Below are 127148 nucleotides of genomic sequence, written 5' to 3'. Positions count from 1 at the left end.
TTGAATATTTATTTATTTATTTGACTATGCCAGGCCTTAGTTGTGGTGTGTGGGAGCTAGTTGTGGCATGTGAGAGTTAGTTACTTGACCAGGGATTGAACCTGAGCCCTCTGCATTTTGAGCACAGAATCTAAGCCACTGGTCCACCAGGGAAGTCCCTTATTTTGTTGCAGTATTTGTTTATTTACTTGACTGCACTGGATCTTAATTTCAGCATGCCGGATCTTTCATTGCAGCTCACTACAGGCTTAGTTGCCCCGAGTTACAGAGGATCTCAGTTCCCCGGCCAGGTATGAAACCCACGTCTCCTGCATTGGAAGGCAGACTCTTAACCAATGGACCACCAGGGAAGGCCCAGCTCTGTGCTTGGATGAGAAGTAGGTGGGAATGTTGGTCTCCCTTTTTACTAGTGAAGACATCAGGACATCGAGAGATGAAGGAATTTTGGTCCAGATCTCACCATTGTTCACACATCAACCCTGGAACCTAGCCCAGGACTTCTCTTGCAGCAACACAATGTGTCTGGAGGACACAACCATAACCATGAACTCCCTGATGGCAGAGTCTTTGTTTTACTCCATGCCGCATTGGCACCCCACTCCAGTACTCTTGCCTGGAAGATCCTACGGACGGAGGAGCCTAGTAGGCTGCAGTCCATGGGGTTGCTAAGAGTCTGCAGGGATGGGGGAGCCTGGTGGGCTGCCGTCTATGGGGTCGCAGAGTCGGACACTACTGAAGTGACGGCGGCGGCTGCGGTACCCCCCAGGACCCATTGTCTAGTCCATGGTAGGTACTCAAAATTTGTTGGTTGAATACATGAGGATATACCCATCAGGGTTTAAACAGAGATGCAGAATATTAAATACTTTTCTAAGGGATTTGACCTTACCCAACCGCAAGAGCTGGTTAAGCAGTCTCTGTAAGACTATTGTCTCTGCCCCGACGTTGGAACTCGACGCCCACAGGCAGAGAGTCAGGAAGCACAAATGGACGTGACATGGGTGAAAGGGAACACTTGAATCCCATGAGGACAACAAATCCGAATCTCCTCTTATTTTCTTTTCTTTCTTTATTTTTCTGCACCGGGTCTTAGTCATGGCATCTGAACTCTTAGTTGCAGCATGTGGGACCAATTTCCCGACTAGGAGTCGAACCCAGGCCCCCTGCATGGGGGGCACAGAGTCTTAGCCACTGGACCACCACAGAAGCCCCACCCCACCCCCACCCCATTCTGGTGCTTGATATTGGTGCTGTGGGTCCTGCAGAGGCCAGGATCTGATGTGATGGAGCCAAACACACAAGCTGGGACATGGAGAAGCTGAGTGAGCCAGGAAAGCAGCAGCAATTTGTGTGAGATACCCAACAACCCCTGCTCCTCCACCCCCACCCCTAGTGGTGCTCCATGCTAACCAGAAAGGAGGGGCAAGGGGATGCTGGGGGTGTCATTCAATCTCACCGGGCCACCTTGTGGGAGAGTCTTCACTCAGAAAGACTGCAATCTAGCGAGCTGTTCAGAGCATCTAGCCAGCAATTATGACAGAATGAGATAAACAGCATGAGGTTGGGGGCAGGGGAGAGTACAGAAGCGTAGGAATCCTGTCTTTATTCTCCACTTCTTGTTTCTGTTTGGGCTCTATCTTAACATTAAAAAAAAATAAAGAGAGACAATAAGAATTCAGAACACCAATGTTCACAGCACCATTGTTCACAATAACCAAAAGGTGGGAACAACCCAAATGTCAGTCAGACAGATGAAGGGATACACAAGAATATTCCTTAAAATGGAATATTACTTTACCTTCAAAAGAAATGAAGTTCGAACACAGGGTGCAATAAGGATGAGCGTTGAAGACATGTTGCCAAGCAGAATAAGCCAGATAGGAAAGCACAAATACTGTCAACCTTTGCCCCAATTCTATGCTGAACTCTCCTCTGCTCAAGCCTCTCAGTCAATATGCATGGACTCTTAGCATAAATCTTCCCAGATTTTGCTATTTGGGGAATGTGCTAAATCGCTTCCGCCGTGTCCGACCCTGCGACCCTACGGACTATACTCTATCCATGGGATTTCACAGGCAAGAATACTGGAGTGGGTTTCCATTGCCTTCTCCAGGGCATCTTCCCTGCTCAGGGATCAAACCCAGGTCTCCTGCACTGCAGACAAATTCTTTACCATCTGAGCTACCGACCCTACTTTGAAAAAGACCCCCAGTGTTCTCCTTAGTTTCAGAAAGTAATAAATCCTTTGATATGCTTTTGGGTGATCTTGGTCTGCAATGCCTTGAAGCAGGGCTTCAGTTCCCAGCCCAAGACTGAGAACAGGTCTCGGCAGTAAACACACCAGATCCTAACCACTAGACCAGTGGTCAGTAACAAAGACCCAGCCCTTTGGCTTTGCAGAAAAGAATTTACACAAAGACAGAAAGCTGTGAAGTAAGTAAAATTTATTAAGAGGACACAGTGTACAGTATTGTGCGGACAGGCACACAGCTGGACTCAGGCGGAAGAGCGACTCACTGAGTCGCATCCTCCTGGCAGTTTGAATTACTTTTTCGGTGTATTTCTTCCAGGTTTCCTTTGGCTAATCATTTTGATTTGCCTGGTTCACAGTCCATATTTCATATATCTCAGGATCCTCCCGTATGTATGCACACATCTCTCAGTCAAGCTGGATTCTACCACAAAGGCCTCTGGGTAGAGCAGCATTAGTTAGCATCACTCCCCTTTGACCTCCAAGGACCGTTTCTGTGCACATGTGGTCAGGGAGGTCTCCAGACTTTGAGAATAAGAAATACACGGGGCAGGGCCAGCCCCCACCCCTTGTGTTGTTCAGTGGCTCAGTCATGTCCAACTCTTTGCGACCCCATGGACTGCAAAACACTAGGCCTCCCTGTCCAACACGGACTCCTGGAGTTAACTCAAACTCATGTCCATTGAGTCGATGATGCCATCCAACCATTTCATCCTCTGCTGTCCCCTTCTCTTCCTTTTTAATATGCTTTGGAACCAGTCTGTTGTTCCATGTCCAGTTCTAACTGTTGCTTCCTCATCTGGATACAGATTTCTCAGGAAGCAGGTCAGGTGGTCTGCTGAGAATTTCCCACAGTTTGTTGTAATCCACACAGTCAAAGACTTTGGCATAGTCAATAAAGCAGAAGTAGATGCTTTTCTGGAGCTCTCTTCCTTTTTCAGTGATCCAACCGATGTTGGAAATTTGATCTCTTGTTCCTCTGCCTTTTCTAAATCCAGCTTGAACATTTGAAAGTTCATGGTTCACGTACTGTTGAAGCCTGGCTTGGAGAATTTTGAGCATTACTTTGCTAGCGTGTGAGAAGAGTTCAATTGTGCGGTAGTTTGAGCATTCTTTGGCATTGCCTTTCTTAGGGATTGGAATGAAACCTGACCTTTTCCAGTTCTGTGGCCACTCCTGAGTTTTCCAAATTTGCTGACATATTTAGTGCAGCACTTTCACAGCATCATCTCTTAGGATTTGAAATAGCTCAACTGGAATTCCATCACCTCCACTAGCTTTGTTTGTAGTGATGCTTCCTAAGGCCCACTTGACTTCACATTCCGGGATGTCTGGCTCTAGGTGAGTGATCACACCATCGTGATTCTCTAGGCCGTGAAGATCTTTTTGTATAGCTCTTCTGTGTATTCTTGCCACCTCTTCTTAATATCCCTGCTTCTGTTCAGTTCAATTGCTCAGTCATCTGACTCTCTGACCCCATGAACCACAGCACACCAGGCCTCCCTGTCCATCACCAACTCCCAGAGTTAACTCAAACTCATGTCCATTGAGTCGGTGATGCCATTTAACTATTTCATCCTCTGTCATCCCCTTCTCCTCCTGCCTTCAATCTTTCCCAACATTAGGGTCTTTTCAAATGAGTCAGCTCTTTGCATCAGGTGGCCAAAATATTGGAGCTTCACCTTCAACATCAGTCCTTCCAATGAACACTCAGGATTGATCTCCTTTAGGATGGACTGCTTGGATCTCCTTGCAGTCCAAGGGACTGCTTCTGTTAGGTCCATACAATTTCTATCCTTTATTGTGCCCATCATTGCATGAAATATTCCCTTGGTATTTCTAATTTTCTTGAAGAGATCTCTAGTCTTTCCCATTCTGTTATTTTCTTCTATTTCTTTGCACTGATCACTGAGAAAGGCTTTCTTGTCTCTCCTTGCTATTCTTTGGAACTCTGCATTCAAATGGGTATATTGTTCCTTTTCTCCTTTGCCTTTCACTTCTCTTCTTTTCACAGCTATTTGTAATGTCTCCTCAGACAACTATTTTGCCTTTTTGCATTTCTTTTTCTTGGGGATGGTCTTGATCACTGCCTCCTGTACAATGTCATGAACCTCCATCCATAGTTCTTCACGCATTCTATCAGATCTAATCCCTTGAATCTATTTCTCACTTCCACTGTATAATCATAAGGGATTTGATTTAGGTCATAACTGAATAGTCTAGTGGTTTTTCCCTAGTTTCTTCAATTTAAGTCTGAACTTGGCAATAAGGAGTTCATGATCTGAGCCACAGTCAGCTCCCAGTCTTGTTGTTGCTGACTGTATAGAGCTTCTCCATCTTTAGCTGCAATGAATATAATCAATCTGATTTCAGTGTTGACCATCTGGTGATGTCTATGTGTAGAGTCTTCTCTTGTGTTGTTGGAAGAGGATGTTTGCTATGACCAATGCGTTCTCTTGGCAAAGCTCTATTAGCCTTTGCTCTGCTTCATTCTGTACTCCAAGGCCAAATTTGCCTGTTACTCCAGGTGTTTCTTGACTTCCTACCTTTGCATTCCAGTCCCCTATAATGAAAAGGCCATCATTTTGGGGTGTTAGTTCTAGAAGGTCTTTTGGGTCTTCATAGGACAATTCAATCTCAGCTTTTTCAGCATTACTGGTCAAGGCATAGACTTGAATTGCTGCCTTATTGAATGGTTTGCCTTGGAAACAAACAGATCATTCTATCGTTTTTGAGATTGCATCCAAGTACTGCATCTCAGACTCTTTTGTTGACCATGATGGCTATTCCATTTCTTCTAGGGGATTCTTGCCCACAGTAGTAGATATAATGGTCATCTGAGTTAAATTCACCCATTCCAGTCCATTGTGATGACCTAGACAGGTGGGATGAGGGGTGGAGCTCAAGGGAGTTCCAAGAGGGAGAGCACATTTGCATGCATATAGCTTATTCACTTCATCTTACAACAGGAACTAACATGACACTGTAAAGCAATTACACACTAACTAAATAAATAAAATCATAAATGTACGGACCTCCCTGATCTTGGCAGTGACTTGAGGCAAGATTTTGATCCCCAACCAGAGACTGAGGTCAGGCCTAGACAGTGAGAGCACCAAATCCTGGCCACTAGACCACCAGGAACCAGTGGGCAAAGACAAGGCCCTGGCCCATTAGGTGTGTACAAATGAATTTCCACACAGAGACGGAAAGTAGTAAGCCAGTTAAGTCTTTATTAGGAGGGAAAGAGTATGTGTAAATAGATTCATGGGCTGGCTAAGAGAGCCACGCCCTCGTGGTGGTTTGAATCACTTTTATGGGACATTTCTTCCAGGTTTCCTTTGACCAGTCCTCTTACTTTGCCTGGTTCTGAGTCTGTATTTGCTTTATCTCTGGGTCCTACCATGTGTGCACTCGCATCTCTTAGCCAAATTGGATTCTAGCAAAGAGGCTTATGGGTAGGTTGACATCATTTCCCTTTTTGATCTCCAAATAGCCTTTCTTTGCATGTGTAGTCAGGAAGGCCTCCTTGACTTCAAGAATGAGAAGCTCGTGGTCCTTTATTCCAGATAAAATCTTTTATCTTGGAGTTTTTGTCCATAGGGGAGAATATAGCTGTTTAGCCTGGGGCCATCTTATCTCCTGCATCATGCCTGCCTCTTCAGAGCAGTTCCACTGAGCTGTGAGGCTGTTTCCCAGTTATAGTTCTCATCTGGTGCTGTGGATGAAAAATGCTGCCTGCTATATCAGTAAACAAAGAAAATTGAGGCTAACAAGCCATCAGCCACTGCAGATGCCCTGAACTGTGCACCCTGAGGGAATTCAGGATGGAGAAAGCAGGATCTTGGCCCCAGATAACTGAGGTGCACATCAAAACAATGATTTCAATAAGCCCAGACTCTTGCATCTTCCCAGACATAGAAAAGTGCTAAATTCATTAACTCGAGATGACTGGCTTTTCTTTAATTAACAATGATCCTTGGATATTCCAACTTTGTTGTTTTTTGGTAGCTAAGTCGTGTCCGACTCTTTGTGACCACATGAATTGTAGCCCAGCCCTCCAGGCTCTTCTGTCTGTGGGATTTCCCACGCAAGAATACTGGAGTGGGTTGCCATTTCCTTCTCCAAGGGATCTTCTCAGACCAGGGCTCAAACCCGCATCTCCTTCATTGGCAGGTGGATTCGTTACTACAAGGAAAGCCTGAAGTTCTGACTACTTGGGTTTTTGTGTTTTGTTTTTTTTTTTTTTTGCAAAAGCTTATCTGTCCTCCTCACTCACCTCTTCAGAGCAGTGGCTCAGAGATATCTGAGAGGCTGCCTTCTGAGTGTAAGTCCTCAGAAAATCCACCGAATAAAACATGATTCTCAACTTTTTGGTTGTGCTTTTTTCTCTTTATTTTTAACTGAAGGATAATTACAATATTGTGTTGGTTTCTGCCATACACATATGTAAGTATACATACATCACCTCACTCTTGAGCCCGTTGTGGTTTGTTTTTTTTTTTTCTTTTCAGTCTACAAGGAGACACAGATTATTCTACATTCTCAACATGGGGAACTCAACAGGCAAAGAAAAGAGATGTGGACTTACCCAGGACCACAAAGCCCGGGCAGGCCTAGAGAAGCCTCACAACCATGGGGAGGGGGTGTCAGGGAGGAAAACCTTGTCTTTACCCTCCAGGCTCATCTGGATGATATAAGAATTAAATTGGCACGAGACAGGTTAGCAGGAGAACATCAAACAAAAGTTTCTAACTTGTCTATGCCGGAGAGACACAGAAAACATGACTAAACTTCGCCTCAAATACCATCCTTAGCAGAAGGTAAATCAGGGTGTTGGGGGTGGGGAGAGCCAGTTATGGAAGGGGACCAGGGTGGGAAAGCTCAGCAAACAAGGTTAAATGTTGTGATGCAGATTAAAGTCATTGCTTCTCCAAAGAGTTTCTAGAGATCTGGTCATTTTCTTCCTGGTACTATGAGAAAGACACCCTTACAAATGGAGATTTCCCTTACAAATGTCAATGTTTCTTACAAAAGAAGGACCCTTCCTTTGGTTTGCAGCATTTCTTTCAGGTCTCCAGTTTCTTAGAAAATAACAAGCTTAAAATAATTAACATGCCAATGAAACACTTTTGGAGGTGGCCAATTCTGGTCCCCCACTGGCCAGAGACATTGAGACAGATCTACATTAAAAAGACCTGCCCCTGGCATTTGATTAACATGCCTGGGCCTTAGTTTCTTCCTGTGTAAGTTGGAGATGATAAAATGTATTTCAGAGAGTCTCCCGCATTGTAGGCAGACGCTTTACCCACTGAGCCACCAGGGAAGCCCATTTCAGAGAGTAGTTTTGAAAATTAAAAAGAAATGAGGGGCTTCCCTGGTATTCCAGTGGTTAAGACTGCCCTCCCAATGCAGGTGCCCTGGGTCAGTCCCAGGTCAGGGAACTAGATCCTACATACCTCAACTAAAGATCCCACATGCTGCAGCTAAACAGCCCAAATGCTGCACTTAAGACAAGGCACAGCCAAATAGAAAGAAAGCAAGCTTATCAAGCTGCAGAAAGACCTGGAGGAAACTTAAATTCATATTACCAAGTGAAGGAAGTCAATCCAAAAAGGGTTATCAATTATGTGGTTCCAATTACATGATGTTCTGGAAAAGAAAACTGCCCCACAAGGACCAACAGAAACTGGTAACTAAGAGAAATTCTTGAGCTTATCTTACAGAACACCAGTTAAGGGAACAGATGGTTTTTTAAAAAAAAAAAGCTCTCAGGCTGTAATTTGCCTTCAGTTACCTTTTTTTTTTTTAATATATTTTATTTGGCCACATCAGGTCTTGTTAGGGAATCTGGGCTCTTCGTTGTAGCACAGACTCCCTAGTTTGGGGTTCTCTAAGATCCCCGTGGCATATAAGATCTCATTTCCCTGATCAGGGATGGAACCCCTGTCCCCTGCATTGCAAGATGGATTCTTAACCTCTGGACCACCAGGGAAGTCCCCCGTTCAATTATCTTTTGACTCCTTAACCATCCCTACAGATAACACTTCTGACCTGTGGGTTGCTTCAGTAACCGGGTGAGAGTGGGGGTGCCTTAGGATGTTTTGATACTTGGAGTCAGCTCTTGTCTAGTAGTAGTTTGGCCCATGAATGATATCCTGGGCGCATTTTGCTGTAAGCAAAAGCAGAGAAGGATGGTCACAGCGCTTCTATTAAGTACAAATCTCTCTCCCAAGGAGAGTAGTAGTTTATCCAACCCGGGCTGACATAAGCAAATATTTCACCATTTCCTTCATAAATCGCTGGCTGTTATGTTTAGTATATTTTATATCTGCTTTCTTTTACTTATTGCAGCTCTCAGGCTCCAGAGCTCAGGCCTCAGTAGTTGCAGCACATGGGCTTTGTTAGCCCACAGCATGTCGAATCTTCCCAGACCAGCGATCGAACCCATGTCCCCCGCGTTGGCAGGCAGATTCTTTACCACTGAGTCACCAGTACTCTGTACCTACAGCCACTGCATCTGCTCTCAATTGTGGTGGGTTGGAAACTGTTAAATAACCAATATACAACCACGGTCTGGTCAAGAAGACAGAATCCAAAATAGGTAATTCACCAGAGAGAATTTGTTGTAGCCACGCGTTCCAGGAAACAAACTCACTCAGAAGGACAATGCAGATAGTGGAGTGCAGTTTATTACACCGGCGGGCCCAAGGCAGAGTCTCCTCTTAGCCAAGGACCCCGACCAGCATTGGTGAAAATCTTTTATACCCCATGTGTACGTGTCTGAACCCACCACTCCAAATTCCTTGAGACTTACATAAACCAAGGAAAATACAATCCCAGTAACCCCATCATTCACATGCTATGTGCTCATGTGCTCAAACAGTCAAACAATTAGCCAATAATCAATAAACCCAAGGTTACACTCCGACTGATACACCAAAATTTATGGCCTGTCTGGAGGAAGGGGTGAGTAGTGTATGTTTTCTCTTAGGCGATGAGTAACCTAGATACGATCCTCAGGGTTCCCCTGTCTGGAGGGGGTCTTGTTCTTCTGTCGTTGTTTTCATAGGCACTAAACACAGAGCTCAGAGTCCATTGGAAAGGTGGCTGAGCATGATCAGCATGAACAGGCCTAAGAGGGAGTCCAGGCCCTATGAATTCCTTCTTCAAATTTAATATAGGGAATTAGTTAAACAAGTTTTGGAGGACTGAAAAATCAAAAGAACGAGGAAATGCAGAAATAATAACCACAGGAAAGAGCTACAAGTCCTAAGGCTGGGGACAGAGGGCAGAGGTGGGGTTCCCAGGCCCTCGAAGCTCAGAGGGGTGTCAAGTCCCCACTGCCGCGGGCACCTCTGCCACCTGCCAAGAGGCTGGTTCTGTGAGTACCTTATCCTATGCATCTGACTGTCAGTATGGCGTCCCTGAACCATCACTAACTGGGAGCTCAGAAGCAAAACTTGAGGGAGCAGAGGTGAGCTGGCCACACACCTTCCCGGGAGCAGGCCCCTCGAGGACCAAGGAAAATGGTCGTAACTTTGCAGTTGGAAGCCTTGCCTAATGTTTGAGACTGAACGTATCCTTCTGGAATGAAGGTCCTTCTGTACCTCGAAGTCACTGTCGACTTTCCCCTGAGAGTCACCAGGGAAGTGTAGGGGCTGCCACACAGCACCACAGGGCCCGGGAGAACTGCCCCACGGAGCACAGGTCAGGAACAGGGCCAGCAACCGAGGGCCGCTTTGTTGGGGAGGCCCATTGCCTGAAACCATCCACCCTGGCCAGGAACCGTGGTCACCATTTGTGTGAGTTATTTTACGACAGGAGGTCCTGATAAGGAACGTGGAACTAACAAGCCACCACGAACCAGAAAAATTCAGGAAAGATCAAAATGAGACCCGCATGTCCTTCCACCTCCCAGAATCCTTCTCGCCTTAGTCCATCTTAGCTGAGCAATGCTTGCACCACCAGGAAGTACCCCGAGTCAGAATAATTGGCCAGAGACAACCCAGAAACTAACCCCATCATCATAAGACTTGAGGCTGACCCACATGGCAGAGCGGTCCTCCTGGGTTCCCTTACCCTACTGCTCTCCGCCCCAGTGCCCCTTCCCTTTAGTAAGTGTCATGACACTTTAGTAAGTGTCATGCTTTGCCGGGGTCCAGCCCTGGTGGATCCAGGGTGATTCGAAGGTGGGGACGGAGTCGGCGTCTTTGGAAAAATACATATTTAATCACAGATAGAGAGAGATTAGAAATGGATAGTGTAGTAGGAAGATTAGTGGAGAAAAGGAGGCTGAATAACTTGGACTACGTGGAATAGCATCCATGCTCCAGATGGGAATTCAGCCAGAAAAACGGGAGCAAGAAAGAAGCGACATGGGGGAATCAGTCTTTCCGGAAACTGATCCGATTTCTTTATTTTTGGGTTTGCTTATATACCTTTTGTTACACATAGGGATGAATACAGAGTCACGTGGGGGTCAGCAGTCCTGACCTTTGTCAAAATCAGGTGCTTCACATAAATGTATTAAAAAAAAAGGTCTTAGGAATATTACATCATCTTCTGGCCATGAGTGAGACCTGCTGACATTTTATGATCCTTTCTTTCTGATAACCAAAAAACTTATTTTTTCCAAGGGTGTTTTTTCTTAAACCAGGCACCACCCTCCAAATAAAGTTACATTCCTATAGGGTGAGGGTGTAGTGAGTTACAATCAAGAAAGGAATTTATTCAACCCAAGGTTAACATGATTAGTCTTAAAGGTTAATACTTATTTCTCCTATATGCTTAAAGGTTAATACTTATTTCTTCCTATATGCTAGTTATAGTCATTATAAGGGTAGGGAACATGGAGATTTAGCAGCAAACATCAACCCAACAAATGAAAATCCTTTCACCAATGCTCCCCTTAAGATCTATTTAGTCTTAAGATATGATAAAGTTACATTCTTACACAGCAAGGACACAGTGATATATAAGTACAGTGATCTATTACAAAAGAGAAAATCCATTAACTCAAAAAGTCTAGTATTGCTAACATCAAAAACCACCATATTTTCTTTGCTATATTCCAAATACATTGATTAATATATTCCCAGGTGCCTAAGGATATAGAGGCCTGGCGGCGATCATTGACTCAACAAGAAGAAAAAGTCCTATGCTAATTAAGACTCTCAAAATACTCCAAAACTCTCTGTGCTGTTTATGGTTGAGAGGTAGTAAACAATCATGTGCCTAGTGGCGGCAGTAAGGATAATTCTGTCACACAAGCTAGTCTGTCAGCAGAGAGGTTTGACCTGAGACATCCTTGTTCCACCCAGAGCAGGGAATCAGCAGCAATTATTGACACAACAAATGAAGAGACCCTTCACCAATATAATTCCTAACCAACTATACTAATAATTTCTAACTCCCCAAAAGATTTTGCCTTTAGTAAGTCTAAAACATCTCGTGCCTCTCAGGTTGGGAGGCTGTAAACAATCACATGTGGCCGGACAAACCTATACAAGTGGGCCAGATAACCTTCAGAGGAGTCTGTAAGCTGAAACACTCTTGTCACGCCCAGGAATTTTTATTGCTTTGGAGCTGCACGTTTACTCCTTCTTCGAGAGAAACAGTTATGGGGGGAGAGCCCCCCGTAAGGTCAGAGGTGTAGGTGAGAGCATAAAACAGACTCTGGTTTGGGGGTTAGATGCTCGGGAACAGGGGGTTTCCTGAGGCTTGATCACGCCTTTGCGTATGCCAAGCCTCTTTCCTCATGACCTTTGCCATGGGCGGAATTCCTCACGCTGGCCCCCGGCAATGCTTGGTCAGCATGTGTGTCTCCTGGGACAATTCATTTCTGAGTGTTAAGACAAGAGTTCGCTTTCAGGCCCTGGAAGGAGTCTCCCTTCCTGCAACAGCTTTGACACTGCCACCCACAGGCCCAGTTCACCCACTGGGTGCAAACCTAAGGCACCCAACCCACAGTAAACACACACTAGGTGGAATTGCTATTTTGAACCTGGCCCCCCAGAATTGGAAGCATGGAGTCCTAGCCACTGGACCACCAGGGAAGACCAATCACTCAAGAATTTTAAAGTTTATGCTTCAGCACTGTGGGAGAACTGGTGATACTGTGAATTATAGCAAGAAATGTACTTGATTTTCATCCTGTTTCTGGCACAGAGCTCCGAAAACCCTTGGAATTTCCTCAGTGATAAGAACAATAAAGGTGTCACTATCTTAGCCTGTTTCTTTCAGCCACACCTGAGGTTAAAATGAGGTGACTTTTGGAAAGTACCTAAGGATGGGGCTGGTTGCCAGGGCACCCAACCGGATGATTGGAAGGCTGGACAGTTCAGCCCCACCCCTTAACCTCTGGGAAGAGGAAATGGGTTAGAGGTTGAATCTACCAATGGCCGATGTTTTAATCAACTATGTTTACATAATGAAAGAAAGAAAGAAAGTGAAGCCGCTCAGTCCTGTCCAACTCTTTGCTACCCCATGGACTGTACATAGCCCACCAGGCTCCTCCGTCCATGGGATTCTCCAGGCAAGAATACTGGAGTGGGTTGCCATTTCCTTCTCCAGGGGATCTTCCCGACTCAGGGATCGAACCCAGGTCTCCCGCACTGCAGGCAGATGCTTTAACCTCTGAGCCACCAGGGAAGCCTCCATAAAAACCCAAAAGGGTGGGTTTGGAGGGCTTCCAGCCTGGTGAACCATAATAACACATCCATGAGTACCATGCTGGCCTCAAGACTCCCCAGGAACAGAAGCTCCTGCCTTGGAGGCCTCACTTCATGCATCTCTTCATCTGGCCGTTGACTCATATCCTTTCATGCCCTTTGTAATAAACCCATAATCTAGTAAGTAAACCGGTTCCCTGAGTTCTCTGAGCCACTCTAGCAAGTTAATGGAACCCACGATGGGATCGTGGGAACCTCTCATGTATAGTTGGCCGGAGCACAGGTAACAACCTGGACATTCGTTGACATCTGAAGTGGGGTGGGCAGTCTTGTGGGATTGAGCCATCAACCTGTGAAATATGGTGCCATTTCTGGGTAGGTGGTGTCAGAACAGTTAAACTGCAGGACACCCAGCTCCTGCTGGAGAATTGGCGTCAGAGCTATAGAACACAACATCCCTGAAATGAGTGCTTTGTAGTTGTACTGCAGCATGAAGTCTGAACCTCATGCTGTGGCGATGGCCCATGAGAGTGGATCGGTCAGCTGGTAGGGGAGGTTGGAAAGTGCTTGGCAACGGCTACACCTGGGAGTGAGATGGACCTGAGTACAAACCCTGCCTCTGATACTAAGTGACCTTGGACAAGCCTCTCAACCTCTGGACCCCTACCCCTCCTCTATAAAACAAGAGGTAATGCGTGCCTTGTGGAGTTGCAAGAAGGGCACACAGAAGCACTCCAAAGATGGTGACTGACCTTGACTTTGACCAAAAGTGGGGCCCGCTCACCACTCAAATGCAAAAGGGAAGTTTGCTTTGTTTTGGATGCCAGCAACCAAAGGCAGTTGGGGGAGAGCAGACTCCTGTCTAAAGGTGACTCCCTGCTCTGACAATCAAGGGGCCAGAGCTTTTATAGACAGAGGGAGGGGGCTCCATGCAGAAACAGCATAGTCAGCTCTGACCGTCATCTTGAAATCGGTCATCAGTGGTCTGACCAGCATCATCTAGACTGTTTCAAGTACGGTTAATCTTCAGGTCCATAGTCAGTTTGTTTTCGTTTCCTTGAGGCCAGTTCTCAGAATTGTGGCAGCTTATGTTATGGCAACAGTCTGGTCATCGTGGAGTTAAATTATTCCAGCCCGTGGGGATTTCAGTATCTACAAGACAGCTCACAGGATATGGCTCAGAATATTATCTATAAACCTGGAGGAGGAACTAAGCTCCTTTGACTATGCTTAATGACTAAATTATTGTTATTTGGTCTCCTTTGATTATTTTCCTGTGTTTGCATTTTCTCACTTCTCTGATTATTGTTTGGCTAAAGTTTTTCCATAGACAAAAGGCAGGCAGAGGATATGAGGTGGGGGGTGGTAAGAGCCATAAGGTCCTGCTCCATTTCAACATTGTGCTGCTGTTTTCCTGATGAGCATACTTGGAAAGAGTGAGAAGTGTATGAGTGAGGAAACCCAGTCCAGGACCATGACCCAGCATTGGAGGCAGGTTGCTAGGATACTGAGGCAGGTTGGAATTACTGGTGGGTAAGGAGCTACCAGCTACTCTGGGCTGGAGGACCACTGGGAAGATTTAGAATAAGAAATCTTGGACAAGGAGGAAAGACCATTTTCAGACCCATGGGCATTTCTTGAAGAGTTTTGACCTTGGTAAACTATCCTTCTTTCCAGCAGTACCCCCTAGGAAGCACTGATGATTTCAAGATTCACAACAAAATCCTTCTAGTCGCCTGGCCCCTGAGCTCTTCCACCTCCCCACCCACACTCGGAACCAGTGGCTTTAAATTTGTTTGTCTATGACCCAACCATATATGTGACTCAGGACACACATGTACCATGTACACAAACCTCAGTGAAATAAAGCTTTATTGTGACACTTTCCCTTCCTACACACATTGAGCTCTGCTATTCCCTATTCTGTTCTATTTCATTTTTATAGATGTACTAGCTTAGTTTGGGACCTTCACCAGTGGCTCAGATGGTAAAGAATCTGCCTGCAATGTGGGAGGCCGAGGTCCAATCCTTGGTTGGGAAGATCCCCTGGGGATGGGAATGGCTATCCACTCCAGTACTTTTGACTGGAGAATTCCAAGGACAGAGGAGCCTGGCAGAATGCAGTCTGTGTGATCTCAAAGAGTCAAACACGACTGAGAAACTAACACTTTCACTAACTTAATTTTACAAGTTTTCATGACTTCATTCTAGTTCTAGAGAGGAGGAACCAGCAAAGTTTCCTGAGAAAAAGCAGCCAATGGGGCAGAGAACAGAGAGCCTCTTCATCAGTTGACCTAGGTATGCACCCTCTCATCCCCTCCTGTCTCTCCTTCCTCTAGAACCCCAAACCCAACCATCTTCCCACTCTACCCAGGGCCTTCTGTCCCTTGACCCTGCCACCTGCTCCCTGCTTCTCGCCCCTCCTGATGTCACCTCCTCTTTGTCTGGCTTAGGTTACATAACCAGAACGTTCATCCACTCATTGATTCATCCAATAAACAGCCACCCAGGACCCACACTGTGCCAAGCACCATTCTAGGTGCTGGAGATACAAACGCCCTGCCTGTGAAGTGCCTTTTATTAAGGGAAACAGACAATAAACACTGAATAAAGCAGAACACTGAAGCTATTTTAGTATAGCAACCAGTGCAAAGGCCTGAGGCAGCAGGGTGTCGGCAGGTCCCAGGGACAGAGCAGAGGCCAGCGAGAGCAACAGAGTCACAGAGAGGGGATCAGACAGGAAACAAGAGACAGATGGTCTCATTGGCCATTCCAAGGACATTGCAAGTGTTTTCCTCTGAAGGAGGTGCTGCCGTTGCAGGGTCTGGAGAGAGGAAGGGTCCTGACCTGACTTGGGTCTGCAAAAGCTCCCTCTGTAGGGAAACCGAGGAAGAGGATGCAGTTTAAGTCTTTCCTGGTGGTCCTGTGGCGGGAGTCCTACCTGCCCATGCAAGGAACACGGGTTCAATCCCTGCTCTGGGAAGATTCCACATGCTTCGGGGCAATGAAGCCCGCGTGCCACAGCTCTGGAACCTGTGCTCCAAAACAAGAGAAGCCACCGCAGTGAGAAGACCAAGCACAGTGACTGGAGAGTACCCCCCACTCGCCGCAACTAGAGAAAGCCGGCAGACAGCAAAGACCCAGGGCAGCCAAAAATAAATAGATTTAAAAAATTTTTCAGAGTTGTATTTTAAAAGATACTATTGGATTAATCCTGGTGAGAGATGATGGTGCTTTAGACTAGGGTAGTAGGCAAGGAGGATCTAATTAGAAAGGGTAAGGTCAGTCTAATAGGATTCGGTGACAGTTTAGAGTCAGGAGGACACGAAGGTGTTGACCTGAGCAGCAGAAAGTATGGAGTTGCCTTTTACTGATATGTGGAGACTTTAGGACGAGACTTGCTAGAGAGGAAATCCGAAGTCAGATTTTACATCCATCAGTCAGAAATCCAAGTGGAGGTGGAAATCCAATATGTGTCAGAAGTTCAAGATGATGTTCATCCCAGTGATTCATCTCGTAAATACCCCCACCCAATGGAAATGCTCATCCAGGAACACTAGGAGATGTGAAAACTATGTTCATAACAGCTGTTCGTAACAGCTTATTATTGCAAAGAGCAGGCCAGGGCTTATGGAAGGAGAGTGGACAAGTAAATTGTTGTTTATCCCCTCCCCCAACCACACACGCATACGATGAAGTACTATATAGCACTGAAAACAAATAGGTCTGAGTCATGCTTTTAAAAGGGCTTCCTGGTGGCTCAGATGGTAAAGAATCTGCTTGTAATGCCGGAGACCCAGATTAGATCCCTGGGTTGGGAAAATCCCCAGGAGAAGGGAATGGCAACCCACTCAGTGTTCCTGCCTAGAGAATCCCATGGACAGAGGAGCCTGGTGGGCTACAGTCCATGGGGCTGCAAAGAGTCAGACATGACTGAGTGACTAACATCTTCACTTTCATCCTTGTAAAAATGTAAGTCAGATCATGTACTCCTCTGCTTAGCCCCCTCAAGGGCTTTGTATCTTCCTTGAATGGAAAACCAGTCTTTTTTTTTTTAATGTTACTTTTTAAATTTTTTACTTATTTATGGCTGTGCTGGATCTTCACTGCTTCACGCGGGCTTCAGTTGCGGCGAGCTGGGCCAGCTCTCTAGCTGCGGGCACAGGCTCCAGAGCACCCAGGCTTCAGCAGTTGTGCTGCAGAGGCTTAGTTGCTCCAAGGCATGTGGAATCTTCCTGGACTAGGGATCGAACCTGTGTCTCCTGCATTGCCAAGCTGATTCTTAACCACAGGACCACCAGAGAAGTCCCTCAAAGACAGTCTTTACAAGGGCTTGTAAGCCCTCTGCCCGATCTGGTCTCCATGAGCTCTCTGTCCTCACGGTTTTCCCTGTGGCTGAGTCCAAGCAGACAGCCACCTTTCTCTTCTCCTGTCTGAGAAACTCTCCCCCATATACACCCAGATGTGTTTCTCACTGCTCTTAAGTGCCATCCCATCAGTGAGGACTCCCCAGCTGGCCTCCTCATTGTTGCCTACCCCCTTCACCTGCTTGCCTTCTTTCCCCAGCCAGATCACCCCAATTTGTCTCCCCCAAGGAGAACACAGGCTCCTGTTGTTCAGTTGCTCAGTCATGTCCGACTCTGCAACCCCATCTGCAGCTCGCCAGCTTTCCCTGTCCATCACCAACTCCTGGAACTTGCTCAAACTCACATCCCACTGAATCGGTGATACCATCCAACCATCTCATCCTCTGTCATCCCCTTCTCCTCCTGCCTCCAATCTTGCCCAGCATCAGGGTCTTTCCTGCTGAGTTGGCCCTTCACATCAGGTGGCCAGACATTGTCTGGTTGTCCTGCCACCAAGCCCACCACCAGGGTGGCCAAGCCCCTGCCCAGATATTCTTTTTCTGGTCTCCTGCCTAGAGAGACGATTGCAGTTCACATTAAATCATCAAGTCAGTGTCATTCCCACAGCTCAATCTCCCGTGATCCCACACCAGCCAGCGGCACAAGCTGACTCCTGGAACGGAGGCCAGGCCACAGGACCCAGAGCTCCTGTGGTCAAGTTCAGGCAGAGGGTACAGGATCAGAGATCCCACTGAGCGGGGAGTGGGGAAATGGGGACCCAGCTCCTTCCTAAAGGCAGCAATGCCTCACACAAGGAAGGTATCAAAAAATTATTGTGAAAATACACTGAGCTTGACCTTTTTTTTTCCTTTTTCAATCCTCTCCTGTCCAAGTTCTGGCTAAGAGACCACAAGAATTCACTTAAACCAAGGCTGTCCACCTCAGCATGCAATTTACCAGGTCACACAGAAAGGAAGGCTCTGAGAACAGTAGCGGTGTCCCCGTGTGCCCAAGGTTGGGTCATCTGGAGGCATTATTCAGGGAAACAGAGCATCTTGACTTGCATGAATGAGCTTTCAGGACCCCCAGGGTTCTGCCGAGCAACAGGGAACTGCTTCAGCAACACAGAACATCTCAGGATTGCAGAGGACTCCAGAGCCTGGGCATCAGAACTCCCTGGAGCTGGACGTCCAGCCTTCGATACCCACAGTAGGGAATGGGGTACGTAGATTCTTACGAGGCAGAGGAGGGTCCCTGAATACAGAGCCTGAAGTATTCCCAGTGAGGGGGGAGAGGATGGAGGGGGGGACATGAATCCTGTGAACACCGTCCCAGATGTCCACCTGAGCACAGAGTTGTCCGGACACCAGGAAGTCAAGGGCAATTTCCAGACCAGACCCTTCTGCCTTCAGCCTAGGGCGCCCACTCACTGTGGACAAGCCACAGGGGTGGACGAATCACAAAGCCATGTGGATCAGAGCCGGGGGGGGGGGGGGCCTCCAGCTGGGATCGATGGGGACCTGTGCTGGTCTCAACTGGCTGGTGCTGGGAAGCGCAGCCTGGGCTCCTGTGGTGGCAGGAGTCAGACCGGGGAGGGAGGAGGCCTGCTTCTGTCATGAAGAATTCTCAGAAGGTCTCTGCCCACTCCTAGGACAGCCAGGGCGAGGCCTGGAGCCAAGACAAACGCTCCGGGTGACAAAAGATGGAATTTCCCCATCAAGGAAACCAGGAGGAATTTAATGTTCTTTTCTGAGAGAAAGAGAATAGTGTTGAGAAGGCACGGGAAGGAAGGTGAGGAAATAGGGAGGGACAAGCAACCGGGAGCCGGAACTGGGCTGCAGAAAGGCCTCGAGAAGTTCGTTTGGAAAGAACAGGTGGGCTCCTGTCCAACCTGGAGCCCCCACTCTGTGCGCTCCCTCCATCACCCCCACCAGGCATCTGGCAAGCCGGCCGCAAGCACGGATGCCTCTCAGCGGGGGCAGAGGAGGTGGATTTGGAAATAACGGAAAAGCTTGCTAGGTTGGCAAAACAGGAACGTCACAGGGAGTGGTGATAAGATTGCTGTCGGCCCGAAGTGGGAAGTCAGGGCCAGTTGACCAAGAGAAGCACGGGAAGGAAGATGTTAGACTTTCCACAGTGAGGTATGAAGAAATGAGGCAAGCTTGTCTAGGTGGTGAGAGGTGTGTGCTGCCCAGCATCTCCCTTCTGTTCATCATTTTTTTTTTCTTTAGTAACTAACATAACTGTGACTGTCTCTAGTACCCACAAGCCAATGAAGACTGGGAAAACTTGTTACATAAACAGGAAGGATTCATCCTTATTTCCACTAGGAATATTTCCAGCAGTGTAAGTGGTCTTGATGTGCTTAGCTTTTTGACACGCAGAGTCCTTCCAATGAAGGATAAGATGAAGCCTGTGTGCCCAGTCATGTTCTACTCCTTGCGACCCCACAGACTATAGCCCGCCAGGCTCCTCCATCCATGGGATTCTTCAGGCAGGAATACCAGAGTGGGTTGCCATCTCCTTCCCAGGGGACTCTTCCCGACCCAGGGATTGAACCCACATCTCCTTCTTCTCCCGCATTGGCAGGCGGACTCTGTACCACTCAGCCACCAGGGAAGCCTGCAACAAAAAGAGCTCTTTTCCCCTCTTCACTGTGGATGCTCAGCTTTAACGTACTATGAAGCTGTAACACTATAAAGCATCAAAGCAAAATAAAATGGAGATATTATTATTATCAATAGGTTGTCTAGTTGATTCATGATTCCCAAGCCCAGACCCTTGTCAATCCTAGAAGGAACAGAGTTATGAATTAAAACTGAAATGGCTATCCATTTCCATCAGGTCCTGATCATGACCTCAAAAGTCCCTGCTTTGGGCCCCTGGGTGCTGGTTTTCGAGTAACTCCCAGGGAGCATTCTCTGTGTAGTCGTGAGAGACGGCCCTTGGGGACGGCATGCGCTACAGCCCCGAGTCACCCTCATCACTGCTCTGAGCCTCCCGTTCCTTATCATCAGTGGAGACCCCAAGACCTACCTCCCAGGTTGTAGGGATTAAACAAAAAGCCCTTGTGATGGTTAATGTGATATGGCACTGTGTCTAGACCCTGGTGCCCAGACATGCAGACAAACATCATTCTGGGTGTTTCTATAGGGCTGCATTTGGATGAGATCTTTAATCTATGGACTTGAGTAAAGAGACTGCCCTCCATAATGTGGCGGGGACACGGCCCTCATTCAATCAGTTGAAGACCTGAGTGGAAGGCAAGATTGCCCTTCTCTGAGCAAGAAGACGCTCTGCAGCAGGCAACCTCTGAACTTGATCCACAACATCAGCTCTTCCTGGGGCTCCAGGTTGGCAGCCCACCCTCCACTCAAGACGATCCCCATCCCCACCCAAGGCTGTTGTGAGGCTGAAAGAGATAAGCTTTGCACGAAAACTGTGCGGGTTTTTTTTTTTTTTTTTAATCAGCTGTGGGTCTTAGCTGTTCGTGTTTAGGCACCCAGAATCAGTGTAATTCCCAAGCAGCCTGTGGTGCGGGCTGTTCCATCTGCATAAACAGCTTCTATAATTGCTCCTCCAGGTGGGCAGGGCTGTGCCATCTTGTGGGTGTAGGATAGCCAGGTGAAATGTCGTCACCTCCTTCCTCTGGGAGAAATGTCCATTGCTGGGTTGAACGTTCAGAGGTAAAATCTAGGTATACACGGAGGTAACGGGGTTTGAACATGGGAATGCGTTTGGAAAGGGTCTGGCCGAGGCTCTCAACTCTAAGTTGGACAACAGAGGCATGGAGATGGGGGCCATTTGCACAGGGACATCTGGGGACAGAGAAAGAGCAGAGCCCTGGCCCACTGCCCTGTGGTTTCAGGTGGCTTCTGTCAACGATAAACAAACAAACCGGTCGAGGAACTTTCTCTAGATCACACTGCAGCAGGTGGTGGGGCAGGACATGAACACAGAGCCTCCCCGTTTGAACCTAGGCTCTTCCCGCCGCCCTTGGAGGGGAAGATGAGGGAAGCGGGACCCAGACAAGCCTGCCCAGCTATGTGCATCTCCATGCTTCTGTGCTTCTCCTCTTGACTCTTCTCTTTGTTTTTTCAGTCTTTCCAAATTGGCACACATATTTTCAGTCATACTTTATTTTCCTACAGTTCAATGAATTTCTATGGACAGCATCTATTTAGATATTTCTTATCTTTTTTCACATTCACTTTATTCTAATTGAAGGATAGCGGATTTACAATGTGTTAGTTTCAGGTATCGGAGAAGGCAATGGCACCCCACTCCAGTACTCTTGCCTGGAAAATCCCATGGATGGAGGAGCCTGGTAGGCTGCAGTCCATGGGGTCTCTAAAAGTCGGACATGACTGAACGACTTCACTTTCACTTTTCACTTTCATGCATTGGAGAAGGAAATAGCAACCCACTCCAGTGTTCTTGCCTGGAGAATCCCAGGGTTGGGGGAGCCTGGTGGGCTGCCGTCTATGGGGTCACAGAGTCAGACACAACTGAGGCGACTTAGCAGCAGCAGTTCCAGGTGTTAGCACAGAGATTGATTCAGTTATATATATACATATGTACATATATATATATATTCTTTTCAAATTCTTTCCCCATTCAGGTTATTATAGAATACTGAGTAGAGTTTCCTGTGCTATTCAGCAGGTCCTTTGGGTTTTCTATTTTATGTATCGTATGTGTATACGTTCATTCCAAACTCCTACATTATTCCTCCTCTCTTTAATTTATCTTTTTTTAACATTTCAATTTATTTATTTTTAATTGAAGGATAATTGCTCTACATTATTTTTTCAACTTTTTATTTTCTATCGGGGTTAAGCCGACTAGCAGTGTTGTGATAGTCTCGGGTGAACAGAGAAGGGACTCAGCCACACGTATACATGAATCCATTCTCCCCCAAACCCCCCTCCCATTCAGGCTGGCACTTGACATTGAGCAGAGTTCTTTGTGCTTAACAATAGGTCTTTGTTGGTTATCCATTTTAAACATAGCTGTGCGGACATGACTTTCCCAAAGTCCCTAACTTACTATTAACAATTCTGCGTTGGTTTCTGCCATACATCAACATGAATCAGCCATAGGTATACATATGTCCCCTCCCTCTTGAACCTCCCTCTCTTTGATTTCTCTTGAACCAAACCACCACTTTGCAATTCCTTTCCCTCCCACAGCTCCAGCCAGATCCGCATCATTGAGATGTCACTCAGCACACATTTATGAAGCGCTCTCAAAAGGCAAGGCATGGAGCTATCAGATCTAAATAAAAGGAAACACACTCCCCAGACGTGGTGGGGACAGGGCCCTCAAACCAGGAAATAGACAATTGCAGTCCAGAATAAGAAGCGATCTGACAGTGCCAGACATGGACGTGAAGAGCATACAGAGAGATGGTCTTTGGAAGCCTCTTCAGAAAGTGATCTGTAAACTGAGATCCCAGGTGGTTAACCGACTGCGGCAAACAGTGCTGGACTGGAGTCTTTGTAAACCCCTAATGGGATCAAGGGGCTTCCCATGGGGGCTAAGTGGTAAAGAATCTGCCTGCTAATGCAGGAGACTCAAGTTCGATCCCTGGGTTGGGAAGATCACCTGGAGGAAGAAATGGCAACTCACTCTAGTATTCTTGCCTGGGAAATCCCATGGACAGAGGAGCCTGGCAGATTATAGCTTAGGAGATCAGTGAGCACCCAGGGACCCCTGGAATGGGTGGATTCACCCAAGGAAAGGGAGAAGAAAGGGGAAGAGAAAGAGGAACATCAAAACTGAAGAAACCAAAGTGTCCCAAGCCAAGGCAGGATGGGGGAATCAAAACTCACTGACAGGTGCCATTGTTTGGACAAAGAGCTGGTTGCTGACCTGGCATGAATTTGCTTCCTGGATCCATGCACATGAGAGCTAGACAGAGAGCTTGGTTTTGCAACCACTTACTCCCTGGGTGTGGACTGTACTCAGCGTGACCACAGTCAATCTCTCCCCCTTGGTTTCCTCATCTGTCAAATGGGCTAGTAACAGTACCTACCTCTTCGACTTGTTGTTCTGGGTATTCAGTGGGTCACTACACACAAGCGCTTAGAAGAGCACCTGATAGGTAAAGCTCTATAAACATTCTATTAAAAAATATGACAGGGGAATCCCCTGGTGGTTCAGTGTTTAGGAGTCCACACTTCCTCTACACAGGGCATGGGTTCTATTCCTAGTCAGGGAACTAAGATCCCACAAGTTTTGCAACATGGCCAAAATTTTTTTTAAATCGTGAGACTGGCTTAGAAGTGAAGGAAAGAGTAGGGGTCATGGTTTGAGGCTAAGCTCATCTTTCAAGGAATTTGACTTTGCAGTGGGGGAGAAAAACAGCAGTTTAGGGTGATGTGGGTTCAGGAGAGGGTTTGCCATGAGTGAGTGAATGCTATTTGCTCAGTCGTATCCAACGCTTTGTAATCCCATGGACTGTAGCCTGCCAGGCTCCTCTGTCCATGGCATTTTCCAGGCAAGAACACTGGAGTGGGTAGCCATTCCCTTCTCCAGGGGATCTTCCCGACCCAGGGATCGAACGCAGGTCTCCTGCATTGCAGGCAGATTCTTAACCATCTGAGCCCCAAGGGAGCCCAGGTTTACTATACCAGCTGGAAAAATCTGAGCATGTTGGAATAGGGGCTGAAGGGAACCAGGAATGAGGGGAAGGTGGAAGACGTGGGAGTAGAGGGCAGAGGTAGAAAGTTTCAGGTTCCAAGAGAGGGCGGGAGAGAGGTGAGGTGGGGCTAAAGCCAGTCTGTGGGCAGGAAGGTGGGGGTGGGAGGCTGGGGCAAAGGCTTCTGTTGACTCCCTAGGGTAAGATGATGTCGGTTCCGGAAAAGGAGGCAGTGGGCGGGAGCCCAGCAGAGAAGGGTCAAGATGCCCTTGCAGGGAAATGGAGAACCTCTTCCAGTCTGACCAGCTGAGAATAACCCCTTACCTGGGAGGATGATTTCCCAGCACATCCTTGTCCCACCCTCCCAACAGCCGCAAGGGTTATTCTTGTCACTCCCCCTTGTGGAAAGGAAACCCAGACTGAGGGTTAAGACTGCAGACCTAGAACCAAGTGTAGTGTGGGGCTCTGCACCAGAGCTTTCCCAAGGGCTTCCTGGAGACACGTGCACACATACACACTCACACACATACACATTCACACACATGCACACTCACACACATATACACTCATACACACACACACCCTCACACACACACACCCTCACACACATACACCCTCACACACATACACACTCACACACACTCACACACATACACACTCTCACACACATACACACACACCCTCACACACACACATACACCCTCACATACACACACTCTCTCACATACATACACACTCACACACCCTCAAACACATACACACTCACACACATACACACACACCTTCACACACATACACACTCTCATACACATACACACCCTCACACACACATGTACACCCTCACACACACATATACACCCTCACACACACACACATACATCCTCACACACACACACTCTCATACACATACACACTCACACACCCTCACACACACACACACTCTCACACACATACACACACAAACTCTCATACACATACACACACAGTCACACACATACACCCTCACACATACATACATACTCACACACATACACACTCACATATCCTCATACACATATACACTCACACACCCTCACACACATACACACACACATACAAAAACATATACACACACACACACCCTCACACACACACACATACACACTCATACACACTCTCACATACATACACACACACCCTCACGCACATACACATACACCCTCACACACACACTCACACACATACACACTCGTACACACTCACACACATACACACTCTCACACACATACACACACACCCTCACACACATACACATACACCCTCACACACACACACTCACACACACACACATTCATACACACAATCTCTCACATACACACACCCTCATACACATTCTCACACACATACACACTCTCATACAGATACACACACGCATACACCCTCTCACACACACTCACATACACACCCTCACACACATACACACACACCCTCACACACATACACCCTCACACACATACACACACTCACACACACACTCATACACACACTGTCTCACATACATACACACTCACCCTCAAACACGTACACACTCTCACACACCCTCACACACATACACACTCTCATACAGATATACACCCTCACACACACACACTCTCACACACATACACACACACCCTCATACACATACATACTCTCACACACATACACACACACCCTCACACACATACACATTCTCACACATATACACACTCTCATACACATACACACCCTCACACACACATATACACCCTCACACACACACTCTCATACACACTCACACACCCTCACACACACACTCTCACACATATACACACACACTCACACACACATACACACTCACACACCCTCACACACTCTCACACACATACACACACTCTCATACATATACACACACTCACACACATGCACACAAACACACACACATACACCCTCACACATACATACATACTCATACACATACACACTCACACATCCTCATACACATATACACTCACACACCCTCACACACATACACAGTCTCACACACATACACACACATACAAAAACATATACACACACTCACACACACCCTCACACACATACACACACACACATGCACATTCACATACACACAACCTCCCTGAGGGCCTGGCCAGAACAGGCTGCCGCCCACTGTGTCCACCTTCCAGGCAGACCAGCTCTGTTACCTGTTCCAGGATGGCCTCTAATCTCCCCTCACCCAGGAGAACATTAGTCACTTATTCACAATGAAGAACTAGGCGCAGGACAATGGGAATCGTGGGCTGACATGCGTCATCAGGGCGCCGTGTGAGTGAGCTCACTTCTGTGTGCATGGAACAGTTCAGAAAGGCTGAGAAAACTCTCCAGGGGTTGCCGGGGGAGGGGAGCTGCCGGCTGGGAAGGAGAGTGACTTTCAGTGTATTCCCTTCTGAGTCTTCTGAATTTTGAAACAGTTGAATGAGTCAGTACACACGTTACAATACAAACCCGTGCTTTGACCCCCATGAGGAACACACTATTTACAACACACCCCGTGGCCGAGCTCCGTGATGATGTCGTGAGTGGAAGCCCACGGTGTGCCCTGGCCCCTCTGGCCCTTTGTCTCTCTCTCCCTGGGCTTCTAGTCCACATCTTACCCCCTTGTCAGGCTGTGGTCTGAGGCATTCCTGTGACTCTGAACTGCAGGAGCCAGGAGCCCGAGTGTGGGCGACGACAGCTTCCCAAGGACAGCTGACGAGGATGTGGTGGGCAGACCACATCAGGGTCTGTGATCCGGGTCTTCCCTCGTTGGTCTCATTGGGTCACCACAGTCTCTATCGCTCCGTCAGGTCTAAAAATGTAACTGTACGGAATTCACAGCAAGAAGGCTCTGAAGGATTCTAGGGACCCCAGGAACGACCACCCTACAGGAAGCCATGTAACAGGAAGGGGACAGTGCCCAGGACCCAGGGTGCGATCACCTCTCAGGTGGGCCGCCTCTTTTTCTGCTCTTTCTGGGCCTCTTCCTGCTTCTGCCCCTCAACCATAAGGCCAGCCCATCCCCAGCACTCTGATGTGGCCACAGCCCTGACACCAAAGCCCATCATGGGCCCTGGTCAGCCAGTAGTGCTCAGGCTGAACCAACCATTCGTGGCCGAAGGAGGCAAGGCCATGTGGTTTGGGGCAAAATCCTGCAGACGAGGTTTCGGGCCTTTGGTCCCATGTTGCTGATGTTCAGTCGTGCAGTTGTGCCCAACTCTTTGCCATCCCATGAACTGCAGCACGCCAGGCTTCCTCATCCTTCACCATCTTCCAGAGTTTACGCAAACTCGTGTCCATTGAGTCAGCGACACCATCCTCTGTTGCCCCCTTCTCCTCCTGCCTTCAGTCTTTCCCAGCATCAGGGTCTTTTCCAAAGAATTGGTTCCACATCAGGTGGCCAAAGGATTGGAGATTTAGCGTCAACATCGGTCCTTCTGATGAATATTCCAGGTTGATTTCCTTTGAGATTGACTGTTTTGATCTCCTTGCTGTCCAAGGGACTCTATGGCAGACCCCAAGTCCCCAGGGTACCTCTAATCTGGGAGCCATAGTTCACCCCCAGCTGTCCTGGCCTCACCTGACCTCTGGGTACTGCCTCTCCTAGAAGTGTTCTTATGAACAGAGGGGAGGAGACCTTGCCTGAATCTGAGAGCCAGAAGAAATACCTCTGATATTTGTTGTGAGGGAGAAGATCCAGGTTTACAAATACCTGACACAAAGGACCCACACAGGCATACCCCGCCTCCCAGTCTCCTCTGCTGCCACAGCCCTTGGCAGCCACCCCACTGGCTGATGCTGCCAGGTCTCCAGCAGTGGTGAAAATATTTGGAGCTTTGGGGCAATCCATGCACATAGAAAGAGAAAAATAAACGCCAGAAACAGCATGGAATTTTAAATCAAAACGTTCTAGATTTTATTTCTGTATCTGCCACTTACCAGCTGTACAATCTTAGCCAAGTCCCTTAAAGTCACTGAGCCTCAGCTTCTTCATCTGTGAAGTGGGAGTAACAATACCTCATTCACAAGGTTGACAGGAGGATTAAAAGAAAGAATGTGAATGACAAAGCACATGGTAGATTCCTCGCAAAGGACTGCCCCCCTTCACTTTCCTCCTACCTTTCCTGCAGTAAATTCCCTCCACTTAAGTCAACCAGAGTCAGTTTCTGTTGGCTAAAACCAAGAGCACTGACGGAACCTGGTAGAAGCCAGAAAAAGTTGCTTTCCCAGCCTCATTTTAAGCCAGGGAGCAGGCATGTGGCCTAAGCTCCACCCACCCAAGGCAACCAACTGAGGTTTCAAATTGTGAGTGAAGAAAGAGTGTGAGGAGGCAGGTATGGCTACCCCAGTAGGGCTACATCTCCTGGCAATGGAGGAGACGGAGGCATGGACATCTGGGGCTTGAGGACATGAGGTTCCTGTGTCTAGGGGACCCATTTTGGCCATATGAGATGCACTGCCCATGACTAGGGATGGGGGCGCGCCTTCGCTGGCCTAGTAATAGGTCTGTGTGGTTTGCAAGCTGGTCTCTTTGCCATCCCTGGAAGTTTCCTGAGCATCAAATATCCTAAAATAGATTACTTTTCTGACCAAGAGTTTTATATTTTGCAGCTACAAACACTGACACACACACTCACAGAAGCTACCTGATTTATTGTATTTCAGAGTTAATGAGGTATAATTGACATACAAAATTGTAAGATGTTTAAGGTGTACATCGTGGTTATTTGATAGACATAAGCATTATGAAAGGATTACCCCATCCAGTTTATTAACATATCCATCACCTCATATATTTATCTTTTATTTTACGGGCTTTTTTTGCAAGAACATTTCAGTTCTACTATCTTGACAATTGCAATTATACAGCACATTGAAGTGAAGTGAAGTGTTAGCCACTTAGTTGTGTCCGATTCTCTGTGACCCCATGGACTATAGCCCGCCAGGCTCCACTGTTCATGGAATTCTCCAGGCAAGAATACTGAAGTGGGTTGCCATTCCCTTCTCCAAGAGATCTTCCTGACCCAGGGATCGAACCCAGGTCTCCCGCATTGCAGGTGGATTCTTTACCATCTGAGCCACCAAGGAAGCCTTACGAAACATTGTTATCACCTAAAGTCACCATTAAGTCACAGCTTATTAAAAAGCAGAGACATTACTTTGCCAACAAAGATCCATCTAGTCAAAGCTACGGTTTTTCCAGTAGTCATGTATGGATGTGAGAGTTGGACTATAAAGAAAGCTGAGTGCCAAAGAATTGATGCTTTTGAACCGCAGTGTTGGAGAAGACTCTCGAGAGTCCCTTGGACTGCAAGGAAATCCAACCAGTCCATCTTAAAGGAAATCAGTTCTGAATATTCATCGGAAGGACTGATGCTGAAGCTGAAAGTCCAATACTTTGGCCACCTGATGAGAAGAACTGACTCATTTGAAAAGACCCTGATGCTGGGAAAGATTGAAGGTGGGAGGAGAAGGGGACAACAAAGGATGAGATGGTTGGATGGTATCACTGACTCAATGGACATGAGTTTGAATAAACTCTGGGTGTTGGTGATGGATAGGGAGGCCTGGCATGCTGCAGTCCGTGGGGTCGCAAAGAGTCAGACACAACTGAGCTACAGAACTGAACCGAAAGTCACCATGTTTACATTAGATCCTCAGATCTTATTCATCTGAAAGTTTGCAAGCTTTTACCAACCTCTTCCTATTTCCCCCACCCCACCACACACACCCAGGCCCTGACGATTAATTTTCTACATTCTGTCCCTGTGAGTTTAACTTTCTAAAATTCGACCTATAAGAGATAACATGGAATATTTGTCTTTGTCTGTCTGGCTTATTTCACTTCCCTGGTGGCTCAGTGGGTAAAGGGTCTGCCTCCAATGCGGGAGACCCGGGTTCGATCCCTGGGTTGGGAAGATCCCCTGGAGAAAGAAATGGCAACCCACTCCAGTACTCTTGCCTGGAAAATCCCATGGACTGAGAAGCCTGGTAGGCTATAGTCCATGGGGTCGCAAAGAGTCAGACACGACTGAGCGACTTCACTTTACTTCGCTTCATAAAGCCCTCAAGTTTTGTCCATGTCATCACAAACCGTAGGATTTCCATCTTTCTCATGGCTGAATAGTATTTCATTGTGTATATATCTTCTTTATCTATTCATCCATTGAGGGGCATTTAGGTTGTATCTGTATCGTGCTGTTGTATGCCACAATGAACATGGGGCTGCATATATTAATATTTCTCTGAGATCTTGTTTTCCTTTCCTTTTGATAAACACCCAGAAGTGGGGCTGTAGGATTATATGATAGTTCTATTTTTAATTTTTTGAGTAAACTTCATACTAATTCTCATAATGACATATTGGGGTCTTTTGGTGGAGGAGGCCGGGTGCGTAGTACACAGAACTTCCCCAACTAGGGATTGAATCCACGACCCCTGCATTGGAAACTTAGAGTCTTTTAAAAAAATAATTTTTTTTTTGGATATGTTGGGTCTTAGCTGCGGCACGTGGGCTCACCAGGGAGCACAGGCTCAGCAGTTGCAGCACGTGGACTTAGTTATTCTGAGACGTGTGGGATCTCAGTTCCCTCACCAGGGTTCGAATCCATGTCCTCTGCATTGGCAGATGGATTCTTAACCACTGAACCACCAGGGAAGTCCCTGCCATTACTTTTTTGAATAAACTTTCTGCCCTTTTCTTCCTCTTTTCTCCTCATGGAACTCCTATAATGTGAATATTGGTCCACTTAATGGCATCTCACAAGCTATCTTTAGGGTTTCCCTGGTAGCTCAGCTGGTAAAGAATCCACCTGCAATGCAGAAGACCCCAGTTTGATTCCTGCATCTGGAAGATCCACTGGAGAAGGGATAGGCTGCCCACTCCAGTATTCTTGGGCTTCTCTGGTGGCTCAACAGGTAAAGAATCCACCTGCCACGTGGGAGGCCTGGATTCTATCCCTGGATTGGGAAGATCCCCTGGAGAAGGGAATGGCTACCCACTCCAGTATTCTGGCCTGGAGAACTCCATAGACTCCATAGCCCATGGGGTCCCATGGGATCACAAAGAGTCAGACACAACTGAGCAACTTTCACTTTCTCAAGCTCTCTTTACCCTTTTTTCTTTTTTAATTTCTTTTATTCTCTTTTCTCCTCTAATTGGGTGAATTCCACTATCATGTCTTCAAGTTCACTAATCCTTTCTCCCACTTGATCTAGTTTGCTATTGATCCCCTTTATTGAATTTTTCAGTTCCGTAACTGAATTCTTCAGCTCTGTGATTTCCGTCTGGTACTTCCTCGTATTTTTCTAACTCTGTTGAAACCCTCACTTTGTCCATGCATTGTTCTTCTGATCTCAGTGAGCATCCTTATGATCGTTATTTTGAACTCTTTATTGAGTAATTTATGTCCAATTTCTTTATCTTGTTTTCTTTCTTTTTTGAAGCACATTCTTCTGTTTCTTCTTTTTCCTTTACTTTCCATCTTGTTTTCTGTGCGATAGACAAAACAGCCACCTGTCCCAATCTTGGCAGGCTGGTCTCAAGTAGCAGATGAACTTTATCATTCAGCTCAGCTCAGCTCTTGACAGGCTGGTTCTTGATTATCTTCCAAGCCTCTGTGATTGTCCAAGCTGCATTCTTTGTTCTCCATGGCTCCCAGTAGTTGAGGATATGCTGAGACCTGTCAGTGTCCCCAGGTCGAAGATCTCTGTCTGATCTCAATCTAGATGCAGGCTGATTGGAAGCCAGACGCTGAAGCAACAGTTTTTAAGTTATGCAGATAGGACTTCTTCAGGAAAAGACTGAGAAAAGGACATTTCTGTCTGCTCCCTCCCCACTAAGCTTGGATGTATGTAGCCCATTAAGAACTATTTCTTCATTTGCTATAGTCTTGTGGATCCTATGGATGCAAGGCCCATTGACTTTCAGAGCTAGGTGTTTTGGGGGGCTGATCTCAGGTGGCCTCAGCCTGCAGCGGCTTGAAATAGGGCTTCATTCAGTTCCCAGCCAGATATTGAAGCCAGGTCACAGTGGTGACCGTGTGTCTATCCACGCATACTGTACTCTTCTCCTCCTAATAAGTCCTTTACTTGTTTCACTACTTTCTGTCTTTGTGGTAATTCTTTTCTGCAAAGCTGAGGAGCCAGGGCCTTGTCAATGACCACTTGTCCAGGCTCAGAGAGAGAGTAGCTGAGTCGTACCCTCATAGAAGTTTGAATCATGTATATAGGACATTTCTTCCAGGTTTCCTTTGGCCAATCATTATGATTTGCCTAGTTCTGAGTCCATATTTGGTACATCTCAGGGTCCTCCCATGTGTCCATGCTCATCTCTTAGCCAAGATGGATTCTAGTGAAGAGCCCTATGGGTAGTTGATATCACGTGGCACTCCCTCCCTTTTAAAACTCCAAGGAGCCTTTCTGGGCATATGTAGCTGAAGAGGTCTCCTTAACTTCAAGAATGAGGAATATGTGGCCTTTTATCTCTTATCTGGGTAGAGCCCAGCCTCCTCCACCATCCTGCACTTATCATGGAGATTCTGTCCAGAGGGGAGAAACTGTTCAGCCTAGGGACCATCTATCTCCTGTCTCAGGCCCATCCCCAAAAGTGGAAGTCCTAAAAGCTAGAGCACAAGATATTAAGTCCAAAGCCTTGGCTCCTCAGGGGGACACTGGGAGTTGAGTCCCCTCTTGACTGCATAGCACTGTGTAGGATGGGGTTTCTCTCTCAGCCTTTCTACTCATTTTGATGTGGATTCATCAAATTCTATACATTCATCCAACGTATAGAATTCACTCAACTGATTCCTGGATTTTTTTGATGGAATTTCTCCACATGTTGCTATAGATTTGCTGTGCTCATAGGAGAAGGTGAGTTCAGGAACCTCCTATGTCACCTTCTTGGATCAGGCAGTACTTGATTGCTTTTAATACAGTCATTTACAAAGCATTAAGTTTCACTTGGAAACTTCCCTGGTGGCTCAGACTGTAAAGCATCTGCCTACAATGAGGGAGACCCAGGTTCAATCCCTGGGTCGGGAAGATCTCCTGGAAAAGGAAATGGCAACCCACTCCAGTGTTCTTGCCTGAAGAATCCCATGGACAGAGGAGCCTGACAGGCTACAGTCCATGGTGTCGCAAAGAGTTGGACATGACTGAGCAACTTCAATTTCTTTCTTTCTTTCTTTCTTTCTAGTGTGGGGTTTATTATACAACATACAACCGTAAAAACTCCCTAGTAGCCACAAGTATCTCCTTTGTTAGGAGCCTCTGCTTTCCTTGTCAACTGTCTCTGAAATAAGATACACCGAGGAAACTTGAAGAGACTGGTCTGCTTAGCCCAGGTGGTGCTAGAGGTAAAAAACCCACCCACCAAAGCAGGAGACGTAAGAGACTCGGGTTCGATCCCTGGGCCAGGAAGATCCCCTGGAGAAAAGAATGGCAACTCCCTCCAGTGTTCTCGCCTGGAGAATGCCAGGGACAGAGGAGCCTGGCAGCTACAGTCCCTGGGGTCACAAAGAGCAACCTGGCACAGTCTGCTTATAGCGAAGGGGACAGAGGAAGTCTGGATGGGACTGTGGGGTTCAGTGAGGTTCTTCAGAGGAGGTAGCAGGCTTTGGACACACACACATATACATGTATGCGTGCTAAGTCACTTAAGTCGTGTCCAACTTTGCAACGCTATGGACTGTAGCCCTCCAGGCTCCTCTGTCCATGGGATTCTCCAGGCAAGGATACTGGAGTGAGTTGCCATGACCTCCTCCAGCGGATCTTCCTGACCCAAAAATCAAATGCGCATCGCCCACAGCTCCTGCACTGCAGGCAGATTCTTTACCTCTGAGCCACCAAGGAAGTGCCACACATATATACACATGTATATAAAATATACTGTTCATCTCTCTGCCTGAAGGGGTTCTTAATCTGTTTGTTCATTAATATCCCAAGCAGCTAGAACACCTGGAACACAGTAGGTGCTCAAGAAACATTTATTGAATGGGGAATAAATCTATTCAGCAGATTTTTTTTTAAGCCTACTCTTCACCAGACCCCATGCCACCCATGTCTACACAAAGAAGATAGTCTTCGCATCTTGAAGCTTATGGTCAAGCTTCTTATCTGCTGAAACTATTACAAAATACATTGAGAAATGAATGAAAGTAATGTACTCACCTTCCCAGGGAATGTGGAATCTTTACAGAGAAACTTTTTTTTTTTTTTTAGTTGGAGGCTAATTACTTTACAGTATTGTAGTGGTTTCTGCCATACACTGATATGAATCAGCCATGGGTTTATATGTGGTCCCCACCCTGAACCCCCCTCCCACCTCCCTCCCGATCCCATCCCTCTGGGTCATCCCAGTGCACCAGCCCTGAGAACCTGTCTCATGCATCGAACCTGGACTGGCGATCTGTTTCACATATGATAATATACATCTTTCAATGCTATTCTCTCAGATCATCCCACCCTTGCCTTTTCCCACAGAGTGGGAATGCAAACTAGTACAGCCACTATGGAGAACAGTGTGGAGATTCCTTAAAAAAACTGGAAATAGAACTGCCATATGACCCCGCAATCCCACTGCTGGGCATACACACCGAGGAAACCAGAATTGAAAGAGACGCATGTACCCCAACGTTCATTGCAGCACTGTTTATAATAGCCAGGACATGGAAGCAACCTAGATGTCCATCAGCAGATGAATGGGTAAGAAAGCTGTGGTACATATACACAATGGAGTATTACTTAGCCATTAAAAAGAATACATTGGAATCAGTTCTAATGAGGTGGATGAAACTGAAGCCTATTATACAGAGTGAAGTAAGCCAGAAAGAAAAACACCAATACAGTATACTAATGCATATATATGGAATTTAGAAAGATGGTAACGATAACCCTATGTGCAATACAGAAATACAAAGAAACTCTTTAACCCAGAGAGTGACCCTTGGACTTCAGGATTTCAGCCGAGCTAATTCTGGGCAGGGCAGCCTTCTGGGTACAGCTCAGATTACACCTTCAAGGCTACCCCGCCCACGCGGCCAGCCTGCCAGAGCCTGATCAGAGAAAGGAGTTCTAAAGTGCCTGCCCTCCTTCATCCCTCCCTCCTTATTAACAGGATCCCTCCAGCAGCCAGGATCCCAGCAGCAGATGGAGAGAAAGGGCTACCCAAGGAGGGGCTAATCACGGAGGGGTAGGTGGGGGTTGAGGGAGACCAGCTAGGAATGGTGAGGCTCCCTGGGCTTCTGACCCAAAGCCAGAGAGCAAGAGAGCCCAGGAGGAGGGGACCACAAAGGTGAGCCGGCTGGGGCACAGAGCTCGTGGAGAAGGCTGGAAGGTCCGCAGGGGCAGGTGGAATGCTCAGCACATGCTCTTTACCTTCCTCTGGTCAGGCTGAGGACCTGGACCTGTCCCAGGAGGCAGCCTAAAGCTATTAGAGCAGGACAGGAAAGACACACAAGTAGCCCTCAGTGCTGAGGACAGGGAACCAGTGGTGGCCTGCTTTTCTGATCAGCGCCACGGCAACTGCCCTGCCCAGCCTTCCAGGCTCATGTCCAGGCAATGGCTGGCAGTCACTTTTTCCATCACCCGCCCCTTCCAGTCCCGTCCCTCCTTCCTTCCTCCTTGGCCCCAAACAGTGATTTCCCGTGATGCATCCACTCCCAAGGAGAACAATGGATGGCAGCTCTGGGTGGAGGGTGGAGCACTCGGGCAGGGACAGAGATCGGGGAGGGGGTGATCTGAGTGAGGTGGCACAGGGGTGCCAGAGGACCCAGAGTGATGGGGAGAGGATTACAGCGGTTCGTAATATGCCCTGGGGGCACACAGTCCAGAACGCAGGTCCCTGGACTCCTAGCCTCACACCTAACATGAGCACCAAGAAACCAGAACTCACAATAGCCAGATTCACACGTTGGCTATCAAGCTGGGGGATGATAGATGTAACTTTACTCCAGGGCAGAAGTTGTTATTTTATTGTTGTTTAGTTGCTAAGTCGTGTCAGACTCTTTATGAGCCCACGGACTATAGCCCAGGCTCCTCTGTCCATGGAATTTCCCAGACAGGAATAATGGAGTGGGTTGCCATTTCCTTTTTCAGGGGATCTTCCAGACCCAGGGATCCAACTCGAGTCTCCCGCATTGGCAAGCGGATACTTTACCACTGAGCCACCTGGGAAGCCCTCAGGGCAGAAGGCAACACTGAAAAAAGAGGGCTAAAAACACGTCCCAGAGGAAGGGGGGAGCAGTCCCTAGAGCCAGCTCACTTGTCATGACAACACTGTCTACTGAGACCTGGGGAAAGAGGATGGGCGTGAGGGTCCCTGAGGTCCTTGGGCTGTCAACATGGCTGAGCCCTCGGGGTGCAAGAGTTCCGCCTCTAGGCGATCACCAGCTCAGAGGAGCTCACCACCCTGCCCAGAACTTGAAGCAATGAAGCTGACAGAATGGGTGAGAATGCTGGTCTCTGGTAAGGAGAGAACTCCTATAAACTAAGGCAGGGGCTTAGGAGAAGCTAAGCTGGGACCCTGCTCCCTTTCTCGCATGGGAGAATTGATGCAAAGTTTCTGAGACAACCTGTGAGGCAGTTCACATGCATAAGGCAGATAGTTCAGTTGTAAGAATCTGGGGCAGTCTTCAAAGACAATTAGAGGAAAATGTGTTCTACACTAGAGGTTGGCAAACCGGGGAGCAACCTGAAAATCACACGAGCAGCTTCTTAAATGTAGAGATTCCTAAGGCCACCTCCACCCTCCGGACTCTACCACTGGAGCAGCCGTGCTCAATCTCAGCTGCACTCGAGGATCACCCCAAGACTCAAGGGGATCCCCGGATCTAACTAATTAGAATCTCCAAGGAGGAGGAGCTAGGCATAAAGTCCACTGAGCACCAATGTAAGATCAAGGCTGAGAATCACCCCTCTGCCACAGGCTGGGATCTGTGTCTTAACATCCTCAAGACGGTCTCTCTCTGTTGGCAGGTATTTGGGAAACTCTGCTAAAGGCAGTGTTCCCTGAAGCAGTGAGTATGCGCCACCAAAGGAGCCGGAAGTGGGGGCCGGAGACCAGGGAGCAGAGGGCTAGCTGATGGCCAGATGAGATGACACCCAGCGCTTCTCTTCTGTCCTGTGGCACCTGGGAAACTGCAGAACTTGGGTCCTGGTTGGAGGGACAGAGCTCACCAGACCCCACCCCTAGCGTCTAGCTAGCTCTCAGTTTAACACTATTGCTCTTCAGACACCCTGAGAAGCAAACCACCTGCAGCATAGTCCTGCGATGAAATAAAATTCAAATTCTAAAGCACGTCATAATTTAAACATTTTTCTTTGTCCTTTTGGGTTCCTTCCTCCCCTTTTTGCATATGTGTTTGTGCGTACATGTGTGATGTCTCCGCATTAACCCAACCTCCTCTTCGATCATGATCTTTCTTAATCTCATAAAGGGCTGCAATTCCTTAAGAGATAAACTTCTTTCTTAATCTTGTAAGATGATAATCCATGACTGTGCTTCATGCCTGTGGATCTGGATCATGTAAACTGTCAATAACCTGTCATTTAATGTACAGCCCCCTCTCTCAAACCTTGTTACACAACCGCGTGTTGGCCTCTAACAGGCCAAGTGAAGTGAAGTCACTCAGTTGTGTCTGACTCTTTGCAACCCACAGACTAGAGCCTACCAGGTCTCCTGTCCATGGGATTTTCCAGGCAAGAGTACTGGAGTGGGTTGCCATTTCTTTCTCCAAGGCATCTTCCCGACCCAGGAATTGAACCCAGGCCTCCCACATTACATGCAGACACTTTACCCTCTGAGCCACCAGGGAAGCCCCTAACAGGCCAAACAGTTCTCAAAGCTTTCTGAGAGGCTGTTCTCAGGATATAACGCCTCAGTTTGGCACCAAATGGGAGATAAAAATCTCCCATTTCTTTCTTAGATGGGCCAGTTAATTTTTGTGTTGACACCTGCACCTCACCAATATTTGAAGTCAGTCTCATGCATGCAGCCTCTGAATTCAAGAGGTCTGGATTTAACTCCCACACACTGCTTCCTAGCTGTGTGATCTTGGGCAAGTTACCTAACTTCTCTGAGCATGTTTCCCCAGCCCCCATATGAGGATAAGAGTAGTGTTTGTGTCTTAGTGCAATTGTGAGAATCAAGCAATCCACGAAGAACACGCAGGGGCACACAGTAAGTACCCCACAAAGATGAGCTATTAGGCATATATATTATTTATTATACATAATGGCAGACTAGGTGCCAGGAACAATTTTAAGCACTTTCCACGGGCTGGTGAGTAGGAGGTCCCGATTCAGGAGCTCGGTCTCCCCTCTGGGGCCTTAGGACAAGTCACCTCCCTGCCTGGGCTGGATCGCCCACGCGAGGCCGGGGCCCAGGCTCCGCGAGGTCTAGGGCAGCTCTGACCCCCAAGGTCTGAGTCAGACCCTCTCCGGGCACCGGGCATCGGGCACCAGGTTGGGAAGAGGCGGAAACAGCCTGCGCGCCAAGGAACGGGGTAGGTTTACTGCGTGCGGCTTTGGCGGCAGGGCGGGGTGACCCTGTTCTCTGCGCCGCCGCCTGCAGCCCACCGCACCCGGAGCATCTTAGCGGACCCCACCGGCCTGGCGGGAGCGGCTCCCCAGGGAAGCCCCCTCCTCTGGCCCCGCAGGCAAGACCACCGCCCACCCCGAGCCAGGGGCAGCGCCTCTGCGGCTCCCAAGCTGGCACCCGCCGCCCTGGATCATCAGCCCCGGTCGAGCGCGGAGTCTCCTCCCGAAGCCCCGGCCCCGAAGATGAAGACGCTGAGAGCGAGACTCAGGGCGCCCCCGCTTCGGGAAGGCCCGGGCCCTGCCGCTTGCAGGGCGGCGCCCCCGGGGCCCCTCCCTAGGGTCAGCTCCGGGCGGCTGCCGGGGCGCGGCGGGAGCGGGAAGCCGGAGGACGGCTGACTCATCTTCCCTCCCTCCCTCCCGCCGCCGTGAGTCACCCGCCCGCCCGGAGACCCGCTCCCTCCGCCCCCGCGGCGCCCCCTCGTGGCCACCGGGAAGCCCTGCCGCCCCTGCGCCCCTCCCCGCGCCCTGGGCCCCGCCCACTCCCAGCCCCTGCCCTGCCCCTCCTCTCCCTCGGCTGCTCCACCAGACGCCCTCTGTGCCTCAGTTCAGTTCAGTTCAGCCGCTCAGTTGTGTCCACTATTTGCGACCCCATGGACTGCAGCACGCCAGGCCTCCCTGTCCATCACCAACTCCCGGAATTTACTCAAGCTCATATCCATTGAGTCGGTCATGCCATCCAGCCATCTCATCTTCTGTCGCCCCTTCTCCTGCCCTCAATCTTTCCCAGCATCAGGGTCTTTTCCAATGAGTCAGTTCTTTGCATCAGGTGGCCAAAGTATTGGAGTTTCAGCTTCAGCATCAGTCCTTCCAATGAATATTCAGGACTGATCTCCTTTAGGATGGACTGGTTGGATCTCCTTGCAGTGCAAGGGACCCTCAAGAGTCTTCAACACCACAGTTCACATCAGTTCTTGTGCGTCTTGTGCGCTCAGCTTTCTTTATAGTCCAACTCTCACGTCCATACATGACTACTGGAAAGACCATAGCTTTGACTAGTCGGACCTTTGTTGGCAAAGTAATGTCTCTGCTTTTTAATATGCTATCTAGGTTGGTCGTAACTTTTCTTCCAAGGAGCAAGCGTCTTTTAATTTCATGGCTGCAATCAGTCTACAGTGATTTTGGTGCCCCCTTGGAGCCCCCCAAAATAAAGTCTACCACTGTTTCCATTGTTTCCCCATCTATTTGCCATGAAGTGATGGGACCAGATGTCATGATCTCAGTTTTCTGGTGGCTCAGCTGGTGAAGAACCTGCCTGCAATGCGGGAGACCTGGGTTGGATCCCTGGGTTGGGAAGAACCCCTGGAGAAGGGAAAGGCTACCCACTCCAGTATTCTGGCCTAGAAAATTCCATGGACTGTATAGTCCATGGGGTCATTAAGAGCCAGACACGACTGAGCAACTCTGTGCTTAGTTTATGCGTTTATTTCACACTCACAGCCACCCTGGAGGAGGCAGGTGCCATTATGCACCCAAACTCAGAGAAGGAAAGGAAGACTTAGGTCACTGTATAATGACAATTTGTAGACCACTTATTTAAGCAACACGTTAATTCCACAGCAATTGGGGAATGAGAGATTATCCCCCCACCCTTTACAGGTCAGCTAACAGGAAAAGTCTCAGGAAAGGTAAACGCTTACTGTCATCCTCTAGCCTCTTGGCCACTCCCCCTCCTTCCCTGAAGACTGGGCTCCTGGCCCCAGGCTTGCTCTTCCCAGAAACTACTCACTCTACCAGGCGGCATCCATGCAAAAGACTTACCCATCACCGTGGCCTCTGATCCGGGTCCTCTTCCTCCCCCGTGATGAAAATTCTGACTCAGGCTAACACAGATGAACCTGAGGACATAATGTTCCCAGAAATAAGCCAGTCACACACATGTGCTGTATGATTCCACTTACACGAGGTCCCTACAGTGGTCAAATCCACAGAGACAGAAGGAGATGGAAGGCTGGTTGCCAAGGGCTGCAGGAGGTGGGGGCAGGGGGACATGGGAGGTTGTTGTTTGATGGGTACAGAATTTTCATTTTACAAAATGAAGAGTTTTGGAAATTGATTGCACAGCTGTATGAAGGTACTTAACACTATTGAAGTGTAAACCTAAAAAGATGGTTCAGATGGTAAACTTGGCATTGTGTGGGAGTTTTTTACACTTAAAAACATCTCTCATTATTTGAGAAATGCAGATGAAAATTACAATGGGGTATCATCTCACACTGGTCAGAATGTCCATCATCGAAGTCTACAAACAATAAATGCTGGAGAGGGTGTGGAGAAAAGGGAATCCTCTTACACTGTTGGTGGGAATGCAAACTGATAGAGCCACTGTGGAGAATGGTACGGAGATTCTTTAAAAGACTAGAAATAAAGCTACCATATGACCCAGCAATCCCACTACGGGGCATATACTCTGAGGAAACCAAAATTGAAAACGACATATGTATCCCATTGTTCATTGCAGCACTATTTACAACAGCTAGAACATGGAAGCAACCCAGATGTCCGTCGACAGATGAATGGATAAGGAAGGTGTGGTACATACACACAGTGGGATATTACTCAGCTATGAAAAGGAACACATTCGACTCAGTTCTACTGGATGAAACTGGAACCTATTATACAGAGTGAAGTTAGTCAGAAAGAGAAAGACAAATATCGTATATTAATGCATATATATGAAATCTAGAAAGATGGTACTGATGATCCGACTTGCAAGGCCGTAAAGGAGACACAGACACTTTGGACACTGGGGGAAGGAGGGGTGAGATGATTTGCGAGAATAGCGCTGAAACATATACATCACTGTATGTAAAATGGATGGCCAGTGGGGGTTCCGTGTATGAAGCAGGGAGCCCAAAGCCAGTGCTCTGTGACAGCCTCGAGGGGTGGGATGGGGAGGGAGGAGGGAGAGGGGCTCAAGAGGGAGGGGCCATATGCATAGCTAATGCTGATTCAGGGCTTCCCTGCTGGCTCAGAGGGAAAAGCGTCTGCCTGCAATTCAGGAGACCTGGGTTCGATCCCTGGGTTGGGAAGATCCTCTGAAGAAGGAAACGGCAACCCACTCCAGTACTCTAGCCTGGAAAATCCCATGGACAGAGGAGCCTGATAGACTACAGTCCATGGTTGCAAACAGTCGGACATGACTGAGCGACTTCACTTTCACTTTTCTAATGCTGATTCATGTGATGTATGGCAAAAACCATCACAATATTATAAAGTAATTATCCTCTAATTAAAATACATATGTATATAAAATAAAAATAAAATAAGAAAAAACAAATTAGCTGGTGTTCTTTCCCTAGAATGGCTTCCTAGTTCTCTAAGAAGAGGATCTGAATTCTTTATCTGGTCGAGAAAGCCCCGATGACTTCTGCTTCTCTCTCACCCTCACCTCTGCTCTGGGTCCCTGCTCAGCCATGTCGGATGGTTCTCATATGTGTCCCAGATCAGGCTTGTCGCTCCCTGAGAGACTCAGTCTCTGCCTCTTTTCACAGCAACCTCCACCCTTTACTCTGAGCTGGCATGCTCAGGTTTTCCCTGGCTCAATTATCTGTTGTTGTTCAGTTGCTGAGTTGTGTCCAACCCTTTGCAACCCCGTGGACTGCAGCACACCAGGCTTCCCTGTCCTTCACCATCTCCCAGAGTTTGCTCAAGCTCATGTCCATTGAGTCAGTGATGTCATCCAACCATCTCATCCTCTGTCGACCCCTTCTCCTCCTGCCTTCAATCTTTCCCAGCATCAGGGTATTTTCCAATGATTCTGCTCTTTACATCAGATGGCTAAAGTATTGCAGCTTCAGCTCCAACTATCTATAAATTTCCCCATTTTTCTATGTCTCTGTTTCCTTTGTTTCCTTCAGAATGCCTTTCTCGATTTGCAATTACAGGCTTATTTGTTTACTGCCTGTTTCCTGCTGACATGACCACCATCGCCACCATCACCTCCAGGCACTAAGCTCCAAGAAGTTTGGAAGCAGGGCTGTCCGCTTCCCCCTCTATCCCAGCACCCAACTCAGGGGGCTAGACACACACTCAGTCTTCGCTGATGAATGAGTGAATCTCTGGCTTCTTTTATTTCTCAGTGTAGCAACAGTGCAGTTCAAGGCAACCATTCCTGGAATTAAATTCAGCTTCGCCATTTATTAATTGTGTGATAGGAGGCAAAGTACTTTCATCTCTGAACTTCAGGGGGTTTTGTAAGTCTTTTTTTTTTTTTCTGGTTTTCTAAAAAATGGGGATATTTTGCAAGGAAATTTTAGAGATTGTTATGTTATGTTGGGTTTCCCCAATGGCTGAGGGGTAAAGAATCCACCTGCAATCTAGAAGATGCGGGTTCAATCCCTGGGTTGGGAAGATCCCCTGAAGGAGGATATGGCAACCTGCTCCAGAATTCTTGTCTGGAATACCCCATGGACAGAGGAGCCTGTTGGGCTACAGTTCATGGGACCACAGAGAGCCAGACACGACTGAACATGTACTTAGCCTCGGTTACGTTACATATAACAAGTGCTTACTACTCATAGATGTCAACAGTACCTAACATCATTGCTTTCTACACTCTCAAGGAGATGCTATTGCTTTGGGGGGATGGGAAGGCCACAAATCCCTTTGAGAGTTTGATTAAAACCTATAAAACCTACCTCTAGGTACCTCCCTGATGGTCCAGTGAGTAACAAGACTCTCTGAGCCAATACAGCGGGGCCTGGGTTCCATCTAGTCGGGGCACTAGATCCCAACAGTGGCAACTAATACCTAGAACAGCTTTAAAAAAAACAAAAAACAAACAAAAAAAAACCCCTTCCCTCTAGATACAATAATGAAGCTAAACACAGGCACACATCTTTTACACATAAATATTGGATGGTCACTGATGATTAGAGAACTGACCAGAGTCACCAGATTAAGAGCCCTGAGGATAAGGGAGAAAAACAAGGCTAGAAGTTGGCTGTCAAGAGTGCCTGGGGCAGGGGCTTCCCCGGTGGCTCAGTGCTAAAGAATCCACCTGCCAATGCCAGGGACAGGGGTTTGATACCTGATCCCAGAGGATCTCACACTCCTCAGAGCAACTGAGCCGTGCACCACAACTGCTGAACCTGTGCTCTAGAGCCGGTGCTCCGCAACAAGAGAAGCCACTGTAGCTAGAGTAGTCCCCGCTTGCTGCAACTAGAGAAACGCCCTTGCAGTAACTGCGACCCAGTACAGCCATAACTCATCTTTGGATAGTCAAGGGATTTAAGCTGGCTGTGGGATGAACTGTGAAAGAAAAGAACAAAATGAAAGAACATCTAGACCGTTTCATGGAAGATTTTGTCTTAAAAAAACAGAAAGAAAGAAAGAAAGTTTAAAAAGATCAATAAGGCCTGGGAATGACTAAAGCGACTCAGCGGGTTCAAGGCTGCCATCTCTAGTTTTACAGCGCCCTCTGGTGGTGACATAGAACGGTTGCATAGGATTCCCAGGCCAAGGGGGAGAATTGCAAGATTCCGAGTCCAGGCTACCAGGCTCTCTCAGCACCTCGGATGGCCTTTGTCTACTTTGTTCTGTCATCTTCCCCACAGCCTATCTCTGAGGAATTTAAAATATCTTGCCCCTTTGAAATGTTTCCAAGGCAAATTGTATCACTGAGCCCACAGGTAGACTGAGGGTAGTTTTAGGGGAAGAGGTAATCAGCACCCTGCGTGTGTGCTAAGTCGCTTCTGTCGTCTCCGACTCTTTGCGACCCCATGGACTGCAGTCCGCCAGGCTCCTCTGTCCATGGGATTCTCCAGGCAAGAATACTGGAGTGGGTTGCTGTGCCCTCCTCCAGGGGATCTCCCCAACCCAGGGACTGAACCTGCGTCTCAGGTCTGCTGAATTGGCAGGCGGGTTCTTTACTGCTAGCACCACCTGGGAAGCCCAATAAGCACCCTGCTGCTGCTGCTGCTGCTGCTAAGTCGCTTCAGTCGGTCCGACTCTGTGCGACCCCATAGACAGCAGCCCACCAGGCTCCCCCGTCCCTGGGATTCTCCAGGCAAGAACACTGGAGTGGGTCGCCATTTCCTTCTCCAGTGCATAAAAGTGAAAAGTCAAAGTGAAGTCGCTCAGTCCTGTCCGACTCCTATGGAGTGGGGTGCCAGTGCCTTCTCCGAAAAAGCACCCTAGTTCGCCACTTTTCACAAATTTGAAATGTGGCATTGATTACAGCTATCACTGCGTCTCATTATGTTAATAGTTACTACCATCTTAAATATTTCATGTTCTTAAATATTTCGTCAGTGGGAGTAGTTGACACTGGCAAATCATTTTTCTTTCGTATGCAGTTTTGTTTACCTTGTAGAATGTGCCTTATACGTCCCTATTGCCCTGCTGTTATAGCCCCAAATTAGAAAAAAATCATCAATGCCTCAAAAGTGCTTCCTTGACTCATAAAAGCGGCGATGAAGATAGTAATAGGGATCTGACTACTCAGAACAATGCCATCCATAAAGTGTGAGCAGCATTCAGTGGGGTATAATATGTCCAAAGGGGCTGGGATGAAGGAAAATATGAGTGATTATTTCACACAATAAGAAAAAGAGAAACTGCAAATAGGAAATACCATAAACATTAGCTGGAAACTGGAGGGTTTGGGAGTCTTTTTTTTTTTGGCCACACTATGTGGCATGTGGGATCTTGGTTCCCTGACCAGGAACCAAACCAGTGGAAGCCTGGAATGGAAGCATGGAGTCTTAACCACTGGACCACCGAGGAAGTCCCAGAAGCTGGGTTTTGTTGACGATTCACCCCGTCCCCAGTGCATTATCAACTCTAAAATGTCAAATCAAGGCTCAAAGTCATCAAAACCTGTGTACTGGTCACAGGTTAAAGCCTACTGATTTTTTTTTCCAGAATAAGCCCAATATAGCATTTCCCAGGATAAAAATTTAATTTCGTGGTAGAGATGAAAAAAGGCCCCCAAATAGGCCCCCAAAAAGGCCCCCAAATAGGCATATCACTTCTAGTTGCCCTCACTCTTCAGAGCAAAAGAACAGAAAAGACACAACAGAAAAGACAGACGAACCAGTTGTGGAGCTAGTGATATAAACACTTGGCAAGAAAGCAGTTTGATGAAATGTCACTGCAGGATGTCCTAGAACAATGGCACGCCGAGTTCATGAGCAATCGCCGTTAGGTGCAGATGCCAACATTCAAGTCTCCAGGTGAAAAGTTTCATATCCAGACTATGCAATAGCTTTTAGAAAGGGGAAAACATAGATGATGGCAAAGCAGTCACTGAATTTTTGTTCTGCTTATCTCTAAAATGTTCTACTGCCAGAGGACAATGTTTTATTAGAGGTTATTTGGTAAATGAAAAAGATACCTTGGAATTCTAACAAAGGAGATCTTCCGACCCTGTTTCAGTTTCTCCCTCTGAAAAGTGGGAATGGTGCTGTTAACAGCAATAATAATGCCTGTTTCCTACAGAGGTGGTTAAGATTAGCGAAGAACTACAGAGAAAGCAATGCCTGGCATATCGAAAACACTCAATGGGGACTTCCCTGGTGGTGCAGTGGCTAAGGCTCCGGGCTCCCAGTGCAGGGGGCCTGGGTTCAATCCCTGTTTAAGGAACTAGATCCCACATGCTGCCACTAAGAGTTCTCATGTCACAACTGAAGACCCCGCAGGCTGCCACGGAGGTCAACACCCAGCAGTTAAAAAATTAAGGAAGTACTCAATGAAGGTGAGTTATTGTTATCATTACATGAATGTTGGTTTGAACACTGCTGAATTCAGAGAACCATTGACAGTCCTCAATATGTGTCCTGAACCTAATTCAGTGTTGGAGGAAATAGAAAACATTTTCATCGTGAGTCAAACTGCAGTCACGAAGGCTACATTCTTTTCAACATGGTCATAGAAATAGAAGTACAGGAACCTGCTTCCTTCTGCCAAGCCCTGGGAAGTACATAGATGCTGGAGGGCAGAGGAGTTCACAGCAGTTCTGTTTTGTTTTAGCATTTTTACTGAGATACAATTCACATGGCATAAAATTCACTTTTTTTTAATTTAGTTTTTTTTTTTTTTTGCCACACCGCATGGCATACAGGGTCTTAGTTCCCTGACCAGGGATCAAGCTCTTGCCCCCTGCAATAGAAGTGTGGACTCCTAACCACTGGACCACCAGGTAAGTCCCCAAATTCACCATTTTAAAGTGTATATTTTTAGTATATTCACTCTGTTGTACAACCATCAATGCTATCTAATTTCCAGAACATTCCTATCACCCTAAAAAGAAACCCCATACCTAGTAGCTGTTAGTCTAAATTCTCTTCTTCCCCCAACCACTGGCAACTGCTAATCTACTTCCTGTCGTCTATGGCTTTGCCTGTTCTGGATATTTCCATATAAATGGCTTCTTACACTAGGTGGTCTTTTCTCTCTGATTTCCTTCACTCAGCACCATATTCTCAAAGTTAATCCATGTTGTGGCACGTAATAGTACTTGACTCCTCTTTACAGCTGAATAATATTCTGCTGTATGGATAGACCCCATTTTGCTTATTTATTCATCGGTAGATGGACATTGGATTGTTTCTGGTTTGGGGCTATTTTGAATAATCCTGCTGTGAACATTCATGCACGAGCATGTGTGTGAATGAATATTTTCAATTGTCTCAGGTGTACGTGAATGAAATTGCTGAGTCAGATGGTAATTCTGTATTTTACCTTTTGAGGAACTGCCAAACTGCTTCCCACAGCAGCTGAAATATTTTACACTCCCAGGAGCGATGTATGAGGATTCTACTTTCTCCACATTCTCACCAACACTTGTCGATGCTGTTGTATTATAATTATATATTATAATTATTATAACTATCCTAGTGGATGTGAAGTAGCATCTCATTATCATTTTGATTTACATTTCCCCAGTAACTAATAATGTTTAAAACATCTTTCCATGTGATTTTTGGCCATTTGTTTACCTTCTTTGGAGAAATGTCTATTCATACTCTTTGCCCAATTTTTTAACTAGGTGATCTTTTTAATATTGAGTTGTAAGAGTTCCTTTCATAGTCTGGACACTAGCTCCCTATCTTAAATATGATTTGCAAATATTTTCTCCCATTCTGTGAACTGTATTTTCATGTTCTTATTTGTGCTCTTTGACCGCAAAAGTTTTATTTTTGATGAGGTCCAACTGATTTGTATTTTTTCCTCCTTGATTGCTTGTGTTTTTGTTCTCATTTCTAAGAATCCATTGCCTAATCAAAGGTCGCACAAACTTTCATATGTTTTCTTCTAAAGTTTTCTAGTTTTAGCTCTTACATTTAGGTCTTTGATCTCTTTTGAGTTCAGTTCTTTTTTTAAAGATTTTTTTTGTAATGTAGACCATTTTAAAGTCTTTATTGAATCTATTATATACAATACTGTTTCTTTTTTGTGTTTTGGTTTTCTGGCCTCAAGATGTGTGGGCTCTTAGCTCCCCACCAAGGGATGGAAGCTGCTCCCCCTGCACTGGAAGGTGAAGTCTTAATCGCTGGGCCACCAGGGAAGTCCCTTGAGTTAAGTTTTGTTTCTGGTATGAAGGAAGGGTTCAAATGCATTCTTTCGTATGTGGATATCTAGTTTTACCAGCATCTTTTGTTGAAAAAGCTAATCTTTCCCCCATTTAATCGTCTTGGCACCTTTATTGATCATAAATGTATGAGTTTGTTTCCAGACTCTCAATTCTATCCCATTCATCTATGTCTGTCCTTATGCTAATTTCACACTGTCTTGATTACTGTAGCTTTGTCACAAGTTTTAAAATTGGCAAGTGTGCGTCCTTCAACCTTGTCCTTCTGTTTTCAAGATTTTACTATTCCCGGTTCCTTGCAATTTTGTATGCAATTTAGGATTAGCCTGTCTATTTCTGAAAAAAGAAAAGAAAAGAAAAGCGGTATTAACAGAGATTTCGTTGAATCTGTAGATTGATTTGGTGAGCATTGCCATCTTAACAACGTTATATGTTCTAAACAATGAACAAGGATGTTCTTAGATTTGTCTAAATGTCCTTAATTTCTTTCAATGTTTCAGAGTGTATAAGACTTGCACTTATTTGGTTAAATTATTCCCAAGTATTTCATTCTTTTTGATGCTATTATAAATGGAATTGCTTTCTTAATTTCAGATTGCTCATTGCTGGCAAATAGAAATGAAACTGAAGTTTATATTGATCTTTCATCCCTCAGGTTTGCTGAACTTACTTATCTCTAATCAGGATTGGGTTTTTGTTTTTCGTTTGGGTTTTTTTTAATCAATTCTTCGGGGTATTTTTTTTTTTTAATAAATAAGACCATATCATCTGAAAATAAAAAGTTTTACTTCTTCCTTTTCACTATATGAATTTTTGAAATGTGGGGACTTCCCTGGTGGTCCAGTGATTTAATACTTTGCTTTACAATGTAAGGGGGCATGGGTTTGATCCCTGGTCAGAGAGCTAAGATCCCACATGCCTCACAACCAAAAAGTAAAAATAAAACATGAAATGTGGGATGACAATAAATAAGAATACCAATAAAGAGCATTTCTCCAATTGCATATAAAGAAAACTGAGTGCTGCAGAATTGATGCTTTTGAACTGTGACACTGGAGAAGACTCTTGAGAGTCTCTTGGACTGTAAGGAGATCCAACCAGTCCATCCTAAAGGAAATCAGTCCTGAATGTTCATTGGAAGGACTGATGTTGAAGTTGAAACTCTAATACTTTGGCCACCTGATCCAAAGAGCTGACTCATTTGCAAAGACCCTGATGCTGGGAAAGATTGAAGGCAGGAGGAGAAGGGGACAACAGAGGATGACATCGTTGGATGACTTGATGGACATGAGTTTGAGTAAACTCTGAGAGTTGGTGATGGACAGGAGGCCTGGCATGCTGCGATTCGTGGGGTCGCAAAGAGTTGGACACCACTGAGCGACTGAACTGAATTGAACTGAACATTGGCATAAAATATCAGGATTTCTTAAAGCTAAAACTCTGGCACAGTTGCCTCATCAAAGTTTTACTATGTCCCAATATTTGATTTCTCTGAAAAAGAAATTAAAAACATATAATTAGGAGAATTTTTAAACTACTTTGATAAAATGGAAAACTAACACACACACACACACACACACACACACACACAACTTGTAATTCTGCATCAGAATGAGAAAGTGAAATGAAAGTTGCTCAGTTGTGCCCGACTCTTTGAGATCCTATGGACTGTACAGTTCAGGCAATTCTCCAGGCCAGAATACTGGAATGGGTAGACTTTCTCTTCTCCAGGGGATCTGGCCAACCCAGGAATCAAACCAAGGTCTCCTGCATTGCAGATGGATTCTTTACCAACTGAGCTATAAGGGAAGCCCTTCAGAATAAGAAGTACTTTCCAAAGCTGAGCCAAGTCAAGGATTGGATAAGGAATCCCCAATTGCCCCCACCTTCCCTGATGGCTCAGGGCTTCCCTGGTGGTGCAGAGGTTAAAGCGTCTGCCTGCAATGTGGGAGACCTGGGTTCGATCCCTGGGTGGAAAGACCCCCTGGAGAAGGAAATGGCAACCCACTCCAATATTCTTGCCTGGAAAAGCCCCCTGGACAGAAGAGACTGGTGGGCTGCAGTCTATGAGGTCATAAGAGTTGAACACGACTAAGTGACTAAACCACCATCCAGTTAAAATAGTCAGTCTTTCAACTTGTAACCTTCGGTCCTAATTGTTCAGCAAACCATCTTCCCTGAGAATGAATGCTCTGCACAGTTCTGAATGTAAGTTTCATCTGTTATCCAGGCCTGTCTCATGAAGCGCTCAACCTCATTCCTCCACTTTTCCTAATTGAGTAGAAACAGAACAACAACAACAAAAACTGGCTGGCTATGACTCAGACATGAGAAATGACTCAAGCTTTCTGACATCGACCACCATACAAATACTTTAGTGAAGGTTTCATGTATATCTTTCTCACTGATTTGTTACCTTTTTAGGTGTTTTTTTATTCTGTTTTAGAGTTTGTGATCATTTTTTAAATGTGTCCAAAATTGTGGCACTTTGTGAGTCCTGGACACCCACTAAAGAGGTCTATAGATGCTGAAGCTTGAACAGCACTGGTTTTTCAAGGGCACTGGACTGGGAGCCAGGATGTCTAGATCTTAGTCTTGGTTTTGACCTTGACTGTGTTAGTCAACTTCGATAAGCCTTGGTCTTCCCATTCTAGGATAGATTGCATTTCCTGCTCTGGCCTCCTCACATGGCTCTGTAGAAAGCAAATGAGAAAATGGACACACAGGTGCTTTGTAACCTCTAGGACTGTGCAAACATGTGAGATGAGATGGTATTTTTTTTTAATTTTTGCTGGAGTATAGTTGATTTACAATGTTGTGTTAGTTTCAGGTATATAGCAAAGTGAATCAGTATGAAATGGTCTTTTCAAAAGACCCTCTGTCCCTTTGGCTGCCTTTCTTTTGCTTCCTTTGTGTGTGTCCTTACCAGCTGTCATCAGCCTGTTCCCACACCCTGCCCCCAGCTTTGTGTTTATAAATCCAGTCTATCATCCTCACCGCCATCCTGAGGACCAAAGCCTGTTTGTCTCTGGTGAAGAAAGTATCCAGGTCTCCTGAATCTTGCTCTAACACTTTTTTTTTTTTTTTTTTTGACCACACTGCAGCATGTAGGATTTTAGTTCCCTGCCTAGGGATTGAACCCAAGCCCCCTGTATTGGTGGCAGGGTTAACCACTGAATGGTCAGGGAAATCTCATTGCTCTAACTCCTCTATACCCGAAGACTCTCTCTCCATAATTATTTAGACATAGAGGGCTTCTGATAAACTTGGGGTCACACTGTTCTTTCTGCATGAACCCCAGGCCCGAATGCAGAGGCCTGTGCCTCTACCCTGCTCGGCTCCCGCCACCCGCCTCTCTAAATCCCCTCCCAAGGACACTCACACCTGAAATTCCATAGACAAAGACTCTCCCCCAACCCCCATCATCTCTGCTATGGTCTGGGAAATTCTGCCAGGTTCTGAGCCAGAAAAAGGAAGAAGGCAGCCCCACCCTGCAGACCCCACCCTCCAGGAATGGATTTATGCTTCATTGTTGGTGGCAGTCATAGAAACCACAGGTAAGCATGAGTCAGAAGGTAGTAAACAGGACTCTTTACCAACAGAGGTTGCCCGGGCAACCCTGGGAGGGCAGGGCCCTGGATTTGGATTGGTCTCTGAGAACCTCCTGGAACAGCAGACCGTGACAATTGGCAAGGGCAGCAAACACAGATAAACTTGGGCCATTCTTCTGGAGTTCCTGCTCACCACCACGAGCATCCGCTTGACTCTGAGACCCCATCCGGAGTTTATTTCTGTTCTTCGACTCCCTGTGCTGGAAAGTCTGGCGCTTGACTTTCCTACCTGAAGTCCTTACTCCATGAAATGTTCTTCCCTCATCTTTCTACTAACATTTCGTGGAGTTTGTGACACTTACGGAGGACACTTCCAGAGGTGAGAGAAGGCCCCAACATTTAAGAGGTCTGAGATCTAAAGGACGAATAGGTGTTTTCTGTTTTTAAACAGTGAAAAAGAGGGCAAATCACAGGTTAAATGTTTCTCATTGAGTCAGGACAAATATGAAATGTCATCATTTCTTTTCATGATTATTGCTGAAAATAATTTTGTCTAATAGGGAAGGGAGGGAACAGGTTAAAAATAATAAACACCACATGAGACACTTCAGGTGTGCCTCAGCCTCTCACCCCTCCTGGATTTTTGTTACTAATTATTATTAAGTATTAATAGCTTTCCAGGTGGCTCAGAGGTTAAAGCATTTACCTGTAATGTTCACGACCCAGATAATCACGATGGTGTGATCATTCACCTAGAGCCAGACATCCTGGAATGTAAAGTCAAGTGGGCCTTAGAAAGCATCACTACAAACAAAGCTAGTGGAGGTGATGGAATTCCACTTGAGCTATTTCAAATCCTGAAAGATGATGCTGTGAAAGTGCTGCACTCAATATGCCAGCAAATTTGGAAAACTCAGCAGTGGCCACAGGACTGGAAAAAGTCAGGTTTCATTCCAATCCCAAAGAAAGGCAATGCCAAAGAATGCTCAAACTACCACACAATTGCACTCATCTTACACGCTAGCAAAGTAATGCTCAAAATTCTGCAAGCCAGGCTTCAGCAATATGTGAACCATGAACTTCCAGATGTTCAAGCTGGTTTTAGAAAAGGTACAGGAACCAGAGATCAAATTGCCAACATCTGCTGGATCATCGAAAAGGAAGAGAGTTCCAGAAAAACATCTATTTCTGCTTTATTGACTATGCCAAAGCATTTGACTGTGTGGATCACAAGAAACTGTGGAAAATTCTGAAAGAGATGGGAATACCAGACCACCTGACCTGCCTCTTGAGAAACTTGTATGCAGGTCAGGTAGCAACAGTTAGAACTGGACATGAAACAACAGACTGGCTCCAAATAGGAAAAGGAGTACATCAAGGCTGTATATTGTCACCCTGCTTATTTAACTTATATGCAGAGTACATCATGAGAAACACTGGGCTGGAAGAAGCACAAACTGGAATCAAGATTGCCGGGAGAAATATCAATAACCTCAGATATGCAGATGACACCACCCTTACAGCAGAAAGTGAAGAGGAACTAAAAAGTCTCTTGATGGAAGTGAAAGAGGAGAGTGAAAAGGTTGGCTTAAAGCTCAACATTCAGAAAATTAAGATCATGGCATCTGGTCCCATCACTTCATGGGAAATAGATGGGGAAACAGTGGAAACAGTGTCAGACTTTATTTTGGGGGCTCCAAAATCACTGCAGATGGTTACTGCTGCCATGAAATTAAAAGACGCTTACTCCTTGGAAAAAGCAGAAACATTACTTTGCCAACAAAGGTCCATCCGGTATGGTCATGTATGGATGTGAGAGTTGGACTTTGAAGAAAGCTGAGCGCCGAAGAATTGAAGCTTTTGAACTGTGGTGTTGGAGAAGACGCTTGAGAGTCCCTTGGACTGCAAGGAGATCCAACCAGTCCATCCTAAAGGAGATCAGTCCTGAGTGTTCATTGGTAGGACTGATGCTAAAGCTGAAACTCCAATACTTTGGCCACCTCATGCAAAGAGTTGACTCATTGGAAAAGACTCTGATGCTGGGAGGGATTGGGGGCAGGAGGAGAAGGGAACAACAGAGGATGAGATGGCTGGATGGCATCACTGACTCGATGGACATGAGTTTGAGCGAACTCCGGGAGTTGGTGATGGACAGGGAGGCCTGGCATGCTGAGATTCATGGGGTCCCAAAGAGTCAGACATGACTGAGCGACTGAACTGAACTGATTATATTAATGCTTGGAATACAAAAGCTTTGTGACCCCAAACAAAATGACACCAAAATATCAGTTTTGATGAGTCCTCTTTTAATCGAATCATCACAAGCCTGTGACCCAGCTTCATGTCTTCTCTGTCACATATATCTTTTTGTTTTGGGCACAAGTGTAGGTCTCTCAGTCATGTCTGACTGTTTGTGACCCCATGGATTGTGGCCCACCAGGCTCCTCTGTCCGTGGAATTCTCCAGGCAAGAATACTGGAGTGGGTCGCCATGCCCTTCTCCAATGTGACATTAAGAAGAAGATAAGTTGTGGATGGACCTAGAGATTGTCACACAGAGTGAAGTAAGTCACTTCACTTAGATAAATATAACATGATAAATATTTATCTTAGAGAAGGATAAACATAGCATGATAGTGCTTACATGTGGAATCTAAAAAGGGGCAAATGAACTTATTTACAAAACAGAAATAGAGTCACAGATGCAGAAAACAAACCTATGGTTACCAGGTAGTAAGGGGCAGGGGGGTGGAGAGACTGGAATAGATATATACACACAACCAGATATAAAATAGATAATAAGAACCTGCCGTATAGCACAGGGAAGTCTACTCAATACTCTGTTAATGATCTATATTGGAAAAAAAAATCTAAAAAAGAGGGGATATATGCATAACTGATTTAATTTGCTCTACACCAGCAACTGGGGCTTCCCCGGTGCTGTTAGTAGTAAAGAATCCACCTGCCAATGCAGGAGACATAAGAGATGCAGGTCCCATCCCTGGGTCAGGAAGATCCCCTGGAAGAGGGCATGGCAACCCACTCTAGTATTCTTGCTTGGAGAATCCCATGGACTGAGGAGCCTGGTGGGCTACAGTCCATGGGGTCGCAAAGAGAAAGACACGACTGAGTGACTATGTACAGCACATACTGCAATAAAAACTTTTTTGAGGATTTAATAGAAAATGAGTCCATAAAGCAGTGATAAATAATAATAAATAAAAACATACTTGGGCCCCATTGGGGTGTTCTAGAGTTGGATATATCACAGAGCAGCCGCACCTTGAGGCAGGCAGGACTCCTTGGACCGATCAAACCCAAATCCCCTGCCAAGGAAGCACAGGATCTTAACCACTGGACCACTGGGAAAGCCCCATGATGCTATTCATTTCCATTTGCCCCCCATTGTCCAAGAATGCCTGATTCCTGAGGGTGAATGCCTCGGCACAAAACAGGCGAAATTCTAAGGGTGATGATACTTTACACGACGTAGGTGATGAACTGGTGGCGCAGCACCATGCCTTATCCATCTATCTTAAAAACATTCATGATTCTTAAAGAGCATCTGGGCAATGGATGCTTTCTGCTCTGAGGCATACCTGCGCCCTGGCTGTTCTCAGCCTTGGAGAGCTTGGCAGATACCCTCAGCCGTGTTGTCTGGGCCTGTTCTCCTCTGCATATTTACACGACTTCCAGGAGGAGGAAGTGTGAAGTTTCACATTTACTTTCAACAGCTGAATGCAAAAGAAAGTAAAACTGAAAGTCACTCAGTCGTGTCCGACTCTTTGTGACCCCATGGACTATAGAGTCCATGGAATTCTCCAGGCCAGAATACTGGCGTGGATAGCCTTTCCCTTCTCCAGCGGCCCTTCCCTACCCAGGAATCGAACTGAGGTCTCCTGCATTGCAGGTGGATTGTTTACTAGCTGAGCCCCAAGGGAAGCCCAAGAATGCTCAAGTGGGGAGCCTACCCCTTCTCCAGCGGATCTGCGTGACCCAGGAATCGAACCAAAGTCTCCTGCATTGCAAGTGGCTTCTTTACCAACTGAGCTATTACTTGAGGTCTTTAAATTAAAGGGACGTGTATCAGAGGCATTTCAGTGTTTTATATTTTTACAAACATTTAATGACTTACAGAAAATTTTTTCATTAACTTTGGCCCCTAAATTACTGAATAATGGAAAATCTTTTTTTTTCTTTTTTTTTTAATTTGGATACATGGCTCCTGCTTGCTGGGTCATCTCCTGTTGGTCAATCATCAGTCATTTCTCAGCTCATTTGTTTATTCCTACTGTGTCCTTGTTAGATTAACTTTTAACAGCACCGTGATGTGATTCTCCTGTAAAGAATGCATTTAACAACAATCATTAAATACATATTTTGCAAGAATGCCACTTACTAGTATTGTAGTATCTTCTCTTCTTGTTGTTAATTTGCTCTGAAGCCTAATTATTCCAACAGTAATTAATTATTTGTCCATTGCTGCATTTTATTTATATTATAAATTTGTATTGAGCATACAATGTCAGGTCACATTCTAAGTGCTTTTTAATATTAACTCACTTGGTCCCTGGTGACTCAGATGGTAAAGAATCCGCCTGCAATGCAGGAGATCTGGGTTCGATCCCTGGGTTGGAAAGACCCCCTAGGGGCAGGGAATGGCAACCCACTCCAGTATTCTTGCCTGGAGAATCCCCATGGACAGAGGAGCCTGGTGGGCTACAGGGCATGGGGTCACAAAGAGTCAGACACGACTGAGCGACTTACACTTTCACTTTTTCAACACTTTCAGTTGGTCCTCATACAATCATATGAGATAGATGCTTCCGTTGTGAAGATTCAGAGACACAGAGATTAAATAACTTGCCCAGGCCACATAGCCAAAGTGTCAGAATTAGGATTCAAACCAAGGCTGCCCAACTCCACACCTGAGCTAGACGACTGTGCTGTTGCTGCCTCTCTGAAGGAGCACACAGCCTAGTTAAGGAGATGCACACCCACCATGGAAAGTCTGGTAACAGCGAGGGCAGGGTGAGAGGCGGAGGTGGCAAAAACAACAGGAATCAAAGGTGGGAGAGGGCGCGGGGACTGGAGGGGTCTGATGGCTGGGTGGGAATCAATCTGAGTTGTGCAGAATGTGCAGAACTGGATGAGTCAGGATGATCGAATAACTCTGCATTCATCCCTCCACCGGGACTGGAGGAGGGGAAGGAAAAGGGAGATGGGACAGAGGCCCGTGAGGAAGGTAGTTCTCTAAATCCCCTCTTGGTTGGCCCCTCAGCCCACTAGGGTTTCCCATCAGCCTTGGATGCACCCAGAGTCCGGATACCAAGACAAGCATCTTCCATCCTCATGGGAGTTGACTACCTGCTTTTGAGCACAGTGGCTTCCCAGAAAAATCTGCCAGAGGACCAGGGCAAGTGGCTTTATAACAGCAAGAGGATGTAGCTCCAGGACGGATGATCAGGAAGAGGGCTTTTGAGGAGACAGAGCAGAGAGGCTGAACAGATGTGAGGAGTGATATTTGGGGGGTGGGGTGATATATGAAGATGATTTTTGGCTGTGCCTCTCAGCACGCGGGATCTTAGTTCCCCAACCAGGGATTGAACCCATTTCCCCAGCAGTGGAAGCGTGGAGTCTTAACCCCTAGACCAACAGCAAAATCCCGTGAAGATGCTTTGTTTTTTCAAGGAAGCAGTGCTGGTGGTGAGCTGCAGGGCCCTGTGCTTCAGGACAGCCCTGAGCAAAGGCCAGCATCACTTCTCAAGGCTTCAGAAAGGAGACTTCTGTCTCTTTGAATGCTGAGACAAACTTTCAGATGGAAACAAGGCAGGCAGTTTCCTCTGGTTTCCTAGCCCCACGGCAGGCTTTCAGTTAAGTTCAGTTCAGTCGCTAAGTCATGCCCGACCTTTTGCAACCCCATGGACTGCAGCATGCCAGGCTTCCCTGTCCTTCACCATCTCACGACAGGCTTATCCACAGTAACCCATTGATTTTCTACAGGGAAGAGGTGAGAGGTGCAGGCTTTGGGGCCATACAACTTGAGTTCAAATCCTGGCTTCTCCTCTTGCTAACTTTGTCCTCGTGAGCATGTTATGTAACCTCTCCAAGCCTGTTTCCTCATCTGTTATAATGAGGTTAATATCTAACTCGAAGGGTTTTGGTGAGGATTAAATGAAATGACACACGTCGAGTGCTAAATTATGCCTGCACCTAGTAATTGCTCTAATAAAAAGCTAGCTGTTATTATCATAATGACCCCAAAATTAGTATTATTAGCCTCATTTTACATACAAGGATGGAGACTCGGAGAAGTCAAATTCACCTGCCCCAAAAGCCCTTGTGAAGGGCCTGCCTTTGAACAAAGACTGTAAGGAACACATAGGGCCACAACTGAAGGTCATCTAGGCAGATGCAAAGGATCAATGCAGAATCAGGGTAGAGATGAACATAACGCTTATGTGTCCAGTCGTGTCCAATTCTCTGCAACCCCATGGACTGCAGCCCACAAGTCTCTGTCCATGGGATTGTCCAAGCAAGAACACTGGAGTGGGTTGCCATATCCTCCTCCAGGGGGTCCTCCTGACCCAGGATCAAGTCCATGTCTCTTAAGTCTCCTGCATTGGCAGACAGGTTCTTTACCACAAGTGCCACGTGGGACGAGCATAAAATGGGGATGAAACGGGGGCGAGGTCAGAGAAGACATCTCTCTAGAATGCTCACAGAGATCTCCTGTGAGGCTAGTGCTTGGACCAGTGCCCGCCCTGAAGCCTTGTTGGATGTTCCATGTGCTGTTCCACATACTGGCTTCATGTCCTTGGCCAAGGGGCTTTACCTCTGAGTCTCGTTTTTGTATCTATCAAGTGGGCTAATACAGGCAGCCCCGCTCCACTGGGTTATGCAGGGAAGAGAGCTAACTGGTCCCACTGAACATGGTGCCAGGCACATAGGATGGTTCTTGAGACCTTGGGGCTGCCCATGTGACCCCAAACTGAGAATCTAAGTCTCTGAAGGATGGGGAGTGGGTCCAAGGCTTCAGGATGCTGCTACAACGACCCAAGTGTGCTTGCTAAGTCGCTTCAGTCGTGTCCAATTCTTTGTGACTTTATGGCCTGTAGCCCGCCAGGCTCTTCTGTCCGTGGAATTCTCCAGGCAAGAATACTGGAGTGGGTTGCCATTTCCTTCTCCAGGGGATCTTCCCAACCCAGGGATCAAACCAGTGTGTTTTAAGTCTCCTGCATTAGCAGCTGGATTCTTTAACACTAGCGACACCTGGGAAGCCACAAACTGTGACCCAAATTGTAGTTCAATTATCCAAAAAGGGGCCCATGATACAGAGACAGATATTCCCCTGAACATGAGGAAATTACTTTAAGCTCGAGCAGGAGGTATTTGGGTCAGAGATGAGAAAGAACTTCCTGAAATTCAGGGTTGTCAAATCAAATTATAAATAATGATTTAGGACTGTTGTGCTAGCGTCTGCTTTAGGAGTGAAAGAGCTGCCCACCTTCCCAGGCTGGGCAAGATGCGTCATAATGAGATGGGCTGACAGTCAATGTCTCTGGGCAAATGAACCTCAAAATACTCATATATTTTGTGTATTTCACGAGGAAGAGCTGGCTGTGAGCCTGGACTCGTGACAAGGGCTATAGTGCTTATAGAAGCTGACCGAGGTTGGGGGTTGTGAGCTACTCTCACTTTGAAAACTTTTGCAAAGACTGACCCAGAGCCTTAAAATTCTTCATTCTGCGTGCTTCTGAGTCACTCAGGCTGAGCAGGTAGACACCCACTGTCAGTCCAGACCTGAGGGAGGAAATCAAATGACTACTTGGAGGAAGGGGTTGTCACAGATCAGAGCTGCGGGAACAAAGGGACAACCTGGGCAACAGCCTTGCTGGCGGTCATCGGGCAGCAGGGAGGACCATCTGCCGAGGACGTTAGGCAGCCTTCCTGCACGGAGTTGTGAGACCACACAGCTGCCATCTCACTGAGAAAGGCCAGGGCGTGGGGGCCTGGCCACTCCTGGCCCCCGCAGACCAGGTAAAATCTAACTGCACTTCCAAAGATTGCCACTAGGGGAGACCAGGGCCCTCTGGGGAGAGGTGCTTGCTGCGTGCTTGACTCAGATGTGTCCAACTCTGCGACCCCATGGACTGTAGCCCACCAGCCTCCTCTGGCCATGGAATTTTCCAGGCAAGAATACTGGAGTGGTTTGCCATTTCCTTCTCCAGGGGATCCTCCCAACCCAGGGATCGAACCCGTGTCTCCTGTATTAGCATGAGGATTCTTTACCACTGAGCCACCAGGGAAGCGCTGGACAAAATATTCTAGAAGACTCCACTATTAATCCATCAGAATTGGTGTGTGAGGTAAAACCTATGTGTGGTGGTTGTCTCAAGGAGCCAGGAGCCTTTAGATGAGCGCCACTGAGGAGACGCTGAAGCTTCACTAATGAACCAGGAATGCCCCAACGAATTTAGGGAAGCATTCCAAGTATTTAAAAAACAAAGGTGGTTACTTCGGCAGGAGCAGAGATATGACTTTCCACCTACAAGTTCATTCTATCTGGGTCCTTTAGTAAGTCAAGGCCATTCAACTCCACAGACAGCAATGCTAGGCCTGCACCAGCCCCTGTGCTAGGGTGTCCCAGCCCCCAAGGAGCCAGGAGTCCAGTGAGGGCCGTGGGCACCTATGCCCACAACAGCAAGATTAGGTGGCGCTTTTCAAAGGAGCTTGGTGGCCAAGGCATTGAAAGCAGGAAAGAAAGTGATTGCTCTGGCTGAGGAACTGTCAGGAAAATGTACTGAAGGAAGCAGGATATTGAAAGAAGTGGAAGTGGAGATGGGGGGACAAGGGGTCAAAAGCAATATCTATGCCGGTCAGGGGGATGTGCTTGAGCAAGTTCATGGAGCCAGGGAAGCTGATGTGGATTCAGAGGAAGTGGACGGTCCAGGGACAAAGAAGAGCAGCAGCAGGTGAAAGGCAGGAAGCATACCCGGGACCATACATTTGAGGTCTTTGAACACCAGGAAGAAGCTAGTCCTCTCAAGCCACCACCCAGAAATCAGCAGCTGGGAGGGGGCGATGTCCCCAGGAGGCCGTCAGGGCAGACTCTCAGGAGGCCTTTGGGAGTCCTGCCCTTCCCCACTTTCTCTCTCTCTGTTTTTCTTCTGTCTGTGCTGGGTCTTCGTCGCAGCTCAAGGGCACTCTGGTTGTGGTGCAAGGGCTGAGTTGCCCAGAGACATGTGGGACCTTGGTCACGTAATCTGGATCAGCATCCCCTTGGAAGGAGGATTCTTAACCACTGGACCCCCAGGGAAGTCCCTTCCCCTTCCTTTCTAAACACTTTGTCTTCCTTCATGCCATTCCCTCCTCCAGAAATGCCCTTCCCTCCTACTCTACCTAGCAAGCTCCTAGTTATCTTCAAAGCCCCAGCACAGCATTCGCCTCCTCTACAAAGCCTTCCCTGGCTGCCCTATGTAGTTATTAGTCCCTCCCACAGCTCTTGGTTCATTCCTTACATGTAACTTACATACCAATGTTCCCCACTAGTCTGTGTGGCTCCCCGTTCTTTTGTAATCTCCTGAAAGTCAGGGGCTATCTCCCTAATAGGAATGCTGCTGTGCTGTGCTTAGTCGCTCAGGCATGTCCAACTCTTTGCGACCCCATGGACTGTAGCCTGCCAGGCTCCTCTGTCCATGGGGATTCTCCAGGCCAGAATACTGGGGTGGGTTGCCATGCCCTTCTCCGGGGGATCACCCCAACCCAGGGATTGGACCCAGGTCCCCTGCGTGGCAGGCAGATTCTTACTGCCTGAGCCACCAGGGAAAGCCCGAGAACACTGGAGCGGGTGGTGGTGGTTCAGTCACTAAGTCATGTCCGACTCTTTGCAATCCCATGGACTGTAGTCCTCCAGGCTCCTCTGTCCATGAGATTCTCCAGGCAAGAATACTGGAGTGGGTTGCCATGCCCTTCTCCAGGGGATCTTCCCAACCCAGGAATCGAACCAGGATCTCCTGTATTGCAGGCAGATTCTTTACCAGCTGAACTATAGGGCAGTACAGGGAAGCCTGTACTGTTCAATATGGAAATTCATAATAAGAATGCGTATTCTATATACCCCTCGCACCTTGGCACAGAGAACACTGCCAGTAAGTGGCCTAGGGAGGGAGGGCACCAGTTCCCATCTAAGGCGCCATCAGCTGTGCCCCTTGGCCTGGCCTCCTGGTTTTATCTGTCTCACGTGACTTGGTGCCTCCCAGCTGGAACCCTCAGCTCCCCCGCCCAACCTCACCCTTCCCAGCTCTGCCTAGAGAAGGACACGCCTCCGATCAGCTGCCTGGCTGCTGGTGCCTGCCAGCACCTCACTAACCCAGATAGCCCCCACCCCGCCCTGAGAGGTGTGGGCTGGGCAGAGTTCAGGGATCAGGGCAATCTCCCTGACCTTCCCACCTGTGAGGAAAGGCAGGAGGGACTTGGGGTTCCCTACGCCAGCCCCAGAAGTTACTCTCATGCTGTACTGGACAGACCCTTTTGGTCCTCAGAGCTCCGCTCCTGGATAGATGACACCTCGTTAGCTGCGGGGTCCAGCTGGGGACTTGATGGGGTCATCTGCACTGGGGCAGAAACCGAGGCTCAGAGGAGAAATGGGACTCAAGCCGGGGGACTTCCCTGGTGGTCCACCAGTTAGGACTCTGCACTTTCACTGCTGAGGGTGCAGCTTCAATCCCTGGTCAGGGAACTGAGATGCTGAAAGCTGTGTGGTACAGCCAAAAAAAAAAAAAAAAAAAAGAGGGAGGGGTCTAAGGGAAGGCAGGGGTCTGCCAGGAAGAAAGACACTTTCCAGGTGTCCCCACCCCCACCCCAGCTCCACTCAGTAGAGGCCAACCCGCCAATCTCTCAAGTCTTTAGGCCACACTCAGCCCCCTGAGTCGTGTTCCCCTCTCAGCCTATCACAGGCAGGGGTCTTTTCTCCACAGCACCGAAGGACAGGGAGACTGTGAGAAGAACCATCTAAGGAGGCCAGAGTAGAATAAACAGAACTCAGGAGTCCCACCTCCCAGCCCACACACTCCTGCCGGCCACTCCTCCAGCTTCTAGGCTCCAGCTTTCCCTGGGAACCTTGCCTCCCAGAGGGGCGGAGGACAGGCCCTGGGGCAGTGGCTGGTGGAGATTGGATCTCAGCCTAGAGGGAAGTGAAAGGGTTAACACCCTCATGTCCACTGGGCCAGTCCAGCCAGCTCTCCCCAGAGCCTGTAAGTCCAGGCTTGCCTCTGGTCTCTCAATTTCAATTCCATTCTTACTCCCTCCACTTCCTTCCTGGAGACCTGGGAGGGCATCCTTGGCACCAGCAGTGTCTGGGGTGTCATTTTATACTGCCAGTAATCACCACCTCCTGTTTACTGGCTGTCTTTCCCTCATGGCTAGTCTTGTTATCTCTGGGTCTCTCTCTCCATCTTTAACATGCACACACACACGAATGGGAAAACGGCTTCTCTCCATCCCAGTTCCTGCCCCATCCTACTGCTCTCCCTAAAACTGGTCCTAATCAACTGGAAAGCAGGAAGCAGGAGGTAAGGATGTATACAGCTAGAGGTACCAACAGCTCTTCTGAACTGCAAGAGCAATCACATCACAGCAAGCTCAGAACAAGAGAATACTTGGAGGGCAAATAGGAGGAAGGTGGACGAAATTAGAAAGTATCAAAGGATAAAGATCCCTCTTCCACATCAAACAGAGCCGTCACAGTCAGCAAGGACTGGAACACCTGAGATCACTGCTGGGTTCAGTATGCCAGCGATACAATGAGAGAGCGAGCTTTTGAAAGCAGAGAAAGTGTCCATATATCACCGCACAGCTGACTCACAGGAGGAAGACCACAGGACACCGTGGAGGGCTGGAGCCATTGCATTCAGACCTGCCCCCCCTCCCTCCCACCCTCGGGTCTTCGGCTCCCGGAGTGTGAGATGACAGTGACCGCCCGTCTATGGACACTCCTGATTCTTGATATCCAGTGTTTCTGTCAGACTATGTGTCCTGACTTGGGAATGTGAAGTGTGCCCTCCTTGAACAGTGTCTGTTTTATTAGTGGCCGCAGGTGCTCAGACGCCCTCCAGAAGGCGGGAGTGTGGCTGTTTGCCAGTTAAGAGTGGGGTCCGCCCACCCCCAGACTTGGTTAGTAGGAGAAGTGTTGGGCCAGCCTCAGCCTGGCATCAGGCGCCATCCCCGGAGCAAAGGTGAAGTCCAACCTTCCACCAGATGGCTGGAGCCGACGAGCATAGATAAGGGTCGCACTTTGGACTTCGCTTCCAGAAGGGGGCAGTGCCCCGGGGGTCCCTGATCCGCGAGGCCCCTTCTGCTGCCGGTCCTGCTCTCCTGACTGGTTAAAGGAGGAAGACGAGCCCGAGGGGTGGGCACCTGCAGCGGGTCACTCGGTCGTTACCACCGCCGACCCGGAGGGCAGCGCGCGAGGGTGACAGGCCGGACTGGGGGGCGGGTGGCGACTTCAGGGACGAGGGGAAGAGAGGAGGGAGCCCTGCGGAGCGAGGTGCCCGGTGCCCAGGGACCGAGGGCGCCCGCTGCGCGGCGGGTCGGATGCCCGCGGGAGAGGGAGGAGCCAGCCTGCCGCCCCGCCCCCGCCCCGCCCCCGCACTCTCTGCCCGGCTCCGCGCAGCCCGGGTCCTGCGGGCCGCTCGGTCCCAGACCCGGCCGGGCCGCGGGGCGCGCATCGCCCGGGGAGTCGTCGTCGGAGACCGCGGGGCTGGCGGCGCGGGCAGCGGGCGCCGGGACACCTGCGGGCACAGGTGAGGGGCGGGAGGGCGGGGCGGGACGGGAGGCGGGGGGCGCGGGGCCCAGAGGAAGGGAAGCGGGTCAAAGCTCAGAAAGGACCCGAGGCTGCGGGGAGAGGGACTCGGAGCCCAAGGAGGGAGGGGTTATTGGGAGGCAAGGAACGCTGCTCTCCCCTGCTCACAAATCAGAGGAAAGGTAAGGGGAGGCGGAGCGGGGTTCCGGGGCCCACCTGGAGGCACACCAGCGCTTGCTTAGGCGGTCTCTCCTCTCCAAGCCCCGCCCACCCAGAGAGCCGGGAGGCCTCTACCGAGCTTTAGGGGGAGGGGAGGGAGCCCCCCGCGTGTCTCCCAGCCTCACCGAGGAGCTCCAGAGGCTGGCGAAACTAGACAGAGCCCGCTCCCTCTCTGCTCATCTCCAAGGCCAGCGGTCTAAGACCTGCCCATGGCCTCAGGGTCTAGGTAAGGGGTGGGGCGTTCCTTTAGAGGGTGTGTGTGTGTTACTCAGTGTGTCCCACTCTTTGCGACCCCATGGACTGTATGTAGCCTGCCAGGTTCCTCTATCCATGGAATTCTCCAGGCAAGGATACTGGAATGGGTTGCCAGAGAGTAAATATTTCAGACTTTGAAGCTGCTGCAGTCGCTGTCATAGCTAGCAGGGAGGAAGTCACAACTGGCCAAGCAGGGAACGTGTCTTTGATCCCATAGTGCTTTCTTAGGGACATGGAAATTTGAATTGAATATAATCTTCCTGTGTTGTTAACTATTCTTCTTCTTCATGATTTTATTTACTTTTTAAATTTATTCTTCTTTTGACTTTTCCAATTAATTAAACATGCAAAACAGCCATTCTTAGCTTGTGGGCTGTGCAAAAACAGGTGGCAGATCGGGATGTCTTCACCACCCCTGCCCACCTCCCCCACCCCGGCAACTTCCCACCCACACCCCCACTCCTGTGTACTGGGGAGGGAAGGGTGTTGCTAGGGGCATTCCCCTCACCTGGGGGCACCCAGGAAGCAGGGACCTGTGACCCTTGCTCCTACTCTTTAGGATGTCAGCATCCTTTGAAGCCAGTGCAGGAACTAGTATCCCAAGTGTGTACATGTGAATGAGGGGGTATGGTTCCAAGGGGATTTCTGCCCAGCATGTGGGGGTGTACCCAACCCCACCAAGTCCTTGATGAGGCCACTGTACTCTCCCAACAAGCAAACTGGGCTCTCCCCTTCCCTTCTTTTTCTTCCCCTCCCCCTCCACCTCTGTCTCCAGCCTAGCACCCTCCACTAACCAAGGCTGACCCTTTGATCCTTATATTCTCTCTGCAGCCTCAGGGGGTCCCTTTTCCCTGCACAGTGGAGTGATGAGCCTTTGCAGGTGACCCACGAGAGAAGGGATGCAGGCCTTGGGTCCTCCCAATAAGAGTCCCCTTCAAGGGCTGGTGGCCTCCCGCATTGAGACCTATGGAGGCAGGTATCGGGCCTCGGTCACGAGTCCTCCAGGCAATGTCTCTCCCCGAGGAGGTCTTTTGCTGGTGAGTCCAGGCCGTGCCCCAGAGGTGATCTGGGAGGGGCAGGCGGGAGGACACCCGGGCTTTCAAGTCTCTGTCCCCTTGCCAGGCCTTGGTGGCACTCTTCCGAGCCCACACCCCCGCCTTCTCTCCTGGATTGTGAGGGAGAGGACGGTTGTGTGGGGCCAGGGTCACGGGACTCCACACTCACCCCAGACAGAAGGAGCAGGTGAGGCAGAGAGCCAGGAGGGGCCAGGCCCTCGGTGCTGTCGGAGGCATGGAGCTAGGGGTGGGAGGTCACCAAACCCGGATTTGGTGCCTCCCAGACTCCCGCCTTTACTAGAGAAGAGCTTGTGAGCAGCTCCTTGAGACCTGCCTTCCTCTGAGTCAGGCCTGGAGAAAGAGCAAAGGTTCAAGGTGTCCCTACTCTACTGGTGGGGAGGGGTGTGGGGGCCTGCCTGGCTCCACCCCCCTGGCTGGCCTCCAGCGCTGACCAAGGAAAGGGGCGTGGAGGCCCAGAGGCCTTTCCCTCAGCCTCCCTCCACCTTGAGGTCAATTCTGTTTCCAGCTGGGGATATCCCTCGTCTGACTGGAAGAGGGTTTGGCCATGGGACACCACTGAGGGCGGGAAGGGAGACTAGGAAGTCTCTGGGGTGAGGCCACAGGCAGGTCAAGGAATGTGACCAGGCCTGCCCAGGAGGGACTGCTAGCCCAAGCCTCAACTTCTTCCACAGAAGGGCAGCCACTCCCAACGGGATGGGAGGGCACACATGTGTGTGCCCTCACCTCCACGTGCGTGGGTTGCAGAGTGCGTATGCACCGGGCCCTGTGCACATACACGGCCAGAGTGTAGGGAGCACACGGGAGCTGGGGACACCGGGGCACACGCAGAGCCCAGTCACGTACGTGCCTCTGCGCCTGCTCTGCACGAGGCTGCTTGTACCCCCGGCCCCTCTGCCCTGCCCGACTGGCTCCTGCCCATCTAGGCAGCCTTCCTGGCAGCAGCCACTGTGACTCAGGGCCGGAGCGGCTCACACTAAACTGGTTTTAGGGGAGCGGTGAACCAGCCCAACTTGCAGGCAGGTGTAGGGGACGCTGTTCAGAGCTAAGCCGGGCCCCTCTATGCCTCTCTGGGACCTCTGCGGGAAGGGGGCACGCCCAGAGCTACCCCTGCTCTTCCTCCAGGATCCCAGCCGCCGACTCCTCCAGGGCTACGTCCCCTTCACCACGGGTTCTGGCCCGGCCCGACGCCTGTCTCCCCTGAGGCTTCGAGAACCAGAGCCCGAGAAGACACACGGGAGTCCCTTTGGGATCGGGACACCTCACTCCCCCAAACTCAAGGTGAGAGGTCCCTCTCTTCACATCACTGAGCTCCCAGCCTGAGCTGAGATCAGAGCTGAGAACACCAGAGCCCCTCCAAGAAGCCAAGTGCAGCTCTGTCTAGAGATCCTCTCAAGGGAGCATCTCCCAGCCAGGCTGTCTCATAAGAATGTCCGCTTTACGGGCAGGTGTCCAAATATTCCTGGGACCGCTGGTTCCCTAAGCCGCCTTCGGGCCCCCTCCTGAAGGTCTCTCTGAAGGGGTCTGACTCAGGAGAGACCTGGAAGCTGTCTTTCTGACTAGGGAGCCCGGAGTCAGGGACCTCCCTGAAGACAAGGCACCTCTCCATACAGGTTCCAGCCTTGTGCCGACCCCTGTAATCCCAGCCAGGGTTGATCTTCCTCACCCCTGCCAGGTCTGCGTGTCCCCACTCATGCTCAGGGCTGCTTGCCACCTCCCATTCACACACACACACACACACACACACACACACACACACACACACACACACGCATGTGATAACTTACAGTGAACGATGTCAGATTCATGATCTCTGAAGATTTAGCTTCAGGACCAGGGACCAGGCTTGATCACTCAAGAGCTTTTGTGTAGCAGAGTTTTATTAAAGTGAAAGGGGACAGAAAAAGCTTCTGACACAGACATCAGAAGGGGGATGGAGAGTGTCCCCTCCCTAGTCTTATCAGGGCCCTATAGAGTTTTACCAGGTCCACTCCCACAACATACATCTTAAATTAACAAGGTTAGAACTGATGGACTTCCCTGGTGGCTCAGACGGTAAAGCATCTGCCTACAATGCGGGAGACCTGGCTTCAGTCCCTGGGTTGGGAAGATCTCCTGGAGAAGGAAATGGCAACCCACTCCAGTATTCTTGCCCGGAAAATCCCATGGACAGAGGAGCCTGGTAGGCTATAGTCCATGGGGTCGCAAAGAGTCGGACACGGCTGAGCAACTTCACTTTCACTTTCACCAGACTCACTCCCGCAATATATGTCTTAAGATATCAAGATTAGTCAGAAGGTTCTTGTTAAGGGGAAACATGCCCTCAAGCAAGATACACTGTTATACTGACTAAGACAAAACAATGTAAAAAGTTTGTCCTTTTCTCCTTGAGACCACCAGACCCCTTTCTCCTTCTCGAGGGCTCTAGACTCCTTTCTCCTCAAGGGCTCCAGACTCCTTATCAAGCCTCCTAAAGATGAGCTCTCTCACACACACGCATGCATGCACGCACACAGCCCTTCATTGGCCGGGTGGTCCGGGTGCCAGGACAAATCCCCGCTTGGTGCCCCCAGGAAGTCACCAAGGCCCACGAGCTGCAGGTGAGGCTGCATACCTTCAGCATGTTTGGGATGCCCCGCCTTCCGCGGGAGGACCGGCAGCGTTGGGAGATCGGGGAGGGCAGCGAGAACAGCGTGACCATCGAGAAGTCCTGGAAGGAGCTGGTGCCTGGGCACAAGGTGAGCCTGTCCACGTGGGGTTGGAGACACACAACACACCCCCCTCACCTCTGACCCGGAGGAGGGAAAGGCCATGGGAAGTGGAGTCCGCAGGGACAGCACTTGGAGCCATGTCACTGAAGCTTCAGATCCAGGCCCGACCACGTATTAGTGAGGCCCCACCAGGTACTAGTGAGACCCCACTGGGTACTAGTGAGGCCCCACTGGGTACTAGCAAGGCCCCGTCGGGTACCTGCGAGGCCCTGCCAGGTACTAGCGAGGCCCAGCCTTGTACTAGTGAGGCCCCGCCACGTACTAGTGAGACCTTGGACAAGACAACAAGCCTCTCTGTGCCTCGGTCGCCTCATGACATGAGGATGACAAACACCCCCTCCACACTGGAAGACAGAGAAGGTTAAAGGCTGTCTAGGATGCAGATCCGGTAGCATTTAGCAGATGGCAGCAGCTGGTCTTGTCATCGTTCACCAGCCCCATCCCCACCCAGGAGATGAGCCGGGAGCTCTGCCACCAGCAGGAGGCCCTGTGGGAGCTACTGACTACGGAGCTTATCTACGTGCGGAAGCTCAAGATCATGACGGATGTGAGCCAGCCCCCACCCACCCAGCGGCCCCAGCCCTGGCATCATCCCCCATCATCCAGACCAGGACAAGGCAGGGTTGTTGGAGAGGGAGGGGCAGGATACCTAGAGCCCCCTGCCCAGGGTCTTGGGAGAGAGGTTTGCGGTACTGAAGATGGGGGTGGGAATGCTGTGAAGGGTGAGGCTGGGGTCCGAGAGGAGGAGACCAGGCACTAAGACCCTCTCTCTTCCTGCATCCAGCTCCTAGCTGCGGGTTTGCTGAACTTGCAGCGCGTGGGTCTGCTGACGGAAGTGAGTGAGCACTCGGTGTGGGGCGGGGGGACAGATTGGTGTGGGTGGACTGAGCCCAGGGTCTGGGAGGGGGGGCAAGGTCACAGAGAACTGAATGCCGCTGCCCCATCTACTAGGAAACCGCCTTCCGCCCTCCCCACTCCGCCTCTTGCTCCAGCCCCCCAACCCAGGCTCAGCTGGCCTGCCTGTCCGTGGCCAGTGCAGCCCGCGGGTCACCTGCCCAGACACACGGCTGAGTGCCACCCCCTCCCCCAGGTGTCAGCTGAGACCCTGTTTGGAAACGTCCCCAGCCTGATTCGAGCCCACCGGAGCTTCTGGGAAGAGGTGCTGGGGCCCACCCTAGAGGAGACACGAGCCTCAGGCCAGCCTCTGGACCCGGTCAGCCTGCAGGACGGTTTCCTGACGGTGAGGAGGGGACAAGGGCCGCTTCCAGATGGGGTGGAACTGGGAGGGCCCCGAGGGGTCCTGTCCACAGGCCAAGACCTTGCCGCCAGAATCCTGCTGTGATTCAAGCGAGTCCAAAGACACTGCCCTTACCGCCAAATACCAGTTCATCTCCTGCCTTCATTTCACCAGTATGACCTCTGTTTCCAGGGCTCTTTGGGCTTCTGAACATCCTAGAGGCAACTGTCTCAGGGAAGGGCTACACACATCATGAAATCTGATGTCCAGGACAGAGATTCAGGGACAAGCATCAGGAAACAAGATGGGGGCCTTAGTGACTTGTCCCTTGGGAACCTGGCGGAGGGGATATGAAAGACCACAGGGCACTGGCAAGCAAGAGGCTAGGGATCCAACCTCCGCCCAATTCCCCAGCCAGGGAAGCATGGCCTTGCACGGTTGGGTTGGGGTAGAGAGGTGGGGCACAGTCTCCTGGGGGCCTTCCGTGGGCCCCTTCTCCAGGGCAGGACTCTGGGCAAGCCTCAGGTGGCCACTCCACAGCTGGGCTGAAATGGGATCTACAGCATCCTGACAACCGTCTGCGTCTGCTAAATTATTGATGGTGGGTGAAATCCAGAGCAGCGGGGCATGGCAGGGGCTGAGGATGGAGCTCAAAGGGTGGCAGCGGGTCAACCACTCAGGACCTCAACCCCTCCCTGGAGTCCAGGGAGAGGGGCTGGAAGTGGAGGAGAGTCTGGATTGGCAGGCACTGGAGGAAGGGTCTAGGCCAGGCTGCTCTGCGTGTTGTGTGGGGCTGGAGCCAGTATCTCATCCCACCTTCCCCTGCCCGCTCCCCATCCCCACACTTGTCCCTCCATCCAGTGCAGCCAGCGTTTCCAGCCCTACGTCCTATACTGCCTGCGAGTGAGGCAGACCATGGCCTACGCCCGGGAGCAGCAGGACCACAACCCTCTCTTCCACATCTTCGTGCAGGTGGGAGAGGAGTCGCTGGGGAAGGGGGACGCGGTGGACCTTGGTCCAAGGCAGGAAGGTAGCCTACAGTCCCTCACCCCTGCCCCCCTTCCCTGGCAGTGGTGTGAGAAGCACAAGCGCTCAGGGAGGCAGATGCTGGGAGACCTGCTCATCAAGCCCCACCAGCGCATCACCAAGTACCCGCTGCTGCTCCAGGCTGTGCTCAAGAGGACCCCCAAGCCCCAGGCCCAGGAGGCCCTGACCGCCATGGTAGGGCCGTCAGGACTGACCCCTGCGGGAGGAGGGGGCTGTCGGGGGCTGGCGTGTGGGGGCGCAGCTCCGGGAACCCTCGCGGTCTTCCTCGTGCGTCTGTGCCCGTGTGGCGCTGATGTCCTCAGTGGGCGGGATGAACCGGCGAGGCGCCGAGCCGTCCTCCTCCGCATCCTTCCGCTCCTGCTCCCCCAGATCGCAGCGATGGAGTCATTCCTGCGGCACATCAACAAGCAGGTGCGCCAGGGCGAAGAGCAGGAGAGCTTGGTGGCTGCAGCCCGGCGCATCGGGCCCTACGAGGTGCTGGAGCCCTCCAGCGAGGAGGTGGAGAAGGTGAGAGAGACAGAGGGAAGCGGGCTTCTTGAAAGTAAGGCCCCCAGGCCGGGAGGGAGAGGGGCAGAGGTGCCAAGGGCTCTGTGTGTAGCCATCGTTCCTCGAGGTGGGGGGGTGGGGGGTGCGGGGGGGCGGTGCTGGGGGTGGGGGCGGGTCCCGGGGCGGGTCCCGGGGCGGGCTTAGCGGGGTGAACCCGAGGCACTCCTCCAAGGGGCGGGGTTTCCGTGCCCGCTCTGCTCTCTGCACCCTCAGAACCTGCGACAATTCTCCACCCTGGACCTGATGGCCCCCATGCTGGAGGTCGCTCCGGAGCACACCAGGCAGCTGCTGCTCGAGGGGCCCGCGCGTGTGAAGGAGGGACGTGAAGGGAAGGTGAGGAGCGGGGAGGATGGGAGGGAAGGGAAGAGGAAGAAAGGAGAGGCCCTGGAGCCAGGCTGGATCAGAGGCTGGAAATGGGAGGAGCGGGCTGTGTGTGTGTGTGTGTGTGTGTGTGTGTGTGTGTGTGTGTGTGTCCGTGTCTGAGTGTCTGTGTGTCCTAGTGTGTCCATGTGTCTCTCTGTGTGTCTGTGTATATCTTTGTGTGTGTCTGTGTGTGTCTATGTCTGTATTCTGTGTATGTGTGTCTGTCTGTATGTGTGTCCATTCCATGTGTATCTCTGTGTGTATCTTTGTATGTGTGTCTGTGTGTGTGTTTATGTCTGTGTGTGTCCATATGTCTCTCTCTGTGTGTCTGTGTGTGTCTATGTGTCTCTGCGTCTGTGTGTGTCTTTGTGTGTGTCTGTGTGTCTGTGTATTTGTGTCTGTGTATGTGTGTGTCTGTGTATGTGTGTGTGTCTGCGTGTCCATATGTCTCTGTGTGTGTCTGTGTGTCTATATGTGTGTCTATGTCTGTGTGTCCGTTGTCTCTGTGTGTATCTGTGTGTGTCTATGTCTCTGTGTGTCCATATGTCTCTCTCTGTGTGTCTGTGTGTGTCTATGTCTGTGTGTGTCTGTGTGTTTGTGTCTGCATGTGTCTGTGTGTGTCTGTGTATGTGTGTGTGTCTGTGTGTCTGTGTGTGTGTCTGCGTATCCATATGTCTCTGTTTGTGTCTGTGTGTCTATGTGTGTCTATGTCTATGTGTGTTTGTGTGTTTCTGTGTGTTTCTATGTGTGTGTGTGTCCATGTCTCTCTGTGTCTGTCTATATTCTACGTGTGTGTGTCTGTGTGTCTCTCTGTGTGTATCTTTGCATGTGTCTATGTCTGTGTGTGTCCATATGTCTCTCTGTGTGTCTCTGTGTGTGTCTATGTCTGTATTCTATGTGTGTGTGTGTCTTTGTGTGTGTGTCCATATGTTTCTCTGTGTGTGTGTCTATCTCTGTGAGTGTGTCCATGTGTCTCTGTGTGTGTTGGGAAGAGGAGATGGTTCTGGCCTTGCTCTGCTGGTTGCTGTGACCCAAGTCAGCCACTTTCTTTCCTGTAAAGAGACGTGCCCACAAGGAGGGGCTCCCAGCTCTCAGTTCCCGCTGCTCTATGTTGCCCGCACACCCATGCCTGACCCCTCTCTCTCCACCCCTGCTCCAGCTGACCCTTGTCTCTCTCCTTGCACGCCCTTAGCTGGATGTGTACCTGTTCCTGTTCTCTGATGTGCTCCTGGTGACCAAGCCCCCTCGCAAGGCGGACAAAGCCAAGGTTATCCGCCCGCCCCTCATGCTGGAAAAGCTTGTGTGCCGGCCACTCCGTGATCCCAGTAAGTCTCTCCTCTAGTCTGTCTCCCTTCCCATCGGCCACAGAAGCAGAGGTGGGATGGGGATCAGATAAGGTCCAGCCCTGGAAGCAGACCTTTTCCCGCCCCCAGGCAGCTTCCTGCTCATCTACCTCACTGAATTCCAGTGTGTCTCCAGTGCCCTCACCGTGCACTGTCCCAGCACTGCCGACCGGGCCCGGTGGCTGGAGAAGACCCAGCAGGCCCAGGTATGTGATGCTGGGCGTGGGGCTGGGGAGGGCCCTGGAGCTCGACACAAGAGGGGAGGATCAAGGAGAGGAGAGAGAAGCTAGGGGAGAAGCACTCAGCTTCAGAACAGAACTTCTGCCCCTCTGGTGTGCTCTCAGAGGAAGACACAGCCTTGACCATCCTTAAGAGCACAGAAGGAGTTTCCTGGTGGTCCGATGGATAGGACTCTGCGCTTTCACTGCCAAGAGCATGGGTTCAGTCCCTGGTCTGGGAACTAAAATCCCACAAACCATGGGACACGGCCGAAAAAAAAAAAAGTATAAAAGAAAAAAGAGCCTAGAAAAAAGCTTTTGGCCAGCTTGGGTGCCCATCTCTGGGCCAGCCAAGACACACTTCCCTGAAGGTTTCGAGGCTGTGAAACAATTAACTGCTGAACTTGGGCTTCTAGTCAGCAGACAGGGCACCTGCTGCGTATGAAAGGCAAGGGGCTGGGGAATCAGAAAAGTATAAAATGACATTTCTGCCCTCACGGAATACACGCTACAGCCTATCTAGACAAATGAGTATACACGCAACAGAAACGTGTGGAAGGGACAGAGCAGTGTGGCTCACTCTGTCTGGGGGTTGTCTGGGGCAGGGACTGTGCAGAGGGTAGGGATGATGAGAAGGCTTCAAAAGGAGCTACTGTCTGAGCCCAGTTGGTGGATCTCTTGGGGCACGTTGGGGGAACGAGGTGGGTGGGAAAGACATCTCAGATGGAGAGCAGAGTGTGTGAAGGTCGGAAATCGGAAGCAGTCGTGTGTGTTAAGACCATCACCAGCCTAGTGGGCGGTGTTACCAGGGCATCCAGCACAAGGGCAGCAGTGCCCTGCCAGATCACATGGTCTCCAGATCCCATGCTCGGGGCACTTGAACTTTGTCCTGTAAATGACATAGAGCCCATGAAAATGTTAACCCAGCGAGTGACCCTGGGAAGATTCCTGCAACAAAAACTAGAGGAGTTCTAAAGCAGTGAGACCCAAATGGAGCTATAGTTTTTAAAATATTTATCTATTTAGTTGGTTGGTTGGTTGTTTGGTTGTGCCAGTTCTTAGTTGTGGCATGGGGAATCTTTAGTTAGTTGCAGCATTCCCTGACCAGGGATTGAACCCAGATGCCCCCTGCATTGGGAGCATGGGGTCTTAGCCTCTTGACCACCAACGAAGTTCCCCAAACGCAGCTGTGTTGGTTACCACTTGGTGCCTTAAAATGACAGAAATGTATTCCATCACAGTTCTGGAGGCTGGAAGTTGAAAATCAAGGTGTCCTCTCCAGGGCTCTAGGGGGCATCCTTCAATGCCTCCTCTAGCTCATAGGGGCTCCAAGTGTTCCCTAACCTTTGGCAGCATCACTCCACTCTCTGCCTCTGTCTTCACATGGTCCAGCTCGCTGTGTGTCTCTGTGTCCCAGTATCCCCCTCTTGTCTCTTAGACACTGCTCATTAGCCCCAAATCCAGGATGACCTCATCTTGAGATCCTTCACTTAGAATCTGTGCGCATCTGCAGAAACCCTTCTTCCGAACAAGGTCATCCACATTCACAGGTTCTGGGAGCCAGGACCTAGACCTGTCTGTCTGGGCCCACTATTCAACCCACTATGGGAGCAGAATGGCTGAAGAAGAGGGAAGCAGACTTCCCTGGTGGTCCAGTGGTTGAGGAGTCACCTTGTAATGCGAGGGTTGTGGGTTCAATCCCTGATCTGGGAATTAAGATCTCACATGCTCCAGGGTAACTGAGCCCGAGTGCCACAGTGAAAGATCTCGAATGACACAATAAAAATCCTTCATGCTGCAACTAAGACCTGACCCAGCCAAATAAATAAACACACTTTTTTTTTTTAAAGAAGAGGGAAGATTTGAGTTGGACTTTAAGGATGGGAAGACCCCAGGCAGAAGACTCAAGGGAGAAATTGGGCTGGATTTATTTGTGGGGGACAGTAAGCATGCTTTCTGAGTCAGGAGGGAAGGGTTTAGTGTGGAGCCAGTGATGACAGGCCAAGTTCTACAGGGACCCCAGGGCCTGCAGAAGAGTGTGGACTGGATGAGTCTGAATTTAGTTACCAGGTTGACACAAGAGTTGCCATAGATTCTTCAGCAAGGGAGGGCCATGGTGAAATCTGTCTGATCTTGAATTGTTAGGTGGCCATGTGACAGGTGGGCTGGGAGAGGGAGAAACTGGTGGCAGGAGATTTACCGTACTAGTTTGGGTATGAAACATTGAGGTTGAGTGCCATGGCCTTAGGGACATGGTGCGAAAAAGAAGAAAGCAGCTAAAGAAGAAAGAAGAGACAGGTGAGCCTTAGGGAGACTAAGAGAAGCCTATATTGAATGCATGGTTCAGACCCCAGCTCTGCCTCTTGCTGACTGGGTGACCTTGGGGGAGTTATGAGGCTGATCTTCCATTTCTTCACCTGCAAAATGGACTTAAATAATAACAGTCCTTGTCTCACAGGGAAGATTCAAAGAAACCATTCAGATTACGCAGGCAATGTGGTGGCAGCTCGTGGTAACTCAGATCCACAAGGACAATGGATGACTTGCTTGCAAGGTTCCTGTGTGAAAAGCTGCCTTGGCAAAGACAACAGAAAGGGAAACCTGTTTGTTTAGTTGCTGCTTCCTGGGTGGGGCAGGGCTGGGGTAGTGAGGTTTAGTTTGAAACAGAAGCCTTTGGAAATGAAGTCGTAGGGGACAGCCCAGTAGAGATCTCTAAGCAGTGCAAGTGAGCTCAGTCGTGTCCGACTCTCTTTGCGACCCCAGGGACTGTAGCCTGCCAGGCTCCTCTGTCCATGGGATTTTCCAGGCAAGAGTACTGGGATGGGCCCCCATTTCCTTCTCTAGGGGATCTTCCCCACCCAGAGATGGAACCCACATCTCTTGCATCTTCTGCACTGGCAGGTGGATTCTTTACCACTGAGCCACCTGTAAAGCCCAGAGATCTCTTAAGGGCTTTGGGGGGTTTGTGGAAAAATGGAAACAGACTGGAGTTCAGGTGAGAGACAAGTATGAACTATGAAAGTTGCTAAGAGAGCAGATCCTAAAAAGTCCTTTTCTCAAGGAAAAAAAATGTTTGTAACAACATATGGTGATGGTTATTAACTAGACTCTTTGGGGATCATTTCGTAATGTTGGGTTAGGGCTAGGGTGGGGCTTCCCAGGTGAATCAGTGGTAGAGAATCCACCTGCCAAAGCAGGAGATGCAAGAGATATAGTTTGGATCCCTGGGTCCCAAACATCAAGCGGGCTGCCCCAGCGCTGCCCTGACCCCAAGACCAGCTCCTCCCACCTCGTTTCCCTCACCACACTCAGGTCACAGGACCTGGCCTGGTGTGGTGGTCTCCTGCCCCCAGGAACCATCAGCCTGGCCCTGGCCAACATACCAAATCTTGTGAGACTGCTGAGAATCCTCGCAGGAGACAGTGACTAGGAAGCCAGGGCGGGAAAATTGGAAATAGGAGCCTGAGGTCATTTTCCTGTCTCTGTTCATCCGTTTCTCCAACTTGTCTCTCGTACAGACCCAGCTCCCTTTTACCTCGCTGTGTTTCTAGAGAGGCTTTGGGAAGGTCCTGGTGCCTAAGAGTTGCCGGTTCATGTACTTCAAGTCTGCGTGGGGTGGGGCTGGAGCATATTCAAATTTTTTAATGGGCGTCAACCAATCAGAGTAGAGCTTGGGGGTGTGGTCGGCCCCCTGATGTACCAGATTTTATCTCTCAGCTGCTGGCCCTTGGGGAAGGAAGGCGTGAGGCTCAGGCTGGAACCACCAGCATGAAGTCCTTCGATATTTCCACAGTGATACAGCCGTTTCAGTCTGTGCCGGTACCAGCGCTGCCTGCAGCAGCCGCCACCACAGCCTTTTTGCTAAACCTCCGCCTTTAGCCTCTCCAAGGGTTCCGCTGCCGCCTTTCCCTGCCGCCAAGAGAAAAGTTGTCCTTGGATCATTCTTGACCCTTTAAGGCTGCCCTTGAAAAATAGTGGTTATTGAATTAGGACTCACAAAGGCTTCTTTCTACCTGTGTGGCCTGGTTCAACTCCACTCATCTTTCTAAGTCTTGTTTTCTCATCTGTAAAATGGGCTAACATCCATGCTTGCACCCTGCCAGGTGGTGTATCCAATATCCATATGCATGTAGGAGGGCTTTATGAACAACTTCTCACAGAGAAGAGAGAGACATCACTCTTTTATTCTGATGGTGCCCGTAGGAAAATGCTAAGGAGGACAAAATGTGGTATATCCTCTTTCCATTCCTCTTGGAACGATGTTGCTCTCATCTCTGAGGGACGGCAGAGTCCTCAGCCCAGGACAAAGCATACCCCTGCCCATCCTGCACGTAGGAGGAAGAGTAACCTGAAGATCCAGCACCATTCAGAGCAATTATGCCACTACCACCACCAATCAGGAAGGGCTTCTTGAAGGAAAAAAGCAAACAAGAGAGAGGGCTTGCCAAGGGGGCATGAGAGGCAGGAAGAATGGTACAGCTTGGGAAAGGGCACTTCTGTTCCCCCACCTACCCCTAGGACCAGCTCAAGAGCTCAAATCTTCCACTCCAGTACTCTTGCCTGGAAAATCCTATGGACAGAGGAGGCTGCAGTCCATGGGGTCGATACTAGTCGGACATGACTGAGCGACTTCACTTTCACTTTCCACTTGCATGCATTGGAGAAGGAAATGGCAACCCACTCCAGTGTTCTTGCCTGGAGAATCCCAGGGACGGGGGAGCCTGGTGGGCCACCGTCTATGGGGTCGCACAGAGTCAGACACGACTGAAGCGACTTAGCATTAGCAGCAATAGCATTTGGATGTTACTCAATAAACAGAAGGAAACCAGTCAAGGTTTGTGAATGGAGATATTACTTGACTAAACGTTACTTTTATGAATGTAATCTTTTATATTGCTGCCAGAAGCTTTTGAGTCCAAGAGAGATGGATATATGGAAACCAGTTAGATAGTTATTGTAGTAATCTAATTATGAGTCCATAAGCCCATAGATGTGAACAAGAATGGAGAAGAAACGACAAGTGCAAGAGATACTATGTGGAAAGACTGGACATGATTCATTGATGGCCAAGGAGAGAAAAGGAAAAAGTAAAGATAATTTTGTGTCCTGTGGCCACAGGCCTCCAGGTCATGGCACAATTTCCCTAGGATTTTTTCACCAGCTTCCAAACTGAGGGCAGAAATGTATATAGAGAGAACAAGGTGGGTTAGACTAGAGAAAGACAGCTAAGTAGGCCTTGAAACACTGTGTATGTTAGCTATTACTGTTTATATAGTTTAAAGATTGCATGGCTGGTGCACTGGGATGACCCAGATGGATGGGATGGGCAGGGAGGTGGGAAGAGGGTTCGGGGTGGGGAACACATTGTAAACCCATGGCTGATTCATATCAATATATGGCAAAAACCACTACAATATTGTAAAGTAATTAGCCTCCAACTAAAATAAATTAAAAAAAAAAAAAGAGCTCAAATCTTGGCTCCATCCCACTTTCTCAAGGCATGACCTTGGTAGTTACTTAACCTCAGAGTCTCTGTTTCTCAGGAGTAAAGTTGTTGTAGTTTAGTCCTAAGTCATGTCCAACTCTTTTGTAACCCCATGGACTGTAGCCTGCCAGGCCTCTCTGTCTATGGGATTCTCCAGGCAAGAAACTGGGATGGGCTGCCATTTCCTTCTCCAAGGGATCTTCCCGGCCCAGGGATCGAACCCGAGTCTCCTGCATTGGCAGGTGGGTTCTTTACCACTGAGCCACCAGGGAAGTTCTGGGAGTAATGTAGGAGCAAAAAAATCTGCTTCATAGGGTCGTGGAGAAGATGAAGTAAGATAATATTTGTAAAGCACTTAGCATGGTACCTGGCATACAACAGGCGCTCAATAAAGGAGAGCTCTTAATGTTTCCGCACTCCAGGCCACCCTGCAAAAGCTGAAGGCAGAGGAGTATATCCAACAGAAGAGGGAGCTCTTGGCCCTCTATCGGAACCAAGATGGGGAGTCCCCGAGCACCAGGCCCTCCACGCCTTCCCAGGAGGGCTCTCAGAACAGCACGGAGGGCAGGTAAGAACCACAGAGAGTACAAGTTCTCCCAGGGTAGGGGGGCTGCAGGCTGGGAGGAAAGGAAGGGGAACCTATGAGGCTAGGAATGACAACTTTGGCTGGGGGTGGTGGCAGGGGTGGGACCTGGTTGAGGAACCCAGACTATAGTTTGGCACCAGCCCTGTAAAGGACCGCCTTTGGGTTAGCCAGCCTTGGGTGGGCACAGGGTAAAGGAAACAGACAGGAGAGGAGCAAACTCCTCGAGAGAAATAGGCTCCCCAGGCCAGGGGTTTTGCAGAATGTCAGGGCTGTAGGAACCCGGCTAGTTCAAATCTGTACAGATAATGTGAGCGCTTCACACAAAATAACACAGTTGCTGAGCATCATGGTTTGTTACAGAGAAAAAAAAGACTCCATCCATGGGCGGGGGGTGGGGGTGGGGTTTGGGGGAGAACTCAGCAGAGCTTAGCAAAGAGAAAATACTTGATAACAAGTTTCTGGACCCGAACGTAGGGGCTAAAATGGCTTAAAGGAGCTTGTGGTCTAGCCAGTGAGATGAGAAAAACAATCAATGAAGTGCAAACAGTGAGACCAAAATAAGTTTGAAGGAGGGGTCATTTCTGAATGGAGAGATCAAGGGAGATTCCCTAGACTTGAACTTGACCCCTCAGCATCTGACTCTGACCACTTGCCATTAACTGTAGTGCTTGCGCGTCCTCGACCGTCATCCCCCATCTGGTGGTGACAGAAGACATGGATGAAGATGCCCCCTCGGTGCCAGATGATACCTCGGACCCTGGCTACGGCACTCTCATCCCAGGCTCTCCTGAAGAGTCCCACTCCTCGCTGAGCCGTCTACGCTTGAGGGCCCTTCGGCGGGACCCTCGCCTCACCTTCTCCACCCTGGAACTCCGAGATGTCCCTCTGCGTCCCCAGCCTTCTGACCCCCAGGCTCCCCAACGCCGAAGCGCCCCTGTACTGCCAGAGGAAGGTGTCCGGAAAGCAGGCAGTCTTCCCAGGGTAGACCCACCGACCTGGTCTGAGGAAGAAGACCGGACCTCAGCAGGCGAGAATGTGGTGGCGGAAACCTTGCAGAGGGCCCAGCTCCGGGGGCAGCTGTGCCCCTCCCCAGCCCACGCTGACTCTTCTGAGGAAAGCCCCTGGGAGTCCTCAGGGGACGAAGAAGAAGAGGGGTATCTCTTCCAGGGACCTGACTACACCCCCTCCCCTCACCCCCTCCGGCCCGAGGATATGCTCCGAGAGATCCGCGAGGAACTGGCCAGTCAAAGGATCGAAGGCGTCCCCAAGGCTGGAGACAGCAGGCCTCGGAAGCTGACTCGGGTCCAACTGCAGAGGATGCGAGGGTCTCATGTTGTACACCTGGACACACCCCTGTCCACGTCGTAAGTGCAGAACGGAAGCTGGCTTGGGCCGGAGTGGAGGGAAAGGCCAGTGTGGAACCAGCGGGGATGCAAGAGGTGGTGGTCAGGTGGGGGTGGGGGGCGGGGGTGGTGGTGAGATGGGTCAACACAGGAGAGCTTCCCAGGTGGATCAGCAGTAAAGAATCCACCTGCCAATGCAGGAGACACAAATTTGATCCCTGGGTCGGGAAGATCCCCTGCAGAAGGAAATGGCAACCCGCTCCAGTATTCTTGCCTGGAAAAGCCCATGGATAGAGGAGCCTGGTGGGCTATAGTCCATGAGGTCACAGAGTGGACATGACTTAGACATGACAGCCATTGCGCAAAGGCAGAAAATACAGGAGGGCAGGAATGGGGGTGGTGGTATCATGGCAGGGAGGGGCCTTTAGCTTCACTCTTCACCCATGTCTACCTGATGCCTGCTTCTTTCCCTTTCAGAGAGGTGTGAGGAACACGAAAGACCCTTAGCATTTCTCCAGGAGGAAATCTCTTCTGATGAATGCTGGTCGCCACCTCCACCCTGGGACTCTACCTCAAGGACCTTTCCCTAGGCATCCTGCCCCTCCTGCTCAGAGGACTTTGGGGATCAAGAACTGTACCTTTATGTGTCACAGATACCCCGAAGCCCCACATAAAGCTGTGCGTGAAAACCACTGTCCAAGCAGCACTAGATGAGGGCGGAGCAAAGAGAACCTGGGGTGGGGGTCAGGGCGGGTGTGACAGACTGAGAACAGGTTCACTCCATCTGTGCCCCAGCAGGATCGGGGCTCTGGCCGCCTCCTCCCCAGCCTCCCACAACAGCATCTTCACTCAGAAAAACCACTCCCTCCAGGGCAGAGCTTCAATCGGAGGATTTTAGTGTATTTACAGAAGTCCACAGCTCCCTTGGGAGGCCCCATTGTTCTGTGCTCCCCCCCGCCTGGGGACAGTTGAGCTGGTCCAGGCAGGGGGACAAAGTTTCTATTAGTGTACAGAGTGGATGAGTGGATGTGCAGAGTGGATACAAAGATGGCTTATCTACTGCGGAAACCGGCTCAGGGATCAACGCAGGGTCCCCAAGTCGCCTTGCTGGGTTCTCCAAGTCCAAAAACCAGGCAATGAGGCAGGGTGCCCCCCCCTCCCTCTTCGCAACCACTGCCGTGGGCTCCGGGCACACTCGGCCTCTCTCACGAGTACACACACTCCACATCACACAGACACACATACAGAGACACAGACACACGCACTGCACGCAGACACACACTACACGCAGACACACTACACGCAGCTGACCCGCCAAAAGTGCTCAGGCAGCTGAGAAAAGCTATGTACACTGAGGGAGTAGCACCAGGTCAGTGGCTGCCAGATCGTGCCTGCTCCTCCAAGACTCTTCCTCTCCAGGAAAAAAACAAAACAAAACAAAACAGGAGGTCCACAGGGCATCTCGCAGATCCTTCCGGGCTGCCTGGCGCGGGAAGGAAGCAGCCGTCCACAGGGCGAGGCGGCCCGCAGTCGGAGGGGCGGAGCCTCACCGGAGAAGGCGGGGCTCGGACGCGAGGCGGGCGGTGCCGCTCAGCGCCTCCTCGATGTTTTCCAGGCAACCCAGCAGGTCCATGTCCCTGAGCACGCGGCCCAGCAGCTCCAGCGTGGCTTCGCGGCGCGGCGTGCGCCGCCGCCAGGCCGCCAGCATGCTGTACTGCGCCTCGCGCAGGTGGCGCCCGTTCTCCAGCTCCAGCCGCTCGATCTCGTGCTCGCTCAGTCCCAGCCGCCGCACCAACTCCTTCCAGCGCGATGGGGGCACGTTGTCCACCACCGCGTACAGGGTCGCGGGGTCGGCTGCGGGGAGGCAGCGCGGTGAGCCTGGAGCTGCGGCCCTCCGGCCTGGCCCCTCACCGCGCTCTCAACTCAGGGCGCCCCGCCCACCCACCTCCCCAGCCGGGGCCAGGGTTCCCAGAGAGGATGACTGAGGAACTCACCATCCGCGAGCTGATCGGGGGCGTTGGGGGCACTGGCTTCCCACTTCTGAACAGGGGTGCAGAGGTGGGTGGAGGCCGGAGGCCCGGGGAGGATGGGGCCAGCCTGTAGATGGGGCGGGGCCATCTCGCTGGAGGGAGGTGCGACGGCTCCGAAGTTGGACCGGTCACAGGGGATGTAAGGGGGAATGGAGACAGGACTGGAACTTGGGGTGGGGTTGAAGCAGATGGTGGTGGTGGGGTTGAAGCCTGGGGCCGGGGCCAGGAGTTCTGGCTCCCCCTGAGGAAGGGACGGCACAGCATTAGCGCAAGAGGAAAAACAGCCCCACAGCCCCCGTTCTTCTGGATTATGGATGGGAGCCGGGCTAGAAGGAATCAGGGGAGACCTAGGGCAAGGGGTTGGTTCTGGGTGCTTTGGGTGTTACAAGGTAATAGTGGACAGTTAGGGACGCCTGGGGGTCATTCCCCGGTATCATCTTACCTCTTTTACCAGAGTCGACTGCCCGCAAACTGAGAAAAAAAGAAACAGAGCGTCACAAATTTCACTTCCTCTCTCAGCCCTAGCGCCCATCGCAGGACTGGTGGTGGGCCCTTGTGGTGACACGCTTCAGGGCCTATGTGACCCCAGGGACGAAAGAATCACTGATGCAGTACGAGCTCTCACCAGCCATCCCGTACCAGCTCAGGCCAGCGGGGTCCTTGGCAAGAAACTAAGAGGATACCCTTAATCTCCCTCCGTGCCTGTGCACCCCACCCTCCCTTATCGCCTTGCCCTCCCAAAGTCCCCACTCACTGATGGAGTAGAGCTTGGGCTTCCACCGCTGGTAGCGACATGCTAAAACCACAGAGGCGAAGGATGCCAGGCAAAGCCCAAAGACAATCACCAGGGGTAATAGTACTGTAGTGCCTGGAGACAGAGCAGAAGGTGGTCAGAGGCGAGGGCAAGACCAGGAAAGGGCCCCTGGGCTTGGTTGGGCATTAGGATAGTTCTCCTCACCTGGGTCCTGAGAATCTTTACCAGTTGAAGGTCGGGTTGGACATAACTTCTCACACTCCTTGTTCTTACAACTAAAAGAAGAGACAGTGCTGGTGAGTAGGGGCCCCCCATTAAGAGGAATATAGGGGGAAAAATAGACCCATACAGATTGTTGGAAATTCTGCCCTTTACAAATATTTAGCTATCTCGCGATAGAATGGAAATCAATCCTATCTTGGCAACTGATGCAGTGGAAGGAGAAAAAAAATTAGCTGATCCCAGAATCATTTCATTTTAGAGCTGGATTTGATCTTGAAGAGGCTGTGTAGGGAAAGAGTTAAAAGCAGTCAGTGTGTGCGTGCTCAGTCATATCTGACTCTTTGTGACCTCGTCGACTGTAGCCCCCAAGCTCCTCTGTCCATGGGATTTCCCAGGCAAGAATACTAGAGTGGGTTGCCATTTCCTTCTCCAGGGGATCTTCCTGACCCAGGATTGAATGAGTGTCTCCTGTGCCTCCTGCATTGGCAGGCGAACTCTTTACCACCGAGCCACCAGTCAGAGTCAGAGTCACCAGACTGTGTGATTACAGGCACATCATGTCACCTGTAAGCCTGTTTTCTCATCAGTAAAACAGGGATCCTAGTTGGACTAAGGATTAAGTAGCATAATTATGCCTGACATATAGTAAACGCTTATACATGCTGACTGTCATTGAACTGATTTTTTGTGTGTTCTTGTTTGTTTTTCAATATTTGGCTGCACTGGGTCTTAGTTGCGGCATGTGGGATCTAGTTCCATGATCAAGGAACCCAGACTCCCTGTACTGGGAGAGAAGAATCTTAGCCACTGGACCACCAGGGAAGTCCTTTGAATTATTTTATCATTGTTTTACTGGTGAGAATCCAGTGGCAGAGAGATTAAAGAACTTTTTCACTAGATGCCACAGCTGATGACAGCACCTGACTTTGAGAGGGGGTCATGTGAACCATTAAAAAACACATCTTGCTGGGGGAAGCCAGAGGACACTAGAACAAGCACGTCTTCCCATACTGGGAGCTGGCACCCGGCAGCACGGAAGGATGAGAACTACATCGAGGGTTTCGGAAGGAACTTGAGGAGGTGAGTTCTTCACAGGAATCTGCAAACAAGGAGAGCTGATTTTGCCCACTTCACAGGCTCATGGGGAGAACCACATGGAAAGGGTGTAAAAGTGATTTTAAAAAAAAGAGACTAGTGGGAAAAAGAAACTAATTTCTCATCAGACACTTTGTAGTTATGTTTTGTGGTTCTTACAACTTTGCCAACCTGATGTCATTATCTTTACTTTAAAGGTAAAGAAGAACTGAGTCTCAGAGATGTTAAGTCACTGGCTCAAGCTCACACAGCCAATACAGTGGCTAGCCTGAGGTTTAAACCCAGGGCAATTCAACTTTAGAGCCCTCAGAGTTTCCTCTTTGGACGCAAGTGTGCAAAGCAAGAAGGAGGAGTGGTCAAAAGGACTGGGAAGGAAAGACCACACTGTATCAAACCTCAGATCAACAATCAAAGGCATCATTATTTACATCCTACACACAGCTGCCACCTGTGCCATCAACTGTTGTAAGATGGAGTCTGATTTCAGAGATGTAAACGTGTATTCCTAGAATCAATAGCACAGTCTGTTGCCTAAGAATCTGAATGTCTTCAGAAAAAGACCTGAATGTCTAAAAGGAACTGCAAGTCCTTGGGGGTATGAGCCTCTATTCCTCAAAGACTTCATAAGATTTCTGAACATGTTGTGGGCAGGGAAGACTGGCTGGTATCTCGACATGAAGTGTCTCCCATACCAAACAGCCAGTAGCGGGCTTCCCCTGTGGTCCAGTGGTTAAGAATCTGCCTGCCAATGCAGAGACATGGATTCTATCCCTGGGTCGAGAAGATCCCACATGCCTCAAGGCAGCTATGGCTGTGCACCGCAACAACTGAGCGCTGGCTCTCAGAGCCGCAACTCTTTAGCTCGTGTGCCACAACTACGGAAGCTCGAGTGCCCTAGAGCCTGTGCTCCGCAGCAAGAGAAGCCACCACAATGAGAAGCCCGTGCACCAAAACTAGAGGGTGGCCCCTGCTCTCCTCAATGAAAGCTTTCTCGCAGCCAATAAATAAATAAAAATTTACAAAAAATAAAAGCATCCTGCAGGAGCGAAAGCACCCCCTAGAACCTCGCCATCCTCCCACCCCAGTCCAGTGCGCAGCAGCTGGCGGAAGGACTCACTCGTGACAGGAGATGCACTTGGCGCCTTTTAGAAAGAAGCCCATATGGCAGTGGCAGATGGTGTCCTGTCTCTCCTGGCCTGCAGGGAGACAAGCAGCACAGCTGAGAGAGGACGCGCCTCACGCCAAGGGCAAGGGGGAGGGCTAGGAGGGGCAGGGCACAGCAAGGTGGAGACCCTGCTCTGGAGACGGAGACGAGGCGAGGAGCGGCGTTGGGAGAGCCATGCTTACAGGGGATATTCACTGTGCCGTTGGGACAGAGGCTGCAGTTCAGACACCGGAAGCCAGTTTCGCCCCAGTATTCCCGGTACTGGTTCTTCCTGCAGCCACACACAGTGTCCCGGTCCACTGTACAAGGGGAAATCTCCACCTGGAACATTTCTGGTGAGGGGAGGAGATGGGGTGTGAGCCCCCATGGTCCTCATCTGGTGTGTCTCTCTGAGTAACGACCGCCATGCACTCAGTCACTCGTGCACAAACATCCCTGCCCACCCCCAGCAGCAGGCACCTGTCCCCTCCCCTAGAGAGAGACTGCACACCCCTCCGAACACCCACCTGACCCAGCCTGTTCAGAGCCCTGCGCTCTCCTGAGACTCACCATCCCGGCACCTGGAGCAGCTCAGGCATCGTCGGAGATGGTTCTCCAAGGCAGTGTAGGTGCCAGGGGCACACACCCTGCAGTCCGTGTCTCGCCCTGGAGCCGGACAGTCATTGTACAGATAGGTACCTGTGATTCAGGGGTTGGAATTAGGCTGCAGCCAGGAGCTCAGGGGAGGAGCTCCAGGCCTGGGAAGATAGCCTGGGCACCTCCCAAAGTCCCTAGGAGAGGAAAGGAGGGAGAAAGCCCCAGACCAGCAGAGGCAACCAAGCCAGGTTCTAGAACATCTGGAAAATGCAGAGGAAGAAGCAGGGCCTCCTGCCTGAGGAGTTCCACGGGGATCCCTTTCTCCTACCTTTGTGGCACTTGGTGCAGCAAATGGTGCTATTTTGCGGGTGGTTATATTTTCCTTGGGGACAGGAAGTCTCTCTCTTCTCCAGGTCCCCGGGGTGAGGGACCAGCCCATGAACCCCTGCGGGGTACACATCTGCCAACAGAGCCGGAAGCACCTGGGGAGGAGTCAGATGGAGGAGGACCTTCAGGAAAGGGAGGGAGGATGGGGATCATAGAGGTAGCAAGTCTAAAGCCTTCTCAGCCTTCTCAAATCTTCTCCCCGGGACACCCCCACCTACACTCCGCCTGGGCTGTCGGCACCGTGCCATCGCCATTGTTCTCTCGTTTTCCCATCCTTTTCCCTCCAACTCAAGGCTGGAAGATCCCAGGTGCGGCTCATACTTTATCCTTGTTTCCCCAAACCAGCTCTCAGGACTGGACCAGGGCAGGTGTTCAGTAGAGGGGGTGAGAACAGGCCTTTCTTTCCTTCCAATGAGCAGCCCTAAAGGTTGAGGTGGCGTTTCTCCATCTGGGTGCTGTGCTCACGGTGTATTCACTTTGTGAACATTCACAGAGGCGAACCTATAGGGTTGTGCCCTTTCCTGTATTACATTGTCACATCCAACTCTAGCCCACCAGGCTCCTCTGTCCATGGGATTCTCCAGGCAAGAATACTGGAGTGGGTTGCCATTTCCTCCTCCAGGGAATCTTCCCAACCCAGGGATCAAACCCACATCTCCTGTGTCTCCTGCACTGGCAGGCGGATTCTTTACCGCTGAGCCACCAGGGAAGCCCTGTTAAACTTGGAGAGCAACAGGCTAATCAGAGCCCAGAGACCCCAGTGGGGACAGGAGGGCTTGGCAGCCCAGAGCAGGTAAGCCGTAGGCAGGTCACCCCCCAGTCCCCCACTGGGTGTCGCTGCAGCAGTTAGAAGCCCCAGCCCCAGCCCCAGCCCCAGCCCCAGCGCCAGCCAGAGGAAGCTACACTCAGAAACCCAGCTGCAACCCTGTAGGGCACCTCCCCTACCCAGAGGCAGCACCCTTCCCTAGCCACCCCAGCCCTGTGCCACAGCCCCTGACAACAGGCCTGGGGCTTCCAGGGCAACAGGAAGAGTTTGGGGATGTTTATGGGAAGGGCTTCCCAATCCTGTATGTGCAGTTCCTTTCCCGAAGAAGGCCTCATAGCATCTAAGGTCACGGGACCTTGGAACTACATCCAGGCGGCTGGAAGCAGAGCCAAATTGCAGAGAGAACATCAGGACAAAGAATGGGGGCGGGGGTCCAGGTCTGGGCCAGGGTTGGTGGGGGAGTGCAGCCTTCCAGGGACTGCGGGTTGATGAGGAAACAGCTTCCCAAGAAGGAGGGAAAGAGGCTTTCTCAGGCCACATGCCTCCTGCCGCAATCCCCAGCCCTTTGAGGGTTAACTCAGATCCGGGAAAGGGAAATCTTTTCCCAGCAGCTCCGCCCAGTGACTCAGGCCAGAGGGAGGGAGGGAATCCAGGGGAGGGAGAGGGGACCCGTCGGTTCCCCGGCTCCTTAAGGGTCATGAGTCAGCTGAAAGGCTGATGGGACCAGGACCCCGCACGCAATCTGGACCCCATCTGATTCCCTCCTCCTGGGGGTCAGGCTGTATCCCTACGCAGAGCCCCCCTTCCTCCCCTCCTCCTCCAAACAGCCAGGCCATGGGTCTCAGTCCCTTTTGGCCCACTTTTTCGGGAAATGGCTCCCTATCCCATTCCATCCCAAAGGGAAGTCTCCGGTGACCTCAGGCTTCCCCCTCTCAGGTCACTACCCGCCCCTCCCCCTCCCGGAGGGCCACTCAGCTCCTTCCCACCCCTCAGCATCCTTCCTTTAGACTCAGCCTCACCCAGACCCCTCCTCCTCCCAGCTCTGCCAGTCCCCCGACAACAAGGGCCCCTGACCTGCCCTAGCTCCAGAAGGGAGCGCCCTATGTCCAGAAGGGAGCGAACCAAGGCTGCCCTCCCAGCTGAGTTCACTGCCTTCCCACAGCTCAGCTGGTTCTGGCCAGCTGGGTTGGGCTTGGGGACCTCCCTGGGGTCCTTAAACAATCCTTAGGAAACAAGACCAGTTATGAGGCTCCTCAGCCCCTCCCGCAAGCCCACAGGCTGCACAGGAAAAGCTCCAGAGCTCTGAATGCCCAGTTCCATGAGGGAAGGAGCAAGTAAGCAGGGATGTAAGACAATCAGCACCATTTCCCCAGGGGGGCCCCCCTAGTCCCCACCTGCTCCCCCAGCCAGCCCACTTGGATCCTAGGGGCCAGGGCCTCAGGTCCCCCCACTAGTGGGCACCATCCCTTGGCACCGAGTGCATCTTTAGCCACTGCATCTTGCAGTGTGCGTTGTGCTAAGTTGCTTCAGTCGTGTCCGACTCTTTGAGACCCTATGAACAGTAGCCTGCCAGGCTCGTCTGTCCATGGGACTCTCCAGGCAAGAATACTGGAGTGGGTTACCATGCCCTCCTGCAGAGGATCATCCAGACCCAGGGGTCGAACCTGCATTTCTTATGTCTCCTGCATTGGCAGGCTTGCAGTAAAACAGTAGAAACAGAGGGTGAGCTTTGAGCGCCCAGGCCCCCGTCAACCTGAGTGTCTGTGGCCTGGAGCAGGGCAAAGGCAGGAAGCTGGGGTGCCTGTGGAGAGACAGTTGAGGAGGTGGCCCAGCACCCCTCCAACTCCCCCACAACTTCCGCCTGGGGAGGCTTTTAAGTGCGACTTCCTGCGCTGGGGCTGCAGCGAGAGGGTGGAAGAGCTGACAGCAGAGACCCTGTGGTCTCTGACCAGCCGCCTCACTCTCCCGTCCCCCATTCACTTGTTCATTAAAGTGTTTTGTTCATTTGATGTCAAAATCTTTGGGGAGCTTAAGACAGCTTCTCCTCCAAGGCTCTGCTGAGGCCTGGCCTCCCTCCCCTGAAGCCCCCCATCAGTGAGGCTTCCCCCCTTCCAGCATATTCCATGCAAACCCCACCCTGTGAGCTTTAAAAACATGAATTTATTATATCTATTTTGGGCTCTTACCATAACATAACAGCTTTGGGTGACTAGATAATAATCTCCCCAAGTAGACCATAAACTATGCGATGAGAGATCTGAAAGCGTTTTGGTCAGAGATACTGTCTAATCCCCCGCACACAGAACGGTAGGGGCAAAATAAATGTGGTTTGATTGATTGATTTCATGACTCTCTCTCTTCCACTCCAGTAAAAGCCAGTGATAACCAAAGTGGGAAGATGAGAGTCAGTGCTGGGCAGTAGGAATATATTTATCTCCAGGGGAAAACTCCTTCCTCCTTCCCACACACTCTCACACCCACTTGCACAATCTCACAGGAGATGCTGGCAAGCCTTCCTCTCCTTTCGAGCATCCCTGGTGAGTGAAGGCAGCGCTTACAGATAAGAGTCTGAACATTTCTGCCTGAACACGAGGCAGATAAGGGTCTGAGAACCTCTGCTTGAGCCTGTCAGATACGCACTTCACTAGGCGAATTCCCAGACCTTCTACATGCCCCCAGACAAAACCCACTGACCTCCTGACCCAGACAGATATCACAACATCAACTTGTCTTGGCCACCCTTCTCTCCTCAGGGTCCCCATCCCTCCCATGCCACAATCCGGGTCTGTAGTCCATCTTGCCAGACCTCCTCCGTCATCTCTCAGTCCTCTCCATGGGTTGCCTCACTCTCAGATCATTGCCACTGTCTTCTTGCCTATTCCCTGCTCCAGTCCAGCCTACACCCTTGCTTGTCTGCATTCAAGCTTCAACTTGCACCCACAGGTGCAGGAATCTTTCTTGCCTGACCCTGAACATCATTTCCGTAGGTCACTTCTTCCTTCCCTGAATGAGAACTTGAAGAGGTACCTGCTACTATTCTGGACACATTCCTGGACACAGCGGACCTGAGAGAATTATTTATGAAGAAATGAATGAACAAATGGAATTCCTCTACCAGGGATCACAGTCAAGATTCTCTCTCCGTTCCTTCCCCTACTTCCTTCAATTTTCTCTTTCTCACTTTTTCTTTCTTTCTTTCTTTTTTTTTTTTTTTACTATTTATTTTTATTTATTTGGCTGTGCAGGGTCTTAGTTGTGGCATGTGGGATCTAGTTCCCCAACCAGGGATCAAACCCAGGGCCCCAGCATTGACAGCTCAAGAGTCTTAGCCTCTGGACCACCAGGGAAGCCTCTCTCACTTTTTTTGTTCCTCAATAGAATCTTACCCCTACAGTTAAGACACTGAGCTTCTTGCCACCACCAGCCTCCAGCACACAACCCCACTGTTCTATTCCTCCGAGCCGTGTGTGCTAAGTTGCTTCAGTCGTGTCTGACTCTTTGCGACCCCATGAACTGTGGCCCACCAGGCTCCTCTGTCCATGGGATTTTCCAGGCAAGAATACTGGAGCGGGTTGCCATTTCCTCCTCCTCCAGGAGATCTTCCCAACCCAGGGAACGAGCCTGTGTCTCTTGCATCTCTTGCACTGGCAGGCAGGTTCTTTACCACTAGCGTTACCAGGGAAGCCCAAACTCTCCCTCAGACCAGCAACCCTTTTTTCAGCCTCCTGCTTGTCTGTGACTTCAAATCTCAGCTCCAAAACCCAATTTCCAGGAGGCATTCCCTCCCTCATTCCATCCTTTATTCATTCAACAAACCGGGGAGGAGCACCTTTGAGGTGCAGGTCCCATAGGAGTGCCAGGGAAGATGAGATGAAGACACAAAAGACTCTTAGCTAAGTCAGAGATGGGTGACTGGGGAGGGAGCTGGGCACTGATCCGCAGACAGGACAGCACTCACCCCCTCTCCTGGTTCTGCCTCCCATCGGTGTTCCAGGGCACCACATCACGCTTTTGTGGGTGTTTTCCCCAGGATCATGAGAATCATTTTTTTCTGTAAGCTGTCTTGGCTACAAGATTGTAAGCTCTTTGGGAGCAGCAAGATCTTGTGTGTTCTGTCACAGTGCTCCTTCATTCTCCCCGCCTCCACCACCCTCTCCCCCCTAACACACACATTGTTCCCTGCACTGCTCATTGACTGGCCCAGGGAAGCCTTACCCAGCTCCGTACACCTCCTGTGTCCCCTCCAGTTCCAAGCTAAGCTTGTTCCCTTAGCTGTCACACCCCAACCTGGGCTGGATCAGCTGCAACCCCAGGCACCTGACACCTTTCTGTATCTTTCCAGGCCCCCTGTATCTCTGTTTTCCAAATGCAGAAGCCACTGAGCAATAACCACCACTACTGGCTTCCCTGGTGGCTCAGAGGTAAAGAATCTGCATGCAATGCAGGAGACCCGGGTTCCATCCCTGGATCACAAAGATCCCCTGGAGAAGGCAATGGCTACCCACTCCAGTATTCCTGCCTGGGAAATTCCATGGACAGAGAAGCCTGGCGGGCTACAGTCCATGGGGTCACAAAGAGCTGGACATGACTAAGCGACACACGCGCGCACACGCACACACACACTATTACTACTAACAATGGAAAAGCTCTCATTAATACTGAGTGCTTTCCGTTTGCCATACCCTGTTCCTCCACGAGATCAGAAATCCCATGAAGACAAAGACTATGTTCACTACCAGCACCTCAAACAGTATCCAGCACCAAGCAGGCACAAAGGAATGAAATACCTGACATGTATCCATCTATGTCATCTTTGAAACAATACTATGCAGCAGAAACTAAGACAAACTGTAAAGCAATTATACCCCAATAATAAAAATCAAATGAAATACAAAACAAACCAAAACAATGACATCATGAGGTGGTGACTATTCTATCCATCTTAGAGATAAAGAAGCAAGACGTGGCAGGTTACGTAACCCGTTCAAGTCCAGACAGCGAGTACCTGAGGGAGACAGGACTGGATCGGGTGGTTTGCCCCAGGAGAGAAGAGGTGTCAGGGAGGCTGCAGCGGGAAATGGGGGGAGCCTGTGAGGACAGCCTGGAGAGAAGGGAAAGGCGGGTTTGGGGGTGGGCAAGAATGGACGAAGGAGATCAGGAGGGAGGAGGGGTGCTTCGTGAGGAACTGGTGTCGAGAAAGGTGGACCAGAGCAGAGAAGGAGGAACCAGAGAGAAAGTTTCAAAGAGGAGGCTCCAAGAAGTCTGGACTTGTGGGGAGACTAGACAGAAAAGAAGGGATGATTAGGGCGCACAGTAGGAGACGCTGGTGGAAGGAGGGTCAGGGGAGAAGAGGTTGAGGGAGTCAAGGTGGGGAGTGGCGACTGGGCAGAGGAAGACCGAACCAGGAGAAAGTGGCCAACGCAGTCCCCGAACTAGGCAGAGGCAAGGGGCTGGGTCTCTGCCCCCAGACCACTGCGGGGGGCGGGGCGGGGGCGGGTCAGGGATACACTGAAAGAAGGCTGAGGCAAAAGAAAGGGACATTTTCCAGTGACGAAAACAAGTGTCTACCAACTTCCCCAAACTGAGCTGTGGAAGAAGAAAGCAAGTGATCTGTTGTTGGGGTCGGGGGAGGGGGCCAGAGGACAGGCCCCGGGGCTCTGCGGCCTCGGAGCGGGGGTCAGTCCTACGGCCAGAGGCCACAGACCAAGGGTGAAGGGTGCCCCCCAGGGGGCCAGGAGGCCTGGGCCTGGAGAGGCCGCGGGATCTCCAGCCCCTATGTGGTTACCCACTCCCTTCCCAAACGCCCCCAACATAGCATCCCAAGCCCACCGCCCCCAGCCCAGGGCCTCTCCTGGACTCAGTTTCCCCACTTCACGAGAGGCATCCAGCCCCTGCTTTCCATTCTCAGCCCGGCGCCCAGGTAGCCTTGCCTCTCCGCGGCCCAACACAAAGACTGGGCAGAACCATCCGGACTCTGAGAAGACCCACCTTCTTTTTCTCATTCCTTTCGATTTCCTAACAAACCGCCTCTCCTTACCCTGTGGGTACCTGCCGCCACATTCCCAGCCTGCCCAGGCCTGGGTCCACTTTCCCTCCCAGCCTTTCAAGCTCGCCCCCGGCTCTGGGACGCAGGTGAATGGGGCAGTGTGTGAGGGCAGGCCCACGCAGGCCCGAGGCCCTCTCCAGCCCCAGGCGCCCCTCGCCCGCCGGCCCGCTCCTCCCTGGGCCCCTCCCCGCCTCACCAGTGGCAGCAGCAGGCCAGGCACGGTGGGGAGGCCCATGTCCGGCCAGCTGTGGCCTCTCAATCCCCCATCAGGGCTGGAGCAGTGGCGGCCCGCAACAGTGGCAGCGACACAGTCCTTGTGTATCCCCAGTGGAGGCTGGGCCTCGGGTCGGGGAGTGGAGGGTTGAGACTGGGGCGGGGACACAGCCCAATCCGGAGGACCTCAAACCCGGAAGGCCAGCCCTGCGGCCCTGAGCCGGGAGAACTCCGAGAAAACTTGAGCTGAGAGGAGGTGGGAGGGGAAGGGAGAGAGGCAGATGGGGTATCGCAACTTCAGGACAGGAAGAGCCTGGGGTGGAGGCGGGAGGAGGCGGGAGGAAGGGGGGAGCCAAGGTCCCTTAACCCTTTGTAGTCAGACAGAGGCAGGGCTCTGGGATTCAGCAGCCACGTGCCAGGGCCTAACCACGCCCCAACCCCCCCAAATACCCAGGTGCACCCCTCCCGGCCCTCCACCTCCTCTCCCACAACTCCGGGCCTGTCCCAAGTGAACAGAAGGAGAAAGACAGGGCTTTGGAGTCAGAGTCGCTGGGTTCCAGCTCAGTACTCTCTGCTTTTTTAGCTGGGTGGTCTTCTGTGTTCCAGTCTGCATAATGAAGAGACCCTCTCTCACGCTGTCGCAGTCAGGTAAGTGATGCCAGACTTGATCCAGTCCTCAGGGCTCTTCCCCTTTTCCCAGGGTTCTCCAATGACATCCTAATGTCTCACTTTCTTGGGAATGTACACCTGCAATCCAAACCTCAGAGTAAAGCTTAACCCTGACTGGGGATCCTGACCTGCCCCACTCCCCACCCCACCAGGTCTCATTCCATCTGTGCCAGGCAGGACCCCCAACTGCTGATTCTGGCTGAACCTCCCAGAAGACCTCGGTCATGAAATGAGAGCCACAGTGCCTGGCCCAGCTTCCATGGGAAAGGTGACGTCATGAGGCCTAATGGAATTACAGCTCACTCCGTCAGGTATTGCTAGAACGTTCCCAGTGCCCTTTTCCCAAATATTCTGACACATCGATCCAAACTGCCCTCAAAGATAATCTACTACAGCCCCCCCCCCCCTTGTTGTTGTTGCTTCTTAAGTTGATTTTTAATTGAAGGACAATATTGTGTTGGTTTCTGCCATACGTCAATATGCATCAGCCATAAATATGCATATGTCCCCTCCCTCTTGAACTTCCCTCCCACCTCCCACCCCTTTAGGTTGTTACTGAGCCCTGGTTTGAGTTCCCTGAGTCATACAGCAGATTCCCACTGGCGGTCTCTTTTACATATGGCAGTGTGTATGTTTCCATGCTTTGAGGCCCAGAGACGTGCCGGTCATGTGCCCTGCTGGGCCAGCCCAGCCCGCAGACTTCTGACTTCGGACCAAGGGCCCTGTTTTGTTGCAACAGATAATGGCCACTTCCCTATCAGTCCTTTTGAGTCAGTCAGACTCCACCGTTGACTCTTAGGATGTTTTATGCCATGCCCATCCGTGCAGGACGTCTCCCAGATGAATCCCACAACAGAGTACAGCATTCACCCAAATGGTCTCTGGATGCGCGGAGCATCCCCAAGACCCAGTCCAGGCCCCCGGATTCTCCAGCTGCTGAGACTGCTAGAAATACAGGGAGAGCAGACAGGAGTGAGGAGCGCCTAGGGTTTTGTGACCTGGCATCAGAGCTCCTCACCCATTGATCTCTTGATCCACCAGCTAACCCTCAACCCTGGAATCCATCCTCTCTGGCCCTTCCTGGCCTCCCCTCTGTGATCCCAGGTGTGAATGGAGCCTCGATGCCCCTACTTCCGGCTGACTTCACTCTACCCCATCCTCCAGCTTCTGAGACACTAGAGGATTAAAGCTGGACCCACAGAGGATGAGGATCACCTCTACCATCACCCGGGGAGGCTCCAAGTGCCGCATGAGTGGACCCAAAGCAGAGCTCTTAAAGAAGCCGAGTCATTGAAATACAGTGCAAGAGTCAAATAGCCCAGCTTCCAGTGTGAAGACACTAAGAGACACCTCGTGTTAAAAATGGGAAGCTTGCTGGTACCCCTCACACCGCACGCATGGACGATGAATGACGCAAAGTGTTTGGCAAGGGTTTGACATATTCTAAGCATTCAGTCAGTGGTTGTTGCGGTTGTTCCGTTGCTAAGTCATGTCTTACTCTGTGACGCCATGAACTGCAGCATGCCAGGCTTCCTTGTCCTTCACCATCTCCTCGAGTTTGAGCAAACTCATGTCCATTGAGTTGGTGATGCCATCCAGCCATCTCATTCTCTGTCACCCCCTTCTCTCCTGCTCTCAATCTTTCCCAGCATCCAAAGTATTGGAGCTTCAGCTTCAGCATCAGTTCTTCCAATGGGTATTCAGGGTTGATTTCCTTTAAGATCCGTCCGTGGTAGCAATGGGTTTTATTTATTTATTTGGCTATGGCTTTCAGCATGTAGGATCCTAGTTCCCTGACCAGGGGTTGAACCCACACTCTTGCTTTGAAAGCACAGAGTCTTAACCACTGGACAGCTTGGGAATTCCCCAGTGATAATCATGTTAATATTTTGTATTAACACTAACGACTTCAATGTTCTGGTTTTTTTTTTTCTTTTCTTCTTTTAAATTTTTATTGAAACACGGTTGATTTACAATGCTGTGCTAGTTTCAGGTGCCAGTGTCCTATTTTCAATGTTCCAAGAAACTTTTAAGGGTCTGTTCCAACAGCCGATGCCCTTGCACATAGCCCGGCACAAAAGGAGAATTTCTTTCATTGTTTAGGATGAACGCCTATTTATGCAGCAAGCTTAAAGCCTTGAGAAACACGGTATTCAACTGTTCAATAAAATTCTGTTTAAAAAAGGTGGTGAGAGGTGGGTGGATCTAAGAATATGAACAGCTAATTAGTCTTGTGGCAGAGGAGACAGCACAAGCATCAGCCCTCCCGGGAAGAAGCAATCATGGTAAGGGAGACACAGAGAAACAGAAGAGGCCAGGGGACTTCTCTGGGGTCCAGTGGTTGAGAATCTACCTTCCAGTGCATGGGTTTGATCCCTGGTCGGGGAACTAAGATCTCATAGGCCACGGGACAACTAAGCCCTTGTACTCCAGTTACTGAGCCTCCACACCTCAGCTAGAGAGCCTGTGTGCCACAACTAAGACCCCACGCAACCAAAACTGAATAAATAAATATTAAAAAAAAAAAAAGAAGAAGAGGGGGCAAACTAAGATTGGCTATTAGGGCTTGTGGAGCAAAGGATGAAGGGAAAGGAGCTTCAGGAGACAGAGCCCCCTTTCTCCATAACGTGCCACACACCCCGCAGGAGCACAGAGTCATCGAAAGGACACTGGACTCTCAGTCGGGGTGACGTGGGTCCCAGCCCCAGCCCAGTCATTCCAACCCCATGTGTCACAGGGAGACCTGGTTCTGTATCAATCATGAACTTGGACAAGTCACTTAACCTGATAAGCTCCATAAAGAAGATGAGACAGCGTGAACTCTGTCTCCTCTACCTGTCTGATCAACCTGAGATCTAGAAAGGAGGAAAGAGACAGCACCCCTCTCCTGCATGTGCTCATTCTGGATAACTGCTCATACGATGCACATGTGTTGATCACCACCCATTTCAATGAACACTAGAGAGACTTCCCTGCTGGTCCAGTGGTTAAGACTCTGTGCTCCCAATGCAGGAGGCATGGGGTTTGATCCCTGGTTGAGGAACCAAGATCCCACATGTTGCACAGTGCAGCCAAAAAATAAAAAATAAACACTCAAGAAAAATGCATGCCCCATGTTACTGGTACCTGCCCTAGTTCCCTCCCACATTTGCATGTTAAATTGCTTCAGTCGTGTCAGACTCTTTTCGACCCTATGGACTGTAGCCCACCAAGCTTCTCTGTCCATGAGATTCTCCAAGGCAAGAATAATGGAGTGGGTTGCCATTTCCTCCTCCTGGAGATCTTCCCAACCCAGGGATCAAACCTGAGTCTCTTGTGTCTCCTGCATTGGCAGGTGGGTTCTTTACCACTAGCGCCACCTGGGAAGCCCCCATAATTGGCATCTGTTTGCTTTTGAAATCCACTTTATCTTGAACCATGTCAGATAAATACATGAACATCAGTTTTTATTGAATTTGTGACGTTTTGGATAATGGTCAGGATGTGCATGTATAGGGGGGAGGGGATGTTGGTGAAGAAGGAAATAAACTATTTTTAAAGCTAAAAAAAAAAAAAAAACAAAAGTTAGTGTGCAGGAGCAACACACCGATGGAAGGAAGGATGAAAGACCCTTAGGTGGACCTGCTTTTTGGCAGGAGAAACTCCGGAGGACCAGGGGTGGCAGGGGAAGGATGGGGAGTAGGGGCTGCCTTTTGTCATCCTTAATAGCTCCAGCTTTGTCTGACAGGCCCCGCCCACTGAGTCAGGGGAGAGGGAGCCAGGGCAGGCTGGGGTCAAAGAGCACAGAAGCAGGCTGAACCTGAGGGTTCAGAGGAAACTGCTGTGACACTTTCCCCTCATCACTGTGAATCTAGGAAAGGGAAGTCCAGAGTCATCGCATCATTTCCTCCTCGAAACCTTTACCTCCCCCTCCCTTTGCCATCTCCCCCTCTTTCCCAAGATTCTTGCGGCTCCTCAGATCAAGCAGATCACAAGGGTTGGGGATGGGGGTGGTTAGGACAGCCAGATCAAGGCATCGGGATTCAGCCCTAAGGAGGGTGAGGAAGGGTGAAGCCTGGCTCCCAGGGCTGATGCTGGTGTGGGAGGAGGAGTTGGGGGTCTGGAAACCGGGGTTCCACTCTGACATCCCTCAGCGTCTCCTCTGTTAAAATAAAGGCTGGGGAGATGCCCGCTGCTGCTCTCTCTGTGCTGATGTGCGAATGAGAATACACAGGCTTCGAGGCTCCTCAGGAAGCTGGGCTGAGTCTCATCCTCTTCCACCAGCACTGGACAGCTGATGGAGAGGTGGGCGGGTGAGGATGCTACAGCTGGGTGGTGAGTGGTACTCAGCAGGAGAGGAGGATTACAGATGGTGGTGACCAAAGTCGAGAAGGAAAGGGGTCCAGGCTGTGGACAGGGACACTAACCCCAAGCATTGCACAGCAGGACTCCTGATGGAGGGCACCTGTCTTCACCTCCCACCTGAACGTGGTGATGGGCACAGAGCAGATGCTCAGGAATGCCCGTGAAGAACTAGCAAGACGGTTTGTCTCTCCCAAGGCCCCTGAAGGATGGTCGTTCCCATCGTGCAGCCAGGGAAATGGGAGACTGTCCTGCGCCCCACTCCCCAACCCAGAACTGTGGGACTTGCACCCGCTCCCTGGCCCCCTCATGGTGCATGCAGCTCTCCAGACATTTTCTTTTAGGCCACGCCCTATGGCAGGGGGATGTTAGTTCCCCGACCCACGGAAGTCCCTCCAGGCATTCTTTATGCAATAATATTTATTAAGTACCTGCCTACTTGCTCCAAGTGGGACACTGGGCTAGACTGTGAGGATACAGGAATGAACAAGACTCAATCCCTAACCATAGTGAGCTCAGTCATGCTGGGAACACAGACACAAATGAAGAGGAAAATTAAATGCAGCGTCAGCACTTCCACGGATGTGATGGTGTGTGATGGGAGTCCACGGGAGAGGGAAGCGGTAAGATCTGGGGTAGACAGGTTGGGGAAGAAGCCTTCACAGAAGTAACGGTATCTGAGCAGGGTTCTCAGGGATGCATAGGAGTTCTCCAGCAGATGGGGGAGGCTTCCAGGCGAAGGAAATAGCTTGAGCAAATATGCAGAGTTACGAAAGATAAGGACACAGGGCAGAGGCGCTGGGCGAGGCTCCGTGGGGGGATGGGGTAGTGAGGCTGACTGGGAATCCAGGTCTTCACTACACTGGGCTGCCCCAGTTCCTGCCCTGGGAGTCAGGCAAACAGAACTGCCTAGCAACTAACTGAGGGGGCTTTTGGGGTGGGGTTCCCCACCCCAGTTCAAGAAGAAGAGCAAACGCCTGTGTCACTGGAAGGCGGTGTGGAGGGCCATTCTGAGGCCGAATCCAGCCATCTTTAGGAAGGAAACCACACACGCCTTTGTGTGCCCTTGTCTGTGTTTTGTTCTGGTCGTCAGTTGTTTCCTAGGAAAGTTGTTTGTCAGAGATCCAAGTTTGGCTTGGCTGATCCAAGGGATAAGAGGACTTGGCTGCACTGGGGGTGGGGGAGAGCAAAGTGTTCTTGAGGCAAGACCAGCGGGGGAACCGGGGTGATGCTGGCAGGGGGTCTCCAGGCAATTTCCGCAGCCCCCTATCCATCCTGCTTCATCCCCCCGCCACCCACGCACACACCAGGGGCAGCCGGGCAGCTCTGAGAGGAAGCCGCCAAACATTCTTGAATCCTGCCAAGGCTGGGTCCCTCCCACCAAAGGAAGTGCCTGCCTTGGGGAGGGGACACCGTCCTTCCCTCTCAGGGCTCCCCTGGAGCGTGGGCAGAGGCGCTGGCCTCTGCCAAGCCTGTTGGAGCTGGGTGGGGACCCAGGGTGGAGTAGGCAGGTGGAGGGGCTGACAAGGCCGGGGAGATGGCAGGGTCCGGCGGGAATGAAGAGGAAGAAGCCTGGTAGGGGCAGGAACTGGAGGGGAGGGAGGTGGCTGGAGTGGAGGCCACCTCCTGGGTGCCCCTGCCCCCTCGGCCTGGGGACCAGTATCGGCTTCGGAACCTCCGGAGCAGCATGAGGAAGGTGATAACCAGGAGGTCAAAGATGAGCTCAGCCATCTCCACCACGGACAGCACGGAGGAGCCGAACCACAGGCTCCACTGGCTGCCCAGGTTGGACAGGAGGGTGACCATCTGTGAGGGAGAGACGCACGCTGAGTACTTGGCAGGGAGCCCATCCTCCACTCCACTTGGCCTCGCCTGACCCCAGGGCCCCTAGCCTCTGCTCCCCTCCTCTGGGAGCACAGGACTGCTGGCTGGTTTCTTCCAGGGAAAACCAAGAATGAGGCCACCGTGGGGATGGCTGACACCCAGGCCTGTCTCAAGAGGTTTCTCCCCATCACCCAGCACTCCTTCCACCCTTCTAATGCTCACCCTCTCCCCTTCCTTGGTCCCCCCACCTTTGAGGCCCAAACCCTCAGGCCCCACAGAGGTAATCCCGTGTTCACGGACAGCCCCCTGACTAAGACCCCTCGCCCGCAGAGAATCCCAGGCTCGGTGGGGCAGGACGCACCGTGACTGAGGGAGACTCAGAATTAGATTTGTAGTTCAGCTCCTTGAAGAAGATGTTGAGTTTGGCAACTCCATCCCTTTGGAGTGGGGGAGAGGGTGGGAAGAGACGGCCCAGGGTTAATTTCTCTGCTGCTCAAAAACATTCTCCTCCAATCAGCTGTACCCATCCCTCTTCCTGGGTCTGCTTTCCCTCCCACAGATTCCTTTCCCAGGGCTGGGACCCAGGGAACGGAATTATTGTTACTGTTTAGTCACTCAGCCGTGTCCGACTCTTTTGGAACCCCATGGACTGGAGCCCGCTGGGCTCCTCTTTCCATGGAATTCTCCAGGCAAGAGCACTGGAGGGGTTGCCATTTCCTTCTCCAGGGGATCCTCCCACCCCAGGGATCAAACCTGAGTCTCCTGCATTAGCAGGCAGGGAAGCCCAGGACCAGGGTAGGACTGACCTTTTGTTCTTGATGGTGTAGTTGTTCTGCCGGGACAGCATCTGGAAGACCCAGTCCTGGGAGGGGGTGAGGTGTCAGTGGGGTCACCCCCGTACTCTCCAGGCTTACAGAGCTGGGGATGGGGTCAAACACACGCATACACATATGCCCAGGGAAGACCACAGTGCTACACACACACACACTACCTGGGATGTCACGGAGGGCCACTGTGAGTAACTGGCAGAGAGCTTGTAGATGGTCACACTGGGGATGGAGAAGGTGCTCAGTGAGGAGGGTAGGGGTGGGGTTCTCCCATTCAAAGCTGGACCAAGGATCCTCTGTGGTACCCAGACGACCAACCTGGGCTCCAGGAGGGGATGCTCACCTGCATGGCTTCCGGCACTTGGTGAAACAGCCCAGGCGGTCTGAGGAAAAGGCATCCTGGAGCTTATAGTAGCAGTAGCCTGCGGGTGCAGAGAGGTGCTCATTTTCCTAGGCCCCCTCCACCTTCTCCACCCACACCCTCCAGGTCTCCCAAGACCCCTGACACCCAGTGCACAAGAGTATTATGGAGCAAAACAGGAAGGGCTCCTGAGTGACAGCACCAGAGCATGTTTAAGAAATGGCTTAATAAAGCCAAGTCCAGCAAAAAATAAAACCAACAGGTTACACCTTTGTTAAAGTGAAAGTGTTAGTCGCTCAGTCATGGGTCCAGCTCTTTGCCACCTCCATGGACTATAGCCACCCATGCTTCCCTGTCCATGGGATTCTCCAAGCAAGAATACTGGAACAGGTTACCATTCCTTCTCCAGGGGATCTTCCCAACCCAGGGATTGAACATGGGTCTCCCACATTGCAGGCAAATTCCGCATACAGACAGACGTTGAAAAGTGAAAAAGAAAAGTGGGAACAGTCTTTGTATAAGAATAATGAAGTTAAACCACAATGAGCTACCACTTCACACCCGCTAAGATGGCTATTGGAGATGAAATGGCAACCCACTGCAGTGCTCTTGCCTGGGAAGTCCCACGGACAGAGGAGCCTGGTGGGCTATAGTCCATGGAATCATGAAGAGTTGGACACGACTTAGTGACTAAACCACCACCACCAAGATGTCTATAGTGAAAAAGGACAATGACAAGTGTCGATGAGGACATGAAGACATTGGAACTCATCACTGCTGGGAATATAAATTGGTGCCTCTGTTGTGGAAAACAGTCTGGCAGTTCCTCAAAAGATTAAACATAAAATACCATACTACACACATGTGCGCCCAGTTGCTCCGCTGGGTCTGACTCTAGCCTACCCGGCTCCTCTGTCCATTGGATTTCCCAGGCAAGAATACTGGAATGGGTTGTCATGCCCTTCTCCAGGAGATCTCCCCAACCCAGGGATCAAACCCGTGTCCCCTTCGTCTCCTGCATTGCCCACAAATTCTTTATGCACTGACCCATTGGGGAAACCCTAAACCTACTAAATGGCCCAGCAATTCCACACCCCAGAGAACTGAAAACACTGACCACACAAAAACTTGTACACAAATGTTCACAGCACCATTGTTCCCAACAGCTAAAAAGGGGAAACAACCCAAACGTCCATTAATTGATAAATGGATAAACAAGATTCGGTCTATCCGTACAATGAATATTATTCAGCCATAAAAAGGAATGAAGTACTGATATATGCTACCAGGTAGAAAGTGAAAGTGAAAGTCACTCAGTCAACTCTTTGCAACCCCATGGGCTGTAGTCCATGGAATTTCCCAGGCCAGAATACTGGAATGGGTAGCCTTTCCCTTCTCCAGGGCATCTTCCCAACCCAGGTCTCCCACATTGCAGGCAGATTCTTTACCAGCTGAGCCACCAGGGAAGCCCTGATACCAGGTAGATGAACACCTGATACCAGGTGGATGAACCTTGAAAATATTAACGCTAAGTACAAGAAGCCAATCACAAAGGATCACATATTGTGTTCTATGAAATGTCCAGGAGAGGCAAATCTATAGTAGACAGAAAGTAGTTGAGTGCTTCTGAGGGGCCAGGGTGGGAGGTGGGAGAGGGGGAGGGCCTGTGGACACAGGGAATGGCAAGCTTGGAGACCACTATGGTTACAATTTTTTTTTTTTTTTTTTTGGAGCGGTGAGAAGGTTCTAAGCTGATTGCAACAATTGTCACACAGTTCCACGACTGTGCAAAAAACCTAAAACTGTACTGCCTGGAGAATCTCCGTGGACAGAGGAACCTGAAGGGCTACAGGTCATGGGATCACAGAGAGTCGGACACAACTGAGTGACTAGGCACACACAATACTAAAATTGCACTATACACTGTCAATGAGTGAGTTACCCAGGAAATGAATTATCTCAATACACCTGTTACCAAAAAAAGAATAATGGGACCATGGGCTTCCCTTGTCGCACAGCTGGTAAGGAATCCACCTGCAATGTGGGAGACCTGGGTTTGATCCCTGGGTTGGGAAGATGCCCTGGAGTGGGAAAGAGCTACCCACTCCAGCATTCTGGCCTGGAGAATTCCATAGACTGTATAGTCCATGGGGTTGCAAAGAGTCAGACACGACTGGGAGGCTTTCACTTTTAAGGGCTTTCCTGATAGGTCAGTTGGTAAAGAATCCACCTGCAATGCAGGAGACCGCAGTTTGATTCCTGGTTTGGGAAGATCCGCTGGAGAAGGGATAGGCTACCCACTCCAGTATTCTTGGGCTTCTTTTGTAGCTCAGCTGGTAAAGAATCTGCCTGCAATACAGGAAACCTGGGTTCGATCCCTGGGTTGGGAAGATCCCCTGGAGAAGGGAACCCACTCCGGTATTCTGGCATGGAGAATTCCATGGACTGTATAAAACAGTATAAACAGTATAAAATTCCATGACTGTATGGGTCACAAAGAGTAGGACGTGAATGAGTGAGTTTCACTTTCACTTTCAATGGGACCATAGCTTCCCCCTTCACCCCTCTTCCCAGGTTCTAGGTAAGGTTTTTTTGTTATTCGTGATACTTTCAGTCACCCGGGTCCTTCTTCATTTCTGACCCAAATCCCTCTGAATACCAGGGTTTATATAATTAATCACAGAATTAATCTTTAATTAGACTGGGAAGCAATTAGGCCGGGGAGCAAGCGGTCCTTAGGAAACTCGGCAGATTGTATCTTTAGCCGAGTTTCTCTCCCTCATCCTCACAGCTTCTAGCAAACAGCAAGGTCATTTTTCTCTCAAGGATCTTTTTCAAACTCACAACCACCTAGCAATCAGCGTTTTGGGGCCCGGGGAACAGTGGGCAGAGTGCCTGCTCCGCATGTCCTGGGACATCCCGTCCTCCCTCTGGGCCTCAGCTTGCTCGTCTGAGAAAGGGGCCCATCAGGCAAGACAGCCTCTGAGCTTCCCTCCAGCTCAGATGCGCTGTGATTCTCCAAGGCCAGAAAGCCAGAAATCAGAGGCCGAGACTGCAGGGCATGGGTTGGGGGAGGATGAGAGAACAGCACCAGGAGAGAAAGCAGGCGGAGAGATGCACAGACAGAGGCTGCTCTCCACCCTGGGGTCCACTGTGTCCCTGCCCTGAGCCCTCGGAGGGGTCGGCTGGGCCAGATAAGGGGGTGTGGACCAAGGATGCCCGCGCTGTGTATTCTATGTCTGCCCTCTATGTTCTGTGTTCTCTTGCTGGGGACTTTCTTTCTCTCTCAGCTTCCCTGCTGAATAACTCAGCTGTAAAGAAAAGGAAAAGAGATTGATCTGCTCCTAGAACAGGGCCAGGAGGGGAGTCTAGTGTCTTCCAGATTCTTTTGACTGTGCTCTCCTCTAGTTTTAATGTTTTAATTCTTCCACAAGTCATTTCTAAATGATACACCTGCTCCTATTGAACTGCTATATATTACGTCCATGATAAAGCAGACATAAACTGGAAGGTGTTAGGGAATGAGGCAGATTCACACAATTTCTAGTCTTTTCTTCCTGCACCCAGCACTGTCTCACCAGCGCCCAGCAACAGCCCTGCTGGTACCCTAGGGAGTGAGCAGGATGCTACCTGCAGAGCAAGGAACCCAGGGAGATCTTCCTCACGTGCTCTTCTTTCCTTTTGCCACAAGTTATTTTTATTTTTTAAAAAATATTTATTTGCTTAATTATGTATTTGGCTGGGTCAGGTCTTGAGGATTTTTCCTTTCGGCTCACGGATTCTCTAGTTACGGTTCGCGGGTGCAGTCCCTCCGCAGCATGTGGGATCTTAGTTCCCTGACCAGGGATCAAACCTGGGTCCCCTTCTTTGCAAGGTGGATTCTTAACCACTGGACCACCAGGGAAGTCCCATAAGTTATTTTTAAATGGGGACATCTGATTATAAACACACAGAAGTCAAAAGAGAGAGAAAAACGGTGAGGGAGGAACAGGGAAGACAGACAGAGTGAGAGGAAAATGGACAGGGCGGCATCTAAGAACCGGGAAACAGGAGTCGGTGGGAGAACCGGCTGGAGGACGTGGGAGTGGGAAGCCACAGTGGGGGTGCTGAGAGTGCAGGGCTCCTGGGATAGTCCTGGGCTCGGCTGGGAGCGGGCGCTGGCCTCCCGCAGTCTCACCCCAAGAATTATGCTTCTTGTAGTCACAGAACTCTACGCCTTCAGGCCGTGGGTAGAAGATGTAGGCACAGCCACACTCCTTGATCATGCTCTCCTGGAAGCACGAATGGATGCACACCTGGAGGAGGGGAGCATGAAGGGGGACAGGGTCAGGCCTGCCCACCCCCCCACAGCCCCAGATGGCAGGGGAGGGGTGGACAAACCAGCCCCCGTGGTGTGCCTCCACCTCTCACTCCACTGCTCCCATCGCCCATTACGCACACCTGGTGGCTACGGCTGGGAGACGGTTGCCATGGAAACAGGCTGGGACTCACCTGCTGCGTGTACTTGGTATTATAAAGGTTCTCCACCGGGACCTCGCTGCCATTCTTGGTGCAGTCGCCATAGTCACCCCCAAGTCTGTCCACGGCTTCCTAAGAACCCAGAGTCACCAAGAGGTCAGAGGTCAGAGCAAGTGGTCCAGGCCTCTTCCTAACCGCAGTCTTCCCTCAGTCCCTGGCTGTATGTCCTCCACCATCTCTCCCACATGCCTGGTCACTTCACAACATGCCCCCAGGGCTACTTCCGAGGACGCTGGGCCTGGAGCATCCCCTGGAACCCTCAGCATGTTCCAAACCCCTTCCTGGTATTCTCATCCCACGTGTACTCCTCAGAAAGCTACTTCCTAATGCACACTCAACCTGGCCAGCCCCTCGCCCCAGATTTCTGCTCCTGAAGACTGCTACATGCTCGAAGCTCACCCATCACAGCTTCTTCTGGCCCTCTAGCTGTCACCCTCCAAGCCCTCTCTCTGCCCCTCATCTGGGGTCCTCCCCAGGTCTCCCAGTCAGCGTCCTTGCCTTACTCATGCTGATGGAGGTCTCCACGCCGGGCCGCAGATTAAAGCCAGCATCATCCATAAAGGCAGGCTCATCCCGTTCATGCACCATCACCCGGGCCCCGGTCACCGTGGACAGCAGTGGGATGAAGTCATTTTGCTCTGTGCGCAGTGTCAGGGACAGGCCTGGGAGGAACGGGGGGAACAGAGCCAGGGGCAGGGTACATTGGTTGAGAGAAGCATCAGGGTGTGGAAACCCATCATCCCACCCTGCCTAGTCTCTAAGCCTCCCAGGGCAGCAAGTTCAGGAAGACCTCCAAATGGACTTGGCAACCCCTGAGCTGAATCCGGGGGACTTCCCTGGTGGTTCAGTGGTAAAGAAGCCACCTGCCAATGCAGGAGACATGTGTTCGATCTCTGGGTCAGGAAGATCCCCTGGAGAAGGAAATGGCAACCCACTCCAGCATTCTGGCCTAGGAATTCCATGGACAGAGGAGTCTGATGGGCTACAGCCCATGATGTCGCAAAGAGTCAGACATGACTTAGTGACCAAGCACGTACATGCACGAGCTGGATTTGGGGTGCAGGGCCAGCCAGAGCCAGGACAGGATTCCTATCACACCTGGGATGGAATACATGGTACCCAGAGGGGAGAAAAAGCAAAGAGGATTTTCCAGGATACAGATGGGCGTACTGCAGAGAGGCCTGGAGTATTTCTAGGACAGGAGCTCAAGGCAGGTAGATGTGGGCACACAGGGCAGCGGAGGGGCTGGGGCTGGGGTCGGGACAGCACACCGTTGTTGACCCCGGGCACGGAGGATATCCAGAGGTTGGAGCTGTTCTTGTCGTTGAAAGTGTAGCAGTTTCCGTACATCGGGTGGTGGAAGTGAGAGTAATTCCTATTCAGAAGAGAGAGAGTGGGGTCAGAAGGGAAGGTGTAGGGGTCAGGGGGAGCACTTTCAGAGCCCTTTGTTTCCTGATCACCTACTATGTGTGGACCTGGTGCTGGAGCCTCACCCAGGCCCTCTCACTAGGCATCATCCCCACTTCACAAGAGAGGAAGCACGGACTCGGAGAGGTCAAGTAGCTGCCCAAGCTGACACAAGCAGCAAGCATGAGACGGGGCTCAGGTCCAGGTCAGCTACCTCTCGCCCAGGCTGCTTCCCCCAGGCCCCCCGACCTCACTGGCCTTGTGGCCTCTCCCCTCTCGGTGCCGCACTACATTATGAATTCTTGCAGTATCCCTGGCTTCTCACACGTCTACATCTTACTTCCCCAATCGGATTACAATTTCCTTGAGGACAGGAAACAAATCTCCTTCATGGCTGAATCATCTCTGGGTTAATGGCATGTTTCTTGGCATGTAGGAGATACAGGAGATCGAGAACAAATAGTTGATGAATGAACGGAAGAGAAAGGAAGTGGTAGGGGGCAGGGGCAAGACAGTGAGACCAGGAAGGTCAGATCCAACGGCAGGAACAGGTCTTGCAACAGCATGCCTCCCACTGGGAGGTCCAAAGCAGGGCTGGGACAGGCTCGGGAACAGACAGAAAGGAGTCCCAGGTTTGTGTTGCTACAATAGGAACATGATTTGACAGCAAATCACATGTCCCCCAATGGGGAGGCTGTGCACACTGCAGCCAGAGCCCACATGGGAACAGGGGGTATCTAACTCAAAGCTATGGTTTTTCCGTAGTCATGTATGGATGTGAGAGTTGGACTATAAAAAAAACTGAGCACCGAACAATTTATGTTTTTGAACTGTGGTGCTGGAGAAGACTCTTCAGAGTCCATTGGTCTGCAAGGAGATCCAATCAGTCAATCCTAAAGGAAATCAGTCTTGAATATTCATTGGAAGGACTGATGCTGAAGCTGAAACTCCAGTACTTTGGCCACCTGATTCGAAGAACTGACTCATTGGAAAAGACCCTAAAGCTGGGAAAGATTAAAGGCAGGAGGAGAAGGGGATGACAGAGGGTGAGATGGTTGGATGGCATCACTGACTCAATGAACATGAGTTTGAGCAAGCTCCGGAAGTTGGTGATTGAGAGGGAAGCCTCTTGTGCTGCAGTCCATGGGGTTGCAAAGAGTCAGACACGACTAAGCAACTGAACTGAACTCCCCAGCCAACAGGGGGTATCTGTTCTAACTTCCCAGCCATGGGGGCAGCAGGGAGAAGAGGGGGACAGGTCTTTGGGCTGAGGGTGGTAGAGGAGGAAGGAAGAGAAGTAGGGGAGGGAAGAAGGCTGGACAGAGATGAGGAGTGGGGGGCGATGACTATACAGCCTTAAGCAAACCATTTTCCTTAAGCTCACTGTCCTCATCTATAAAACGAAGAAATGGAGCTCAATGATCTGGAATAGTCCATTGGCCTCGAAAAGCAGAGGCTCAGGGTGTGAAGTACTAGCGCACATTCTGGGAAGAGCTAGGATGGCAGCATTTCCAGAGCTCAGGCTGTGCTCAGGGAGGGACAAAAGAGGAAGAGGCCAGTTCTACAAGGCCTGGGAGCCCTGCTCAGAGGGGAGGGGACAGGGACACCACGGGCTGTCTGCAGCAGGTGAAATCCATAGAGCAGACCGTAGATGAATCTTAAACTCACAGAGCTTAGTTTAAAAAGTGAAGGGCAACAGGAGATACATCATACAACACCATTTACGTCCACATTACACACACACTTGGTAAAAACACATACAAAGAGAAACACATTGAGTGCATTACGAGGGTGTATGAGAAGCAGTGTAACATGATGGTGAAGAGTACGGACTCCAGGGCAAAGCTACTTGGACTTGAACCTCAGCTCTAACGACTGTGAGCTGGGGGACCAGCCCAAGCACTTGATCTCTTTATGTCGCAGTTTCCTCATCTGTAAAATGGGGATGATACTAGTACTGACTTCATAGGGATTCTAGGAGGATTAAATGACACCTAGAACAGTGCTTCGGAGAAGGCAATGGCAACCCACTCCAGTACTCTTGCCGGGAAAATCCCATGGATGGAGGAGCCTGGTAGGCTGCAGTCCATGGGGTCGCTAAGAGTCAGACACGACTGAGCGACTTCACTTTCACTTTTCACTTTCATGCATTGGAGAAGGAAATGGCAACCCACTCCAGTGTTCTTGCCTGGAGAATCCCAGGGACGGCGGAGCCTGGTGGGCCTCCATCTCTGGGGTCGCACAGAGTCAGTCGGATACAACTGAAGCGACTTAGCATCAGTAGCAGCAGAACAGTGCTTAGCACTGAGTAAGGGCTATATAAATTTTCTATTAAGAGTATAGGAAATCAGGGATTTCCCTGGTGGTCCAGTGGCCCTCAGCACTTTCACAGTTGTAGGCCCATGTTCAGTCTCTAGTTGGGGCTAGATACGATAAGCCTCATGGTGCAGCGAAAAAAAAAAAAAGAAAAGAAAGGGTATAGGGAATCAATAAGACAAAATGACAGATATAACAAGGCAAGGATGTTGAGAATTTGCAGCCCTCACACACTGCTGGTAGGAATGTAAAATGGCACAGATACCTGGAAAACAGTCTGACGCTCCTCTAAATATTAACTATATAATTACTATATGACCCAGCAGTTCCACTCCTAGGTATCTACCTAAGAGAAATGAAAGCATACATCCATACACACATGTGTACAGCATTCATAGCAGCATTCAGCATTATTCATAAGAGCCAGAAAGTGAAAGACACCCAAATGTTCATCCACAAAGCATAGATAAACTCAATGTGGCATAAGCATCCAATTGAAAACTATTTAGTGAAAAAGAGACATGAACTGGGGGACTTCCCTGGCGGTCCAGTGGTCAGGGCTACACACTGCCACTGCAGGGGGAACCAGGGCTGGATCCTTGGTTAGAGAACTAAGATTTGCCTTGTGATGCAGTCAAGAAAAAAGAAAAGAAAAGAAAAGCAGGAATTCCTGATACATGCTGCAACATGGATAAACATTACTAAGTGAAAGAAGCCAGTCACAAAAGACCATATATTATGTGATTCCATTTATATGAAATGTCCCCAGTAGGCAATCCATAGAGACAGTGGTTAGTAGATTAGTGGTTCCCAAGGCTTGGAGGAGGGGACAACATAGGGAGACAGGAAAACATTCTAAAATTAGACAGTGTTAATAGTTGCACAATTCTGTAAATATAGTAAAAACTACTGAATTATATCCATTCAAAGGATGAATTTTGTGGTATGCGATGTACAACTCAATAAAGCTGTTATTAAAGAAAAGATCATAGAGAGAGAGGCAAGAGAATTGAATACAGAGTAGGAAAGGGCTGAGAAAGCCATGATAAAGAACTTCAACTCGATCCCGAAGGCCAGAGAGCCACTGACAGATTTCACACAGGACTGTCTGGAATAGTTAACTGCAGCAAAGTGCGGTCAGAAGGCTGAAGAATAAAGCTTCCTGTGGTCGCAGAATAAAGGGAGGCTCGAGAGGTGGAGAGACAGATTAGGGGCTTATGATAACCCTGAGGAGAGTCGATGGGGCTCTGAAGTGAGGAAGTGACCTAAGTGTCAAGACTGAGATGAACTATGGACTTTCCATTGATGAGAAGGCGGGAGCCTGGGGCGGGCAAAGCAAGACGGTGACAGAGCCACTCGGTGGCAGCTGTGGGCTGCCACAGGCTCAGGTGCTGCTCCTGCCTCACTTGTCCTCAAACAAACACACAAACCCAAGGCAGGAGCAAAGGTGTGTGCAGGCAGAGTGTGTGCTCCAGGCGGGGGTGGGGTGCAGAAGCAGGTGACACCTGGCCCTGCCGACAGTCTTCAGGGACAAGGAAGGGACAGGGTCCCTGTGGGGTGGAGATGCTGCCTCGGGCCCTTCCTCAGCCGGGTAGAGGCAGGGAGACCATGCCTGAACTTCAAGGAATACGGAGGGGAAGGTGGGGGTGAGCAGCGGCTACAGAAGGGGACCTCCCTTACTCCTAGCCTCCTCCCCCCCATAGCCCTCAGAGAGCTGGCAGCAGCCATGACCTCTTTGCAAGGACATCATGACAGGAGATGTGACTGAGAGAATGCCAGGCGGGCAGTGCAGTATTGTGAGGGGGACCCTAGGCTCTGGCTGGCCTGGTGTCCTAAGGCAAGTCACTTCACCTGCGTGACAGTCACTTCCCACCAACAATGAGACCCACAACTCACTGCAGTGTATAAAGTGCCCTCAAACTCCTTATCTCATGCACTCAAAGACAGATGTTATCAACTTCATTGCTTAAGAATAAGTGTCAAGGGAATTCCCCAGTGGTCCAGTGGTTAAGACTCTGAGATGCCAGTGGGGGGGCATGGCTCAGGGAACCAAGATCCTCCTGCATGCCACAAAGTGTGGTCAAAGAAAGAAAAAGTGTCAGAAGGGCAAGGATATTTTTCTTCTTCTTTGATGTATCCCAAATGCCCAGAACAGTGACTGGCACATAGTCCAGACAGTCAAAAATACTGGTTCAGTGAACACTGAAAGAATCTCATTTCCCTCCATTTCATAAACAAAGAAATAGGTTCTGAAGAGTGGAGTGAAATGCCCAGAGTCACCTGATCCAGAAGAAACAGAGCCAGAGCAGGAGCTGAGGGTTAGTCCCTGATTCCGTCCATGCTGTATCCGCCCCCCACTGCTGCCTGCATTATCTGAGCCAGCGGAGCAGGGGACCAGATGACCTTCCAGGCATTCTCGAGTTTGATGCCAGTGAGAAAGAGGCATCAGAAAAATAGGGAGCCATGCTTCAGTCCTTGGTTTCTCAAAGCCAGACCTCAAGCTCGGCCTTCTCAAGGCTCCCATCTGACACTTCCGCAGACCCAGGGAGCAGGGAGCCACACATGTCCCGCAGGGCCATTCCCCAGGCAGAGGTTTAGACCTGAGGTCAATACTTTCCCTTTCTCCCCACCTGCAGGCATTCAGTTATTCAACCAGCACTTCAGGGTGCCTTCCATGCTGGGTCTCAGGATGGTCCAGCAAAGGAGACCGGAGACCGGGGGTGGGGGCGGTGGGCAGAGCAGGAAGCCTGGAGGCAGGGAAGGACTCACGCCTCATTGCAGGAGTCCTGGTTGAAGCGGCAGGTGAAGATGAATTTGCCCAGCACGTCCTCCTCCAGCGAGGGAGAGGTGTCCTGTCTCCGTCTGGACAGAATGTTGATATAGTGGAAGCGATACCACTCCCTCACAGCATCCACCCCTGACGAGTATGTCTGGTAGAAGCAGTCCGATTTGTTCTGGTTGCACTGGACACAGAGACCAGAGCATCAGAGGACCAGCAGCAAGGGTAAGCAGGGTGGGGCAAGGTCAAGCAATGAATGGTCTGGGGTCCTAAAGACTGATAGACAGGGGCGGGGAGCCAGGCTGGGAGAAGCCGAAGCCTGGAAGACAGCAGACCTGGAGAGCACAGGATTGATAGAGACTGGGAGCTGCACACACCTTGGGGTCATTTATGCAGCTTCTGAGGAGGGTGAAGCAAAGATTACTCTCCCCATTTCACAGATGGGAATACTGTGAGGGATCAAGCAGTTTGTCCCAGTATCAAAGAGGGGACTGGAACCCTGGTCTCTGGGTACCATCTCTCTGCTTCGCTCCCCCTTTTTTAATCTTTATTATTATTTTTATTTTAATTGGAGGATAATTTCTCTACAATATTGTGTTGGTTTCTGCCATACAACATGAATCAGCCATAAATATATATATATGTATATGTATATATGGGTGTGTGTGCTTAGTTGCTCAGTTGTGTAAGACTCTTTGTGACCCCATGGACTATAGCCTGCTAGGCTCCTCTGTCCATGGGGATTCTCCAGGCTAGAATACTAGAGTGGGTTGCCATGCCCTCCTCCAGGGGATCTTCCTGACCCAGGGATTGAACCTAGGTCTCCCGCATTGCAGGCAGATTCTTTATCGTCTGAGCCACAAGGGAGCCACCGCGGAAGCCCAAGACAGAATAGGGAGACGATAGCAAGAAAACTAAAAAAATTAATGGAGATGGGAGGGAGGCTTAAGAGAGAGGATAGATAGATAGATAGATAGATACGGGCTTCCCTGGTGGCTCAATGGTAAAAAATCTGCCTATCAATGTAGGAGACCTGGGTTGGACCCCTGGGTCGAGAAGATCCCCTGGAGAAGGGAATGTCAACCCACTCCAATATTCTTGCCTGGGAAATCCCATAGACAGAGGAGCCTGGTGAACTACAGTCTAAGAGGTCGCCAAGAGTCAGATACAGCTGAGCGACTAAACAACAATCCTCTGTCTTGGGCCTGCCGGAGCCCCAATGCCCCATCACCCTGGAAGGTCCCAAGTGAGTCCCACACTGGGGATCAGAATTCAGAAAGAGCATTTCCACAGTAGATCTGACTTCCCATCCCCATAAACGCTCCCACATAAAGGCCCCCAGCGAGGAGCCTCCACAAGCTGGTGCCCAGAGAGACGTTATTTAATTTTAATTTTCAAATTTATTCTTGTATGTAACCTATTTATTTTGCCAGCGCGCGGACTCCCGCCTCGTATCAGTGGCAGCGAAGGCGGGCCGCAGAGGGCGGGGAGCTGAGCCGACTGCCGCGCGCAGGGGCGGGGGCGGGGGCGGGGCCTCCGGGCGGGGGCGGGGCGGGGCGGTAGCGGGGCGGTGGTGGTGCCTTACCAGCTGGAAGCCGATCTTCCAGTCCTTCCTGTTCACCTGGGGGTTGTTGTCCCGCACGCTGGAGCCGGCGCGGCGGACTCTGCGGGCCGCGTGGGGCGGAGCCGGAATGGGCAGGCGCTGCAGAGGGTGCGGCAGAGGCTCCCGGAGGTCGCGGCGGGAGCGGGCGTGGGCCACGAGGGTGTGGGAGGCGTTGTACTTGTACAGGTCGAAAAGTGTCTGCTCCGTGATGCGGTCCAGGTCCTCCAGCTCCTCTTGAATTTCCTTGTACCTGGAAGAGGCGATGGCAAATGGTCGGACTAGGAGGTGGCGGCCTGGTAACAATCCTCGCCCCCTCTCCCACTCCACCATCTCCCATGCCTCAGTTTCCCCGTCTGTAACGGGTGAGATCAGTTCAGCCCAGAGAAGTCTGCGGGGCATAGCTCTGGGGTCTACAGGGCTATCTCTGGGGCGAGGGTAGGGGAGCGGAGACAGGTGTGTCCTCCTGGTGATTGGAGGAGACAGTGAGCCCCGGCGGGGACGGCATTTATTGCCACATGTTTCTCGTTAGGGAGAGACGGGAGGTGCTCTCTTCCCACTCGCCCTGGCCTGGAAGGGAACCCGGAACTTGTCTGCCATTTCCCAAGGCAGGAGAAGGGGTGGGCCGGCAAGGCCCAGACACTCCCACGGACCCGAGGTGCATGGGCCATCCGCCACCTCTCGGCGAGGGTGGCCTGGGTGGCCTTTGACCGTCTGCCATTTGACACTTTCTTAATCGGGGACTCTCAACTGCACTTCTAGAACCTTCCGAGGAACTTTAAAAATACCGATACCACACACTCTCCTTTCCCCGCCCTCCTACACCAAAGACTCGGTTTTAAGGAGTTTCAGGTGGGGCTCAAAAACCGTGAGTTAAACACTGTCCAGTATGAATCCTCACATTCCTTCTCAATACAGAGCCTGTATCATCTCCATCATGAAAGTAGCAGGCAAAGTAGCAGGGCCTTAGGGATAGACTCTACCAAAACAAAACAAACACCTAGGACCGATAAATAAACAGGGTTGCGGGATACAAAACCAATATGCAAAAAATGTTTCTGCATGCCAGCGATCCAAAAAATGGAAAATGAAATAAGAGCACCATATTAAATAGCATAAACAACATCAAATACTGGGAGTAAATCTGATGAAAGGTGTATAAGACCTGTACACTGAAAATCATGCTGAAATAAAGACCAAAATAAAAGGAGCTGCAGACGTTAGTAGATCGGGAACTCCTATGCCACCTTCCAGATTGCTCTCTAGACTCAAGCCGTGCATATGTGCTCAGTGGAGAAGTTGTGTGGGACTCTTTGACCCCAGGATTGTAGCCCACCAGGCCCCTCTGTCATGGAATTTTCCAGGCAAGAATACCAGAGTGGGTTGCCATTTTCTTCTCCAGGAGATCTTCCGGACTCAGGGGTTGAACCTAAATCTCCTGCATTGCAGGCAGGTTCATTACCACTGAACCACCCGGAAAGCCCAGATTCAAGCCAAGCCCTATCAAAATTCCAGCAGACATTTTTGCAGAAATTGACGGGTCAATTCTAAGATTGCTTTGGAAATGCAAAAATCTAGAATGGCCAAAACAAGTTTGGAAAAGAAGAGCAAAGTTGGAGTGCTTACTCTACCTAACTTTAAGACTGTAAAGCCATGGTAATCAAAACAGTATAGTGCTTATATAAGGATAAAAAGATCAATGGGACAGAATAGAGTCCAGAAATAAACTCAAATATATATATGGTCAACCTGATTTTTGACCAAAGCACCTGTTCAAGCTCAATGAGGAAAATAATTTTTTAAAAAAGATGATGCTGGATAGTGTATGAAAAAAGGGGGGGAAGAAAGAAAGAACCTCAACCTCTACCTTAGTCTGTATACAAAAATTAAGTCAAGCAACCCAAACAAAAAATTCAGAACCATAAAGATTAGAAAAGGAAACATCAAAGATACCTTCACAACCTAGGGGTAGGCAAAATTCATTAGAATAAAAAATATCTAAAGAAGAAATCCTGAAATATAAAAATTTCTTACAAATCAAAAAGAAAATGACATGGTTTTAAAAAGGAACCCCTCAAATATTCAAATGGTCACTAAACACATGAAAAGGCACTCAGCATCATTAGTACTCAAATGTAAATTAACACCATAATGAGGTACCATTTAACATCCACACTGACCAGATGGACAGTCTGAGTGAACTCCGAGCGTTGATGATGGACAGGGAGGCCTGGTGTGTTGCGATTCATGGGGTCGCAAAGAGTCGGACACAACTGGGCAACTGAACTGAACTGAATTGAACTGAGGCTCAAACGAAGAGACTGATGACATCAAGTGTTGGTAAGAATGTGGAGCATCCGAAACTGCTGCTGGCGGGAGTCTAAAATGGTACCACCGATATGGAGAACAATCCCTGGTGGCTCAAATGGTAAAGAATCTGCCTGCAGTGCAGGAGACCTGGGTTCGATCCCTGGGTTGGGAAGATCCCCTGGAGAAGGGAATGGCTACCCAGTCAAGTATTCTTGCCTGGAGAATCCCATGGACAGAGGAGCCTTTGTGTCCATGGGGTCACAAAGAGTCAGACAAGACTGAGCAGCCACCACACACACACATGGTGGTCTTCATGTGCCGAATCCAAACCTCACAGTCCTCAGCCACCATCTCCCTCATAAAAGTCTAGCTGGCTGCCCCTCATCCTCTCATAGGGGAGAAATGCAGCTCAGGTCGAAGGTGTGTGTTTGGCATTCCGAGATTTGTCTGTTATTGGTCATTAAAAGAACAGCTGCTGCTGCTGCTGCTAAGTCGCTTTAGTCGTGTCCGACTCTGTGCGACCCCAGAGACGGCAGCCCACCAGGCTCCCAAGAACCAATGAGAACCTACTATATAGCATGGGGAACTCTGCCCAGTGTTATGGGGCAGGCAGGATGGGAGAGGAGTTTGGGGAGAATGGATACATGTGTATGTATGGCTGAGTTGCTCTGCTGTGCAGCTGAAACTATCACAACATTGTTAATCAGCTATACTCCAATATAACATTAAAAGTTAAAAATAAAAAAAAGCAGTAAAAGTTATAGGAACTGAGTTCTAATCAGCTTCCCAGGATCATTTCGTAGCCTCACCACTTAACCTTCGTGGTCATAAGGATTAAGTGAATTAACATATGAGAAACACAGTGAGAAAAAGAGCTGGCAGAGTGAGTACTGTCTGACTGCAGCTATTGTTTTTATGGTCACAACAGTTCTTTAATAAGAACAATAATAGTAAAATAATAGTAACCTATTGTTGGAGAAGAGAAAGCTGAGGAGACAGGAGAGCCTGCCACTCAACTGCCCTGTGACTTTGTGATCTTAACAGAAGTAGAGGGATTTCCCTGATGGTCCAGTGGTTGAGAATCCACCTGCTGATGCAGGGAACATGGGCTGGATCTCTGGTAGGGGAAAATCCCACATGGGGCTGAGCAACTTAGCCTGTGCGCCACAACTACTGAAGCTCACGCACCTAGAGATGGTGCTCCACAGCAAGAGAAGCCACGGCAATGCGAAGCCTGCACCCCTATTCGCCACAACTAGAAAAAGCCCGCACATGGCAGCGATGACCAAGTGTAGCCAAAAATAAATTAATTAATTCTTTTTAAAAAGTGGAGCCGAAGACCAGATTCCAGTTCTGATTCATCCACCTAAACAGTTGGGTGACTTTTGCAAAACCTGTACGTTTCTCAGAGCCTCTGTCTTCTCCTCCAACTCTGAGCTGGTAGTTTTCTCCTTATCCAGTAAGCCTGTGACGAAGGTCAGATCATGATAATGGATGCCGAAAAGACAGCCTGGTGACTGCTGTCCTTGGAGCCCCTGAACTGATGACCACTGGGTAAAGAAGGAGGAGATGGTCTTTAGAGCTGCTCCGAAGACAGAACCAGGGCCGGAGGGCAGAAGTTACAGTGAGGTAAGCTGCAGCTTTCGGAGAAGGTAATGGCACCCCACTCCAGTACTCTTGCCGGGAAAATCCCATGGATGGAGGAGCTTGGTAGGGTGCAGTCCATGGGGTAGCAAAGAGTAGGACACGACTGAACAACTTCACTTTCACTTTTCACTTTCATGCATTGGAGAAGGAAATGGCAACCCACTCCAGTGTTCTTGCCTGGAGAATCCCAGGGACGGGGGAGTCTGGTGGGCTGCCGTCCATGGGGTCGCACAGAGTTGGACACGACTGAAGCAACTTAGCAGTAGCAGCAAGCTGCAGCTTTACCTAAGGAAGAACTTTCCATCAGCAGTTGCTGCAGAGATAAGTGACATTCCTGACACAAAGGAGTCCATCACTGGTGGGGGTGGCAGGGGGAGGGGGTCCCAGCTCTAAGAGTCTGGGCTTTTTGTCCCTCCCAGTCCTGCCAATGCAAAGCCTGCTTTCCAGATCCTGTGGGGGGAGTGGGGGGCAGTGCAGGGTCCCCCCCAGGGTCAAGGTTGAATGACATGGCTCAGAGCCTTCCCCTCCCTCAGTGCAGCTCTCTGAGGGGAAGGAAGATTCCATGACCTTCTTTGTTGTCCAAGAATGCCACACTCTTCCTTAAAACCAGCCTCAGTCCCCCCGCAGGATTGAATGAAAAAAAAATGTTCTTGGGCTCTGTTTGCTGTTGATGGGGCTTTGTCTGGCCCCCTCTCTTGGGTGAAAAGAGCCCTTTGTTAATCAGAAAGGAGATGGGGATCGTTGTGGCTGACCTTTCACATTGGACTCTCAACACCTCCTTCTTAGTATGAAGGTCTTCAGCCTTATCCCCTTTCCTGGAAGTTACAGAACAGCCCAGAATACCCCTCCCCCTCTGCTGGCCACACTCCTGCCACGTGCAGTTGGGCACCTGGGCTGACTTTGCCTCCAGTTATCTCACAAGCTCCTTTATCTCTTCCACGACTTCCACCCCCTCCCTGCTTCCCAGTCCGAGTCACCTATCTTGCCTCTGCCTCCAGCACCCACGCCAGCTAGCAGCATGAGTCACACGCAGGTCCCCACCCACCAGGCTGCATCAACCTGTGCACCCACCCCTGCCTCTCTCCTGGAACAGGAACCAATAACCCGGATCCTTCCCTTCTCTCCCTCCCTCTGGACTCCTGCTGCTCCCCACGGGCTCCCACCAGCCCCCAACCCTGGATACCTTTGCCTGGCCCCTTCTTAAACTTCAATGGGAGAAAGACCTTTGAAAGCAAACATACTTGGTCTTCGACTCAGCTACTGACCCTAGATTCACTGGCTTCTATGTGATGGGGGGGGCGACGGATTTTTGAATCTGTTTCACCACCAGTTCCCTGTATGAACTTAAGCAATTACTTAACTTCTCTGGGCCTCAGTTTCCTCATCTATAAAATGGGAGCAATACTGGTATCTACATAAGAGATCTGTTATGAAAATTAAATCATTTCATTAATATAAATTTTTTTTGTCTGGCACATATTAAGTACTATGTGTGTTAGCCATTATCATTGGTGTTTTTTTCTTTCTTTTTTTTTTTATATTTGGCCACACCCTATGGCATGTGAGGTCCTAGTTCCCTGACCAGGAATTGAACTGGCATCCTCTGCATTGCAAGTGTGGAGTCTTAACCATTGGACCGCCAGAGTTCTCGTTGTTATTTTTTATTATTACTTGCTGTTTGACCCTGCTCAGTTACTTCACCTCCACTTCCTCATCTGCAAAATAGAAATAATAATGCCTGTCTCCATGGGCCTGTCAAGATTAAATGAGGTAGTGCTTAGAGAACTCCCAGTGCAGGATCTAACACATAGTAGGGGCTCCATATCCTTCCCCGGCTTTGAGGAGCCTTCTCTGACTCCCCTCCTATCCAGGGTGCTGGGTGTCTCCCCACTAACTCCTGCAGGAGGGAGTTTTAATTAGCCTGCAAGCCCCAGAGGCCAGGGCTCTGGTTTTCATTTCCTGGGGCGTTTTCCTCTACTACCCAGGGCCTTGCACCCTGCGGAACCTTGAAAAATAAACAGGCCTCAACAGATTAACCTTGCACTGTCCATCTCTCACCCGTATCTTTCAACCAGTCTTTATTGAGAGCCTACTATTGGCTAGTTCCTCATGCTTGCCTGCCCTCCCCTCCCCTCTGCCCCAGGGAATGAGGGTGGGGGAAGTAGGGGAAGGAAGAGGGCTGGGAGCTCTGAGGTTGGGCAGAAGAGAAGCAAAGCCGCAGGCACCAGGGAAAGAGAAAGAAGGCTGAGAGAGGGAATAAGACAGGCTCAGAAATGAGATGCAGGGACTTCCTTAGTGGTCCAGTGGTTAAGACTCTGTGCTTCCAATACAGGGGTGTGGGTTTGATCCCTGATCAGGGAACTAAGATCCTACATGCTGCACAAAACAAACAAACAAACAAACAAAAAAAAACCCAAACAAATGAAAAAGAAATGAGATACAACATCTGAGCAGAAACTCCATTATTCCACATTCACATTTTGGGTATTAAGAAGAGGCAGGGGTTTGCAAGCAAGCAAACAGGGTGGAAAAGACCCCGATACTGGGAAAGATTGAAGGCAGGAGAAGTGGGCAACAGAGGATGAGATGGTTGGATGACATCACTGACTCAATGGACATGAGTTTGAGCAAGCTCAGGGAGATAGTGAAGGACAGGCAAGCCTGGGGTGCTGCAGCTCATGGGACTGCAGAGTCAGACACGACCTGGTGACTGAACAACAACCACCACAAACAGGGAAAGTCACAGTGGAGTCTCTGACCTTGTGCCTTAGCTCTGTGACCTTGTGCCTTAGCTCTCTCTGCCTCAGTTTCCTTAAGTGTAACCCAGGAATAATAACAATATCTGCCTCGGAGGATTGTTGGAAGAATTAAAGGAGCTGCCCGAGGAGTTCTTAACTGCGTCCTTCACTGCGTCCGGTGGTCTGGTGCGTGAAGCAGCTTCTCAGTAACTGGCCTCTTACCCTGGGCCTCATACAGGAGTTTATCAGTGAAGTGGCAGAGCAGTGTTTTCTTTGTAGGACAGGATGTCCCAACCCTGAGCAGCTCATGACACACCTCCGGACACAACAGACCACACCACCCCTGATATGTGACCAATCCCAGTCACTCGCAATTGCACGCACACCTCATTTATTTGCTCACACACATTCGTGCGATCACATTCACACTCACTCATAAACCTTACACTCTGACTCTAGCTCACAGTTTTTATGGTACCTGTCACAGTGTGCTGAGGTTATTTGTTTATATGCCTATCTCTTCCATCTTATCTTTCAGTACCTAGCAGAGTACTTGGCCTTCAGCAACGATTGTAGGAATTATTGATGAACCCATTCGCTGGGTGCCTAGAGCCGTATCTGGCCTGCCGGAGGTGTACCAAGGTGTGACACAGGAAAGGTGTGTGTAAATACCCAACCCTGCCCTCCGGTCTTCTCCATGGTTACCACCACCCACTCTGGCTTCCAAACCGAAAATTGGCAAAGAACGCTGGTGAAACCCAAAACTTCAGGACACACCCAAACAGCGCACCTGGACAGGTGGACTGCACAGCGCAACAGGGCCACCTGGGCCTCTGGAGGAGCAGCCTGGCCAGGGCAGCTTCCATCCTGTCCTGCTGTCCTGGCTCTGTGACTACACCCCCACTAACCCCCCCAACCCCACCTCGAGGCTCATGGAGAGCTCCATCACCACTGCTCCCCCACTTTGCTTTCTCTAACACAAACTGCCCTTCTCTAACCCAGACCACCCTGCCAGGGCCCAGTCCCAGCCAGCTCCCACCACCACCACCACTGCCCCCCTCCACACCTGCAGTCATCTCATTGCAGGATCTCCATCAGATTCATCTCATGATAAGGAGGAGGGGCTGATTCCTACCCTGCTTTTCTGAACTTAGCATCTCAACCTCATCAGTGCTCCCTCCCACTTTCGGGAGGATGAAGGGGTGGAGGAGGAGACTGTCGGTACAACAAGCCTGCTCTGGAGAAGGCTCAGGCACTAGGAAGTCTTCCCTGGGCAGAACGGCCCGGCCCATCACGTCTCCTGCCCAGAGGGACGTCTGACTCGGGTTACCTGTAGGGGTTTAGGGTGCAGATGGAGACGGCGGGGAAGATGAGCTTGTCCGAGTTGAGGTTGATGTTGAGGCTGACGGGGTAGCTGAAGTACTCTCCGAAGAGCTGGCCGAACTGCCAGTACATCATGCCGAAGGTGCAGAGCCAGAGCACGGCCCAGAAGACTGTCTTCATGCGGTTGTGCTGCGAGCACACCAGGCGGATGGCGCCGTGGATGGTGGTATTATTGCAGAAGAACTCGAAGAGCTCCCGGTAGGAGCGGTGGAACTCAAGCAGGGCCTCCTCCTCCTCTGTGGGCAGCGGGGGGGCCGAAGGCTCGGGGCCAGGCCCCAGCTCCTCACGCTTGTCTCCCTTCATGAGCCCTTGGTGGGGTCGGGGAGGGCGAGGGGCTGGGCTGAGTTCTGGGCTCTGGGTGCCTCCTCCATCCTCATCACCTGGGGCCCGTGCCCTCATCCCACTCTCCTCCCACCTCTTGCCCACTTTCTCCCCTTCCTCCCCGGGCCCCGTCCCCGGGAGCCTGCTGACCTGCCAGAGTCTGGTCAGAAGAGCTGGAGCCAAGCCTCCCCTGAGTGGCCTCTCTGCCTCCCTGATAAGACTCTCTTCGGTTTCTGTCCCAGACTCTCCTTTTCTGTCTCCTCTTGAAAGTCAATCTCTGTCTTTGGTCTTCTTCCTCCAATATCTGCGTCTTAGCTTCTCTCTGTCTCCGTCTCTTTCTGTCCCTCTCTCTGCCTTTCACTTCTCTTTGGGTCTCTCAGCTCTCTTCCTTGCCTGTTTCCTCTCCAGGTGTCAGGCTCTGTGATCTTGCCCCTCTTCCTCTCCTGACCCCCTCTCCCCTGCAGTCTGGACTCTCCCTTCTGGTCCCCGGGCCTGACCTCGGGCTGTGACCTGACTCCCTCTCGGCCCCAGGGACGGCTGGGCTCCAAGAGGTCTGGGCTGCCTCCTGCTTCCCAATCCCAGGTTGTGGCTGGACTGGGACTGGTTCCTTTCCAGTTGAATCTGGCAGCCCAGCCTCTCCTCCCCCTCACCTGACAGGTGCAGCAGCCAGACCAGGGAGCCCGCCCGCCCGCACAGGATGGAAGCGGCAGAAGCCTCATTAGCATCTCAATTAAAGGTGAGCCGGGCAGGAGGAGGGACCAAGGAGGAGTCAGAGTTGAGAGCTCTCCCGAGGGAGGAGGGCTCCTGAGGGCAGGTGACCTGCAGCACCCGGACTGGAAAAGCAAGACGGTGGGGCAGAAGTAAAGTCAGGGCTGGGAGTCCTGGGGAGCCAGTAGGCAGGGAGACCAGGAGACAAGAAGGCAGGCGAGGGATGGAGGTCTGGAACCAGGAGGTGATGCTGAACGCAAAGACAGGAGGGCAAAGCAAGGAAAAAGGACAAGTCAGGATGAGTGAGACCAAGGTGTGGGGACCAGGAGAACAGGGAAGGCCAGATAGTGGAGGTGGGTGGATGGAGGGGAGGGGGAAGGACCGGGAGGGAGGGATGGAGGACAGGCAGAGAAGAGGGGTGAGGAGGAGGGAGCCAGCCCCAAAAGGAGTCCCCCTCCCCAACCACTGGAGGAGAGGCAGGGGCAGGGACTGCCCCCAGTGGGCTTCCAAGAACCAGGGCCCCTCCCCAGGGAATCCTTCCAAGGGCACCCCTGAGTCAGCCTCACTGCTGGGTCTTGGAGAAGAAGGAGACAAGGCCTGCAGGCTTCCTCCCTGCTCACTAAGGTGTGAATACCTCCCAACCTCGCCCAGGAGCACCCCTCTGCCTCTCCCAGCTGGTCCTGCCCTCTTGACCCCTCACCCCACCCTGAGCCTGTCCAGCCCAGGGAGGGGCCCAGGTGGAGCTGGGGGCTGGGCGGGGCCCTGGGACATTCTGTTCCTTTTTACACCATCGGCTGCCTGGCCAGGAATGTCCCCAGTTATGGTCACGGGGTTGCTGGAATGTGTGCTCAGAGAAGAGGGGCCACCAGGGCACTTAGGCAGAGCCTCGGAGCCCAGGGATAGTGGGCACCGAGGAGGCAGGAGGGATTTGGCCGTGAAGAGAGTGGGGAGAGAGAAGCTGAGCCTGGCCCAAGGCTGCACCAACCCTGAAAGGAAGAAAAAGCTCAACGTGGGGGCTGTGGTTTTCCTCCAAAATCTCTGCCCCAGACAACCCAGCAAGAGAGTGAGGGACCAAGTAGGAAAAGGGGGAGGGATCAGAGAAGGGCTCAGGAGGCACAGAGACCCAAGCATACACCCAGGCCAGAGGTCTGCACTGTGATCCTGCAGGAGGTAGCCACTGGCTCCTCCCGCCTCCGGGAGGAGGCGGGCTGGGACATGCAGACAGGCCCGGCCTGAGCCTGGATGCAGCTGGATAGGAGAAGACAGGCCCTCGAGGTCATGAAGTCATAAGACAAGGATCCTCGGAACAGAGAGGGGAGCCAAGTGCTGAGGGAGCCTGGGGGTGAGGAGGGAGGGAGAGGCACTAACCCAGGAGATTCAGGAAGACTTCTCGGAGAAGGCGGCATCTCAGCTGGGTCTTGCGAAACAAACGAAGGCTCCCATCTGTGGCTGGTCTCCGTGGCCTCTTAAAGTGAGAGTTGCTGTCGATCAGGATTCCAAACCCACCGCATGCCTTTCCCCAGCGCCTTAGGGGACCCTTCTGTGGGGAAGGGAAAGGCTGGCTTTTTCTTCATTTTCCAGTTGAAGAAAGTACCCTCCGAAAAGACAGACCAGTTTTCTGTGGACACAAAACCAAACAGCAGTAGCATGAAGAACAGAAGCAGAATTCTTCTTCGGCAAGTAGGGGGTTATCTGCTTAGGGCTTTTGCCACACGCCCCGAGACAGACCAGCCACAGTCTCGTGGGGAACTGGGGCTCCCCTGCACCTGGTTTTGAAAGTCAGGCAGGTTCGCATATTCCCACCAGCCATCTGGGTCCTGGACTGTCTCCCAGGCTCCATGAGAAGCTCTGTCTACTATCCCCACCTTCCCAAAGGACATCCTACCAAGAGAAGGGGTAGCCAGCACCCTGCCTGTCCCATCTCAGAGGTTCAGAGAGGCACGTCCCTGCCACGACTGTTTACCGGTTGATGCCTGAAATCCAGTCACTGGCCCAAGGCCGCAAGGCAAATAGTTTTTCCTTCAAAGCCTCAGTGAGCAGGATCCTGAGGCCCGGTCTGGGCTGAGCCAGGGAGCGAGCCCAGTGTCCCCGAAGCACCTGCCGAGGTGTGGCAGCTTAGAGACAGCAGCATTCCAGATCTGGAATGGGCCAGAGCAAGCTCGTTCTGGTGGAAAAAAAAACAGAAACCTGAGGCCTGTGCTTATGTCAGAGCTCTGTTTTAAATATTATCTTTTAAGGCGCAGGGAAAAAAAACCCTGAACACATTTTCCTCACAACACAGTTTTCCAATAACACAGAAGTTTGCAGATCAACGAAAGCCTCGCTCAGTCCCATCCCGTTCCCACCCCTCGACTCTGGCCGCCACTGCCGTTTGTGTCCACCTGTATCTTTTCTGGGTGCTTTTGTAGACTTCCATGTATTTTTAGAAAACAAAATATATAGCTTTTCCATAAATGGGGCCATGTTATAGGCATTATTCTATGACTGCCATTTTTACTTTTAAACTATGTGACTTCAGAAATGACACTCAGGACTTCCCTGCCTCTGAGCTCCCAAAGCAGAGGGTCCAAGTTCGACCCCACACACCACAGCTAAGTGTTTGCATGCCGTAACTAAAGATCTCACACGCTGCAACTGAAAAAAGAATCCGAATGCCACAATGAAGGTCAAAGATCCCAAGTACATAACACCCAGTGCAGCCAAATTCATTAATTAATTACTTTCTAAATGACACTTTACCACTGTGGGGCCCAGGCTTCTCAAGGAGAGAGCAGGACGGTGGAGTGTTTAAGGCAGCCCAGGAGGTTGCAAAAATCCTTTCCAGCTCGCTCTGCATATAGCCAGTATGGAGGTTCCTTAAAAACCTAAAAAAAGAGATACCATATGACCCAGCAATCCCACTCCTGAGCATGTATCCAGTAAAGACAAAAACTAATTTGAAAACATAAGGTGTCATCACTCAGTCGTGTCCGACTCTTTGTGACCCCATGGACTGTAGCCTACCAGGCTCCTCCGTCCATGGGATTTTCCAGGCAAGAGTACTGGAGTGGGGTGCCATTCATACGTGCACCCTAAGGTTCATAGCAGCACTGTTTACAGTAAGCAAGACACGGAAACAACCCAAGTGCCCATCAACAGACAATTGGTTTAATAAGATGTGGTACGTGTGTGTGTTGTGTGTGTATACATGTAAATATATATATGTGAATATTGAAAGTGAAAGTGAAG

General features: G+C 50.4%; 3 protein-coding genes and 4 long non-coding RNA genes across 19 annotated transcripts; 4 read left to right on the top strand and 3 right to left on the bottom strand.

The window, feature by feature from the left end:
- The first annotated feature begins 35003 nt into the window (after positions 1-35003).
- Positions 35004-40339, top strand: LOC132659635 (uncharacterized). Of its 2 annotated transcripts, none has more exons than XR_009600294.1 (3): positions 35004-35140; positions 36046-36395; positions 36925-40339. It is a non-coding gene; the product is annotated as an uncharacterized LOC132659635 (long non-coding RNA). The 2 variants fall into 2 exon arrangements; XR_009600295.1 differs by having other exon boundaries at positions 36046-36414.
- Positions 40340-64314: 23975 nt separating this feature from the next.
- Positions 64315-81609, top strand: PLEKHG6 (pleckstrin homology and RhoGEF domain containing G6). 5 transcript variants are annotated; one of them, XM_027967975.2, is made up of 16 exons: positions 64315-64432; positions 65737-65942; positions 67104-67259; positions 68552-68716; positions 69201-69296; positions 69534-69584; positions 69840-69989; positions 70848-70958; positions 71058-71207; positions 71403-71540; positions 71793-71912; positions 73135-73267; positions 73376-73491; positions 79411-79556; positions 80240-80938; positions 81395-81609. In XM_027967975.2, exons 2-16 carry the CDS (start codon positions 65805-65807, stop codon positions 81402-81404), a joined length of 2379 nt encoding a protein of 792 aa, XP_027823776.2. In that variant the 5' UTR covers positions 64315-64432; positions 65737-65804; the 3' UTR covers positions 81405-81609. The 5 variants fall into 5 exon arrangements, with proteins under 5 accessions (XP_027823776.2, XP_042103557.1, XP_060270238.1 ...); XM_042247622.2 differs by lacking the exon at positions 64315-64432 and adding an exon at positions 64509-64613; XM_042247623.2 differs by lacking the exon at positions 81395-81609 and having other exon boundaries at positions 73411-73491; positions 80240-80413.
- Positions 67841-77086, bottom strand: LOC132659634 (uncharacterized). The gene is made up of 2 exons (XR_009600293.1): positions 76887-77086; positions 67841-71423 (listed from the first exon to the last, which is right to left on the bottom strand). It is a non-coding gene; the product is annotated as an uncharacterized LOC132659634 (long non-coding RNA).
- An 854-nt stretch (positions 81610-82463) lies between the features above and the next one.
- Positions 82464-94193, bottom strand: TNFRSF1A (TNF receptor superfamily member 1A). Its single transcript, NM_001166185.1, is given in 10 exon segments — positions 82464-82771; positions 82912-83188; positions 83390-83418; positions 83702-83815; positions 83906-83976; positions 86136-86214; positions 86366-86515; positions 86733-86861; positions 87088-87241; positions 94155-94193. Coding segments are annotated over 10 exon segments (1350 nt in total).
- On the top strand, positions 83970-86049 carry LOC121819218 (uncharacterized). The gene is made up of 2 exons (XR_006059460.2): positions 83970-85003; positions 85216-86049. It is a non-coding gene; the product is annotated as an uncharacterized LOC121819218 (long non-coding RNA).
- Positions 94194-94366: 173 nt separating the features above from the next.
- LOC114114069 (uncharacterized) lies at positions 94367-99010 on the top strand. 4 transcript variants are annotated; one of them, XR_003588910.3, is made up of 4 exons: positions 94367-94427; positions 94755-94819; positions 94993-95151; positions 96005-99010. It is a non-coding gene; the product is annotated as an uncharacterized LOC114114069 (long non-coding RNA). The 4 variants fall into 4 exon arrangements; XR_003588909.3 differs by having other exon boundaries at positions 95945-99010; XR_003588908.3 differs by having other exon boundaries at positions 95882-99010.
- Positions 99011-99583: 573 nt separating this feature from the next.
- SCNN1A (sodium channel epithelial 1 subunit alpha) lies at positions 99584-126032 on the bottom strand. Of its 5 annotated transcripts, XM_027967980.3 has the most exons (14): positions 125884-126032; positions 125289-125538; positions 122839-123199; positions 114799-115066; positions 113204-113397; positions 107983-108086; positions 107210-107373; positions 106685-106783; positions 106371-106488; positions 102176-102254; positions 101997-102054; positions 101812-101867; positions 101367-101442; positions 99584-100987 (listed from the first exon to the last, which is right to left on the bottom strand). In XM_027967980.3, exons 3-14 carry the CDS (start codon positions 123192-123194, stop codon positions 100607-100609), a joined length of 1953 nt encoding a protein of 650 aa, XP_027823781.1. In that variant the 5' UTR covers positions 123195-123199; positions 125289-125538; positions 125884-126032; the 3' UTR covers positions 99584-100606. The 5 variants fall into 5 exon arrangements, with proteins under 5 accessions (XP_027823781.1, XP_027823779.1, XP_027823780.1 ...); XM_027967978.3 differs by lacking the exons at positions 125289-125538; positions 125884-126032 and adding an exon at positions 123863-123917; XM_027967979.3 differs by lacking the exons at positions 125289-125538; positions 125884-126032 and adding an exon at positions 123363-123584.
- Positions 126033-127148: the final 1116 nt, after the last annotated feature.

The sequence above is a fragment of the Ovis aries genome, chromosome 3 (assembly GCF_016772045.2).
Source record: "Ovis aries strain OAR_USU_Benz2616 breed Rambouillet chromosome 3, ARS-UI_Ramb_v3.0, whole genome shotgun sequence".
Lineage (NCBI taxonomy): Eukaryota > Metazoa > Chordata > Mammalia > Artiodactyla > Bovidae > Ovis > Ovis aries.
The sequence above is the reverse complement of the archived record's forward strand: the minus strand, read 5'-3'. Positions and strand labels throughout refer to the sequence as shown.

Bases quoted from the DNA above. Each gene is read 5' to 3' on its own strand.
- PLEKHG6 (XM_027967975.2), top strand. From the start codon at position 65,805: ATGCAGGCCTTGGGTCCTCCCAATAAGAGTCCCCTTCAAGGGCTGGTG. The intron at 69,990-70,847 runs GTGAGGAGGGGA...CCCTCCATCCAG, and splicing joins TGCAGGACGGTTTCCTGACG to TGCAGCCAGCGTTTCCAGCC. The intron at 71,913-73,134 runs GTGAGGAGCGGG...GCACGCCCTTAG, and splicing joins AGGAGGGACGTGAAGGGAAG to CTGGATGTGTACCTGTTCCT.
- SCNN1A (XM_027967977.3), bottom strand. From the start codon at position 123,290: ATGAGGGCACGGGCCCCAGGTGATGAGGATGGAGGAGGCACCCAGAGC. The intron at 115,067-122,838 runs GTAACCCGAGTC...CGCCTCTTCCAG, and splicing joins TGCACCCTAAACCCCTACAG to GTACAAGGAAATTCAAGAGG. The intron at 113,398-114,798 runs GTAAGGCACCAC...CTCTGTGTCCAG, and splicing joins GGAAGATCGGCTTCCAGCTG to TGCAACCAGAACAAATCGGA.